Source organism: Moschus berezovskii, chromosome 23 (assembly GCF_049115385.1).
Source record: "Moschus berezovskii isolate FMDL1 chromosome 23, NW_MosBer_1.0, whole genome shotgun sequence".
Taxonomy (NCBI): domain Eukaryota; kingdom Metazoa; phylum Chordata; class Mammalia; order Artiodactyla; family Moschidae; genus Moschus; species Moschus berezovskii.
The window spans coordinates 37838378-37967945 of NC_142482.1; the positions used below are offsets into that span (position 1 = coordinate 37838378).

The 129568-nt window shown below is 39.1% G+C and overlaps 2 protein-coding genes across 2 annotated transcripts; both read left to right on the plus strand.

Annotated features, from left to right (window-relative positions):
• The first annotated feature begins 26501 nt into the window (after window positions 1–26501).
• On the plus strand, window positions 26502–42988 carry LOC129543342 (butyrophilin subfamily 1 member A1-like). Its single transcript, XM_088831246.1, has 6 exons — window positions 26502–26577; window positions 27102–27122; window positions 27231–27251; window positions 40835–40861; window positions 41539–41565; window positions 41731–42988. The coding sequence occupies exons 1-6, from the start codon at window positions 26502–26504 to the stop codon at window positions 42252–42254; spliced, it is 696 nt and encodes a 231-aa protein (XP_088687372.1). The 3' UTR covers window positions 42255–42988.
• An 11173-nt stretch (window positions 42989–54161) lies between these two features.
• Window positions 54162–120776, plus strand: LOC148774140 (butyrophilin subfamily 1 member A1-like). Its single transcript, XM_088831247.1, has 4 exons — window positions 54162–54229; window positions 58102–58217; window positions 119810–120044; window positions 120218–120776. Exons 1-4 carry the CDS (start codon window positions 54162–54164, stop codon window positions 120774–120776), a joined length of 978 nt encoding a protein of 325 aa, XP_088687373.1.
• Window positions 120777–129568: the final 8792 nt, after the last annotated feature.

Here is a 129568-nt window from a genome sequence, read left to right on the forward strand (position 1 = left end):
TATGAGTTTGGGTGAACTCCGGGAGTTGGTGATGGACAGGGAGGCCTGACGTACTGCAATTCATGGGGTCTCAAAGAATCAGACACGACTGAGCGACTGAACTGAACTGAAAAGCTTTTTGAATCTCTGGGGACCAAATCAGGTTGTTGGTTTGGGCCTACTGAGTCTCATTTATAAGTTTTATATAAAGGCTGGGCAAGTTCCCCATAACCCGAAATCCAAATGCAGCAATAGCCTGTAATGCCCAAGAATCCTCTCAATTATCTTAAAGTCATATTTGGCTCATTTAGGAATTTCAGACAACAAAGTACGAGGATTAGACACTTATTATTCCTATATCCTCAGACAATACAGTATAAGGATTCAGTTCAGTTCTGTTGAGTCTCTCAGTAGTGTCCAACTCTTTGCGACCCCATGAATCACAGCACGCCAGGCCTCCCTGTCTATCACCAACTCCCGGAGTTCACTCAAACTCACGTCCATCGAGTCGATGATGCCCTCCAGCCATCTCATCCTCTGTCGTCCCCTTCTCCTCCTGCCCCCAATCCCTCCCAGCATCAGTCTTTTCCAGTGAGTCAACTCGTCGCATGAGGTGGCCAAAGTATTGCAGTTTCAGCTTTAGCATCAGTCCTTCCAATGAACACCCAGGATTGATCTCCTCTAGAATGGACTGGTTGGATCTCCTTGCAGTCCAAGGGACTCTCAAGAGTCTTCTCCAACACCATAGTTCAAAAGCATCGATTCTTCGGCGATCAGCTTTTTTCACAGTCCAACTCTCACATCCATACATGACCACGGGAAAAACCATAGCCTTGACTAGACGGACCTTTGTTGGCAAAGTAATGTCTCTGCTTTTTAATATGCTATCTAGGTTGGTCATAACTTTCCTCCCAAGGAGTAAGCGTTTTTTAATTTCATGGCTGCAATCAACATCCGCAGTGATTTTGGAGCCCAAAAAAATAAAGTCTGATACTGTTTCCACTGTTTCCCCATCTATTTCCCATGAAGTTATGGAAGTATAAGTATAAGGATTAGACACTTATTATTCCTATAACAGGAGAAGGAAATGGCAACCCACTCCAGTATTCCTGCCTGGAAAATCCCGTGGACAGAGGAGCCTGGTGGGCTGCTGTCCATGGGGTCGCACAGAGTCAGACCCAACTGAAGCGACTTAGCATGCATGCATGCATTCCTATATCTTGAACAAGATCATTTGACTTTTTTGCACCCAAAATAGGAGTGTTTTATGGACTGTTACAGGGAATATTCTCAATGATGGGTTTTAAACCCTCCTTAACACCTCAGGTTTTAATGGAAACTGCTTTTGATATGAAAATAGGTGAAGGTCTTTGAGCTTGTTAAAGACAGGAACAGCATTTTGTGCTCCACCCACAGTTTCTCCATCAGCCCACACTTTAGTATTTACATTTTGTTCAGTTAAAGAGAATGGGTTCCATATTCGTGAAAACAGAGGCCTGGACCTTGCTCAGGATATCCCTCCCCAGAAGGAGTGAGGGAGATGCTGGCAAGATTAGAAACTCAAGAAAACAGCACAGAGTCCCAGTTGTAGCTTAACAGATGACAGAAATAATAGCAGTTGGCCCATCCAGACCGCCTCATTATTGTAGTGGATCAGGAGGAAAGCAGACCAGGGGCTTCAGTGAGCACAGAAAAATTTGCCCCAGTGTCCAAAAGAAATGGACTGATTAACCCTCCACAGTTATTAATACCCGGAGTTCCTCAGGTGTTATTTGGATTGGCACTTGTGTGGGGACCCCCAGGCACCTTCAGTCCCAACTGTCTTGAGAGCCCAACTTATGGTGACTACACCTGGGAGGGCAGTCTCTTCTCCAGTCTGGTCCTTTGCAGATTGGACATTGAGCCAGTGGGACTTAGATGCCTGGGGGGCATCCCCTTTCCACAATAAGAACAAGTCTATCCCTTTTCACCTGGGTCCCTCTGTGCATTTTTCCTCAGGCTGTTTCAGAGCAGAGCTAACAGCCATTATTGGGCCTTCAGTCTTTTGTCTGGTTCTTTTTTGCCTGTATTTTCCTCCTCATATTTTCTACTGTAATATACTGTTGGAGCCAGCTGCAACAGTTTTTCTGATTGGACTGATCAGATTGGGCTGATTTGGTCCAAACCTCTGTTTTCGTAACCATTCAGTATCGCAGAAGAAGATCAGGCATGTCTTTTTAAACTCTGGGGATCAAACTTGTTCCAGCTTTTTTTAAAAATACATTTTAAAGGGCTGGTTCTGGAACTGCTCACTCCCATCTTGTCCTGAAGATTCCGGATGAACCCTCACGATAATAGCTTACAGTCAACATGTCAGATTTGTGATCTCTGAAGAAGATATAACCTGGAACCAGGTTCCAGGCTTGCTCACTCAAGAACTTTTGTGTAGCAGTTTTATTAAAGTAAGAAAAGGGACAGAGAAAGCTTCTGACATAGACATCAGAAGGGGGGAAGAGATGCCCCCTTCATGTTTCTTTCCAGTGAAATTTACTTTGACTTTTCACTGTATTTTACAGATGAAATTTGGAAAAAATAATGTTAAAGTATCTTTGATATCTCTCTACTCCCAAAACACTTTAAAAAGCCTGCTTTCCTGATGTCTTACAAAAATTCCAGCTTTTCATCAAAATGCCATCATTGACTTGCCATCTCCAGGATCTCTACCATTCTAAGGCAACAGTTTTGTTGTCAATATCTCCCATAGTCCTCTCTTTCTGGTCTTTCTAAGCCTGAATAAACTCTGAAATCATTCATTGGTCACAAGTAAACTTGAGGGTCATTCTTACACTGCCTTAGGGTTCCATATATGCAAAAAACTCACTTAATTTTTAACATGGAATTCTTTTATGTCACAAAAAGGGTAATTATACATCATTCTTATTTACTTTTATTGACACAGTTATCAATTTGACCAACTGCAATTACTTGGTTGCAGAAAGAGTTTATATTGTTAGGAAAGTTGAAAAATAATGCGTATCTCAATCCTGAATATTTTATGCTAATGACACCAAGAACTATTGTAACGTGATGTTTCCAAATAACAACAACAACCAACCAAATACTAGCAACCCAAGTGAAGCCCAGTAAATCAAGAAACTATCTAAAGGAAAGCTACTAGTAGTATTATACCTGAAGTTGTTCCTCAGATCGGGAAGATCACTCCTTTTTCCTCTTTATTTGATTAATATGATCAGGACAAAAGGAAACTTTCAGCAACATTTGTACTTGTGTGTGCTTCATACATGTGTTTATGTATCTGTGCTTGTCTATTTGTTGTTGTTGTTTAGCTGCTAAATTGTGTTTGTCTATATCCTCTTATATTTGACATTGTTTGTGATTATGTGACTAAATTTGAATTCTTTTTTATTTCTGAGCCATGATATTTAAAATGATGTTTCATTTTTCTTTTTTAGATGACCTTCAAAAACAAATAGGTAAGTTTCTCTCAGTTTAGTTGCTCAGTCATATCCGACTCTTTGCAACCCCATCAACTGCAGCAGGCCAGGCTTCCCTGTCCATCACCAACTCCTGGAGCTTGCTCAAACTCATGTCCAACAAGTCGGTAATGACATCCAACCATCTCATCCTCTGTCGTCCCCTTTTTCTCATGCCTTCATTCTTGCCCAGCATCAGGATCTTTTCTAAGTAGTCAGTTCTTCACATCAGGTGGACAAAGGATTGGAGTTTCAGCTTCAGCATCAGTCCTTCCAATGAATATTCAGGAATGATTTCCTTTAGGATTGACTGGTTTGATCTCTTTGCAGTCCAAGGGACTCTCAAGAGTCATCTCCAACACCACAGTTCAATAGTATCAATTCTTTGACACTCAGCTTTCTTTGTGGTCCAAATCTCACATCCGTGTATGACCACTGGAAAGACCATAGCTATGAGTAGACAGACCTTTGTTGGCAAAGTAATGTCTCTGCTTTTTAATATGCTGTCTAGGTTGATCATAACTTTCCTTCCAAGGAGCAAGCATCTTTTAATTTCATGGCTGCAGTCACCATCTGCAGTGATTTTGGAGCCCAAGAAAATAAAGTCTGTCACTCTTTCCATTGTTTCCCTATCTGCTTGCCATGAAGTGATGGGGCTAGATGTCATGATCTTAGTTTTTTGAATGTTGAGTTTTCAGCCAACTTTTTCACTCTTCTCTTTCACTTTCATCAAGAGGCTCTTCTTTCTCCACACTTTGAATATTTACTGTCTTTTTAACCCTTAACCATCTGTTGGCTTGCCTTTATCCTAGATACCTACCCAACTTCCCTATTTAACTCTTTAGGAACTTCATTGATATTAAATTCTCTCCACTTTTATTACCTTACAAATGATTCTTTCCAAAAGCTTTCTTTTTCATTTCCTATGTTCCTTCCCTATAAAAATGTCCCCATACTATCATTCAGAGTATTGCCAGTTTCATTATAAATTTTGTGAGATGAAGGTGGTAATATGTTTTATGGTCTATATTTATTATCTGGAGCACTGCCATTGACTTGGAAAGTCTGCTATGTTTTCAAATTTCAAAGGGTCATTGATATGCCATTTATGCCTCCCAAACTTTATGATGTAAGATAAGATTATGAATTTGTTGAGTGAAGCTTCTCTGACTCTTGGGTTTTAAAGACTGTAAATTCTGGTGTTAACTCACAGGGCCAGTGTGGGCTTTAGGATCACTCTTCCAATGCCGTTTGACCATTCACTAGAGTCTTTCCTCAGGTGCACAGATATTTTGCATACCATTTACTGGGATTATTTTCTCTCATACAATAGTAATTTCACTATCTTTTTCTTGCATTTTATTGACATAATTTTTGACTTACAGACTGCAATAAGTTTCAGGGTTTGTATTGTAGAAAGACTAAGTATATTGAGCAAAGATCGTTTAAAATGCATTTATCATTTTGAAATTTTATGTGAATGACAAGAGGCTAGAATCCGAAGAAATTCCTAAATGTTTGTCTAAAGAAACACTGATATAACCATTGGGCTTCCCTGGTAATTCAGCTGGTAAAGAATCCACCTGCAATGTGGGAGACGTGGGTTTGATCCCTGGAGAAGGGAACGGCTACCCACTCCAGTATTCTGGCCTCCAGAATTTCATGGACTACAGTCCATGGGATCGCAAAGAGTCCCACATAACTGAGCGACTTTCACTTTTAATATAACTATTAAAAGTTTAACATTTTTCCTTTTATAGTGATATCTTTCAATATATTTTTGGTTACAGATTGAATGAAAGTAGGGAATGCACTTCTTTTATGTATGAAGCCTGCCTCTTGAGTACTACTACTGATGGAGTTTTAACTAGATGGGTGCTTTTGTTGTAGGCTTCCGCATGACTTCTTAAGTATCTGACTCCGATCTGTGTGCATGCTTGCATTGTATTCTGGGAAAGAATAGTACAGTGAAAGAAGGTCCAAGGAAATATATATGATTGATATTTTTATCCTGGAAGAAACCATTTTCTGCCTCTTTTAGCGTCATCTTCTATCTTTGTACTTTGGAATCAAGAGGTGGGGGTGGGGTGGAGATGCAAAAAGCATGCCACTGAGTGGCTGGAAAACTTTCTCCCAGTTCTAAAATGCTTGACTCTTTGAAACTTGGAGTAAGTTATAGAAGCATTTTATGTTTCTGTCATCTTCCCATTAGAATGTAGCCTAATGTTTGTGGATTTTTTCCCCCATTGTACTTAGAGAGCCAATGAAAGCTTAACATTCTCCTCAAATAACATTTTTACATGTAAATATTTTTCACAAAGGAGTGGAGTACAGGAGTTACTTTAATGTATTTAGCTGGCTCCATATAACATCTGGTACACACACAGCTTGGGGCAACTGCCTGCTTGTACTTTTAGTGTCTTTGGTACTTTATTTTTCTTACCTGCACCATGAGGGCTGTGGGGTTTTTTTCTTCTAATAGCACCTATGCTTTGTTGAAGAGGTAGTGCAGTTGCTATTTCTGGTGTTTTGTTTTGTTTTGCTTTGGTTTCTGTATTATAGTTGCTTTACAATGCTTTGTTGGTTCCTGCTTTACAGCATAGGAGATCAATTATTAATATATATACTTCCACTCCTTTTTAGATTTCCTTCCCAGGTCACCAGGGAGCATTGAGTAGAGTTCCCTGTGCCATAGAGTAGTTATAGTTATTATATATTATAGCTCTCATTAGTTATACATTTTATACATAGTAGTTATAAGTTTGTTCTCTACATCTCTGACTCTATTTCTGCCCTGCAAATATGTTCATCTGTACTATTTTTGTGTATTCCACATGTAAATGATATTATATGATATTTGTTTTTCTCATTCTGACTTACTTCACTCTGTATGACAATCTCTAGGTCAATCCACAAAAAATATAGATCAATGAGAAAGGACAGTCCAAAGATAAATCCAGGCATGTGGGATCTTAGTTTTCTGATCAGGGATCCAATTCGTGCCCCCTGCAGTGAAAGCACAGAGTCTGAACTACTGAACTGTCTGGGAGATCTCCCTAATGACATCTTAAATAGCACTGTTGTGTTTGAATTGTGTTTGCATTTGATTCTGAAAAAGAAACAGGTAACACAGTCCCTATATGGGTGCTGCTTATCACAGAGGAAGATCTGACCTAGCTCCTCCCGTGCTGTCATTTCCAGTCTTGTTTCTTTGGCATCAAAGGGGTAAATGTCAAAAAAAAAAAAAAATGTTTCCTCTGACTTCTGAGAAGACTATCAAGCTTTCATTGAAAATGGTGCCAGTTCTCAAAAATTTTGGTCAGGTTGGGCCACACTGTGAATAATGGAAGTTATTCAAATGTTTGTCCTTTTCCTTTCCTGACACTGCACCTTCATTTTGAATGAATTTTGAGTTCTTTCCCTTAGCATTTTATCAATAAGTGTGAAGAGAAAAATCCCAATACACCCCACTGATGTATTTCCCTATGAACCTCTTTAAAGTTTCACCTTTTTCTTGTAACATTGTCTTCATTTAGGCATGGATTTAAACATACATAAAACAATTTGCAAATAAAGATGATGCAAATAGAGACATCCAATAACCTAATTCTATATTTTCTGCTAGGAGCAAAGGCTTAGATTCTTGATTTAGTGTTTATGGTGAACTTAAATAACTAACCTACAGTAAAACTGAGAGCTGACTATATATTTTTAGCAGCTGTCAAGAAACTTGTTAGAACAAACATATTGAATAATAAGAGCCTAAATGAAGTCAGAAGGTACGCAAAAATTTTGAAAGTGAACTAATATTTCTAAACATCTTTCTTCATTTAGAAAATTGACTGTGTTTGCCCTTTTTTTAATACAATGTTCTATGTTTGAAAGACAGGAGTTTTCAATCACTGTTGTTGAGTTTGTTTTGTGTTCATGATGTGCAAACCTGCATGTGTTTATATGTATACAGATACAGTTAACATCAGTTTCAGGTTCTTCAGAACATTTTATTTTGCTTCATGTTTGTTTTCCATGATATTCACCTGACGCTTTGCATTTTATTTCCAGGTGATCTTCTGAAAAAACTTGGTAAGTTTGTAACAACTCTTCACTCCAGTAACTCTTTCAGGCACTGCTTCCACACTGTATTGAACATTCCCTGTCCTTCTATCATCATGCATTCCATTGACTCACTTTTCACATGGATGGCCATTCACTTCTGTCCAGTGTTTGGATATGAATCTCCTTATTTCTTCATTTTCATTGTTTTCCCCCTATGTTCCATCATTGCTCATTGCATCTTTTCTACCTTTCCTTCTTATCACATTGGCCTTGTCTTTCTTCCAGAAACTTCCCAAATGGTATCATGATTTTCTGAGATGAAGGGACTCAACTCATCAGTACATGGTTACCATGCTCTCCTTGTCTTCTGAGAAATGTCAGTTAATCTAGGACACTTACAAGTATCCAAGTTGAAGGGGGCAATTACTCTACTGTTAATATTTCCCAATGCTTAAGAGAAAGAGGATTCCCAATTTTTTAATAAAGAAGTTTCTCTCTCCATTGTCCTGTCAAAGATCTCATAAAATCTGATGCCATCCACTGGATAGCGTGAGATTGAGTCTCATTATTTTACTATTCTTGAACAAATTACTCAAATGTTCCAGTTCTACAAATATTTTACAATATTTTCTTCTCTTTTTCCCATCTATGTGTATTATTCATACTTTGAAATTTTTATCAATGCTATTGTTATTTCTGCCAACTGCAGTGTCTTTTCAATAATTAAATAAGATATTGTATCTTAAGAAAGAATCATGTATATTTCAAAATTAAGAACTATATATGTAAATGAAAAGGGAATTATTGTACCAGAATAATTTCAAAAAATTTTTCACAAATCACTTCAAATATCAAAGTTTAACATCCTCCTTTTCTCCTTGATATTTTTCAATTACATCTTGGTTTACATACTGGATAAATCTTGGGGACATATCCCTTAAAGGCATTTGGCAGGCTTCAAATGAAAATAGCAGATCAAGTTTCTGACAGAGGGGTACTTTATTCACATTTACATCATATTCACAGTACCATTTCATCAATGTGAGTATGTGTGTCTTTTGTTATGAAAAAGGTGGGAAGCCCAATTCAAGACCAAATATTGATTCAATTTATCCCAGAAGAATTTCTACTTTACCTTGATTTACTTTTATGTGATAATTCTTTTGCAGAAAAGGGTGAGAGAACTTAAAACAGCATTACCTCTCATGAGTTACATGGCCTTTGAAATGTTAGGTTCAAATTCTTAGAAAAGTGTCTTCATTTATATTGGATGAATAAATAATGGAAAGGAATAAAATTATTGTCTTTTCTTCCTCGCATTGTGCCTTCATTTGGTTTGCATGGTTCTTTCTTTCTTTCATTTTTTAGATAAAGGTGAACCGGATAATTGTAACTCCCATTAACATTTCACACTTTGTACCTTGTCATGTTTCATTTCTTTCTTTGACTTTTCTTCAACTCTCAGTGATCATCTTCCTCCACTGTACTATATGGTATTTACATACTATTTACATACCATATAGCTTTACATCATTTTTTTAATCTCATTTTATGACTACTTTAATTGAAGTCTGCCCTCTTCATGGGTTATTCAATGCTCCATTAGTTTTCCTTTGATTTGTCCCACCTGTGCAATTTACTCAGACATTTCCTATTTATAAAATATATTCAAGTACGAAATTACCTGCAAAGTGTTGCAGTTTTTAACTTTCTATTCTGAAAGTTTTATCCATGATGTTTCATTCATTTTATTTAGAAATCCACTTACTGCCATTTAGTGTTTTATTAACCACTCTTTCATTTTACTTTGTAAAAGTAAGGTTCATTGAGGAATGAGTTAAAATCAAAGTCTTGTAAAATACAGTTATTCATTAAGCAGTGGAGAAAACTGTGAAAAGAGGCACCCATGAACCTGACACTGATGTCCTACAAGAGCAGTAGTTCAGGATTCTGTAATTCAGTGTTTGGTGATTTCATATGGCAAAGCTACCACTCTCAGACAGTTGAGTAAATGTATTTAACAGTACACAGATCTCTTATTAAAGATAAATACCTGAGTAACAAAAGAGTATATACTGCCAAAAGGAATCATAAAAACTTTATCAAGTAATTACCAAGTATTTCTTAAGTTTTCTCAATTCAGAAAATGTATCTCTATTCCCTTCTTCATTTGCTGAATACGATTCCTTTCTTAACAGGAAATTTTCAAACACTGCATCTTGTGTGTTTTGGTATAAGTGTGTGTGGTTTTTGAGTGTTTATTTGCATCCTGATAATTTAAATTTGCATATAATTTTCAACAAAACTGAAATTTCATGTTTCTTTCCAGTGAAATTTATATTGACTTTTCATTTTATTTTTTACAGAAAAAACTCCAAAAAAAGATGGTAAAGTATCTTTGATATCCCTCTACTCTCAAAACATTTTAAAAGGCCTGCTTTCCTGATATCGTACACAAATCCCAGATTTCATCAATATGCCTTCATTGGTTTGCACTCGCCAGGATTTCTACCATTCTAAGACAGTATTTGTTTTGTCAACTTCTCTTGTATTCCTCCCTTTTCTGGTCTTTCAAAGCCTGAATAAAACCTGAAATCATTCACTGGTCAAGTGTAAACTTGAGGGTCCTTCTTACACTGGCTAACGTCTAATAATCCCAGGTGTGCAAATACTCACATATTTTTTTCCTGGAATTTTTTATATCCAAAGAAAGTAATTAAAATTCATTCTTATTTATTTTTATTAACATAATTGTGAATTTAGCCATACTTCAGCTATTTTGGAAAGATTTAAAATTTTTACAAATGATTTTTAAAAAGCACATATCTCAAATCTGAATATTTTGGGTGAATGTCACCATAAATTATTGTCCTGCAATGCCTCTACAAGTTATTTTTTGAAATTAAATACAAAATTATTTATTAAGATATTAATATCTTATTTTTCTAATGACACTTTTCAGTATACTTTTGTTTTCAGGGAAATCAAATTTATTTCTATAATTCATGCATCAAAGGCTGGGTAGTCATTGCTACAGATACTGTTTTGAACAAATGACTAATCTTTTTTCTCTAGTTCCTCATCTCTTTTTAACTAATTCTGTTGGCTTGGGTGCATGTTAATGTTCTTCCTGATAAGATGACTGAGATAAGACAAACTTCATTTTGACATGTGCTAATTTAACAATTCACCACAAAGTTATGCCTTCATTTTTAACATAATGTGAGTATAGGTTCCCAAGAACCAAACACTGCATTTTCTCTAAAGCAGTTCAATATTCTCTTATTGTTTATAGATTTTTTATACATCAAAGCTACAAGAAATATAAGATGTGATTATTTATATTTAACAGCAACCAATAAATTTATTAAAGCTAACTAACCAAACAAATAATCACCTGTGAGTCTAATAAATCAATAACTTATATAAAGAGAACCACTAGTAGTATCATTCTTGAAACTTCCTCAAGTCAGGAAGATCACTCCTTTTCCTTTTGTTAATTTTTGATCAGTATTATCAGGACACAAGGAAGCTTTCAGCTACGTTGGTACATGTGTGTGCCTGCACATTGTGTGTTTGTATCAGTGTTGGTCTATATCCTGTAACCTTTACCATTGTATGTGAATATTTCACTAAATTTGAATTATTCTGTGCTTCTGTGGCATGATTTTTACAGTAGTTTCTGTTTTTATTTTTCAGATGACTTTCAGAAAAAATTTGGTAAATATATCTGACGGCATTAATATCCCAAAATACTTTAAATTATCCATTCTCAACAATTTGAATATTTTCTATTGGCTTGCCATCTGTTGGTTTGCTTACCTGTTTTCTAGATGTCTATTCTAACTTCCCAAATTATTTGTTTAGGAACTTCATGCATATTAAATTCTCTCCAATTTTATTACCCTACAGCTGATTCTTTCCCAATGCTTCCTTTTTCATTTCTTATGTTCCTTTCCTCTAAACATTGTTCCAGTCTATCATTCAGAGTTTTGCTAGTTTCATAATATATTTTGTGAGATGAAGAAAATGAGACTGATGAAAACATGGTTTACATTCTATATTTATTACTCGGAGCACTTCCATTGACTTGGAAAGTCTGTCATGTTTTCAAAGTTCAAGGGGTCATTAATATGCCATCGATACCTCCCCAAACTTCACGAGGTAAGACAAGACTCCGTATTCACTGAGTGAAGCTTTTCCAACACTTATCCTTTCAAAGACTGTGTAAATGCAGGTGTAATTCATTGGCCCAATGTGGGCTTTAGACTCATTCTTCCAGTGCCTTTAACCATTTAATAGTCTTCTCTCAGATGCACAAACCATTTGCTGGGATTATTTTCTCTCACCATAGTAATTTTACTGTCTTTCTCTGGCATTTTATTGACATAACTTTTAACTTGTCAAACTGCAATAACTTTCAGTGTTTGTATTGTATATTGAGCAATGTTCATTTATAACACATTTCTCCATCCGGAAGTTTTATGTGAATGACACAAGAGGCTAGAGTCCTAAGATAGTCCCAAATGTTTGTTTAAAGAAACACTAATATAACCATTAAAAATTTAATATCCTTCCTTTTGTAGTGATATTTTCTATTTTTGAATACAGTTTGAATGAAAGTAGTGAATGCACTCCTTTTATGTATGAAGTATTCCTCGTATGACTACTGCTGTTGATGGAGTTTTAGCTAGATGGGTGCTTTTGTTGCGGGCGTCCTCATGACTCCTTAAGTATCTGACTCCTATATGTGTGCATGCTTGCATTGCATTCTAGAAAACAATAGTACAGTGAAAGAAGTTTCAGTGGAATGTATATGAACAACATTTATTCCCAGAAGAAGTCCTTTTCTACCTCTTTTTATAGCGTCATTGTTCTATCTTTGTACTTTTGAATCAAGAGGTGGTGGTGGCAGGGGAGGATACAATAAAACATGCCTCTGAGGGGCAAGATGTCCTTGGAAAACTTTGCTCCCAGTTCTAAAAGTACTTCTTACATTGAAACTTGGAGGAAACTATAGAAGCACTCCACATTCCTGTCATCTTCCCATGAGAATGTAGCGAAATGTTCCTGGATTTTTTCCCCACTATACTTATGGAATTACTGAAAGTGTGACACTCTCCTTCTCAATAACATTTTTTCATTTAATTTTTTTACAGAGGAAGTGGAATATAGGGATTACTTTAAAGTATTTTAGCAGGCCTCATGTAACAACTGGTATACATATAGCTTGGGACAATGAATGCTTTTTTTGCTTCCTCATAACTTCTTAAATAGCTTTCTTGTGAGTTATGTAGGCAACTGATTCTGAAAAAACTGGAAAGCAATGCAGTACCCGTCATAGGTATTGTTTATCCCAGAGGAGGTTCTGCCTCCTACCGTAGTGTCATTTTCATCATGTCTTTGGCACCAAGGGGTGAATGAAAGTTAAAAATCTTCTCTCTGATTTTTGAGATGGCCATTAAGTCTTTTTTGTGAATGGTGCCAATTCTCAGAAAATGTGTCAGACTGTGCCACAGTGTAAAGGACGAAAAATTTTCAAATATTTGCTCTTTTCCTCTCCTGCCCTGGTACCTTCATTTTGAATGTGTTTTAAGATCTTTCCCTTTTTATGATATCAGTAAGTTTGAAGGGAAAAATCCCAAGTCCTATAGGTCTAATCAAAGTTTAGATAAACATCTTGTTTGTCAAACATATTCATATTTTCATGTTTTTTCTCACTGTCTAGTCTCTCTGTCTGAAATTTGACAGCTTTATTTTTCATTCTGCTTCTGACATTATAACTCTGAGATTTGTCCTGTGTTTTCAACTGTCATAAAACTCCCTTCGGTCATGAAATTTTAAATAATCATATACCTCTGAATTATTGGCATTTTCAGTGACTGATGTGAAAGTTTTATAACATGTGTAAACACTATGCATGTAATGAAAACATGTAAACACTAGTGTTTGCAACACTAGTCATGTGATTTAGAACTCTAAATTGATCATGTCATTTCCTTCTTCTCATGTGATTTAATTAAGATAAACTTCATTTAGGCATTAACTGAAGTAGAAACATGCATAAAACTTGGTAATAAATTAATTGGTTAATGAAGATATTGTGAATAGAGGCACCCAGAAAACTAATTCATTTTCTGCTGGGAGCATTGGCTCAAGATTCTGGATTCAGTGTTTATGGCTGTCATACAACAGAGATAAAACTGAGAACGGGCAATATAGTTTTAATAACCCTCAAGAAACTTATTAGAGAAGTATAGTGACTAATAAGAGCCCAAATAAAATAAAAAAGTATACAAAACTTTGAAAATGTAGCTACTTGAACTAATATTTCTAAAAATTTCTCTTCATTTAAAATTGACTGTATTTCCCTTTTTATTCTTTCTTTCTTTTTTTAAATCGAATGATCTCTGGATAAAACAGAGGAGATTTCAGCCACTATTGGTGAGTTTATTTTGTGTTCACCATATACACATGTGAATGTGTTTAAATGCAGCTAGATAGTGTTAACGTAACTTTTGGACTCTTCAAAATATTTAATTTTTCTTCATGTTTGTTTTCCATGGTATTTACATGAAACTTTTCATTTTATTTCCAGGTGATCTTCTGAAAAAACTTGGTAAGTTTCTAACAACTCTTCACTCCAGTAGTTCTTCCAGTGACTGCTTCCACATTGTCTTGAATATTCCCTGCCCTTTTCTGATTACATCATCGACTGGCTCACTTTTCACTTGACTGTCCATTCTTCTCTATCCAATTTTTGGATGTGATCCTCTTTCTTATTTCATTCCTTCTATTGTTGTTTCCCTGTGTTCCATCATTGCTCACAGCATCTTTTTTCCCTTTCCTTCTTATAACATTGGTTCTGTCTGTCTCTCTGAGACTTGTCATATTTGTATCATGATTTTCTGAGATGAACAGATTGAACTAACCAGCAAATGCTTACCATTCTCTATTTGTTTTCTGAGAGATGTCAGATAATTTAGAAGCTTTGTAAGTATCCAAAGTCAAGGGACCTTTACTAAACTATTACTTTTCCAGTCTTAAGAGATGAGAAAATTCCCAATTTGATAATTAACTTTCTCCCTCCACTGTCCTGTTAAACATCTTATAAACTGTATGCAATCCACTACATAAGTGTGATAAATAGTTTACTCTTTTACTGTTCTTGAATATATTACTCAAATGTTCAGGTTTAAGGTTTATAATATTTTCCTGTCATTTTCCCATATAGTATTTATTCTTATTCATACAATTATTATTTCTGAAAACTTCAATGCCTTTTCAATAATTAAACAAGACGGTTATATCTTGAGGAAAATTGATAGATGATATATCTCAATTTTCAGGACTTTTTATGTGAATGAAAAGGAAAACTGCTGTCCTAGGTTGTTTCCAAAATTGTCCTTCATAAAGCACTTCAAATTTCAAAGCATAACATCCTCCATTTCTAATGACACTTTCAATTACCTCGTGGTTTACAGACTGGATAGAACTTGGGAACATATACTTCTAAGGCATTTAGCAGGCTTCATATGAATACAGCCACAGATCAAATTTCTGACAGAGGAATGCTTTCATTATATACTTTTGAATCACATTTACAGTACCTATTTCATATATTTGAGCACATTTGTCATTTGTTATGGGCTTAAATAAAAAGTTGGACAGCCCAATTCAAGACCAAATATTGATTCAGTTTTTCCCAAAGGAAGTTTTCATGCGGTAATTCCTTTGCAGAAAAGGATGAGGGAACTTAAAACAACATTGCCTCTCGAGTTACATGGCCTTTGGGACATGAGTTTCTAATTCTTAGAGAAGCGGGATCACTTTATTGAATGAATACATAATGGAAAGAAATTAAATTATTGTCATCTCTTCCTCACATTGTGCCTTCATTTGGTTTGACTGGTTATATCTTTCTTTTATTTTTCAGATAAGGGTGAACAGGATAGAGGCAAGTCCCAATAATATTTCACACTTGGTAACTTGTAATGTTTCATCTCTTTCTTTGACTTTGGTCTTCAATTCTCAGTGATCATCTTCCTTCACTGAAATGTAGATATGAATTTACATCATTTTTCTTTCATTTTATGATTATTTCAACTGAAGGTTTTCTCTTCATGGGTTATTCAGTGCACCATTACTTTTGCTTTAACTTGTCCCATCTGTACAATTTATGCAGATATTCATTCTTTGTAAAGTGTATACAAATATGAACTTAACTGTAAAATTTTGCAATTTTTAAGTTTCTGATCTGAAAGTTTAGTTCATTGTATTTCACAGACAAAATTCAGAAAAACTATTATAAAGTACCTTTGACATCCCTATACTCCCAAAATACTTTAAAATGCCTGTTTTCCTAATGTTTTAAAAATATTCCACCTTTTCATCAATATGTCATCATTGGTTTACACTCTACAGTATTTCTACCATTCTAAGGCAACATTTTGCATGTCATCTTCTCCCATATCCTTCTCTTTTCTGGTCTTTGAAAGCCTGAATAAAATCTGAAATGATTCATTGATGAAGGTCATCCTTACACTGCCTTAAAATCTGAAAGTAGTATCCAGATTTTCTTGTTTTCCTGAAATTTTTTTATATCCAAAGAGAGTAATTTTCATTTTACTTTTATTAACACAGCTGTTAATATGGACAACTGTAATTACTTCAGATATTTGTGAAAAGATTTTATATTGTTGGAAATGTTAAAAAATAGTGCATATTTCTAACTTGAATATTTTATGTGAATGAAATCATAATATCTGTTCTGTAATGGTCCATAAGATTTTTTCAATAAAAAATAAAATTAATCATTAAAAGTTAATGAATAGCTATTTTTTTCTAAGGACATTTTTCAGTATACATTTCTTTTCAGAGGAAATTTATCTCTTTGATGCATGGAGCAGAGTTCAAGTAGTTATTGCTACAGATAATATTTTGAACATATGGGTGATTTTTTCCTCTTTGGTTCCTCATCTCTTCTTAACAAATTCTGTTTGCATGGGTTCATATTTACATTTCTTTGAGAAGGTGAACGAGATAAGATGAGCTTCTTTTTGGCGTGAACTAAAATAGTAATTCACCAAAAATAAAGTTATCATCATTGCATAAGAAAATGTTAATAGTGGTTGCTAATAACAAATCCTGCATTTTTCTAGAAGTAGTTCAGTACACTCTAATTCACTCTTTGTGGATACTTTATGTGAGATGATGATTTATATTTAGTAGCAACAAAAGACTTTATTAAAGGTAGCCAATCAAATCATAACAGCCCAAATAGTGTCCAAATAATTCAAGAACATTTTCAAAACGTAATCACCACTACCAATACACCTGAAATTTTTCCTTAGGTCAACAAGATTATTCCTTTTCCTCATTTAATTTTTGATCAGCACCAAAGAAAGCTGTCAGCTACTTTGGCACATTGTATATACCTGCATATGTTTGTGTGTGTGTGTTTGTTTAAACCTTATTACATTTATAATAGTATGTAAATTTTCACTAAATTTAGTTTCCCTTGACCTCTCGTCCTATTAAACTTACCTGTGTTTTCTCTTAATTTTTCAGGTGTTCTTTGGGAAAAAATAGGTAAATATCCCTGAAGACATTTTTGTTCCAATAAGCTTTAAACAACCACATTTCTGGTTCTTTTATCATTCTCTCTTTTATCTATACACCATCTTTTGACTCAGGGCTTCCCTGATGGCTCAGATGGTAAACAATCTGCCTGCAATGCAAGAGATCCAGGTTAGATCCCTGGGTAGGGAATATCCCCTGGAGGAGAAAATGGTACCTCACTCCAGTATTCTTGCCTGGAAAATCCCATGGACAGAGGAACCTGGCGGGCTGCAGCCCATAGAGTCACAAAAGAGTTGGGCATGACTGAGCAACTAACACTTTACTTTCATTTCATCTTTTGGCTCACACTGTATCTCATGATCTACTCTTTTTTCCTCAATGTTTTGTTTATGGACTTCTCTCATATTTAATTCTCTCCATCTATTAGCCTAGACCTGTGTAAGTCTTTCTCAGTACATCCTATTTCGTTTCCTATGTTCCTTCCCTATAAACACTGTCTTACTTTGTCAACCAGAGCCTTCTCAGTTTCACTATGAATTTTGTGAGATGAAGGGGATGAGACTGAGGGGCACACTGTTTACATTCTGCATTTATTTTCTGGTACACTTTCAATAACTTAGGATTTCTGTCATGTATTGAAAGTTCAGGTGGCCATTAACATACCATGGATAACTCCCCCAAGCTTTATGGTAAGACTCCACACTTGCTGAGTGAATCTTCTCCAATTCGTCCTTTCAAGACTGTATAAATTCAGGTGTCACTCATAGATAGAGTGTGGACTTTAGGCTCACACATCCTATGCCCTTGATCACTCACTAGTCTTCTCTCAGGTACAGATATTTTGCATACCCTTTCCTGGGTTTATTTTCCCTCATACCACAGTAATTTTTCTGTCTTTCTCTTGGATTTTATTGATATAATTATTGATGTGACAAGCAGCAATAATTTTGAAGTGTTTGTAGAAGGACTGTATACTGAGCAAGATTGTCAACAACATGTTTCTCCATTTTGAAGTTTTATATGAATGACATGAGAGGCTAGAGTTCTAGGATACTCCTAAGTGTTTTTTTAATGAAACTCTAATATAAACATTGAAAGTTTAACATTCTTCCTTTTATAATGATGTTTTTCAGCTATAGTTTTGGTTACAGGTTCAATTTAAGTAGAGAATACATGTCTTTAATGCATGAGTCATGCTTCATGGGACTACTGCTACTGATGGAGTTTTAGCTAGATGGGTGCTTTTTTTGTAGGTTTCCTCATGACTTTCTAAGTACCTTAAGTACTCATGTATGTGTGCATGTTTGGATTGTATTCTGACAAAAAGAGAAGGTCCAATGAAATACATATGATTTATGTTGCTTATATCAGAAGTCTTTTCTATCTCACAGTGTCATTTTCCATCTTTATAACTTTTGCATCAAGTGGTGTGTGTGTGAGGGTGTGTGTGATGTACCTTTGCTTCTATTTGATGAGATGTCCTTCAGAAACCTTTGCTTCCAATTTAAAAAATATTGGTCACTTTGAAACTTGGAGTAAACTATAAAAGGATTACAAATTTCTGTTCTCCTTGCATCAGATGTAGCCAATTTTTAAAATGGTTTTTATAGTTGTTTTATTTTTTGTTTATATCACCTTAATAGTCATTTTAAATTTAACATCCTTATTTTCTAGTGAAAAATTTCAATTACAATTCTGTTTTCAAAGGAGGTGATGATATTTAGGAATATATTTCTTTAATGCATGTATTAGGATTCATTGCTATTGCCAAACATTTTTTTGAAAAATGAACACTTTTTCTCTTTCCTTCCCCATCTCTGTTTTTAATTTTTATTGGCATATAATTCCTTTACAATATTGTGTCAGTTTCTACTGTACAGCATAGTGAATCAGCTATATGTATATATATATACTCACTTTTGATTTCCTTCCTATTTAGGTCACCACAGAGCATTGAGTACAGTTTCTTATGCTATAGAGTACGTTTCCATTATATATGGGAGCTTAGTTTAATATACATAAAATTATGGCAGAAATAAAGAACAAAGCAAGGCTATGTATAATTGATACATGACATAGATTTTAAGTGCTGCTAAGGTTTAGCAGAAGTAAATATTGCCTTTAAGAATAGAGATTTTCCAAATTTTCTAATACTCATTTTATTCATTTTAGTCAATGTCCAAAGGGAAGTTTCAGACCTGAGGATGATAACCTATAGCCATTTGAAGAGCTGTTAAAATATAAGAAGATTGCTTAATTAACCACATAACAATAGTTTAAAAAGTCAATAATTTATTTAAATATGTAATGACCTATTTCCTGCTCTTAGCAAGATATGATATTTTAATTTCCTTATGATAATATATAACATTTAAAAATAATGTTGAATAGATTCCATTTTTAGGTATTGATAAATGGATTTCCCAGATGGATTAATGGATTTCCCAGGTGGTGCTATTGGTAAAACGCCTGCCTGCCAATGCAAAAGACTTTTTATTTTACTTTATTTTGTATTTCCATGTCATCGTCATATTATTTTTTAAATTAATTTACTTATTTTAATTGGAGACTAATTACTTTACAATATTGTTGTGGTTTTTGCCATACATCAACATGAATCAGCCACAGGTGTACATTTTATGATTACTGCTATACATTTTTTAAAAAATGAACAATTTTTCTCTTTGCTTACTCATCTCTTTTTAAGCTGTTCTTTCTGTATAACTGTGAGTTTGCAGTTTATTCTGAAAAATGTAGAAAGTCTAATACAGGACCAGTGACGGACATTGTTTATCCAAAAAGTCCTTTCTACCTGCTTCCCCAGGGTAATTTCCTGTCTTGATTCCTTTGACACCAAGAGATGAATGAAAGTAAAACAATCTTTTCACTGATTTCTGGTAAGGTCCTCAGACCTTATAGAAAATGAGGTCAGATTGAACCAAAGAGTAAATAAAGTATGGGAGGTTTTCAAATTTTTCTTTATTTTTTCCTCACATTGGATCATCATTTTGAATGTATTTTGAGTTCTTTTTATGTGAAGAGAAAAATGTCAGGTTCCCAATGTCAAGGCAATTTCCTTGCCTACCTAGTCATGGATTCATGCTTTTCTGGTATCTTTGTCTTCAAGTCTCCATGCATACTTTAATGTTGCTTTGTCTCGGTATTTTGTCTTTGCAACTGAAATTCACCATCTTTATTTCACATTCAATTTCTCCCATTATGATTTCTTTAGCTTGTCACTTTGTTTCAACTGGCATAAACGGTCCCTTCCTGCCATGTAAATTTATTAACCATACATTCCTAAAGTATTGGCATTCTCAGAGACTATTTTGAAAGTCTGTCCCACGTGTGCCCAGGTCATTTGATTTCAATTTTAATATGTTGTGTCTAGAGCATAATTTCCTCCCTTTCATCAGACTTAATTCAGATGAACTTCATTTAGGCATGAATTGAAATAGAAATCTATATTTTAAGTAGCTATAGTTTACTCACTTGCTGAAAACTTTGTGAAAAGAAGCACTCAGGAAACTAACATGATATTTTTCTATTAGCAGTGGTTCTCACTCCTTTAATACAGTGAGTGTGGCTATTGTGTACAAGCACTACCAAAATAATAAGCATTGACTCTATATTTAGTACAAGTCAAGGAATTTATGAAGGCTAACCTCCAAGAAATTGAAATTTAAACAATTTGAATCAAGATAATTTTATACGATAATAATTGGAAGAAATAATGATTTTTTTCCAATACGGAAAGTTCACTCATTTTTCTCCTTTTAATTTTTTAAAGAAATTCTTCTCAAAAAAAAATTGCATAAAAGCATAATGTCAGAAACATTTTTTAAAAGTAACCATTTTTCCTAAGTAAATTCATTCAGTTTCTTCTTTTGTAATCCTAACCAATATTTTCCTGGAAAAGGTAGCTTTCAGCTGCAGTTTGTATATGTGTGTGTGCTGGCATATGTGTGTGTTTTCTGTGGATTGGCCTGCATCCTGGTACATTTAACACTGCATATGAATTTTCATCAAATGTGTATGTTCTTTCTTTTCTGTTCTGTAACACTTATTTGGATCTTTTCACTTTATATTTTTGACCAGTATTTGAAAAACTTCAGTAAATTTCTCTGACAACTTCTATACTCCAATAAGACTCTAAATGATTGCTTCCACAGAGTCTTTCACATTCCCTTTCCTTTTATCTATACACCATCTTTTGGCATGCCTTACCCCTCCATGTCTGTTTTTTTCTCTTATTTTGTTTCATAAACATCATCCTTGTTCAGTTCTCTCAATTTCTGTTTTCCTACCCTCTGTCCTCATTCTTTTCCATCCCTTAATTTTTTCAGAACACATGTTCCTTTCCTATAAACACTGCCTTCTTCTATTCTGTAGAGTCTCACCACAGTTTCAATGTGAATTTTGTGAAATGAAAGGGAAGAGACTAATGGGTACATGATTACACTCTGCATGTATTTTTTGAAAACGGCCCATTGTTAATGAATGCGCCATATAGTCAAAGTTCAAAGGCCATTACTATGCAGTTGCTATCTGCCCAAACCTTAGGAGATGAGCTAAGACTCCATTCTTTCCAGAGAAACTTCTTGGTATATAGTCCTTATCAGTTCAGTTCAGTTCAGTCACTCAGTCATGTCAGACGCTTTGCGATCCCATGGAGTGCAGCACGACCAGGCCTCCCTGTCCATCACCAACTCTCAGTTTCCTCAAACTCATGTCCATTGAGTCAGTGATGCCATCCAACCATCTCATCCTCTGTTGTCCCCTTCTCCTCCTGCCTTCAATTTTTCCCAGGATCAGGGTCTTTCCCAATGAGTCAGTTCTTCACATCAGGTGGCCTAACTATTGGCGTTTCAGCTTCACATCAGTGCTTCCAATGAATATTCAGGACTGCTTTCCTTTAGGATTGACTGGTTGGATCTTCTTGAAGTCCAAGGGACTCTCAAGACTCTTCAACACCACAGTTCAAAAGCATCACTTCTCCAGTGCTCAGCTTTCTTTATAGTCCAACTCTCACATCCATACATGACTACTGGAAAAACCATAGCTTTGAATAGACGGACCTTTGTCAGCAAAGTAATGTCTCTGCTTTTTAATATGTAGAGACATAGCTTTTCTTCCAAGGAGCAAGCATCTTTTAATTTCATGGCTGTAGTCACCATCTGCAGTGATTTTGGAACCCAAGAATATAAAGTCTCTCACTGTTTCCAGTATTTTCCCGTCTATTTGTCATGAAGTGATGGGAACGGATGCCATGATCTTAGTTTTCTGAATGTTGAGTTTTAAATCAACTTTTTCACTCTCCTCTTTCACTTTCATCAAGAGACTCTTTAGTTCTTCCTCCTTTCTGCCATAAGGATGTTGTCATCTGTGTATCTGAGGTTATTGATATTTCTCCTGGCATTCTTGCTTTCAGCTTGTGCTTCATCCAGTCTGGCATTTCGTATGATGTATTCTGCATAGAAGTTAAATAAACGGGGTGACAATATACAGCCTTGACGTACTCCTTCTCCAATTGGAACCAGTCTGTTGTTCCATGTGCAGTTCTAACTTTGTTTCTCGACCTACATACAGATTTCACAGGAGGTAGATCAAGTGGTCTGGTACTCCCATCTCGAAGAATTTTCCAGTTTTTTGTGATCCACACAGTAAAAGGCTTTGGCATAGTTAATAAAGCAAAAGTAGATGTTTTTCTGGAACTCTCTTGCTTTTTCACTGATGCAACGGATGTTGGCAGTTTGATCTCTGGTTCCTCTGCCGTTTCTAAATCCAGCTTAAACATCTAGAAGTTCACGGTGGCTTGGAGAATTTTGAGCATTAAGGACTATGAAAACTCAGATATCCTTCATGGCTCCACTGTAGCATTCAGACTCCCTCTTCCACTGCCGTTGAGCATATCACCCAAGTGCCCTAAATAACAAACATTTAATGATATTCTCTGTGTTTATTCTCTTTTTTACTGTAGCAATATTTTCATTTTTTTCTGCACTTTTATTCTGACATAATTATTAATTTAGCAAACTGCCTTTATTTTCAGACTTTGGTAGAAGGGCTTTTAAAAGGAAATATACGACAAATTTCTCAGTGTTGAAATGTTATATGGATGATGTGAAAAACTATAATCCTTTACACTCCTAAAAGGTTTCTTCATGATACAATAGTGTAAACATCAAAATTTAACATCCTTGATTTCCTAATGATGGTTTTCAATCATATTGTGTTTACAAGTTTAATGAACTTAGAAGCACACCTCTTCTATATACTAAGCAGCCTTCATAAGATTACAGTTACAGATACCATATTAAGCTGATGGGTACTTTTATTGTAGGCTTCTTTGAGTGCGTGTGTACTAAGTTGTTTCAGTCATGTCCTACTCTTTGCAACTTTATGGACTCTAGCCTGCCAGGTTCCTCTGTCCGTGGGATTCTCCAGGCAAGAATACTGGACTGGGTTGCCATACCCTCGGGGATCATCCAGACCCGGGGATCGTACCTGCATCTCTTATGTCTCCTGCATTGGCAGGTGGGTTCTTTCCCATTAGTACCACCTGAGAAGTCTGTAGACTTCTTTGTGCTCAGCTGCTGAGTCATTTCCAACTCTTTGCGACCCCACAGACTGTGGCATGCCAGTCTCCACTAACCATGGAATTTTCTTTATGACTTGCTAAATATGTGTCCTTGTTCACACTCCACCCTGTATGAAGGAGAAAGTTCACTAAAAGATGAAGATTGATATTGTTTGCCCTGGAAGTCCTATTCTACCTCCTCTGGTTGAGTCATTATCTGTCTTTGCTACATTTGCTCCAGGAGTTGGAGATGGGGGTGGTGGGATGGAGTACAACAATGCCCCTGACTGCAGGATGTCCTGTGGAGCATCACCTTTACAATTCCCAAAATAGTGGTTAATGTGACCTATGGAGTAAACTATAGAAGGGCTTCAAATTTCTGCCCTCTCTTTTTTGACACTGGGCCTGCATTTTGACAAATATTTTTTTCCCTTTTCTTTTTTCTTCAGAGAAGATGAAACAAGAAAAAGGCAAGTCAAAAAAATGTTTTTGCATGTTCTTAACTGCTGTTTCATCTTTTATTTGCACCTTAAAAAAAGTTCTGTCATTTTCTGTAACCTAACTTCCATCTTTTCCCATTCTTTCCTTCTTTTACTTCACCACACACTTCCCCTGTAAAGATCAGCTTCTTTTGAATTGCTTTTTTCTTCTTTCCTTTTGCTCGGATAAGACTGCACAGGAAAAACGCAAGTCAAAATTTATTTGCCTGTTCTTATTTGTTGTTTAATCTGTAACTTTCACTTTAAGAAAAAAAAGTTGTCATTGTTTTGTTACCTAAATTCCATCTTTTCCTATTCTTCCTTTTGTACTTCACGCCAATCTTCCCCTAAAACAACTGGCTTCTTCTAACTGCTTTTCTCTTCTTAAGTAAGTCAAATGTTTTTTTCACATATTATTAATTGTTTCATCTGTTCCTTGCTCCTTAAAAAAATTCTGTCTTTTTATGTTACCTAAATCCCACCTTTTGCCACTCTTTCCTTTTATACTCCCCACCGTGCTTCCTGTGTAAAGATCCCCTTCTGTTGAATTTATTTTTCCTTCATTTCTTTTCTCAGATGAGATTGCACAGGAAAAAGGCAAGTCAAATTTTTTTTTGTCTCTTCTTAGTCGGTGTTTCATCTGTAACTTGCGCCTTTGTCTTCAACTATCAATGATCATCTTCCTCAACTCCCACATTCATATTATTACATGATTTCAACTTACTCTTAGTTTTCCAAGGAGTGTCTGCCATCTTCACATGTGGCTCAATTTCCCCCATTCCTACCTCTTTCATTTGTCTTGGCGAAGTAATCAATGTAGACACTTCCATACTGTCAGACAGACTTTATTATTCATATACCTAATAAGTTCAGCAGTTTTATAGTTTCTGATGCTAAGGTATTCTTTGAGAAAAACTCAGGTCATTTGATTAAGAACTCTTCCTACTGACATTAATATCACAGTTCTCTTCCTTTCAAATTAGGGTCGCCAATGCCTTCTAAAGCTAGCAAGTCAAATACTAAAAGTCTCAGTAATGTCAAAAGGAAATAACAACACTTTTAAAATGTAGTCATCATATACGCTATTCCTAAGATATTTCTCAGTCAGTAAATTCTCTCATTTCTGTTTGCACTGCTGCAGGCTGGTCTCTGGATAAGTGTGAGCTCTCAGACAGTGTCTCTGTGTTTGTGTGTGTATATTTGCAAACAATATTTTCATATTTATCTGCATCCTGATTTGTTTCATGTTAAATACAAATTTTTTGAGCACACAGGATTTTCTTCATGTTTCCCTCACAATATATTTACATTGAACCTTCATTTTCTTTTTCAGATGTGCTGCAGCACAATTTAGGTAAATTTTCTGACAACTCCCTACTCCAAAATGCCTTTTAAAAAACCTCCTTTTTGACTGACTTTAACATTCTCTGCCTTTTTATCTGGATGTCTTACCTCGATCTTCTCCTGGGTGTATACACGTTTCTCTCCAAATGCTGTGTTGGCCTTCCCCTCATTAAGTTCTGTCATTTTCTGTTTCCTACATCCCATTCTTTCTCTTTGTCCTCCACACCACTCTCCCCCTAGAAACATTGGCTTCTTTTGTCTCCGGAGATATCCCATAGTTTCACTAAGAAGTGGGGAGATAAAGGGCATTCGACTAATAGCCCCCTGGTTATACCCTAAATATGTTTCTAGAGACACCAAATCTTTGGAGCACTGTCAGAAATTTCAAAGATCAGGACCAACATTTATACAATTGATATTTTTTTCCCAAACCTGGAGAGATTACTTGTTTGGCAATTTTCACTATCTTTTGTCCTGTGAAAGATGAGTCAGTTCTGATGTCCTTCTTTGGTCAAATGTAATCTTGAATCTAAGTCTCCCGCTGATACTGATCATAGTCCCAAGCGTTCCTTCCTTGCCGGCACGTGTGCTCAGTCACTTCAGTCATCTCTGATTCTTTGCAACCCCATGGACTACAGCCTGCCAGGTCCTCTGTCCATGGGATGCTCCAGGCAAGAATACAGGAGTGGGCTGCCATTTCCTTCTCCAGGGGATCTTCCCAAACCAGGGATGGAACCTGGATGTCCTGCACCACAGGAGGTCTCCTGCACTGCAGGCAAATAACTGAGCTACCAGGGAAGCCTCCAAAGGCACACCAGTAAACAGACACTTCAAGTGAGGGTGCCTGTTTGCACTGCACCCTGAAAAAAAGAAAGTCCACTGAGCGATGAATGATAGATATTGTTTGTCTTAGCAGTCCTATTCCACCTCCTCTGGTTGAGTCATTATCTTTCTTTGTTACCTTTGCTCCAGGTGTTGGAGATGGGGGTGGTGGGATGGAATGCAACAATGCCCCTGACTGTAGGATGGCCTGTGGAGCATCACCTTTCCAATTCCCAAAATAGTGGTTACTTTGACCTATGGAGTAAACTATAGAAGGGTTTCAAATTTCTGCCCTCTCTTCTTTGACATTGGACCTGCATTTTGACAAAGTACTTTTTTCCCTCTTCTTTTTCTTCAGAGAAGATGAAACAGGATATTGGCAAGTCAAAAAATGTTTTTGCGTGTCCTTAACTGTTGTTTCATCTTTTATTTGCACCTTAAGAAAAAGTTCTGTCATTTTCTGTAACCTAACTTCCATCTTTCCCCATTCTTTCCTTCTTTTACTTTACCACACACTTCCCTGTAAAGATCAGCCTCCTTTGAATTGTTTTTTTCTTTTTTTCTTTTTCCATCAGATAAGACTGTACAGGAAAAAGACAAGTCAAATTTTTTTTTTGCCTATTCTTATTTGCTATTTAATCTGTAACTTACACTTTAAGAAAAAAGTTGTCATTGTTTTGTTACCTAAATTCCATCTTTTCCTATTCTTTTCTTTTGTACTTCACACCAATCTTCCCCTGAAACACTGGCTTCTTTTAACTGCTTTTCTCTTCTTTATTTCCTCAGATATGATTGCACAGGAAAAAGGTAAGTCAAATTTTTTTTCACATATTCTTAGTTGTTTCATCTATTCCTTTTTTTGACATTGGGCCTGCATTTTGACAATATATTTTTTCCCTCTTCTTTTTTCTTCAGATAAGATGAAACAGGAAAAAGGCAAGTCAAAAAAAATGCTTTTTTCGTGTTATTAACTGTTGTTTCATCTTTTATTTGCACCTTAAGGAAAGTTCTGTCATTTTATGATACCTAAATCCCATCTTTTGCCACTCTTTCCTTTTATAATCCACACCGTGTAAAGATCAGCTTTTTTCGAATTTATTTTTTCTCCTTTTCTTTTCTCAGATGAGATTGCACAGGAAAAAGGCAAGTCAATTTTTTTTTTTTTTTGCCTCTTCTTAGTAGGTATTTCACCTGTAACTTGAGCCTTTGTCTTCAACTATCAACGGTCATCTTCCTCAACTCCCACGTTCATACTATTACATGATTTCATCTTACTCTCTTAGTTTTCCAAGTGATCTCTGCCATCTTCACATGTCGCTCAATTTTCCCCACCTGGTTTACACCCTGAATGTATTTCTGAAGACACCAAATCTTTGGACCTTTGTCACGAATTTCAAATACTAGGACTAATTGGGGAAATAACAGTTTATGCAACTGATATTTCCCCAAACTTTGTTAAATTACTTGTTCAGTAAGTTTTGCTGTGTTTTGCCTTGTGAAATATAAGTCAATTCCGATGTCATTCTTGGGTCAAAGGAAAGCTTGAATCTAAGTTTACCACTGCCGTTGATCATAGTACAAAGCATTCTCAAGTATACACTTCACACAAAGTTTTCTGGCATCTTTTTCTACCAACCATTGTAATTATTTCTATTTTTGCACTTTGGTTTGCATAAAAGTAACTCTACAAATGCAATTCTTTGATGTATTTAGAAGCACTTTCTTCAGAAATGTTCCCTGATAATACATATCTGTATTCTGAATCTTTCATGTAAACAGGAAAGTAAGGTAATAGCCTATGATGTTTCCAAAATTTTGCCATCCTCCATTGTAACAGTCAGAGAAGGCAATGGCAACCAACTCCAGTACTCTTGCCTGGAAAATTCCATGGACGGAGGAGCCTGGTAGGCTGCAGACCATGGGGTCGCTGAAAGTCGGACACGACTCAGCAACTTCACTTTCACTTTTCACTTTCATGCATTGGAGAAGGAAATGAAAACCCACTCTAGTGTTCTTGCCTGGAGAATCCCAGGGACAGAGGAGCCTGGTTGGCTCCCGTCTGTGTTGTCACACAGAATCGGACATGACTGCAGCGACTTAGCAGCAGCAGCATTATAACAGTATTTCTCAATCACTTTTTTCTGTTTTCAGATTGGATGGAATTGGGGACTGTATCTTTTGAATGTGCACAGCAGGCTTCATATGACTGCTGCTACAGACACAGTTCTGGTCATATGGATGCTTTGCCCCCATGCATCCTCCTCACTTTCTGAGTAGCCTCTGTTGTGCATACAAGGTGTTTGTAGCTTACTCTGAAAAAGGCAGAAGGTCCAAGGAAAGAGCAATGATTGTCATTTTTATGCCAGAGGACATATCACCTACTCCCTCTCACAGTGTCATTTACTGTCTTAACTTCTTTGCACTAAGAACTGAGTGATGTACACATTGCTTCTGACTGGTTTCACGGAGTTCAAAAACTTATAGAAACTTTTAATTCTCAGAAATATTGGTCATTTTGAAACAAACTATGGGTGTTTTCAAATTGTTGATCATCTCTATTCCTGAGGTTGTACTTTCATTCTGGTAAATTGATTTTTTTCTTCCTTTTATTTTTCAAACAAGAAAGAACAGGAAAAAGGCAAGTCAATAATGTAGTTTATATGTAAAGAGAGATACACATATATTTTGCTTCACTGAATATATCCAGGTATTTTGATCATCCCCCCAGCAATTACAACCCCCATGGCCAAAGCCCCACGGCCAAGAACATGATCTCTATAAACCATAGCTCAGGAAAAGAATGGAAAATCTCTCAGAAAAATTGTGCCATTTCTAAGTCACATGGGGAACGTCATAAAGACTAGGGAACATCTTGTTAAACCATCAAGTGAGCAAGCTGTAAAAGCTGTCTAAGGTCATTTTAAGAGGATACAGGTTTCCCTTGAATAAAATCTAACTTCACAGTCATGGTAGACTCTGACTATCAAAGGAATTATGATTGGAAAAAATTTTAAATACATTGAATGTGTTACATACGCACATGTTGTTAATAATGCACATTTACATGGCTAAGGTAGAAGACTGTTAGGGAAAGAATTCATTATTCCAGAAGCACAAAGAAAAGGTGACTTTTCAATCAATAACAAAGTGTATTTCATTCTGTTCCTAGTCACTATTTAATCTGCTACTTAGATCTCTGTATTTGCGTCTCAATGATCAGCTTCCTCCACCCCAACATCCATTCACTGTTCCATAATTTATTCTCATTGTCATTATCTAACTGAAGTGTGAAATCTTCATTTTCCCTTCAGTTTCCCTCATGTCACTTATTTGATATCTCTTGCCTTTACAATCCAGGGAGAGACATCCTTTCTGTCTACTGAATATTATTAACCATGTACTTGTGGAGTTTTGGTATATTTAACATTTCTGATATATTCATTTTGAATCAAGCTCAGTTCTGTAGATTTGAACACCCTTCCCTGCCATGTGGGCTTCCCTGATGGCTCGCTCTATAAAGAAACTGCCTGCGTTGTAGCATGTATATTATCATATGTGAAATGAATCACCAGTCTAGGTTCGACACATGATACAGGATGCTTGGGGCTGGTGCACGAGGATGACCTGGAGGGAGGATATGGGGAAGAGGGAGGTGGGAGGGGGTTTCAAGAAAGGGAAAACATGTACACCCGGGGCGGATTCGTGTCAATGTATGGAAAACCAACCAACATATTAATGTAAGATAATTTGCCTCCAATAAAATAAATTAAAAAAAAAAGAAAAAGAAACCGCCTGCGATGCAGGAGACCTGGGTTAGAGCCTTAGGTCAGGAAGATCCCCCAGAGAAGAGAACAGCAATCCACTCCAGTATTCTTGCCTGGAGAATTCCATGATAGAGGAGCCTGATGGGCTACACCTCATGGGGTCACAAACAGTTGGACACAACTGAGTTACTAACACTTTCACTTCCCCTGCCATGTAATACTTTACCATCCTTCCTTTCATGTAACTGAGCTAAGATAGGCTTCATTCTGGCATGTGTTTAATGACAACTGTACATTTTGAATATAATATGTTTAATTTTCTTTACATTTATTTTCATGGAATTTATTTTCAATAATATTTACATAGCTCTTTTTATCTTGCAGAAGAATTTCAGAACGAAGCTGGCAAATTATTTCTGATGTTCTTTTATAGCCACAAAGCTTTTCAAAATCAACATTTTTATGGATTAGCCACTTATTGGCTCACAGTTCTTCTAAACGTCTCCCGTTCTAACCTGAAGTTTTGCTTGTGAATTTGTTTCATACTTCTTTCTTCATTGTCCTTTCAAAGCCTGGTCCAGTGTGGACTTTAGGTTCACACTTCCAATGCCCTTGACCATTTACTAAAGTCTTCTCTCACTTGTACAGATATTTTACATACCTTTTCTCAGGTTTATTTTCTTTCTTGCCATAGCAATTTTTTCTGTCTTTTCCTTGGGTAAGTTTGTAAAAGGTATCAAAAGTTTTAAAAAATCTTGGTCAAATAGGATCATAAGAAACTGTAAATCAATATTTATCTAACCAAAGTGACAATAAAATATTTTAAGGCATATACAGACATTTAGAAGGCAAAGAAATTCACAATCTGCTATCAAGTGTAGCTCAACATTCCAAAAATCTCTGTTCTTTTAACAGAAAGAGAAAACTCCTGTCCTGCCTCAGTTCGACCTCAAGAACATAATTTATTTACCTAATAAATCCAATTCTACTCCAGCCTTAACATGTACAAAATTATTTTTTCAGGAATCATTTTTCACAACTTTCTGTATCTACATTAGTTAACTCCCCCGACCCCCCCCCTTTCCCCATTTAGCCTCTTTTCCCTGGTGATTCAGATGGTACAGAATCTGCCTGCAATGCAGAAGACCTGGGTTCAGTCCCTGGATTGGGAAGATCCCCTGAAGAAGGGAATGTCTACCCTCTCCAGTATTCTTTCCTGGAGAATTCCATGGACAGAGGAGCCCAGTGGGCTACAGTCCATAGGGTTGCAAAGAGTCTGAAACAACTGAATGACTAACACTTTGACTTCCTCATTTAGGAATAACCAGCTTTAGGACAAAATCATGTTTTTCCCCTTAACAAAATACATCCCCATTTTTCAAACCTTCTTTTCCTGAACCTCCTACTTTCCTTACATAGTGAAACATTTCACTTGTCATCCCAGTAATTTTAATTACACATATTATAATGTTAACCCTTAAAAACCTTAATTTCTAGTGAAAGTCAACAAGCAAGTAATTGTGAACTGTTTGTCATACCAGAATTTCTTGATTGGCAAACTTAAGAATATTCCATATCCTCTAGAAATATACCTCTTCTCATAGCACAATTTCTTTCCTCAGTGTAGAACAAAACACATGTCTAATAAATTCAATCATCATTAGTTTTCCTCTCATAAGAAGACAAAGCAGATAAATGTGAAAAGGTTTAGTAATCAATGTTCCATTATTTTATCTTAAATGAATGATCTAAGTATTCAGTGATTTCCCATTGTTTAACTTATCATAACTAAAATTTTATCTGGCAAAACTATTTTAGACATACCAAAATAATTACTCTTAGATTTCAATGAAAATTCTAATCTCATTTACATTTATTTTACACTTTATAAAAATATCATCACACCAAGTTATTTTTCTTGCTGACAGACTTTGCAACAGAAATAACATGAATTTAATGACTTACAGTAAACTAGGTACAAAAGAGTATCATACTCAATATTGATGACTCCAAAGCCACGTCTACATCATTAAAAGCCTAAAGTAACTTTAATACCTGATATTAAATAAATACTGATCACATGAATCTAAAATTATCTGAGCCAGTTTCCTTTATATTTAATTTGTAACCATCTACTTTTAAGTCAATTAATCAGAGTTCTTTAATAATTTAATGTTAATGATATTATCTGAAGGTAGAGACACAGCATTTGTATAATACACACATACATATAAACTGACAGAACTATAGATCTCATAGCTTCACTTTAAAATATAGTCATAAATCAAATATTAAATATAAATATTCTCAGTTCAGTTCAGTCGCTCAGTCGTGTCCGACTCTTTGTGACCCCATGTACTGCAGCACACCAGGCCTCTCTGTCTATCACCAACTCCCAGAGTTTACTCAAGTTCATGTCCACTGAGTCAGTGATGCCATCCAACCATCTCACCTCTGTTGTCCCGTTCTCCTCCCACTCTCAATCTTTCCCAGCATCAGGATCTTTTCAAATGAGTCAGTTCTTCCCATCAGGTGGCCAAAGTATTGGAGTTTCAGCTTCAGCATCAGTCCTTCCAATGAATATTCAGGACTGATTTCCTTTTGGATGGTCTGGTTGCATCTCCTCGCAGTCCAAGGGACTCTCAAGAGTCTTCAACGCCACAGTTCAAAAGCATCAATACTTTGGCACTCAGCTTTCTTTACACTCCAACTCTCACATCCATACATGACTAGTGGAAAAACCAGAGCCTTGACTAGAACTTGAGTCAGAGACAGAAATTTGTTGGCAATGTTGTTTCTGCTTTTTAATATGCTGTCTAGGTTGGTCATAGCTTTTCTTCAAAGGAGCAAGCGTCTTTTAATTTCATGGCTGCAATCACAATCTGCAGTGATTTTGGAGCCCAAGAAAAAAAAAAGGCTCTCACACTTTCGATTGTTTCCCTGTCTATTTGCCATGAAGTGATGGGACCAGATACCATGATCTTAGTTTTCTAAATGTTGTGTTCTAAGCCAATTTTTTCACTCTCCTCTTTCACTTTAATCAAGAGGTTCTTTAGTTCTTCCCTTTCATCTGAATATCTGAGGTTACTGATATTTCTCCTGGCAATCTTGAGTCCAGCTTGTGCTTCATCCAGCCCGGCATTGCACATGATGTACTCTGCATATAATTCAAATAAACAGGGTGACAATGTACAGCCTTGACATACTCCTTTCCGCATTTGGAACCAGTCTATTGTTCCATGTCCAGTTCTAACTGTTACTTCCTGACCTGCATACAGATTTCTCAGGGGGCAGGTCAGGTGGTCTGGTATTCCCATTTCCTTAAGAATTTTCCACAGTTTATTGTGATCCACACAGTCTAAGGCTTTAGCATAGTCAATAAAGCAGAAATAGATTTTTTTCTGGAACTCTCTTGCTTTTTTGATGATCCAGTGGATGTTGGCAATTTGATCTCTGGTTCCTCTGCCTTTTCTAAATCCAGCTTGGACATCTGAAATTCTTGGTCCATGTACTATTGGAGCCTGGCTTGGAGAATTTTGAGCATTACTTTGCTACTATGTGAGAGGAGTGCTATTGTGCAGTAGTTGGAGCATTCTTTGGCATTGCCCTTCTCAGGGATTAGAATGAAAGCTGACCTTTTCCAGTCCTGTGGTCACTGCAGAGTTTTCCAAATTTGCTGGCATATTGAGTACAGCACTTTCACAGCATCATCGTTCAGGATTTAAAATAGCTCAACTGGAATTCCATCACCTCCACTAGCTTTGTTTGTAGTGTTGCTTCCTAAGGCCCACTTGATTTCAAATTCTAGGATGTCTGGCTCCATGAGTGATCACACCATTGTGATTATCTGGGTCATGAAGGTCTTTTTGTACAGTTCTTCTCTGTATTCTTGCCACCTCTTCTTAATATCTTCTGCTTCTGTTCAGTTCAGCTCAGTCGCTCAGTCGTGTCCGACTCTCCACGACCCCATGAATCACAGCACGCCAGGCCTCCCTGTCCATCACCAACTCCTGGAGTTCACTCAAACTCATCACAGAGTCGGTGATGCCATCCAGCCATCTCATTCTCTGTCGTCCCTTTCTCTTCCCACCCCCAACCTTTCCCAGCATCAGAGTCTTTTCCAGTGAGTCAACTCGTCGCATGAGGTGACCAAAGTATTGCAGTTTCGGCTTTAGCATCAGTCCTTCCAATGAACACCCAGGATTGATCTCCCTTAGAATGGACTGGTTGGATCTCCTTGCGGTACAAGGGACTCTCAAGAGTCTTCTCCAGCACCACTGTTCAAAAGCATCAATTCTTCGGTGATCAGCTTTCTTCACAGTCCAACTCTCACATCCATACATGACCACGGGAAAAACCATAGCCTTGACTAGACGGACCTTGGTTGGCAAAGTAATGTCTCTGCTTTTTAATATATTATCAAGGTTGGTCATAACTTTCCTTCGAAGGAGCAAGCGTCTTTTAATTTCATGGCTGCAGTCAGCATCTGCAGTGATTTTGGAGCCCAAAAAAACAAAGTCTGACACTGTTTCCACTGTTTTCCCATCTATTTCCCGTGAAGTGATGGGACCAGATGCCATGATCTTTGTTTCCTGAATGTTGAGCTTCAAGCCAACCTTTTCACTCTCCTCTTTCACTTTCATCAAGAGGCTTTTGAGTTCCTCTTCACTTTCTGCCATAAGGGTAGTGTCATCTGAATATCTGAGGTTATTGATATTTCTCCCAGCAATCTTGATTCCAGCTTGTGCTTCTTCCAGCCCAGCGTTCTGCTTCTGTTAGGTCCACACCATTTCTGTCCTTTATTGTGCCCATCTTTGCATGAAATGTTCCCTTGGTATCTTAATCTTCTGGAAGAGATATCTCTAGTCTTTCCCATTCTGTTGATTCCCTCTATTTCTTTGCATTGATCGCTGAGGAAGGCTTTCTTATCTCTCCTTGCTATTCTTTGGAACTCTGCATTCAAATGGTTATATCTTTCCTTTTCACCTTTGCCTTTTGCTTCTCTTCTTTTCACAGGTACTTGTAAGCCCTCCTCAGACAAACATTTTGCCTTTTTGCACTTCTTTTTCTTGGGGATGGTTTTGATCACTGCCTCCTGTACAATGTCACAAACCTCCATCCATAGTTCTTCAGGCACTCTGTCTGTCAGATCTAATCCCTTGAATCTATTTCTCACTTCCAGTGTATAATCATAAGGGATTTGACTCAGGTCATACCTGAATGGTCTAGTGGTTTCCCTACTTTCTTCAATTTAAGTCAGAACTTGACAATAAGGAGTAAACTTTCTAGTTTATAAACAAGAATTGAAATAAGTTAAATTTATTTGCTCAGGTGATTAAGGCTGTACTTCTTGTGGAAAAGACATTTAAGATTTGTATTTGTTCCTGATAAATCCCTGAGAGGGTTGTGAATTAGATTTAAATTCTGTTTCTTAATAACCATGGAAAGATTTCTTTTGGGGGGATGAAGACCTTTAAAATTTGTGCCCATTAGACCATGAAATGGTGTCACATGGTCAGATATGTGGCTATGAAGGGACCCTGCTGACTGGAAGTTGGTCCTTGCCAGCTGCCTCTACAAAGATTACATCATGACCATTGCAAACTGCTGACCTTCAACACCCCCTGAAAGAAATTCAGGGTGAAAATCAGGAATAAGGCACTCTGTGCTCTGAAAAAATAAAACAAAACTGGCAGAACAGGTATTCAGATAGTTAGATCTTTTCAGAAAAAGGTTTTATGAGTTCCAATTCTTGCATCTTCTTATACCTAGAAAAACACTGACGTCATTAATGGTGAAATCTGCTTTGGCTGTCAAAAAAAAAATTTTTTTTTTTACAATTAAAAGTCAAAATAGAGTAGCTATGGTTCAGACATCCTGGGAAATAACTATTTCCCAGATATCCTGAAAAATGATATTATGGGTGTGATTTCAGATTAGACGCTGTGACCTAATGTAGAACTTAATGCTCCTGTAATGCATTTTTGCTTCTGTACTTTGCTTGCTGCTCATAAAACCAACGGAGAAGGCAATGGCAAGCCACTCCAGTACTTTTGCCTAGAAAATCCCATGGATGGAGGAGCCTAGTAGGCTGCAGTCCGTGGGGTCGCTAAGGATCGGACACGACTGAGCGACTTCACTTTCACTTTTCACTTTCACGCATTGGAGAAGGAAATGGCAACTCACTCCAGTGTTCTTGCCTGGAGAATCCCAGGGACAGGGGAGCCTGGTGGGCATCAGTCTATGGGGTCACACAGAGTCGGACACGACTGAAGTGACTTAGCAGCATAAAACCAAAGTTACTCCATTTTAAGATAAGGTTGTTTTTAAGTTAAGATTCCTAAAATTGTTTTTGAAAAATAAAAAAATTTTTAAAAATAAAAATAAAAAATAAATTAAAAAATTAAAAATAAATAAAATTTGTGCCTATTAGAGAAGAAATTTTTAGATTTTCCTTCAGCTTCTTATTCCTCTATTAATCAAACTAATTAAAAGTTAATCTAATGTTTTATTAGCATTTGTAAGACTGATTGATGGGCAGCTGAGACCAAATATAAGGCTTCTCAAATTTTGTTGTGTTAAACTAAGGGAGTTTTTAGGTTACCCATTTCATATATTATTTACATACATACAAATCACCCATTCATTTATTTACTTTTTGGTCACACTGCATGGCATGTGGAATCTTAGTTCCCAGAGCAGGGATTGAACCTGTGCCCCCTGCATTGGAAGCACAGGGTCTAATCACTGGACTACCAGGGATATATTTTTTTATCCACTTTCTAATTTTTTTTTTTCATAGATGCCAATAAAATAGCTCTTCATAGTGAGAACTTTCGAAAAATTCACCAGTTAAAAGTTTCTTCAATTTAAAGACTCCATTGTCTGGCCATTGATGAGTAACATCTTAATAGCAACTCAAACCAATAAGACACAAAAGGTGTCCCCACAAGAAATCAAAAAGGATGCAGTCTTCACAGGATCTTAAATGTTTACTTTCAAAATTTGTCTAAGTAAAGGGCTATCATTATACAGGCAGATGCACTGAAGGTTAAGATGACAAAGGCCTTATGTGTTGGGGCCCATTATGACGAATTTTTTGAGAGTTGTCACGTAGTTAGCTGCTCAGTTATGTCCAACTCTTTGTGGCCCCATGGACTATAGCCCACCAGGCTCCTCTGTCCATAGACTATCAGGAAAAAATACTGGAGTGGGTAGCCATTCCCTTCTCCAGGGAATCTTCCTGACTCTGGGATCGAACTTGGGTCTCCTGCATTGCAGGCAGATTCCTTACCAAGAGTTGGCATAGCCAGACAAAAAGATTGCTCAGAATCCTAGTCTATCTGACTGCTTGCCAAATTCTTGCCATATGTGTACCTTCTGGAAGGCAGAGACCAAGCTCTCAGAACACAGAAAAAATATCTGAGAAGAGCAGGTAGAATATTTACATCTCAAAGACACATGGAGAAAAATGCAAGTTCCTCCATGACAGATTTTTTTTTCCCTTTAAAGTCAGAATCCTGAAAAAATGTTCCATCAAACCAGCTTTTTTTAGCTAATCATGCAAAAACATCATTTGGGTATGGCAAAAGAGCTTCAATTTGGCCATTTTTATAGTGAGATGTCCTTTAATTTGCAACAAAACAAGTACTTGTAAGTACAAATTCTATACTTACACGATAAAATCTTCCCAGTGTATCTCAACTGAGGATAACTCTCTTAGTGTCTTTCAGTTGAGCAAAAGTTTCTCAGTGTCTTTCACCCAGGCATCTCTTCTTGAAACTAAATTTCAAGGAAAAACTACTACTCCACCCAGAGATTTAATACCACCGATTAAAACTCAGGCTCATCAGTCAATAACAGGAGATCCAAGATCCACCCAGAATTGTCTAGAACTCTAAGGAGGTAGATGGGCACAAGGGAACTTCTTCTGGTATCAAAGCTAGAGATCCTCGTGGAGTTCAGGTGAAGGAGACAGGTCTGTTTTTGGTCCCTTTGTTAGTCACCAAACCAAAAATGTTGACTGAAAAACAAATGCACAAGCTAAAACTTTCAAGTTATATTTTATTGGGGACCTTACTCAGGACTAAAACCTGGGATGCAGCCTCTCAGAGAGTTCTGAGGAACTCTTACAGAGAGATAAGATAGGATTTCAAGATATCTAGGAATTTTAACTGGAAAAAAAAACAAAACTGTAGTGGAACACATCAAGATTACTTCTAACAATAATTAAATAAAAACAAAACAGGCGTCTCAAGTTAATGATGTTAATGCCTTTCTACATATGGCAAGATACAAGAGTCTCAGCTCACTGAAGTTATTCTTTTAATATGCATCATTGATACTGGGGCCATGTATCTTGTTTTCTCCATCCTGAATCCCCTCAGGGTACACCATCAGGTTCTTATGGCTTCATGGTTGGCAACATTCACTGTTTACCAAAGTGTCAGGCAACATTTTTCATCTACAAGAACAAATTTTCACAATTTTTCCAATATAAAAATATTTGCTTCCTTGGTATTTTTCAGGACTTTGGTTTCTTTTTTTTTTTTTTAAATTATATTCATCTTCTCTATCCACTGTACAATGAAAATTTTATTTTCACTTTCGTTTTCTGTATTGATTTTCCTTGAATTTTATACGAGTTTTTCCATTATATTTTTCAGAACAACTCAAGAAAGAAATGGGTAAGTTTTATGACTTTTTAAAAAAGATATATTTCCAGATAAATTTTTTCCTCATTTCTTGACATTCACCTCTTACATACTGCTGTCTTTCCTTTGCATTCTTGTGAATTTCAAATTATCTTTTTCATTTTCTTTGACTTTCTGAACTCCTCCCATATTAAGTCTCTGAATTCTCTCCTCTACTTTTTATTCTTTCTCTTTTATTTTATCTTTCTGGTGACTATCATAGCTTCATTATAAAGTTGGTGAAAAAAATTGGTGAGATGAAAGGGATTAGGCTAAGAAGAATGTGATTATTTCCATTCAACAGAAAGTTTCCTTTAACTTTGATTTTTCCTCATGTGCTCTGAGATGGAGTCCCCATTTTTTTAATATATTATCTTCTTTCAATTTAAGAATAGTATTCAGACTCCAAAGCAACTGAATAAGTTCCTCTTTTGTTGACCTTCTAAACACTTTGCATATACTAATGTCAAGTGTAATCTTGATACATTTTGCTTGACCATAATCTCCAGTGATCTAAGGTATAAAAATATTTTCACATGAATTTGCATCATCTTTTCTTTCCAACCAAAATTATTAGTGTTCATTCATTTTTATTTTAACCATTTAATAGTTAATTCAACAAATTTCTCTTCCTTCAGGGTCTTGAACATATATTTTTCGGTCACTCAAAGAAACTTCATTCATATTGTATCTCTAAATTCTATGGCTATTTTTTAAAATAATTCTACATTATTTTTAGTATCCTACTACAAGAATTATTATTTTCTGGGGCTCCAAAAGGATAGTGACTGTAGCCATGAAATTAAAAGACGCTTGCTCGTTGGAAGAAAAGCTATGACAAACCTAAACAGCATATTAAACTATGCTGTTTAGAGACATTACTTTGCCTACAAAGGTCCATGTAATCAAAGCTAACGTTTTCCCAGTAATCATGTATAGATGTGACAGCTGGACAGTAAAAAAGGCTGAGCACCAAAGAATTGATGCCTTGGAACTGTGTTGCTGGAGAAGACTCTCGAGAGTCCCCTGGACAGCAAGAAGATCAAACCAGTCCATCCTAAAGGAAATCAGTCCTGAATATTCTTTGGAAGGACTGATGCTGAAGTTGAAGCTCCAATACTTTGATCACCTGACATGAATACCCAACTCATGGGAAAAGACCCTGATGTTTGAAGGCAGGAGAAGGGAATGAAAGAGGATGAGATGATTGGATAGCATCACTGACTCAATGGACATGAGTTTAAGCAAACTCTGGGAGATGGTGAAGGACAGGGACGTGCCTGTCCATGGGGTCTCAAAGAGTCAGACGTGACTGAGTGACTGAACAGCAACAAGGTGTCCTTTCATATCAGACTATATTCTTCAAATTTTAGTAAATCTTCCAGATGGAATGAACTTCAGACATTTCTTTCATTGCTTTTGAAATGTACATTACTTAGCAAATTTCAGACACAAATATTGACAGATGCATAGCATTACTCACATCTTCTTTATGATGTTAAGAAAATCTGTTTATATATACATACATGATTGTGTATTTTCTTTCAGAGAGGAAGAAGGATCAATTCAAGTCCTGTGAGTAATGGTTATCTCTCAGAAACCTTCACTGTTCTGCCTATCTTAGAGTCTGACCCTATGCCAGTGGGATAGAATGCAGAAATACAACAAAAATGTTTAGTGTAAGCAAAGTGGCATTGGAAGCATTATCTTTATAAAATCAATGCTTTCAATAAATTATCTCTGAAGTGCAAGTGACGAATGACTCAGCCTGTAATTCCTCCTCTCCCCTTTCATTCATTTGTTCCTTCCTTCCCTCTATGCTCCTATCCCTGCCACCTTTATTTTTTCTGTATTTCTAACCTCCACCTGATCATTTTTATCACCATATTTGAAAATTGGAATATAAGGACATAGGATAGAAAGAGGAAGTTTAAAGGATTCAGTAGAACAAATAGACAAAGATAAATATTTCTTATATGTGTTTGTAATAAAATAAAAAAGATAGCAGAAGGGACATGCAAGGATAAAAGTAAAGTTTTTTTTCTATTTTGTTCTTTTGCAGTATGGAGGGAAATACCGTTATATGCTGGTGAGCAACATGGGTTCTGATGAAGAAAATCCTATTGTAAAACATATTTTAAATGAACATCTACTGTGTGCAAAATGATTTGCTGAAAATCAAGGATATTCCAGGGATTTATTTCATGAATCCAGTAGATTACTCATTATTCTAACAGATAATATGTTTGGAACATTACATTTTAGTAGTTTTATTATTTTCACTTGCATATAACATTATGTTTTGAGTGTAGGTAGAATGGTTATCATCTGCTAAAATCTGAGGAATCGAGAGTGAATAATAAATTATTTGGTCAGACCCATCATATCCTGTATTTCCTTTCAAACATCCTAAATAAATTACAAATATTTATCCTATATGAATTTTGGATGAGGAGAGCATAGGGATGGCACAGGTCTTCAAGTCATACATAATTTAGCATCCTATAAAAAGAGGTTTGGGAGTTGGTGATGGAGAGGGAGGCCTGGCGTGCTGTGATTCATGGGGTCGCAAAGAGTCAGACACGACTGAGCGACTGAACTGAACTGAACTGAAAAAGAGGTTCAGGTATATGAAAAGAGCTTTGTTCTTTTTTTTCTTTTTTGGTTGTCGTTATTCTTGAATTAAGGAGTTTATTACCATAGTATTCTGGACAGACAGGCAGCTCGGTCAGATTGTGGATTCTTACGTTCATTTGTTCCTTGCAGATTGGAGAAAAGAAGAGTTCCAGACTGGTGAGTCTATCATGGTCCAAGACAGACCCTGTTGCTTGTGGGTAGTACCAGGGAAGATCCAGGGAGGTGAACTGGATCTTCCCAGCACCAGAGGAGCACTCACAGAACTCTGGCCCAGCCTACTGAGACTCTTCCCAGAAACCTGATGAGCTCTTGTCTTTGCAGTAAATCTGACTCTGGATGCAGCCACTGCCCATCCTGCCCTCTTCCTGTCTGAAGAGGGAAGAAGAGTAACCTGGCAAGAACCATGTCAAGATCTTCCCAGCTCACCAGAGAGATTTGTCTCCCTTCCCTGTGTGCTTGGTCAGCTGCATGTCAACTCAGGGAGATACTTCTGGGAGGTGGAGGTTCAGAATGCACATTCCTGGGACCTGGGAGTTTGTTGGAATAATGTAGCAAGGGAGGGGAGAGTCACAATGTCACCGCAGAATGGTTTCTGGGCCATTAGGCTCTACGATGGGGAGTACTGGGGCCTCACATCCCCAGAAACTTATCTTACTCTGAAAGAAAAACCCCTTAGTGTGGGGGTATTCCTGGATTATGAGGCTAGAGATATATCTTTCTATAACATGACAGATGGATCCCACATCTACACATTTTCCAAACAAACATTTTATGGTGTCCTAAGACCACTCTTTAGACTTTGGTCCTCTGACTCAGGCCCTCTGACCATTGTCCAGGTGGAGTAGAACACAATGATGCTGCAATTCATACGTCTAACCTTCCACAATGATTACAGTTCTCCCCACTAGACACAAATTTATTTTTTTCTTCCTCCTTTACTGGTTTATTCTAAGATGAAGCTCTGATACACACAATGATGGTTGCCTCTATAACTAATTCTCCCTTCTTCCTAAGTTATAGGTCCCTCAATTATTACTATGCCTATGACAATCTAGTAGAAAGACAAGATTTCCTAGCATCTCCTGCTGAATGTGACTAAATGATGACCAGTGCATTTTGAGATGAATTATTCTGTATGACTCTTTGGAAAAGACCCTGATCCTGGGAAAGATTGAGGGCAGAAGGATAAGAGGATGACAGGGGTTGCATGGCATCACTGAGTCAATGGACATGAACTTGGGCAAACTCTGGGAGATGGTGAGGGACAAGGAAGCCTAGAGTGCTGCAGTCTGTGGGGTTGCAAAAAGTTGGGCATGACTTGTCAACTGAATAACTACATTCAGTATCATCTCTGGAATGTGTTCTTAAAGGAAAATTATGTGATTTTCTTCTTTTCTCTAACTATTTGGATGGCTGGAATGTGGCATGATGGGTGGATCTCTAAGAACATCTCTGATCATATAATATGATACAGACAGAAGAGTAGATATTGATAGAATGATTCTGGAGTTTTGACAGCTTTATGAAACTACTATATGCTCACTTTCTAAATTACTTTCAGTAAGAAACAGATTTTGTATCTTTAAACCATTTGTATGTTTTATTTTTGCCTGTTGCGACTGAATCCCATACTAACTCAAGCATCCTCTCTTTAAGGATAGTAGCAGGTGACATCCACAGTTGAATATTCAGATGAAACAGGAAATGTATTTCTCCTGAATCCTCAGTCCCTTTTGACTTTACTTCCTACCCTCTCCTTTGTGGTTCAGTTCAGTTCAGTTCAGTCGCTCAGTCGTGTCCGACTCTCCGCGACACCATGAACCACAGCACGCCAGGCCTCCCTGTCCATCACCAACTCCCGGAGTTCACTCAAACTCATGTCCATAGAGTCGGTGATGCCATCCAGCCATCTCATTCTCTGTCGTCCCCGTCTTCTCCTACCCCAACCCCTCCCAGCATCAGAGTCTTTTCCAGTGAGTCAACTCGTCGCATGAGGTGGCCAAAGTATTGCAGTTTCAGCTTTAGCATCAGTCCCTCCAATGAACACCCAGGATTGATCTCCTTTAGAATGGACTGGTTGGATCTCCTTGCAGTCCAAGGGACTCTCAAGAGTCTTCTCCAACACCACAGTTCAAAAGCATCAAATCTTCGGCGATCAGGTTTCTTCACAGTCCATTTCTCACATCCATACATGACCACTGGAAATACCACAGCCTTGACTAGACGGACCTTTGTTGGCAAAGTAATGTCTCTGCTTTTTAATATGCTATCCAGGCTGGTCATAACTTTCCTTCCAAGGAGTAAGCGTCTTTTAATTTCATGGCTGCAATCAGCATCCGCATTGATTTTGGAGCCCAAAAAAATAAAGTCTGACACTGTTTCCAAAGTTTCCCCATCTATTTCCCATGAAGTGATGGGACCAGATGCCATGATCTTTGTTTTCTGAATGTTGAGCTTCAAGCCAACCTTTTCACTCTCCTCTTTTTCACTTTCATCAAGAGGCTTTTGAGTTCCTCTTCACTTTCTGCCATAAGGGTGGTGTCATCTACATATCTGAGGTTATTGATATTTCTCCCGGTAATCTTGATTCCAGCTTGTGCTTCTTCCAGCCCAGCGTTCCTCATGATGTACTCTGCATATAAGTTAAATAAGCAGGGTGACAATATACAACCTTGACGTACTCCTTTTCCTAATTGGAACCAGTCTGTTGTTCCATGTTCAGTTCTAACTGTTGCTTCCTGACCTGCATACAGGTTTCTCAAGAGGCAGGTCAGGTGGTCTGGTATTCCCATCTCTTTCAGAATTTTCCACAGTTTATTGTGATCCACACATCAAAGGCTTTGCCATAGTCAATGAAGCAGAAATAGATGTTTTTCTGGAACTCTCTTGCTTCCTCCATGATCCAGCGGATGTTGGCAATTTGATCTCTGGTTCCATGGGGATGGTCTTGGTCCCTGTCTCCTGTACAATGTCACGAACCTCCGTCCAGAGTTCATCAGGCACTCTATCTATCAGATCTAGTCCCTTAAATCTATTTCTCAGTTCCACTGTATAATCATAAGGGATTTGATTTAGGTCATATCTGAATGGTCTCCTGGTTTTCCCTACTTTCTTCAATTTCAGTCTGAATTTGGCAATAAGGATTTCATGATCTGAGCCACAGTCAGCTCCTGGTCTTGTTTTTGCTAACTGTATACAGCTTCTCCATTTTGGCTGCAAAGAATATAATCAATCTGATTTCAGTGTTGACCATCTGGTGATCTCCATGTGTAGTGAAAGGAGATCCAACCAGTCCATTCTAAAGGAGATCAATCCTGGGTGTTCATTTGAAGGACTGATGCTAAAGCTGAAACTCCAATACTTTGGCCACCTCATGCGACCAGTTGACTCACTGGAAAAGACTCTTATGCTGGGAAAGGTTGGGGGCGGGAGGAGAAGGGGATGACAGAGAACCAGATGGCTGGATGGCATCGCCAACTCTGTGGACATGAGTTTGAGTGAACTCCGGGAGTTGGTGATGGACAGGGAGGCCTGGCGTGCTGTGCTTCATGGGGTCGCAGAGAGTCAGACACGACTGAGCGACTGAACTGAACTGAACTACCTATCTCTCATACTGGCAGTAAAACATGCTATAGAAATCCACACATGTGAGCAGATGGTTCCTCTTTACATGTGTAATTACCTGTCACAACTTGAACACCAGCACTACCAAGTAATCCTCTAATTCATTAAAAAATCTACCTTTGTTAAACTTCCAAATCTACTCCTACCTTAAACTCAATATGACCGTGTTCCCACTTTGAAAAATAATATTAATAATAATAATAATCAATTAGAAGACAATTATCTCATCTTTGTTATAATAAATATAACAAGTCTAAATCTCCACCTCTCCATTACTCCTCTCTCACTATGTTATTAAGAGAAGTATTTCCCTTTCTTCACAGGGAACACCAACCCATCTTTATCTCCATTAATTCTGTAGTGTGCTCTCTGGACTTCGATCCTTCAGTTGTTCCTCTCAGACTTTCTACGAGCTTTTTTTCCATGAACTTTATGTTTTTCAAAATCCTGTCCACCTTAAAAATCAAAACAATACAATTTTCTACCAACTCTAGATCCTCCTTTATACTCTGCTTTCATAAATTTCTCAAAATAATTATATAAAAACTGTGTTTGTATTTCTCTGATTCCCATTTCCTTCTGAATATATTCTAGGTTATGGGTTAAACTGTATTTCCCTCACCACCTCTCCTAAATTCACGTATTGAAAGCCCTTACCTCCAGTACCTCTGAATGTGACTTTGTTTGGAAATAGGTTCATTACAGGTGTCATTAAAGATGGAGTAGAGTGTATCCTTAATACAGTAAGACTGTTGACCTTAAAAAGGGGGGGGAATTTAGACATCCATATAGGCACAAGGAGAATGCCATTTGAAGTCTGAAGTCTGCTTCCACAGCCAAGGTATGTCCAAGATTGCTAACAAAATACCAGCTGTTCCAAGAAAAACTTGGAACAGATTTCCTCCCCAGCACCTTCAGAAAAAGCATAGCCCTGACACACCTTAGTATCACAATTCTTGCCCCCAGAACTGTGATATAATAAAGTCATTTAAGGTAATCAATATGTGATACTTTATTATAGTCTATTAATAGTCATAGCAAGCCAATGAACTCTTTTTTATTTTGTTTTGTTAAACACAATCTGATCATTTATTCTTTTTAAAAAAATAATAACCCAAAACCTGTTACAGAAACTCCAGAGAATTTCGGCATTTATATAAATTTCATGAAACAGTTGAAAACCAACACAGAAAAAAAGTTTTAAAATTCGATGAATAATGAATTTGTGTAAAGTCCTTAGTTCTATGATAATTATATCTGTACTTCAGTGTTCATAATTCCATATGCTTTAATACTCATTTTTCATGTTAAAGCTATCAATATCCTTAATTCCTATTTTATAGACGAGTAAAGTAAGGCTTTGACTATATTGTTGCTTCTGCTAAGTCACTTCAGTCGTATCCGACTCTGTGCGACCCCATGGACGGCAGCCCACCAGGCTCCACCATCTCTGGGATTCTCCAGGCAAGAACACTGGAGTGGGTTGCCATTTCCTTCTCCAACGTGTGAAAGTGAAAAGTGAAAGTGAAGTCACTCAGTCTTGTCCGACTAGTAGCGACCCCATGGACTGTAGCCCACCAGGCTCCTCTGTCCATGGGATTTTCTAGGCAAGAGTACTGGAGTGGCTTGCCATTGCCTTCTCCGGACTATATTGTTATCAGGCTTTTAATAGTTTCCAAAGTCACACATTTGCTAGATGCCAGAACTGGAACTAGAATCCTAGTCTTTTAACTCCACATATCCAAGGCAACTTTTGCTAAACAAACTCACTCTTTTCTTATTTATATAGACCAAAGCATCATGATACATATACTTCATGCTGAGGACCAGTTACAGGTTTATGATTAAAGAAGTAAAATCAACAGCAGTGTGACCGAAGAGAGTTATAGTAAATGTTTGTATGCTATGCTAAGTTGTTTCGGTTGTGGCCAACTGTTTGTGCCCCGATGGACTGAAGCCCACCAGGCTCCTCTGTTCATGGAATTCTCCAGGCAAGAGTACTGGAGTGGATTGCCATGCCCTCCCCCAGGGGATCTTCCCAACCCAGGGATCAAACCCATGTCTCTTACATCTGCTGCATTGGCAAGTGGATTCTTTACTATTAGCACCACCTGATAAGCTCACTTCATAGTTAAACGGTGGGTGTTAAAGCTCTTAGTTTAAATGATCACAAGCTATTAGTTCTCAAAGTATGGTTCCAAGGAACATTAGTTCTGTGATAGTCTCTTAATTAAATAAAGTGCTCAAATCTTTTCTAAGATAAAAATTATAAAATTCTATAGGTTGCTGTATTTTCTAGAAAGTGCTATTCTAAATTATTTCAACCCTAAAGTGAAGCAGTCAAAAGAAATAGAATCTGCCAGCTTGCCCTGCCCCACGAATTTCAAATTTGATAGTCCTCACAATAAGTAAACCAACTCCCCTACCCCGCATAGTAAGTAAACCATGGAAGCCAACTTTAATTCCATGATGGAACTGTTTCTTTGACTTGCTTTCACTGCTTTTGATAGTACAGTCATACAGAATGACTTGCCTCAGAGAATCCTGCCCCTCTGCCTGACTGTTAAACTAAAGTGCCTTTGTTCAGAAACCTGTCCACCTGCGGATGGCAGGAAGGAAGAAAATAACACATCCCCTGCCTGAGGCTTGCCAAAGGGGTTCAAAGAATTGGTCCTAAAAATAGAGGGACAAATGTAGTGACCCAAGGATGAAAGAGCAGATAAAACAAAGAGGGTTTTGGAATGCAGGAACGGAAAAACCAGACCCTTAGCATCTTTCCCTCCCCATGTTGTAACTATTAACAGATTTCAGGTCCGCCTCAGCAGTATCACCTGTCTCCTCTCCTACCCCATAGGGAGAAGGTATTTGCCTTCCTCTTCCCCCACTCAGTGTATGTGCCTCATCCAATCAGCAAATGACCCACAAGACACCTATCCTGCTCCTTGTACCCTGGGTATAAAAGTGGACTAAAGACCCCTGTTCAGTGTCAGTTCTTCCTTGAGCTGGCTTGCTGTTCTAACAGCATCTCTCACTCTAATAAACTTTATTCTCCTCTAATTCTGGCTCATTTCTGGAAATTCTTTTCCAATCCACACTTGGACCATGACATTTTGATGGCCTGTATGGGGACTTGGGGTCTCTTCCCTACCTTCTCACTTCTCCTTTCTCATAGGGACCCTCTATGCACAGGCAAGTGCTGTGGAAGCAACTGAGGAACTCTGACCAGGGTCACCCTCTGGTGTGTTCCAAAGGCCCCGCCGCTCACTGCACTCCAGTAGGTGCCACCCGAATAGGTGAGGTCTCTCCTTTAGACTCCTGTCTAACTGAGGACTAGTCCAACCAATATTGTGTGGGCATGGGTCAGGCATTTAAAAGCCATTAGGGCACCTGCCACATGAAGATTCCCGTGTGAGGATAAGGGGGACATGGAATGGATCAGGCCACAAGGGCATCCACCCTCCAGCAAGACAACTTCCATGCACTGTGTCAGACACATGGTGGTTGCAGCAAAACAGAGACCATCAACCCCTGGCCACCACCTCCCCGATAGGATTGTAAGGCTGATTCCTCAGCCTTCTTCCCTGTCACTTTCACTTCTTCCTCTTTCAGTCTGGATTGATTTACAGGAGCCTAGGTGTTGCCTCTGAGCCATCCCAAGAGTGCCTTCCACGTTTCAGGGAATCAGCAAACAGCGAGTCACCTGGTGGCTCCCAGGAATGTCTGTCTGCCAGGATCACATGGTGTCTTAGCCTCACGGTTCTGTCACACGGTGCCTTAGCTGTCACATGATGCCTTAGCTGCATGTTTCTCAGAGGCCACCTCTCACTTCGGATGTAACATTTGGGACGGTTGGCCATTTTGTGCCATTAGTTGCACGGAGAGATCACTGGGACCAAAGAGACAGCTTTCTGTCAGCCAGTGACCCTCAGTACCCCCATTCTATGGCAGGTAGGCTAAGAGTGGGTTCTGGTATATCCCAGGAGCCTCTCTCAAACTCACTCCTGTCTACACTCTCAGAAACTGGGAAATTTTGACCCTGAAAAAGGCTTGGCCCATTACAAACCGGGGGACACCCCAAAACAATGGCCTCTGAATGGCACAGTAGCTTTTGCCAAAAACATGGAAAGGGCTCAGAATTTCCTTATATTTAGTCCTTCACAGACCTCAGTCAGAATCCAGATTTGAGAGACTCATGCTGCATGTGTCTTTCTGTTGCCTCCCTATCTCCTGTCCCTTTCTGTCTCTCTCCATCAGATTTCCAGATGACCCTTACTCAACCTTTCATATCCACATGAAATCTAGGAATGGATTCTGAGGTTCCCTATGGTCCGGGTCTTTCTCCTATTTTCAAAAGCCAAGGGATCAAATTCTCCCATTTCAGTCCATTTTAGTTCACTGATTCCTAAATGTTGATGTTCACTCTTGCCATCTCCTATTTGACCACTTCTAATTTACCTTGATTCATGGACCTAACATTCCAGGTTCCTATGCAGTATTTGTCTTTACAGCATCAGACTTTACTTCCATCAGCAGTCACATCCACAACTGGGCATTGTTTTCACTTTGGGTCCATCTCTTCATTCTTTCTGGAGTTATTTCTCCACTCTTCTCCAGTAGCATATTGGGCACATACCGACCTGAGGAGTTCATCTTTCAGTATCACATCTTTTTGCCTTTTCATACTATTCATGGGTTTCTCAAGGCAAGAATACAAAAGTGGGTTGCCATTCCCTTCTCCAGTGGACCACATTTTGTCAGTACTCTCTACCATGACCCGTATGTCTTGGCTGGCCCTACACAGCATGGCTCATAGTTTTGTTGAGTTAGAAAAGGCTTTGGCCCATGTGGTCAGTTTGAATAGTTGGATCCAACATCTGTTGGATCACTGGCAAAGCAAGAGAATACCAGAAAAGCATCTACTTATGCTTTATAGATTAAGCCAAATCCTTTGACTGTGTGGATATCAACAAACTGTGGAAAATTCTTCAAGAGATGGGAATACCAAGCCACCTTACTGCCTCCTGAGAAATATGTATGCGGATCAAGAAGCAACAGTTAGAACTGGACATGGAACAACAGACCGGTTTCAAATTGGGAAAGGAGTACATCAAGGCTGTATATTGTCACCCTGCTTATTTAACTTATATGCAGAGTTCAGTTCAGTCACTCAGTCGTGTCCGACTCTTTGCGACCCCATGAACTGCAGCACCCTCCCTGTCGATCACCAAATCCCAGAGTCTACCCGAACCCATGTCCATTGGGTCGGTGATGCCATTCAACCATCTCAACCTCTGTCATCCCCTTCTCCTCCTGCCCTCAATCTTTCCCAGCATTAGGGTCTTGTCAAACGAGTCAGCTCTTCGCATCAGGTGGCCAAGGTATTGGAGTTTCAGCTTTAGCATCAGTCCTTCCAATGAACACCCAGTACTGATCTCCTTTAAGATGGACTGGTTGGATTACCTTGAAGTCTAAGGGACTCTCAAGAGTCTTCTCCAACACCACAGTTCAAAAGCACCAATTCTTCTGTGCTCAGCTTTCTTTATAGTCCAACTCTCACATCCATACATGACCACTGGAAAAACCATAGCCTTGACTAGACAGACATTTGTTGACAAAGTAATGTCTCTGATTTGTAATATGCTGTCTAGTCTGGTCATAACTTTCCTTCCAAGGAGTAACCGTCTTTTAATTCATGGCTGCAATCACCATCTTCAGTGATTTTGGAGCCCAAAGAAATAAAGTCAGCCACAGTTTCCCCATCTATTTGCCATGAAGTGATGGGACAGGATGCTGTGATCTTAGTTTTCTCAGTGTTGAGTTTTAAGCCAACTTTTTCACTCTCTTCTTTCACTTTCATCAAGAGGCTCTTTAGTTCTTCTTCACCTTCTGCCATAAGGGTTGTGTCATCTGCATATCTGACGTATTGATATTTCTACCAGTAATCTTGATTCCAGCTTGTGCTTCTTCCAGCCCAGCATTTCTCATGATGTACTTTGTATATAAGTTAAATAAGCATGGTCACAATATACAGCCTCGACATACTCCTTTTCCTGTTTGGAAATAATCTGTTGTTCCATGACCAGTTCTAACTGTTGCTTCCTGACATGCATAGAGGTTTTTCAAGAAGCAAGTCGGGTGGTCTGGTATTCCCATCTCTTCTAGAATTTTCCACAGTTTATTGTGATCCACACAGTCAAAGGCTTTGGCATAGTCAATAAAGCAGAAGTAGATGTTTTACTGGAACTCCCTTGCTTTTTCGATGATCCAGCAGATGTTGGCAATTTGATCTCTGGTGCCTCTGCCTTTTCTAAAACCAGCTTGAATATCTGGAAGTTCATGGTTCATGTATTGCTGAAGCCTGGCTTGGAGAATTTTAAGCATGACTTTACTAGTGTGTGAGATGAGTGCAATTGTGCGGTAGTTTGAGCATTCTTTGGCATTGCCTTTCTTTGGGATTGGAATGAAAACTGACCTTTTCTAGTCCTGTGGCCACTGTTGAGTTTTCCAAATTTGTTGGCATACTGAGTGCAGCACTTTCACAGCATTATCTTTCAGGATTTGAAATAGCTAAACTGGAATTCTATCATCTCCACTAGCTTTGTTTGTAGTGATGCTTCCTAAGGCCCACTTGACTTCACATTCCAGGATGTCTGGCTCTAGGTGAATGATCACATCATCACAATTATCTGGGTCGTAAAGATCTTTTTTGTACAGTTCTTTTGTGTATTTTTGCCACCTCTTGTTAATATCTTCTGCTTCTGTTACGTCCCTACCATTTCTGTCCTTTATCAGCCCATCTTTGCAACAAATGTTCCTGGTATCTATAATTTTCTTGAAGAGATATGTGTTCTTTATCATTCTATTGTTTTCCTGTATTTCTTTGCATTGATCCCTGAGGAAGGCTTTCTTATCTCTCCTTGCTATTCTTTGGAACTCTGCATTCAAATGGGTATATCTTTCCTTTTCTCCTTTGCTTTTCACTTCCCTTATTTTCACAGCTATTTGTAAGGCCTCTTCAGACAGCCATTTTGCTTTTGTACTTTTCTTTATCTTAAGGATGGTCTTGATCCTTGTCTCCTGTACAATGTCATGAACCTCCATCCATATGCAGAGTATATCATGCAAAATTCAGGCTGGATGAAGCACAAGCTTGAATCAAGGCTTCCAGGAGAAATATCAATAACCTCAGGTATGTAGATGACACCACCCGTATGACAGAAAGCAAAGAAGAATTAAAGAGCCTCTTGATGAAAGTGAAACAGGAAAGTGAAAAAGTTAGCTTAAAACTCAACATTCGGAGGTGGTCCCAAGATGGCAGATGAAGAGGAAGTGGAGACCACTTTCTTCCCCACAAATTCATCAAATGATCATTTGAATGATAGCAGATCATGGAGAAAGCAAGAGAGTTCCAGAAAAACATCTATTTCTGCTTCGATGACTATGACAAAGACTTTGACTATGTGGATCACAATAAACTGTGGAACATTCTGAAAGAGATGGGAATATCAGACCACCTGACCTGCCTCTTGAGAAACCTGTATGCAGGTCAGGAAGCAACAGTTAGAACTGGACATGGAACAACAGACTGGTCCCAAATAGGAAAAGGAGTACGACAAGGTTAGATATTGTCACCCTGCTTATTTAACTTATATGCAGAGTACATCATGAGGAACGCTGGGCTGGAAGAAGCAGAAGCTGGAATCAAGATTGCTGGGAGAAATATCAATACCTCGGACATGCAGATGACACCACCCTTATGATGGAAAGTGAAGAGGCACTAAAAAGCCTCTTGATGAAAGTGAAAGAGGAGAGTGAAAAAGTTGGCTTGAAGCTCAACATTCAGAAAACGAAGATCATGGCATCTGGTCTCATCACTTCATGGGAAATAGATGGGGAAACAGTGTCAGACTTTGGTTTTTTGGGCTCCAAAAACACTGTGGACACTGATTGAAGCCATGAAATTAAAAGACACTTACTCCTTGGAAGGAAAGTTATGACCAACCTAGATAGCATATTAAAAAGCAGAGACATTACTTTGCCAACCAAGGTCTGTCTAGTCAAGGCTATGGTTTTTCCCATGGTCATGTATGGATGTAAGAGTTGGACTGTGAAGAAAGCTGATCGCTGAAGAATAGATGCTTTTGAACTGAGGTGCTGGAGAAGACTTTTGAGAGTCCCTTGGACTGCGAGGAGATCCAACCAGTCCATTCTAAAGTAGATCAATCCTGGGTGTTCATTGGAAGGACTGATGCTAAAGCTGAAACTCCAATATTTTGGCCACCACATGTGAAGAGTTGACTCACTGGAAAAGAATCTGATGCTGGGAAGGATTGGGGGAAGGAGGAGAAGGGACAACAGAGAATGAGATGGCTGGATGGCATCACCGACTCGATGGACATGAGTTTGAGTGAACTCCGAGAGTTGCTGATAGACAGGGAGGCCTGGCGTGCCTTTCATGGGGTCGCAAAGAGTCAGTCACGACTGAGCAACTGAACTGAACTTCCACAAAACAACTTCTGAACTCTGGCGGAGGGCACCAGGCATCCAGAAAGTCAGCCCATTCTCTTCAAAATGTAGTAGGACAAAATATAAAAGACAAAAAGAGAGCCAAAAGTTTTAGGGATGGAGAGCCATCCTGAGGAGGGAGTTGTGAAGAAGGAGAAGTTTCCAAACACCAGTAAGTCATCTCACTGGCAGGTCTGTAGGAAGTTTTGGAATCTTAAGGGCAACATAACTGGGAGGACAACACACACACACACACACACACACACACACCGAATATGATCGTAACCACAACTCCCAGCTGAGAAGTAGCCCAGATGCTCGCGTCTGCCAACAGTGAGGGGGACCTGGACAGGGAGGCGTGGGTTGCATGCTTAAGGTAAGGACCAGGCCTGAATGCCCTGAGGACACTCTGAGGGAGCTACATGAGATAGCCACCCAAACTGTGGGATAGCCAAAGAGAGGGAAAAAAGAAAAAAAAGAGAGAACTTTCCCACAAAAGGCTCTAAACTAACGCACAGGCTGGCCCGCTCTCAGAACAAAGAACTGAGCAATTTAGCAGTACCAAAGGAGAGCTAGTCAGCTGCATACAGGACTCTCCCCTATTGCCGGAGGCAGAGGCAGGCATGCAACAGCCAGAGCCGGAAGGCAAGGGGCCATCTCGGGCCCAGAGACTGGCATCCTCCACCAAACTGTGAGCAGGCTCCTGGTTCCAGTTGCTAACAAATCCTCCTGGGATCCTGAACAGTTGATGTCTGCCAGGAGGGTCGCAGCCTGAGATCAGCTTCCCAGAGGAGGCACGCAACACACCTAAGACCGTGCTCTCACAGCACACCCAGGAGACTGAGCAGCCAGGACCAGGAAGGTGATTAAGATACACGGCCCACCTGGGACAGTGTGTTCATCAAGCAACTGGTCACCTGAGCTGCTCAGACCTGGGAAGGACATAAAATGCATGCCAACCAAGTCTGTGCCCTTGCAGAATATCCTAGAACCTGAACCTGAGCGGCTCAGACCTGGGAAGTGCACGAAATTCAGGGCTCACTTTGGATAGTTCCCCTGAAGAGCAACCTGGAGCCTGAGCAGTGTAGACCCGGAGAGCACATGCTGCCTTGAGCTTGGGCAAACACAGGGTGGTCCATACACTGTGAGCACCCCCCATCACACCAGTGATATTTGTTTTCAGTGTTCCTCCCTCCCAACACAACTGAACACGTGAGCCTAAATAAGTGACCAACTTCTCCCCCTTTTGTCAGGGCGGAAATTAGACACTGAAGAGACTTGCAAATAGAGGAAACCAAAATAAACAAAGAAGAGTGAACCGCTCTGGCAGTGACAGGTGCAACAGATTAAAACCCTGTAGTTAACATTGACTAAGCATTGGAAGGGGCCCATAGATCTTGCGGAGAAGGCAATGGCAAGCCACTCCAGTACTGTTGCCTGGAAAATCCCATGGACAGAGGAGCCTGGTAGGCTGCAGTCCTTGGGGTTGCTAAGAGTTGGACGCGACTTCACTTTCACTTTTTCCTCTCATGCATTGGAGAAGGAAATGGCAACCCACTCCAGTGTTCTTGCTTGGAGAATCCCAGGGACGGGGGAGCCTGGTGGGCTGCTGTCTCTGGGGTCACACAGAGTCAGACACGACTGAAGTGACTTAGCAGCAGCAGCAGCATAGATCTTGAGAAGTATAAGCTGGAACAAGGAATTATCTGAAACTGAACTGAACCCACACTGCCAACAACAGCTCCAGAGAAATTCCTAGATATATTTTTACTATTATCACTTTTAAAATTTTTAAATCTTTTTATTTTTAAGTTTTTTATTACTCCTTTAATTTTCATTTTATAACCTACCTTGCAAAAAAGAGACCCTATTTTTAAAGCAAATTTCACATATATATTTTTTATAATTTTTGTGATTGATTTTGTTTTGTGTTTTTAATATTGTATTTTTGAGAGTCTAACTACTACCCTATATTTTCATCCTTTGCTTTTTGGTATTTGTTATCAATTTTGTACCTTTAAGAATCTAATCCTCAGTATCCATTTTCACTTAGGGGTGTGATTACTGGTTTGATTATTCTCTCCCCTTTTGACTCTCCCTTTTCTCCCTCAGGTCACCTCTATCTCCTCCCACCCCCTTCTCTTCTCTAATGAATTCTGTGAATCACTCTGGGTGTTCTGGACTGTTGAGAACACTTCAGTTCAGTTCAGTTCAGTCGCTCAGTCATGTCCGACTCTGCGACTCCGTGAACCGCAGCACGCCAGGCCTCCTTGTCTATCACCAACAACTGGAGTCCACCCAAACCCATGTCCATTGAGTCAGTGATGCCATCCAACCATCTCATCTTCTGTCGTCCCCTTCTCCTCCTTAGGGAGCTGATTACTGGCTAGATTGGTCCCTCTCCTCTTGACTCCCCCTCTTCTCTGCTTGGTCACTTCTATCACCCTCCTCCCTCTTCTCTATGTAACTCCATGAACCTCTCTCAGTGCTCCCGACTGTGGAGAGCACATAGGGAATTGATTACTGGCTAGATTGCTCTCTCCCCTTTTGACTCCCCCTCTCTTCCTCCTGGTCACTTCTATCACCCTCCTCCCTCTTCTTCATGTAACTCTGTGAACCTTTCTGGGTGTCCCTAACAGTGGAGAATCTTTTCACCATTAACCTAGATGTTTTATCTTTGGTGCTGTATGAATGGAGAACTTTTGAGGCTACTGTAAGAATAAGACTGAAAGCCAGAGGCATGAGGCTTAAATCCAAAACTTGAGAACACCAGAAACTCCTGACTCCGGGGAACATTAATCAACAAGAGCTCATAGAAAAGCCTCCATACCTACACTGAAACTAAATCCACCCAAGAGCCAACAAGTTCCAGAGCAAGACATAACACACTAATTCTCCAGCAATGCAAGAACACAGACCTGATCATTAAAATACAGGCTGCCCAAAGTCATGCCAAACCCATAGACTCCCCAAAACTCACTACTGGACACTTCATTGCACTCCAGAGAGAAGAGATCCAGCTCCACCCAACAGAACACAGACATAAGCTTCCCTAACTAGGAAACCTTGACAAGCCACAAGTCCAACCCCACCCAAGGGAGCAACCTCCACAGTAAAAAGGAACCACAGACTTCCAGCCTATAGAATGGCCATCCCAAACACAGCAATCTAAACAAAATGAAAAGGCAAAGAAAAACTCAGCAGGTAAAGGAACATGTAAATGCCCACCAAACCAAACCAAAGAAGAGGACATAGGGAGCTTACCTGAAAAGGAATTCAGAATAATGATAGTAAAACGATCCAAAATCTTGAAAACAAATGGAGGTACAGATAAATAGACTAGAGACAAGGACTGAGAAGATACAAGAAATGCTTAACAAAGACATAGAAGAAATAAAACAGTCAATCACAACGAATCATGCAATAACTAGAACAAAAGCACTCTGGAGCGAACCAATAGTCGAATAACTGAGGCAGAAGATAGGATGAGTGAGGTGGAAGATAGAATGGTGTATCAGGCAATGTTTAACAGGAGGATTCCTACGTGCTGTTTCTCACAAGTCCCTTGTTTCTTTTTAAGCGGAGCAGCACGCTGCTCCCAGGAACTAAGGTCATTGTGTGAGACAGGCTTGAATCTCCTTTAGTAAACATTCTCTTTATAACAAAACTGCTTAGTCTTGCCCCCTTTTTTCTTGAGATATGGAATGTCTCTTGACCTTGTGACCGTTATTATCCCTTGTTCCCTTGATAACAGTTACTGTACATTTGATTTTCTGATCTTTATCATTGTTGAAAGAAATGTCTTGTACCACAGCCTTTATATACTCACAGAGAAATCATTAAAGCACCTTTGCTCCATCAGGGTCCCCATGTCTTTCTTTCTTTCTTTCCTTTTTTTTTTTTTCCCTCTCTCTCTCCCCCTCCCTCCAGCTCTCTCTTTCACTTTCTTATCATTGCCTCCGGACAGCCAGGTCCCGGTCCATTAAAGGACCCCAACAAGTGACGCCCAGAACAGGGACTCTGGCATACGTGGCATTTCTGCCGGAGGGACTTCAGGAACTATTGAGGTCGGTAAGTACTAAGACGTGGATTATACGGCTGGAAAGCCCCATCATTTCTCTACTTTACTTTACCATTTTTTTAAAGCTCAGGGACTTTTGTTTTCACGCCAATGAATAGAGGCTTGCCTTCAAACAGTGGTTAAATGTAATCCTTGGTTCCCTGATAAATGAAGTTTTGATTTAGAAATTTGGTAGCAGGTCAAAGAAAATGTTGAACGAGCCACCAAACAAGGAAAAAATATTCCAATTGATTTCTGGCCATTTCAAGGTAAATTCTAGCCCTCCTAATATTCGACAACACACAGAACACTTATTGCATGAATATGAATTAGATGATAAAACTTTACAAAAGGCCCAATTAGAACAACATAAAATATTTCAAAATTTTCCTACTAGCCCTGCCCCGGCTGCCCCAAATGCTCCTCCTCAGGCGCAACTCCAAAACTCTCTCCTTTGTTGGAACCTAATGAAAGTTATGCTAATTTTTTTTTTTTATTGCTAGATTAGAAACTGCTATTTCCTGTACTGTAATTGGAGAAGAAACCAAGAAACAGCTAGAGAAATTATTTGCTTATGAGAATGCAAATCAGGAATATCAAAGAGCTATTGCTGCAATTCGTGAGACTGGGACTATTATTGATTATTGGCTTGTCACAATCTAGCATCAAAAACTCAAAAGATGCAAATGCTAGCTGAAACAATGGCGACTGCCTTCAAAAAAGGAAATGAAGGATACTTTACATGTGGAGATAAAAACCATTTTAAAAAGGGACTGCCCTAAGAAGGCTAATAAAAAACCTTCAAGAATTCGCCCTTGCTGCCGTAGAGGAATGCACTGGGGAAAAAGATTGTAAATCTAAATTTGATGTTGAAGGAAAACCTATTCCAGGAAACTCCAAACAGGGAACCTCCCAGGTCCCCTACAACAAAAACCAGGGGCAAATTCTATCTTTTCCCTCATCCTCAACATCCGGCAGTGCTGCCGTCAATATACCAGCCCCAAATGATTTTTTCCTTTACCCTTAAGCAGTCCCTTCTAGAGTACCTACTGGACTTTTTGGACCCCTGCCTCCACAAACCTTCAGTCTTTTATTTGGCCGATCTAGTTTGGCTTCTAAAAGAATTACTGTTCATCCTGGAATAATTGATTCAAATTATAAAGGAGAGATTCAAATTATGATGTCATCTCAGATTCTATGGCAATTCAAAAAGGGGGACAAAATTGCTCAATTACTTCTTTTGCCTTACATTTCTATTAGCTCCTCTAATAATGTATGGACAAACGGATTCAACAGTACAGATCAAAAACAATCCTTATCCACATCATTGGTATCTGAATATGCCCAACCAAATATAAATATCAAAACTAATGATGAAAGATTTTCTAGTCTCCTCGACACTGGATCTAATATTACTATTATTTTCAAACACTTATAGCCCAAATCCTGGCCTATACAAAAGGTCTCTTGCCAAATTGCAGGAATTTCTCAAGCAAAAGTATAAGAAATTTATCAAAATGTTTCAGTTCAGTTCGTCACTCAGTCCTGTCCGATTCTTTGCGACCCCATGAATCACAGCACACCAGGCCTCCCTGTTCATCACCAACTCCCGGAGTTCACTCAAACTCACCTCCATCGAGTCGGTGATGCCATCCAGCCATCTCATTCTCTGTCGTCCCCTTCTCTTCCTGCCCCCAATACCTCCCAGCATGAGTCTTTTCCAGTGAGTCAACTTGTCGCATGAGGTGGCCAAGGTATTGCAGTTTCAGCTTTAGCATCAGTCCTTCCAATGAACACCCAGGACTGATCTCCTTTAGAATGGACTCGTTGGATCTCCTTGCAGTCCAAGGGACCCTCAAGAGTATTCTCCAACACCACAGTTCAAAAGCATCAATACTTCGGCGCTCAGTTTTCTTCACAGTCCAAATCTCACATCCATATATGACCACTGGAAAAACCATAGCCTTGACTAGATGGACCTTTGTTGGCAAAGTAATGTCTCTGCTTTTTAATATGCTATCTAGGTTGGTCATAACTTTCCTTCCAAGGAGTAAGCGTCTTTAAATTTCGTGGTTACAATCGGTATCTGCATGATTTTAAGATTTACCTATATGAAAGACCAAAGGCCAGCCTACAACATTAAGACCTTATATGATAAATGAACCCCTTAATTTAATAGAGAGAGACTTACTTATGCAATGGCAAACTCAGATATACATTCCACATTTTTCCTAGGGGCCATTGCTCAATTAACAAATAATGCAATTATTGAAATAACTGAGAATGACGAGCCTATTTGGACAGAGCAATAGCCCCTTACGAAAGAAAAATTAAAAGCTACTAAAGAACTTATAAGCACACAATTAGAATTGAAACATATTGAGGAATCTTGCTCTTCTTGGAACTCTCCTATTTTTGTTATAAAAAAGAAATCTAACAAATGGTGTCTCTTAAAAGACCTTAGAACAGTTAATGTATCTATGAAACCTATGGGGACATTACAACCAGAGATCCCATCACCTATTACTAGTCCTCAAAATTGGCACATTATTATTACTGATTTACAAGATTGCTTTTTAAATACACCCTTCAGACCGGGAGAAATCCACTTTCTCTCTCCCTTATCCTAATCATATCAGGCCTCATAAAAGATTTCAATAGACTATGTTACCTCAAAATATGCTTAAAAATCCTAGTATTTGTCAAGATTTTATAGCCAACGCTTTACTTCCTATACGACAGCAATTCCCTCATGCATATATCACTAATAATACACCATAACTACAAAAAAGAGAAATGATATTTTTGACACTGAATGGCCATGATATTCTTTAGAGAAAACTGATTAAAATAAAATCTTTTTTGAAATTGCAAAACCAGTTCTTCTGAAACATGCATTTTGAGAAAAGGTTAACTTGTAAAAATACTTTTTTGGAGCTCCATTTCTGCCTGGGAAACAAAAACAAGCCTAAGAAAAAACCTATGGTTAACTCTTATCATGTCCTTGGGATACACAGCCCACTCTATCTAGGACTCCAGCCACAAACAAATTGATGGAACTCAAATAAATAAATAAAAATAAAAAATATTTTAAATTTCAAATGGAAAATTATGCCTATCTTTCTAAAATTATCTATGTCTCAATATATGTCTTTGTTTTTGGATAATATAAAATACTAACATACAAGACACTTCATAGTTGCCAAAGAAAAGTAAGATATATGCTTTTAATAAAAAGATATAAGAAATGGCAAATAAAATGATGAATACAAAAATATAAAAGGGTTTATAACAAATGAAAGAAACTTTTATGGCAAATGGATATAACTCATTGTCCTGAACTTTCTTCCTCTTCCTTACATGTCTCATTCAATACAAATTCTTCTTTGATATGGGCCACGCCTCTCCAAGGTGAAACTACATGACATATTATAGCCTACATCAACTAACTTTGCAATAATGAATAACAACTAATTCTATAAAAACAATGGCCCTGCCTATATTTCTAAGCAAATTCAAACAATTTTTACATTCATTCTCTGTTAAAGAGATTACAGACATTCCTTATAATCCACAAACACAAGACATAATTAAACAAACACATTACACACTGTAGCTGCAAATAAAAAATTAAATAAGAGGATATACACAGGAACACTTTTATCTTCCTTATCCAGAACAGATTTTACTAGATTCTAATACAATATATTCTTTAAGCCTATATCTATTATTAATATAGCTTTATTTCTATTTCCAATCTGTAAGATTCTTAAAACAAAATGACATCAACTTCAATGCCTGTTTCACAATACAAAACAAAAACAACACAAAAAAGACACTATTTGCCAAATACGTTATTTGTTCCTAAGAGTATCAAAAATACAAAATATTCACCTTCTTTTCTGATCTGTCTTGAAAGTATAAACATCTTCCTTGACACACTGAACAGAGAGATTCAACAGCTGCCAGGCTGCATTTCTTTTCCAAGGACAAGGTCAAATATATTTGGATATGAGCAATATTTCATTCATGAAGTTGTTCTACATCAACTTTTTAATAATTTTACTTAGGGAAAAATGTTTGAATGTTTGCTCCTAATCCTTTGCCCCAAATAATATAAGCTACTTAAAACACAGTCAGATCCCATTTCTTTTTATATCAGGAAAAATGTATATACTGAATGAAGAGAAAATCAACCCATTAATTCAAAACCACAGCTAAATACCAGTCCCAAACAGATTTCTAGATGATTTTTTTTTCTTTTGGACTGAAATATTTCCTAAGAATGTTTTCATCATTATCGCTTTCCTTCCTTTCTATAACTATTTTTAATATAGCTTTATTTCTTTTAAATTTTTTAAACTTACTGCAAGGAGATATTTTGACAAAAGCAGAAAAACATTTTGAAACATTAAAGGATACCTCCCTTCCTTTGCCCATTTAATATCAAGACGGATTAACTAATCAATAGAAATCTAAGAAACTAATCTTACAGGGAAAGGGGTATGCTTCTATTTCTCCAGATGGATCCAACGAGCTCATGTGACTTCCTCTTCAGAAGATTCAACCTAAGGGGGTCCCCAACATTCAGACTAAAGACGACACAACAAAAACCTCAGGAGGAAGGAATTCTAATACAAGTCATGGCGACTTAAAAACTTTCCAAAAAACACTACACTTGATGTCATCGACCTTATGATCTCCCTACTTGGGGACAGATAAATACCCTTACTAATCAAACTGAAAATCTGATTTCTCAACAGGGAATGCCTCAGAATCCTGAAAATATTTTTCTTTGCTATGCTTGCTTTGCTTGCTTTTGCTTCCTCCGCTCAGGCTGACTTGATTGATCACACTTATTGGGCTTATATACCTAACCCCCCCTTTTTTTTACTATAGGTTATAGAATGGACAGATACAGGACCAATCGTATCCACTAATGACTCAACACGTATGCCCCCTCCTTGGAGTTTGGAGGGGCCCTCTCATCCTAAAAAAGAAAGAAAACTAATCAACATTTCTCTAGGCTATGAAATCCTTCCCTTATGCATGGGCCTAACAAAATTATGTATTAATGTTAATCAACAAACATGGGCTTTCATCCTGCCTCCAAAAGGAACTTCCACATGCTGCTTGGATTATTTACTGCCCTTTCTTTGTCCATGAACCATGTTTATACTACTGAAACTTGAGGGAAAGAGTTAGGAAAAGAACAAAGAACACCCTGCAAAGGTTTTTGTAATAAGAACTTTAAATATATTCCTGTTCACTGGGACAAATGTCAGGCCAAAATCATGAAAATTAATGTTTGTGATTAATCATACAATTGTCAATTGGGGACCCCAGGGTATGTGGCTATCTAACTGCTCAGATGATATCAACAGAAATATGTGTGATTATGTTACTCATATGGCATAGAAAGTTACTAATACTACAATTTAGCATTACCATGACAGAAGATTTCTTGGATGGCTTGACGGTAGAATGGCCCCCCTCGTCCTCGAATCGTTCTTGATAAACAGATTGGTCCTAAGCAATGGGACATCTGGAAACTTGCTACAAGCACCAAGGAACTTGGGACTTGGACTGGACATTTCACAGGGACTAGTCATAGCCATAGCCATTATTTCTTTCGCTATAATCAATCATATTTTATACAAGACTATGTTCCACTTCCTTTTGTTGAAGCTATAGTAAATTTACAATTCAATTAGACTTTACGTGCTGTAACTTGCATAAATTGCAAATTATATACTTGTCTTAACTCTTCTGTTTCCTTAAGAAATGAATCCCTTTTCATTCTTCAATCTGGACGTAGTCTGTGGTTACCAATAAATCTCCAGCTGCCCTGGGAAGAAGGTCCCATGGCTGGACATGCTTCCTGGTTACTTACTAAATTGCTCAGGCAATCTAAATGATTCATTGGATGGCTGATTTTTGACATTTTGGGATTAATAGCTATTTTCACCACTGCTGCCGTCACTGGCATTGCTTTACAAACCTCAATTCAAACACAAAATTTTATCCAAAATTAGACTAAAGATGCTCATACTATGTGGACCACTCAGGCTCAGATAGATGAAGATGAATAATCAAGAGAAAATACAGGAACTAAAACACCCATCAAATGGGTTGGAGATCAATTAACAGATGTACAAAAACAGGTGATGCTAAAATGTGATAATTTTGTGTTACTCCTATTCATTTCAGTAATAGTGCCTACAACTGGGAACAAATCAAATTTCATCTACAAAACATACATGATAATACCTCTTTGAATGTACAATTATTACAAAAAGAAATCTTTGAAACCTTTTCTAATAATCTGCCCTCTTCCACTAATTTGAAAACTTTAGCTGAACAACTAGCTGATCAATTATCTGGGCTAAACCCACGTGGATGGTTTCAAAGAATTACTCACAGCATCAGGTCTAAAACTGTAATTTTGGTGATTGTCTTAACAATTATATTTGTCATCTTCCATTGCCTTCATGCCAAGATTGTTGAAACTAAACAAACTCTAATGGTCAGAATTCTTTTTACAAATATTACAAATAAATAAGGGGAAATTAGCAGGGAATGTTTAACAGGATGACTCCTACGTGCTGTTTCTCACAAGTCCATTGTTTCTTTTCAAGTGGAACAGCATGCTGCTCCCAGGAACTAAGGTCATTGTGTGATACATGCTTGAACCTCCTTTAGTAAACATTCTCTTTATAACAAAACTGCTTAGTCTTGCCCCCCTTTATCTTGAGATATGGATTGTCTCTTGACCTTGTGACCATTATTATCCCTTGTTCTCTTGGTAACGGTTACTGCACATTTGGTTTTCTGATCTTTATCATTGTTGAAAGAAATGTCTTGTACCACAGCCTTTATATACGCACAGAGAAATCATTAAAGCACCTTTGCTCCATCAGAGCTTGGGTCCCCAAGAAAGCCTTTCTTTCTTTCTTTCCCTCTTTCTTTCTTTCTCTCCCTTTCTCTCCCTCCCTCCAGCTCTCTCTTTCACTTTCTTATCTTTCCCTCCAGACTGCCCTGTCCTGGTTCATTAAAGGACCCCAACAATGGTGGAAATAAATAAAGCAGAGAGGAAAAAAGAATTAAAAGAAATGAGGACAACCTCAGAGACTGCTGGTACAATATTAAATGTCCCAACATTTGGATCATAGGGGTCCCAGAAGAAGAAGACAAAAACAAAAAAAATACTTGAGGAGATAATAGTTAAAAACTTTCATAAAATGGGAAAGAAATAGCCACTCAAGTCCAAAAACCAGAGAGTCCCAATAGGATAAACCCAAGGTGAAACACTCCAAGACACATATTAATCAAATTAACAAAAATTAAACACAAAGAACAAATATTAAAAACAGAAAGTGAAAAGCAACCAAGGGGATTAAAAAGCACAAGGGGATTCCCATAAGGATAACAGTTGATCTTTCAATAGAAACTTTTCAGGCCAGAAGGGAATGGTTCAGTTCAGTTCAGTTCAGTCACAGTCGTGTCCGACTCTCTGCGACCCCATGAATCACAGCACACCAGGCCTCCCTCTCCATCACCAACTCCCGGAGTTCACTCAAACTCATGTCCATCGAGTCGATGATGCCATCCAGCCATCTCATTCTCTGTCGTCCCCTTCTCCTCCCGCCCCCAACCTTTCCCAGCATTAGAGTCTTTTCCAGTGAGTCAACTCGTCACATGAGGTGGCCAAAGTATTGGAGTTTCAGCTTGAGCATCAGTCCCTCCAGTGAACACCCAGGACTGATCTCCTCCAGAATGGACTGGCTGGATCTCCTTGCAGTACAAGCGACTCTCAAGAGTCTTCTCCAGCACCACAGTTCAAAAGCATCAATTCTTCGGCGATCAGTCTTCTTCATAGTCCAACTCTCACATCCATACATGACCACGGGAAAAACCATAGCCTTGACTAGACAGACCTTGGTTGGCAAAGTAATGTCTCTGCTTTTTAATATACTATCTAGGTTGGACATAACTTTCCTTCCAAGGAGTAAGCGTCTTTTAATTTCATGGCTGCAATCAACATCTGCAGTGATTTAGGGACCCCCCAAAAAATAAAGTCTGACACTGTCTCCACTGTTTTCCCATCTATTTCCCATGAAGTGATGGGACCAGATGCCATGATCTTTGTTTTCTGAATGTTGAGCTTCAAGCCAACTTTTCACTCTCCTCTTTCACTTTCATCAAGAGACTTTTGAGTTCCTCCTCACTTTCTGCCATAAGGGTAGTGTCATCTGCATATCTGAGGTTATTGATATTTCTCCCGGCAATCTTGATTCCAGCTTGTGCTTCTTCCAGCCCAGCGTTCCTCATGATGTACTCTGCATATAAGTTAAATAAGCAGGGTGACAATATATAACCTTGACATACTCCTTTTCCTATTTGGAACCAGTCTGTTTTTCCATGTACAGTTCTGACTGTTGCTTCCTGACCTGCATACAGGTTTCTCAAGAGGCAGGTCAGGTGGTCTGGGATTCCCATCTCTTTCAGAATGTTCCACAGTTTATTGTGATCAACACAGTCAAAGGCTTTGGCATAGTCAATGAAGCAGAAATAGATGGTTTTCTGGAACTCTCTCGTTTTCTCCATGATCCAGCTGATGTTGGCAATTTGATCTCTGGTGCCTCTGCCTTTTCTAAAACCTGCTTGAACACCTGGAAGTTCACAGTTCACATATTGATGAAGCCTGGCTTAGAGAATTTTGAGCATGACTTTACTAGCGTGTGAGATGAGTGCAATTGTGCGGTAGTTTGAGCATTCTTTAGCATTCCCTTTCTTTGGGATTGGAATGAAGACTGATCTCTTCCAGTCTTGTGGCCACTGCTGAGTTTTCCAAATTTGCTGGCATATTGAGTGCAACACTTTCACAGCATCATCTTTCAAGATTTGAAATAGCTCAACTGGAATTCCATCACCTCCACTAACTTTGTTCGTAGTGATGCTTTCTAAGGCCCACTTGACTTCACATTCCAAGATATCTGGTTCTAGGTCAGTGATCACGTTATCATGACTATCTTGGTCGTGAAGATATTTTTTGTACAGTTCTCCTGTGTATTCTTGCCACCTCTTCTTAATATCTTCTGCTTCTGTTAGGTCCATACCATTTCTGTCCTTTATCGAGCCCATCTTTGCATGAAATGTTCCCTTGGAATCTCTAATTTTCTTGAAGAGGTCTCTTGTTTTTCCTATTCTGTTGTTTTCCTCTATTTCTTTGCATTGATCACTGAGGAAGGCTTTCTTATCTCTCCTTGCTATTCTTTGAAACTCTGCATTCAGATGCTTATATCTTTCCTTTTCTCTTTTGCTTTTCACTTCTCTTCTTTTCACAGCTATTTGTAAGGCCTCCTCAGGCAGCCATTTTGCTTTTTTGCATTTCTTTTCCATGGGGATGGTCTTGGTCCCTGTCTCCTGTACAATGTCACAAACCTCCGTCCATAGTTCATCAGGCACTCTATCTATCAGATCTAGTCTCTTAAATCTATTTCTCACTTCCACTGTATAATCATAAGGGATTTGATTTAGGTTATATCTGAATGGTTTAGTGGTTTTCCCTACTTTCTTCAATTTCAGTCTGAATTTGGCAATAAGGAGTTCATGATCTGAGCCACAGTAAGCTCCTGTAGGACATACTTAAAGTGATGAAAGAGAAAAATCTACAGCCCAGATTACTATACCAGCAAGTATTTCATTCAAATATGAAGGAGAAATCAAAAACTTTACAGACAAGCAAAAGCTGAGAGAATTCAGCACCACCAAACCAGCTCTTCAAAAATGCTAAAAGATCTCTAAACAGGAAACACAGAAAATGTTTATAAACTCAAACCCAAAACAACAAAGCAAATGGCAACAGGACCATACTTATCAATAATCACCTTAAATGTAAATGGGTTGAATGTCCCAACCAAATGACAAAGACTGGCTGAATGGATACAAAAACAAGACCCACCTCAAAACAAGGGACGCATACAGACTGAAAGTGAAAGGCTGAAAAAAGATATTTCATGCAAATGGAGACCAAAAGAAAGCAGGAGTAGCAATACTCATATCAGATAAAAGAGACTTTGAAATAAAGACCATGAAAACAGACAAATAAAGACACTACATAATGATCAAAGGGTCAATCCAAGACGAAGATATAACAATTATAAACATATATGCACCCAACATAGGAGTACCACAATATGTAAGGCAAACGCTGACAAATATAAAAGAGGAAATTAACAGTAACACAAAAAGAGTGGGAGACTTTAATACCCCATTCACAACTATGGTTACATCAACGGAACAGAAAATTAGCAAGGAAACACAAAGTCTAAATGATACAGTGGACCAGTTACACCTAATTGATATCTATAGGACACTTCATCCCAAAATAATGAACTTCACGTTTTTCTCAAGTGCACACGGAACATCCCCTGGGATAAATCACATCCTGCACCATAAATCTAGCCTTGGTAAACTCAAAAAAAAAAAATGAAATCATTTCAAGCATCTTTTCTGATTACAGTGAGGTAGGATTAGATGTCAACTACAGGAAAAAAGTATTAAAAATACAAACATGTAGAGGCTAAATAAACATTTCTGAATAACTAACAAATCAAGGAAGAAATAAAAAAAGAAATCAAAATATGCTTAGAAAGAAGTGAAAATGAAAACACGACAACCCAAAACCTATGGGATTCAGTTAAAGCAGTGCTAAAGTGAAGGTTCATAGCAATACAAGCTTACCTCAAAACACAAGAAAAAAAATCAAAAAAATAATCTAACTTTACACTTAAAGCAGCTAGAAAAAGAAAAAAGAAATGAAGAACCCCCGGGTTAGAAGATGGAAAGATATCATAAAAATTAGAGCAGAAATAAATGAAAAGGATAAAAAGGAGACTATAGCAAAAATCAACAAAACTAAAAGCTGGTTCTTTAAGAAGATAGATAAAATAGACAAACCACTAGCCAGCCACATCAAGGAACAAAGGGAGAAGAATCAAATCGACAAAATTAGAAATGAAAATGGAGAAATCACAACAGACAACACAGAAATACAAAGAATCATAAGAGACTTCTAACAGCAACTACATGCCAATAAAATGGACAACTTGGAAGAAATGGATGAATTCTTAGAAAAGTACAACTTTCCAAAACTGAATCAGAAAGAAATAGATAATCTTACCAGACCCATCACAAGCATGGAAATCGAAACTGAAATAAAAAATCTAACAAACAAAAGCCCAGGACCAGATGTCTTCATAAGTGAATCCTACGAAATATTCAGGCAAGAGTTAATATGTATCCTGCTCAAATTCTTCCAGAAAATTGCAGAGGAAGGTAAACTGTCAAACTCATTCTATGAGGCCACCATCACCCTAATACCAAAACCAGACAAAGATGCTACAAAAAGAAAACTACAGGCCAGTATTACTGATGAACATAGATGCAACATCCTCAACAAAATTCTAGCAAACAGAATCCAACAACATATTCAAAGGATCCCACATCATGACCAAGTAGGCTTCATCCCAGAGATACAAGGATTCTTCAATATTCACAAATCAATCAATGTGATATACCACATTAACAAATTGAAAAATAAAACTATATGATTAACTCAATAGATCCTGAGAAAGCCTTTGACAAAATTCAACATCCATTTATGATAAAAACCCTCCAGAAAGCAGGCATAGAAGAAACATATCTCAACATAATGAAAATCATGAATGATGATCCCACAGCAAACATTATCCTCAATGATGAAAAACTGAAAGCATTTCCCTGGAGGCAGAAACAAGACAAGGATGCCCACTCTCACAACTACTATTCAACACAGTTTTGGAAGTTTTAGATACACTAATGAAAAAGAAATAAGAGGAATCCAGATTGGAAAAGAAGTAAAACTCTCACTGTTTGCAGACAACAATATTACCTACATCAGTTCAGTTCAGTTCAGTCTCTCAGTTGTGTCCGACTCTTTGCGACCCCATGAATTACAGCACGCCAGGCCTCCCTGTCCATCACCAACTCCCGGAGTTCATGCAAACTCGCCTCCATCAAGTCGGTGATGCCATCCAGCCATCTCATCTTCTGTCGTCCCCTTCAGCTCCTGCCCCCAATCCCTTCCAGCACCAGAGTGAGTCAGCTATTCACAGGAGATGGCCAAAGGATTGGAGTTTCAGCTTCAACATTGGTCCCTCCAATAAACACTCAGGACTGATCTCCTTTAGAATGGACTGGTTGGATCTCCTTGCAGTCCAAGGGACTCTCAAGAGTCTTCTCCAACACCACAGTTCAAAAGCATCAATTCTTCGGTGATCAGCTTTCTTCACAGTCCAACTCTCACATCCATACATGACCACGGGAAAAACCATAGCCTTGACTAGATGGACCTTGGTTGGCAAAGTAATGTCTCTGCTTTTTAATATGCTATCTAGGTTGGTCATAACTTTCCTTCCAGGGAGTAAGCGTCTTTTAATTTCATGGCTGCAATCAGCATGCGCAGTGATTTTGGAGCCCAAAAAAATAAAGTCAACCACTGTTTTCACTGTTTCTCCACCTATCTCCCATGAAGTGATGGGACCAGATGCCATGATCTTCGTTTTCTGAATGTTGAGCTTCAAGCTAAACTTTTCACTCTCCTCTTTCACTTTCATCAAGAGGCTTTTTAGTGCCTCTTCACTTTCCGTCATAAGGGTGGTGTCATCTGCATATCTGAGGTTATTGATATTTCTCCCAGCAATCTTGATTCCAGCTTCTGCTTCTTCCAGCCCAGCATTCCTCATGATGTACTCTGCATAGAAGTTAAATAAGCAGGGTGACATTATACAACCTTGACTAACTCCTTTTCCTATTTGGAACCAGTCTTTTCTTCCATGTCCAGTTCTAACTGTTGCTTCCTGACCTGCATACAGGTTTCTCAAGAGGCAGGTTACGTGGTCTGGGATTCCCATCTCTTTCAGAGTTTCCCACAGTTTATTGTGATCCACACAGTCAAAGGCTTTGGCATAGTCAATGAAGCAGAAATAGATGTTTTTCTGGAACTCTCTTGCTTTCTCCATATTCCAGCGGATGTTGACAATTTGATCTCTAGTTCCTCTGCCTTTTCTAAAACCAGCTTGAACACCTGGAAGTTCACGGTTCACGGATTGCTGAAGCCTGGCTTGGAGAATTTTGAGCATGACTTTACTAGCGTGTGAGATGACTGCAATTGTGTGGTAGTATGAGCATTCTTTGGCATTGCCTTTCTTTGGGATTGGAATGAAAACTGACCTTTCCCAGTCCTGTGGCCACTGCTGAGTTTTCCAAATTTCCTGGCATATTGAGTGCAGCACTTTCACAGCATCATCTTTCAGGATTTGAAGTAAAATAGCTCAACTGGAACTCCATCACCTCCACTAACTTTGTTCATAGTGATGTTGCCTAAGGCCCACTGAACTACACATTCCAAGATGTCTGGCTCTAGGTGAGTGATCACACCATCGTGATTATCTGGGTCGTGAAGCTCTTTTTTGTACAGTTCTTCTGTGTATTGTTGCCACCTCTTCTTAATATCTTCTGCTTCTGTTAGGTCCATACTATTTTTGTCTTTTATTGAGCCCATCTTTGCATGAAATATTCCCTTGGTATCTTTCATTTTCTTGAAGAGATCTCTTGTCATTCCCATTCTGTTGTTTTCCTCTATTTCTTTGCATTGATCACTGAAGAAGGCTTTCTTATCTCTCCTTGCTATTCTTTGGAACTCTGCATTCAGATGCTTATATCTTTCCTTTTCTCCTCTGCTTTTCGCTTCTCTTCTTTTCACAACTATTTCTAAGTCCTCCTTATACAGCCATTTTGCTTTTTCACATTTCTTTTCCTTTAGGATGGCCTTGATTCCTATCTCATGAACAATGTCGCGAACCTCCGACCATAGTTCATCAGGCACTCTATCAGATCTAGTCCCTTAAATCTATTTCTCACTTCCACTGTATCATCATAAAGGGTTTGATTTAGGTGATATCTGAATGGTCTAGTGGTTTGCCCTACATTCTCCAATTTAAGTCTGAATTTGGCAATAAGGAGCTCATGATCTGAGCCACAGTCAGCTCCTGGGTTGATTTTCCTAACTGTATAGAGCTTCTCCATCTTTGGCTGCAAAGAATACAATCAATCTGATTCCGGTGCTGACCATCTGGTGATGTCCATGTGTAGAGTCTTCTCTTGTGTGTTGGAAAAGGGTGTTTGCTATGACCAGTGCTTTCTCTTGGCAAAACTCTATTAGCCTTTGTCCTGCTTCATTCTGTACCCCAAGGCCAAATTTGCCTGTTACTCCAGGTGTTTCTTGACTTCCTACTTTTGCATTCCAGTCTCCTCTAATGAAAAGGACAACTTTTTGGGGTGTTAGTTCTAAAAGGTCTAGAAAACCCTAAAGACAACACCAGAAAATTACTAGAGCTAACTTTGGCCACCTCATGTGACGAGTTGACTCACTGGAAAAGAGTCTGATGCTTGGAGGGATTGGTGGTGGGAGGAGACGGGGACGACAGAGAATGAGATGGCTGGATGGCATCACCAACTCGATGGACATGAGTTTGAGTGAACTCTGGGAGTTGGTGATGGACAGGGAGGCCTGGCATGCTGTGATTCATAGGGTCGCAAAAAGTCGGACACGACTGAATGACTGAACTGAACTCAACTGAATCTATTAATATACTAAAGTTGCAGGATATAAAATTAACACACAGAAATCCCTTGGATTCCTATACACTAACAATGAGAAAACAGAAAGAGAAATTAAGGAAACAATTCCATTCACCATTGCAACAAAAAGAGTAAAATACTTATGAATAAAACTACCTAAAGAAACAAAAGACCTATATATAGAAAACTGTAAAACACTGATGAAAGAAATCAAAGAGGACACAAAGAGATGGAGAAATATATGATGTTCAAGGATCAGAAGACTCAAAATATGGTGAAAATGAATATACTACCCAAAGCAATCTATAGATTCAGTGTAATCCCTATCAAGCTACCAACGGTATTTTTCAGAGAACTAGAACAAATAATTTCACAATTTGTGTGGAAATAACAAAAACTTCGAATAACCAAAGCAACCTTGGGAAAGAAGAATGGAACTGGAGGAATCAACCTGCCTGACTTAAGATTATTTACAAAGTTACAGTCATCAAGACAGTACAGTACTGGCACAAAGACAGAAGCATAAATCGATGGAACAAATTAGAAAGCCAAGAGATAAATCCACGCACCTATGGATACCTTATCTTTGACAAGAGAGGCAAGAATATTCAATGGAGCAAAGACAATCTCTTTAACAAGTGGTGCTGAGAAAACTGGTAGCCACATATAAAAGAATGAAACTAGAACACTTTCTAACACCATACACAAAAATAAACTCAAAATGGATTAAAGATCTAAATGTAAGACCAGAAATTATAAAACTCCTAGAGGAAAACATAGGCAAAATACTTTCTGACATAAATTCCAGCAGGATCCTTTATGACCCACCTCCCAGAGTAATGGAAATAAAAGCAAAAATAAGCAAGTGGGACCTAATTAAGCTTAAAAGCTTTTGCACAATGAAGGAAACTATAAGCAAGGTGAAAAGACAGCCTTCAGAATGGGAGGAAGTAATAGCAAATGAAGCAACTGACAAAGAATTAATCTCTAAAAGATGTACAAGCAGCTCCTGTAGCTCAATTCCAGAAAAATAAATGACCCAAAGGAAAAATGGGACAAAGATCTAAACAGACATTTCTCCAAAGAAAACATACAGATGGCTAACAAACACATGAAAAAATGCTAAGCATCACTCATTATCAAAGAAATGCAAATCAAAACCACAATGAGGTACCATCTCACACCAGTCAGAATGGCTGCTAGCAAAAAGTCTACAGACAATAAATGCTGGAGAGGGTGTGGAGAAAAGGGAACCCTCTTACACTGTTAGTGGGAATGCAAGCTACTACAGCCACTATGGAGAACAGTGTGGAGACTCCTTTAAAAACCAGAAATAGAACTGCCATATGACCCAGTAACCCCACTGCTGGGCATACACACCGAGAAAGCCAGAAATGAAAGAGCCACGTGTATCCTAATGTTCATTGCAGCACTGTTTACAATAACTAGGACATGGAAGCAACCTAGACATCCATTGGCAGACAAATAGATAAGAAAGCAGCGATACATACACATGGAATATTCCTCAGCTTTAAAAAAAAAAATGCATTTGAGTCCGATCTAATGAGGTGGATGAAACTAGAGCCTATTATACAGAGTGAAGTTAGTCAGAAAGAAAAACACCATTGTGGTATATTAACGCTTCATATGGAATTTAGAAAGATGGTAAAGCTGACTGTATATGTGAGACAGCAAAAGAGACACAGAGATAAAGAACAGACTTTTGGACTCTGTGGGAGAAGGCAAAGGTGGGATGATTTGAGAGAATAGCATTGAAACATGTATATTACCATAAGTGAAATATATTGCCAGGCCAGGTTCAATGCATGAGACAGTGCGCTCAGGGGAAGTACACTGGGACAACCCTGAGGGATGGGATGGGGAGGGAGGTGGGCGAGGGTTTCAGGATGGGGAACACATGTTCACCCATGGCTGATTCATGTCGATGTTTGGCAAAAGCCACTACAATATTGTAAAGTAAGACCTGCCTCTTGAGAAATCTGTATGCAGGTCAGGAAGCAAAAGTTAGAACTGGCCATGGAACAACAGACTGGTTCCAAATAGGAAAAGGAGTACTTCAAGGCTGTATATTGTCACCATGACTATTTAACTTATATGCAGAGTTCAGTTCAGTTCAGTCCCTCAGTCATGTCTGACTCTTTGCGAACCCATGAACAGCATCACGCCAGGCCTACCTGTCCATCACCAACTCCCGCAGTTCACCAAAATCCATGTCCATCGAGTCGGTGATGCACATCATGAAAAACGCTGGGCTAGAGGAAGCACAAGCAGGAATCAAGATTGATGGGTGAAATATCAATAACCTCAGATATGCAGATGACACTACCCTTATGGCAGAAAGTGAAGAATAACTAAAAAGGCTCTTGATGAACGTGAAAGAGGAGAGTGAAAAAGTTGGCTTGAAGCTCAACATTCAGAAAACAAAGATCATGGCATCCAGTCCCGTCACTTGATGGCAAATAGAAGGGGAAACAGTGGCTGACTTTATTTTTCTGGGCTCCAAAATCAATGCAGATGGTGATTGCAGCCATGAAATTAAAAGACACTTACTCCTTGGAAAGAAAGTTATGACCAACCTAGATAGCATATTAAAAAGCAGAGACATTACTTTGCCACCAAAGTCCGTCTAGTCGAGGCTATGGTTTTTCCTGTGGTCGTGTATGGATGTGAGAACTGGACTATAAAGAAAGCTGAGCGCTGAAGAATTGATGCTTTTGAACTGTGGTGTTGGAGAAGACTCTTGAGAGTCCCTTGAACTGCAAGGAGATCCAACCAGGCCATCATAAAGGAGATCAGTCCTGGATGTTCATTGGAAGGAGTGATGTTGAAGCTGAAACTACAATACTTTGGCCACCTGATGTGAAGAGCTGACTTATTGGAAAAGACCCTGATGCTGGGAAAGATTGAGGGCAGGAGGAGAAGGGGACGATAGAGAATGAGGTGGTTGGATTGCATCACTGACTCGATGGACATGGGTTTGGGTGGACTCCAGGAGTTATGATGGACACGGAGGCCTGGCATGCTGCGGTTCATGGGGTTGCAAAGAGTGGGACAGGACTGAGCGACTGAACTGAACTGAATTAGCCTCCATTTAATATAAATTAATTAAAAAGATAAAATTAAATCTGATTGAATTGCAAAAATAAAAATAAAAAGCAAATATTTGTGTAGTAATTCTATTTTACTACTTTTTCCTTGGAGAATAAATTCTGGAACATAACAGGAAGCTTATTACTCTATTTTCAAGGTACCCTAACACTGTTTTCCAAAACAGCTGTACCACTTTCTCATGACAATTTCAGCTATGTTATTTTTGGGGAATGGAATTTAGGAACATATGTTTTTAATGTATATAGTCAGTCTCATATGACTCTGCTACAGCTACATTTTTGCATAGATAGGTGCCTTCACTTTATGCTTCCTCATCTTTTTAAGTACCTGTTTCCTGTCAATGTTCTTTAGTCACTAAGTAGTGTCCAATCCCCCGTTTCCTGCATTGGCAGTTGGATTCTTTACCACTGAGCCACCTGGAAAGCCCACATGTGTGTACATCTGCATTTCAGTGTAAAATAGGATGGCCCAACAAAAGAAAAATGACTGATATTTTGCATCCCTTAAGAATTCCGGCCTTGTCTCCTATTATGGTTTTATTTCCTAATTTACTTCCTTTAGCAAAAAGCAGGGGAGGGACGTAAGACAACCCAGCCTCTGACTGGTGACATGTCCTTTGGAAATTTATGGCTCCAGCTTCCACAAATATAGATCAAGTTGGACCAGATAATACACTATGAAAGAAGTCCAAATTTTTGTTTTCTTCCTTCTTAACATTACGCTTTTATTTGGAATGAATCGCTTATTTCTTCCCTCTACTGTTCAGAGGAAAATGAATAGGAAAATACATACCAATAACATATTCCACTGTGTACATTGTCATTCTCTCATCTATTTCTTATGATCTTGCCTTCAACTCTGAAAGATCATCTCTCTTGAATGCAGAGAGATGATTTTACATGCTTTTATGTGAGTATCTTATTCATCCAACTCGTTACCCACTTTCATTCGCTATTCAATTTACAGCATATTACCTGTCTTGTCTTTCTAGTCATGGCCATCAAGGAGACAGAGCTTTTCCGGGAACAGAATTTTATTTCTATGATAAGTGCCAAGTTTGTGTATTCTAATTTGTTGACCTATCATTTTTCTCCAGGATAAGTTCAATTGATATAGATACCTCTTCAGTTACACTTAACATCTCTTTTCTATTCCTTTGCTGTTGTTTAGTCACTAAATTGTGTCCAACTCTTTCCAACACTTTGCAGTGTAGCCCACCAGGCTCCTCTGTCCATGGAACTTCCCAGGCAAGAATACTGGAGTGGGTTACCATTTCCTTCCCCATGGCATGTATTCAACCCAGGGATCGAACCTGGGACTCCTACTTGGCAGGTGGATTCTTTATCACGAAGCCACCAGGTAAGACCCGAGTCAGTATATACCAAAGAGTAATTATAAAAGGGCTTTCAATTTTGTCCATCTCTTTTCTTGACAAAATGCTTTCATTTGGAATGGATTGTTCTTTCCCTTCTACTTTTTTTTTTTTTTTTTTTTTTTTTTTTTTTATTTTTTTTATTTTTTTTTTTTTTTGTTGTTTTTTGTTTTTTTTTTTTTTTTAATTTTAATTTATTTTATTGGAGGCAAATTACCTTTCATTAATATATTGGTTGGTTTTGCGATACATTGACATGAATCCGCCCCGGGTGTACATGTGCTCTCCCTCCCGAACCCCCCTCCCACCTCCCTCCTCCCCATATCCTCCCCCCTCCCCATATCCTCCCCCCATGTCATTCCCATGCACCAGCCCCAGGCATCCTGCATCATGCGTCGAACCTGGACTGGTCACATATGCTAATATACATGCTACAATGCCATTCTCCCCAATCATCCCACCTTCACCCTCTCCCACAGAGTCCCAAAGACTGTTCTATATGTCTATGTCTCTTTTGCAGTCTCGTACACAGGTTTCAGGTTTCCATCTTTCTAAATTCCATATATATGCGTCAGTATACTATATTGATGTTTTTCTTTCTGGCTTACTTCACTCTGTATAATTGGCTCCAATTTCATCCACCTCATTAAAACTGATTCAAATGCATTTTTCTTGATGGCTGAAAAATACTCTGGGCATACACACCGAGGAAACCAGAATTGAAAGAGACACATGTACTCCAATGTTCATTGCAGCACTGTTTATAATAGCCAGGGCATGGAAGCAACCTAGATGTCCATCTGCAGATGAATGGATAAGAAAGCTTTGGTACATATACACAATGGAGTATTTTCCCTTCTACTTTTTAGGGGACAGTGAACATGAAAAAGGCAAGTACCAATAATATATTCCACTGGGGACCTTGTCATTATTTCGTTTCTTGTACCCTTACCTTCAACAGGTGTTGGGGTCCTTTAGTAGACTGGAACCTGGTGGTCTGGAGTCGACGATAAGAAAGTGAAAGAGAGAGCTGGAGGAAGGGAGAAAGAGACAGAAAGAAAGAAAGACACGGGGACCCAAGTTCTGATGGAGCAAATGTGCTTTAATGATCCTTCCGTGAGTATATATAGGCTGGGTACAAGAAATTTCTTTTGACAATCATAAAGATCAGTAAACCAAATGTAAGGCAACCGTTACCAAGGGAACAAGTGATTAATAATGCTCACAAGGTCAGGAGACAATCCATATCTCAAGAAAGAGGATCGAGACTAAGCAGCTTTGTTGTAAGGAAAATGTTTACTGAAGGAGATTCAAGCCTGTCTCATCCTATGACCTCAGTCCTGGGAGTGGCGTGCTGCTCCACTGGTTTCTGATAAAAAAAAACTAATAAGGAACAGAGGATTTATGAGAAACAGCATGTAAGAATCCTCCTGTTAAACATTCCCTGACAATTCTCCCTTATTTATTTATAACACTTGTAAAAAGGATTTTGACCATTTAAGTTTGTTTAGTTTTAACTATTTTTGCATGAAGACAATGATAATTGACAAATATAATTGTCAAAACAATCACCAAAATTACAGTTCTAGACCTGATGTTGTGAATAATGCTTTGAAACCATCCATGTGGGTCTAGCCCAGATAATTGATCAGCTATTGCTGATCAGCTATTGAATTGCAAAAGTTTTCAAATTAGTGGAAGAGGGCAGATTTTTAGAAAAGGTTTCAAAGATTTCTTTTTGTAATAGTTGTACATTCAGAGAGGCATTATCATGTATGTTTTGTAAATGAAATTTGATTTGTTCCCAGTTTCAGCCACTATTATTGAATTCAACAGGACTAACACAAAATTGAGTTTTGCCAAGAGAACGCACTGGTCATAGCAAACACCCTCTTTCAACAACACAAGAGAAGACTCTACACATGGACATCACCAAATGGTCAACACTGAAATCAGACTGATTATATTCTTTGCAGCCAAAGATGGAGAAGCTCTATACAGTTAGCAAAAACAAGACCGGTGTCGGGAGCTGGCATGAGAGACCCTGCCCATGACAAGGTCTTTGCTTGAGGAGCAGGCACGCAAGGCCGCCCAGACCTCTGGGGATTTCTCAGGGCTGCCCCATCATCTAATCCCGGGCCTCTGTCTTTCCTTCTTCTGATGCTTGGTAGTCTTCAGTGCTTTCTAAGAATTCTTCTGACTCCTGCTCACATATCCCCCTTGAAGCCTTTGCATGGCAGTAATACAGCCCCTGAGGGTGTATGGGCCCTATAAACAGGCCAGGAATGAAGAAAATATTTTTACACAGAACATCCTAATCCTTCTGGTCCTGTTGGGGTTATGATTGTCAATTTAGAATTTGGAATGCGCAAGACTGCACAAAGCGCCCCTGGCATAAAACTAAGTCTGCCCAGAACTGAGGCTCCCAAGATAAGATTTACTAATAGTTTTTACAGTTGACTAAAGGGATAGAGCCAAAGCAAAACAAATACCCAGTTGTGGATGTGACTGGTGATAGAAGCAAGGTCCGATGCTATAAAGAGCAATATTGCATAGGAACCTGGAATGTTAGGTCCATGAATCAAGGCAAATTGGAAGTGGTCAAACAGGAGATGACAAGAGTGAACATAGACATTCTAGGAATCAGTGAACTAAAATGGACTGGAATGGGTGAATTTAACTCAGATGACCATTATATCTACTACTGTGGGCAGGAATCCCTTAGAAGAAATGGAGTAGCCAGCATGGTCAACAAAAGAGTCCGAAATGCAGTACTTGGATGCAATCTTAAAAATGAAAGAATGATTTCTGTTCGTTTCCAAGGCAAACCATTCAATATTACAGTAATCCAAGTCTATGCCCCAACCAGTAATGCTGAAGAAGCCAAAATTGAACAGTTCTATGAAGACCTACAAGACCTTTTAGAACTAACACCCAAAAAAGATGTCCTTTTCATTATAGGGGGCTGGAATGCAAAGGAGGAAGTCAAGAAACACCTGGAGTAACAGGCAAATTTGGCCTTGGAGCACGGAATGAAGCAGGGCAAAGGCTAATAGAGTTTTGCCAAGAGAACGCACTGATCAGAGCAAACACCCTCTTCCAACAACACAAGAGAAGACTCTACATATGGACATCACCAGATGGTCAACACCGAAGTCAGATTGATTATATTCTTTGCAGCCAGAGATGGAGAAGCTGTATACAGTTAGCAAAAACAAGACCAAGAGCTGACTGTGGCTCAGATCATGAACTCCTTATTGCCAAATTCAGACTTAAATTGAAGAAAGTAGGGAAAACCACTAGACCATTCAGGTATGACCTAAATCAAATCCCTTATGATTATACAGTGGAAGTAAGAAATAGATTTAAGGGACTAGATCTGATAAATAGAGTGCCTGATGAACTCTGGACGGGGGTTCATGACATTGTAAAGGAGACAGGGACCAAGACCATCCCCACGGAAAAGAAATGCAAAAAAGCAAAATGGCTGTGGGGGGGCCTTACAAATAAGTGTGAAAAGAAGAGAAGTGAAAAGCAAAGGTGAAAAAGAAAGATATAAGCATGTGAACGCAGAGTTCCAAATAGCAAGGAGAGATAAGAAAACATTCCTCAGCGATCAATGCAAAGAAATAGAGGAAAACAACAGAATAGGAAAAACAAGAGATCTTTTCAAGAAAATTAGAGATACCAAGGGAAAATTTCATGCAAAGATGGGCTCGATAAAAGACAGAAATGATATGGACCTAACAGAAGCAGAAGATATTAAGAAGAGGTGGCAAGAATACACAGAACTGTACAAAAAAGATCTTCACGTCGAAGATAATCACGATGGCATGATCACTCACCTGTAGACAGACATCTTGGAATGTGAAGTCAAGTGGACCTTAGAGAGCATCACGATGAACAAAGCTAGTGGAGGTGATGGAGTTCCAGTTGAGCTATTTCAAAACCTGAAAGATGATGCTGGGAAAGTGCTGCACTCAATATGCCAGCAAATTTGGAAAACTCAGCAGTGGCCACAGGACTGGAAAAGGTCAGTCTTCATTCCAATCCCAAAGAAAGGCAATGCCAAAGAATGCTCAAACTACTGACCAATTGCACTCATCTCACATGCTAGCAAAGTGATGCTCAAAATTCCCCAAGCCAGGCTTCAGCAATATGTGAACCGTGAACTTCCAGATGTTCCAGCAGGTTTTAGGAAAGGCAGATGCACCAGAGATCAATAGCCAACATCCTCTGGATCATGGAGAAAGCAAAAGAGTTCCAGAAAAACATCTATTCCTGCTTCGTTGACAATGTCAAAGCCTTTGACTGTGTGGATCACCATAAACTGTGGAAATTCTGAAAAAGATGGGAATACCAGACCACCTGACCTGTCTCTTGAGAAACCTGTATGCAGGTCAGGAAGCAACAGTTAGAACTGGACATGGAACAACAGACTGGTTCCAAATTGGAAAAGGAGTACGTCAAGGTTGTATATTGTCACCCTGCTTATTTAACTTAAATGCAGAGTACATCATGAGGAATGCTGGGCTGGAAGAAGCACAGGCTGGAATCAAGATTGCTGGGAGAAATATCAATAACCTCAGATATGCAGATGACACCACCCTTATGGCAGAAAGTGAAGAGGAACTCAAAGGCCTCTTGATGAAAGTGAAAGAGGAGAGTGAAAAGTTTGACTTGAAGCTCAACATTCAGAAAACGAAGATCATGGCATCTGGTCCCATCACTTCATGGGAAATAGATGGGGAAACAGTGGAAACAGTGTCAGACTTTATTTTTTGGGGCTCCAAAATCACTGCAGATGCTGATTGCAGCCATGAAATTAAAAGACGCTTACTCCTTGGAAGGAAAGTTATGAACAACCTAGATAGCATATTAAAAAGCAGAGACATTACTCTGCTAACCAAGGTCCGTCTAGTCAAGGCTATGGTGTTGCCCATGGTCATGTATGGATGTGAGAGTTGGACTGTGAAGAAAGCTGATGGCCGAAGAATTGATGCTTTTGAACTGTGGTGTTGGAGAAGACTCTTGAGAGTCCCGTATACTGCAAGGAGGTCCAACAAGTCCATTCTAAAGGAGATCAACCCTGGGTGTTCATTGGAAGGACTGATGCTAAAGCTGAAACTCCAATACTTTGGCCACCTCAGTGACGAGTTGACTCACTGGAAAAGAGTCTGATGCTATGAGGGATTGGGGGTGGGAGGAGATGGGGAGGACAGAGAATGAGTTGGCTGGTTGGCATAACCGACTCGATGGACATGAGTTTGAGTGAACTACAGGAGTTGGTGATGGACAGGGAGGCCTGGCATGCCGTGATTCATGGGGTCGCAAAGAGTCGGACACGACTGAGCGACTGAACTGAATTGAACTGCTACACAGATAAAGCCATTTTCTTATGCCTTGTGGCCTTGATGTCTTAAAAGCCCATTGTTTGAGAATTATGTGTGAAGGTGCTGACTGTTCTAGAAGATGGTCTATGATTGCATTCCTGGCACAATTTTATCAAGACAATCCCTCCTCCCTTTTTAGTATTGCCAGGTTTAGGGTATATAAGCACTGAAGTAAAAAAATTAAGCACTCTTGATTCTGCACTCTACAAATGTTCGACTAGCTTTTTTTTTTCTTTTCTCACTGAGGCCGCGCATCCTGAGGGTGCCCCTGGAATCTGCCGAGGCTGGACCCCAGCAACCAGGAGCTGACTGTGGCTCAGATCATGAACTCCTTATTGCCAAATATGGATTTAAATTGAAGAAAGTATGGAAAACCACTAGACCATTCATATATGACCTAAATCAAACCCTTTATGATATACAGTGGAAGTGAGAAATAGATTTAAGGGACTAGATCTGATAGATAGAGTGCCTGATGAACTATGGTCGGAGGTTCGTGACATTGTTCATGAGACAGGGATCAAGACCATCCCCATGGAAAAGAAATGCAAAAAAGCAAAATGGCTGTCTGAGGAGGACTTAGAAATAGTTGTGAAAAGAAGAGAAGCAAAAAGCAAAAGAGAAAAGGAAAGATATAAGCATCTGAATGCAGAGTTCCAAAGAATAGCAAGGAGACATAAGAAAGCCTTCCTCAGTGATCAATGCAAAGAAATAGAGGAAAACAACAGAATCGGAAAGACAAGAGATCTCTTCAAGAAAATTAGAGGTACCAAGGGAATATTTCATGGAAAGATGGGCTCAATAAAGGACAGAAATGGTATGAACCTAACAGAAGCAGAAGATATTAAGAAAAGGTGGCAAGAATACACAGAAGAACTGTACAAAAAAGATCTTCACAACCCAGATATTCACGATGGTGTGATCACTCACCTAAAGCCAGACATTCTGGAATGTGAAGTCAAGTGGGCCTTAGAAAGCATCACTATGAACAAAGCTAGCAGAGGTGATGGAGTTCCAGTTGAGATATTTCAAATCCTGAAAGATGATGCTGTGAAAGTGCTGCACTCAATATGCCAGCAAATTTGGAAAACTCAGCAGTGGCCACAGGACTGGGAAATGTCAGTTTTAATTCCAATCCCAAAGAAAGGCAATGCCAAAGAATGCTCAAACTACCACACAATTGCACTCATCTCACATGCTAGGAAAGTCATGCTCAAATTCTCCAAGCCAGACTTCAGCAATCCGTGAACCGTGAACTTCCAGATGTTCAAGCAGGTTTTAGAAAAGCCACAGGAACCAGAGATCAAATTGCCAACATCCGCTGGATCATGGAAAAAACAAGAGCATTCCAGAAAAACATCTACTTCTGCTTCATTGACTATGCCAAAGCCTTTGACTGTGTGGATCACAATAAACTGTGGAAAACTCTGAAAGAGATGGGAATACCAGACCACCCAACCTGCCTCTTGAGAAACCTGTATGCAGGTCAGGAAGCAACAGTTAGAACTGGACATGGAACAACAGACTGGTTCCAAATAGGAAAAGTAGTACGTCAAGGTTGTATATTGTCACCCTGCTTATTTAACGTCTATGCAGAGTACATCATGAGGAACGCTGGGCTGGAAGAAGAACAAGCTGGAATCAAGATTGCTGGAATCAAGATTGCTGGGAGAAATATCAATAACCTCAGATATGCAGATAACACCATCCTTATGGCAGAAAGTGAAGAGGAACTAAAAAGCCTCTTGACGAAAGTGAAAGAGAAGAGTGAAAAGTTTGGCTTGAAGCTCAACATTCAGGAAACGATGATCATGGCATCTGGTCCCATCACTTCATGGGAAATAGATGGAAAAACAGTGGCTGACTTTATTTTTGGGGGCTCCAATATCTCTGCAGATGCTAATTGCAATCATGAAATTAAAAGACGCTTCCTCCTTGGAAGGAAAGTTATGACCAACCTAGAAAGTATATTAAAAAGCAGAGACATCACTTTGCCAACAAAGGTCCGTCTTGTCAAGGCTATGGTTTTTCCAGTGGTCATGTATGGATGTGTGAGAGTTGGACTGTGAAGAAAGCTGATCGCCGAAGAATTGATGCTTTTGAACTGTGGTGCTGGAGAAGACTCTTGAGAGTCCCTTGGACTGCAAGGATATCCAACTAGTCCATCCTAAAGGAAATCAATCCTCGGCGTTCATTGGAGGGACTGATGTTGAAGCTGAAAGTCCAATATTTTGACCACCTCATGCGACGAGTCGACTCACTGGAAAAGACTCTGATGCTGGGAGGGATTGGGGGCAGGAGGAGAAGGGGATGACAGAAGATGAGATGGCTGGATGTCATCACCGACTCGATGGACGTGAGTTTGAGTGAACTCTGGGAGTTGGTGATGGACAGGGAGGCCTGGTGTGCTTTGATTCATGGGGTTGCAAATAGTCGGAGACAACTGAGCTACTGAACTGAACTGAAGTGAACACACAATTGAGTAGAATTCCAGTCACATTTTAGCAGCACCTGTTTTGGTACATCTATTAATTGATCTCCAACCCATTTGATGGGTGTTTTAGTTCCTGTATTTCATCTTGATTATCCTCATTTATCCTGAATGGCCCACATAGCATGAGCATCTTTAGTCCAATTTTGGATAAAATTTTAAGTTTGAATTGAGGTTTGTTAAGCAATGCCAGTGACGGCAGCAGTGGTGAAAATAGCTATTAATCCCAAAATGTAAAAAATCAACCATCCAATGAATCATTTAGAGTGCCTGAGCATTTTAGTAAGTAACCAGGAAGCATGTCCAGCCATGGGACCTTCTTCCCAGGGCCACTGGAGATTTATTGGCAACCACAGACTACGTCCAGATTGAAGAATGAAAAGGGATTCATTTCTTAAGGAAACAGAAGAGTTAAGACAAGTATATAATTTGCAATTTATACATGTTACAGAACGTATAGTCTTATTGAATTGCAAACTTCCTCAAGCCAGAACAAAAGGAAGGGGAACACAAGCTTGTATGAAATATGATTGATTATATTGAAAGAAATAGTTTCTATGACTATGATTGGTCCCTGTGAAATGTCCAGTCCAAGTCCAAAGTTCTTCTGTGCTTGCAGCAAGTTTCCACATTGTTCAGGCCCAATCTGTTTATTGAGGACAATTTGAGTACGGGGAGTGGGGGGTGGCGGGGCAGTCCACCGTCAAGCCACCCAAGAAGTCCTTCGTCATGGTCATGCTCCATTGTAGTGTTAGTAGCCTTTTATGCTACTTGAGTAGCATAGTCACACATAGTGCTATTAATATCTTCTGAGCAGTTAGATACCCACATACCATGGGGTCCCCAATCAACAATGGTGTAATTGGCCATAAACATTAATTTCCTTGATTTAGTTTGACGTTTATCTCAATAAATAGGAGTATATTTAAAGTCTTTATAAGTAAACCCCTTGCACTTTAACTTTTGTACTTTTCCTATAGTTTTTGTAGTATTGACATGGTTTTTATAAAAAGGACAGGGCAGTCAACAGTCCAAGCAATGTGTGGAAGTTCCTTTTTGGAGGAATGACGAAAGCCCATGTTTGTCGATTACATTAATACATAATTTTATTGGGCCCATGCATAAAGGAAGGATTTCATAGCCTAGAGAAATGTTAATTAATCTTCCTTCTTCCTCAGGATGAGAGGGCCCCTCCAAGCTCCAAGGAGGGGGCATATGTTTGAGTAATTAGTAGATACGACTGGCCCTGTATCTGTCCATTCTATAACATACAATAAAACAGGGGGGTAGTTAGATAAGCCCAATAAGTGTATCAATCAAGTCAGCCTGAGTGGGGGACACAAAAGCAAGCAAAGAAAGCATAGTGACAAAAATATTTCCAGGATTCTGAGGCATTCCCTGTTGAGAAATCAGATTTTCAGCTTGATTAGTAAGGGTTTTTATCTGTCCCCAAATAGGGAGATCATAAGGTTGATGATGTCGAGTGCGGCGGTTTTGGGAAATTTTTAAAGCTGCCATGGCTTGTATTGGAATTTCTTCCTCTTGGGGTTTGTGTTGTTTCATCTCTAGTTTGAATGTTGGGGGACCCCTTAGGTTGAATCTTCCAAAGAGAAAGCCATGTGAGTTCGTTTGATTCATCTGAAGAAATAGAAGCATACCCCTTCCCTGTAAAATGAGTTTCCTGGATTTCTATTGATTAGGTAACCCGTCGGAGAAGGCAATGGCAAGCCACTCCACTACTATTGCCTAGAAAATCCCATGGGTGGAGGAGCCTGGTAGGCTACAGTCCACGGGGTCGCTAAGGGTAGGACACGACTGGGCAACTTCACTTTCACTTTTCACTTTCACACATTGGAGAAGGAAATGGCAACCCACTCCAGTGTTCTTGCCTGGAGAATCCCAGGGACGGGGGAACCTGGTGGGCTTCCGTCTATGGGGTCACACAGAGTTGGACACGACTGAAGTGACTCAACAGCAGCAGCAGCAGTTAACCCGTCTTGCTACCAACTGGGCAAAGGAAGGGAGGTGTCCTTCAATGTCTTGAAATGTTTTTCTGCTTTTGTCAAAATATCTCCTTGCAGTAAGTTTAAAAAATTTTTAAACAAATAAAGCTGTATTAAAAATAGTTATAGAAAGAAAGGAAAGCAATAATGATGAAAACATTCCTAGGAAATATTTCAGTCCAAAAAACAGTATCTAGAGATCTGTTTGGGGACTGGTAGATAATGTCCCCCAAGAGGACAATGAGAAGCTTTTACTTTAGACCGACCTTGACTCTTAACTACCTAAGCCTTTCCTCCTGATTGTTGTTTCCATGAATTTGTTTACTTCCATGTCAAATGTATGAGCCACCATCTTGCTCAGCCAATGCTATGTTTCTCTTTTTCACATATGTAAATCAAACAGACCCAATTTTGGCTTTAAGTTAACTTCTTGGTCCTTGGGTATCTTGGAACTGACAGCACTGATGTTGTTCAGTTCAGTCGCTCAGTCTTGTCCGACTCTTTGCGACCCCATGAATCACAGCACGCCAGGCCTCCCTGTCCATCACCAACTCCTGGAGTTCACTCAAACTCATGTCCATCGAGTCGGTGATGACATCCAGCCATCTCCTGTCATCCCCTTCTCCTCCTGCCCGCAATCCCTCCTATAATCAGAGTCTTTTCCAGTGAGTCAACTCTTCGTGTGAAGTGGCCAAAGTATTGGAGTTTCAGCTTCAACATCAGTCCTTCCAATGAATATTCAGGACTGATTTCCTTTAGGATGGACTGGTTGGATCCCCTTGCAGTCCAAGGGACTCTCAAGAGTCTTCTCCAACACCACAGTTCAAAAGCATCAATTCTTCAGCACTCAGGTTTCTTCACAGTCCAACTCTCACATCCATACATGACCACGGGAAAAACCATAGCCTTGACTAGACGGACCTTGGTTGGCAAAGGAATGTCTCTGCTTTTTAATATGCTATCAAGGTTGGTCATAACTTTCCTTCCAAGGAGCAAGCGTCTTTTAATTTCATGGCTGTAATCAGCATGCGCAGTGATTTTGGAGCCCAAAAAAATAAAGTCTGACACTGTTTCCACTGTTTCTCCATCTATTTCCCATGAAGTGATGGGACCAGATGCCATGATCTTCGTTTTCTGAATGTTGAGCTTCAGGCCAACTTTTTCACTCTCCTCTTTCACTTTCATCAAGAGGCTTTTGATTTCCTCTTCACTTTCTGCCATAAGGGTGGTGTCATCTGCATATCTGAAGTTATTGATATTACTCCCAGCATCTTGATTCCAGCTTGTGCTTCTTCCAGCCCAGCGTTCCTCTTGATGTACTCTGCATAGAAGTTAAATAAGCAGGGTGACGATATACAGCCTTGATGTACTCCTTTTCCTATTTGGAACCAGTCTGTTGTTCCATGTCCAGTTCTAACTGTTGCTTCCTGACCTGCATACAGGTTTCTCAAGAGGCAGGTCAGTGGTCTGCTACCCCCATCTCTTTCAGAATGTTCCACAGTTTATTGTGATCCACACAATCAAAGGCTTTGGCATAGTCAATGAAGCAGAAATAGATGTTTTTCTGGAACTCTCTTGTTTTTTCCATGATCCAGCGGATGTTGGCAATTTGATCTCTGGTGCCTCTGCCTTTTCTAAAACCTGCTTGAATATCTGAAGTTCACGGTTCATGTGTTGCTGAAGCCTGGCTTGGAGAATTTTGAGCATGACTTTACTAGTGTGTGAAATGAGTGCAATTGTGCGGTAGTTTGAGCATTCTTTGGCATTGCCTTTCTTTGGGATTGTTGTTAGAGGTAGGTTTTTCTGATTGATACAGTTTATTCCTCATGTTTAACAGATGGGACAGTCACTGGCCTAAAACAAGCCTTTGTAGACATATGCACCCATTTAAAAATATTTTTTCATTAGTCCCAGGTGTCAGTGGTGCAGTCTGTCTAACCAACAGCTGAGTTCATCAGCTCCAACCAAGCAACGTGTCAGTAAGCAAGCCTGCCCTAACTCCCATGAGTCACCACAGTCTTGCTGCCATCACTGACTAACCATGAAAATTTGGCTGTGGTTTTGAAATAATGGGTTGATTTCCTCCTCATTCAGTACATACATTTTCCCTGATATAAAAAGAAATGAGATCTGACTGTGTTTTAAGTGGTTTGTGTTATATGGGGCAAATAATTAGGAGCAAACATTCAAACATTTTTTCCTGGGTGAAATTACTGAAAGCTGATGCAGAACAACTTGACAGATGAAATGCTTCTCACATCCAAATACCTGAACTTGTCCCCGGAAAAGAAACACAGTCTGGCAGCTGTTGAATCTGTCTGTTCAGAGTGTCAAGGAAGATGATTATACTTTCAAGACAGACCTGAAAAGAAGGTAAATATTTTACACTTTTGATACTCTTAGGACCAAACAACTTATTCAGCAAGTGATGTCCTTTTTATGTTGTTTTTGTTTTGTATTGTGAAATAGGCACTGAAGTTGATGTCATTTTAAGAATCTTACAGACTGGAAACAGAAATAAAGCCATACTAACAATATTTAGTGGCTTAAAGAATATATTGTGTTGGAATCTAGTAAAGTCTTCTCTGGATAAGGAAGATAAAAGTGTTCCTGTGTATTCCCCTTTATTTAATTTTTTATTTGTAGTTTCAGTGTGTAATATGTTTGTTTAATTATGTCTTGTGTTTATGGATTATAAGGAATGTCTGCAATCTGTTGAATAGAAAATGAATGTAAAAATTGTTTGAACTGCTTAGAAATATAGGCAAGACCATTGTCTGTTTTTATAGAATTAGGTGTTTTCATTATTGCAAAGTAAGCTAACAGGTGGGCTATAACATATTGTGTAGTTTCACTTTGGAGAGGTGTGGCCCATATAAAAGAATTTGTATCGATCAAGACATGTAAGAAGGAAGAGGAAGAAAGTTCAGGGCAATGAGTTACATCCATCTGCCATAAAATTCTTTTTCATTTGTCATAAACCTTCTTTTATATTTTTGTATTCATGATTTTATTTGCCATTTCTTATATCTTTTTATTAAAAGCATACATCTTACTTTTCTTTAGCAACTATGAAGTGTCTTGTATATTAGCCTTTTATAGATTGGTGAATATATTTATTATGTAATATATATATATTTATTAATAGTCTAAAATCTCTTTAGCTTTTCTGTAAGAAAAACTTTTTGTGAGAGGAATTTAGTGTTCAGTAAGCTGTGATTCATGGGGTCGCAGAGAGTCGGACACGACTGAGCGACTGAACTGAACTGAACTGAATTAATGTTTTAATATCTTAATTAATGTTTTAAAATTTTGGAAATGACCTAGCTATTTAATAAATTTTTATCATTTAGTTTAGTACAATTCTAGAAATTTAAGTTACCCCCAATCCTAAGAGATTATTTTAGATAGACATTTTTAAAAATATAACTATTTTTAATAGAGCTTATCTAAAAGTTTTCATCTTATTTATATATTTATATATATACAAAGAGTTAGCTTTTTGTAGACAAATTTAGTTTTACCTTAAACCTAGGCATAATAAAAGTATTATACAATGTTGATGACTTAAGACATGTCTTATTTAGATTAGCAAATAATTATATTTAAATTATATTTATATAATATTATATCATATAATATTTATATTTATTTATATTTAAATAAACATTATATTTAATATTGAATATTTTCCAGTTCACATGAACTTGAATTTAAATAAAGCTCATTAACTTCATATTACCCAAAAACAAACACATACATTGCTGCTGCTGCTGCTGCTGCTGCTGCTGCTGCTGCTGCTGCTGCTGCTGCTAAGTCACTTCAGTCGTGTCCGACTCTGTGTGACCCCACAGACGGAAGCCCACCAGGTTCCCCCGTCCCTGGGATTCTCCAGGCAAGAACACTGGAGTGGGTTGCCATTTCCTTCTCCAATGTGTGAAAGTGAAAAGTGAAAGTGAAGTTGCTCAGTCGTGTCCGACCCTTAGCGACCCCACGGACTGCAGCCCACCAAGCTCCTCCATCCATGGGATTGAGACATAGGTAATTTTAGATAGACAGACAGACATAGTTTTCCACTTAAAATTTAAAATATCTTTTTGATATATATATATATATATATATATTTTTTAGTTCCACCAATTTGTTTATGGCTGGAGTCCCAGATAGAGCGGGCTGTGTATCCCAAGGACATGATTAGAGTTAACTTTAGATTTTTTCTTAGGCTTGTTTTTGTTTCCCAGGCAGAACTGGAGCTCCAAAAAAGTATTTTAATAAGTTAACCTTTTCCTAACTGCATGTGTAAGAAGAACTAGTTTTGCAATTTCAAAAAATATTTTATTTTAATCAGCTTTCTCTAGAGTCTAAACAATATCATGGCCATTCAGTGTCAAAAATATCATTTCTCCTTTTTGTAGTTATAGTATATTTTTGATGATATATGCATGAAAGAATTGCTGTCACATTGGATGTAAAGGCTTGGCTACAGAATTTTGACAAATAGTAGGACTGTTAAGCATACCTTGAGGTAACATAGTCTGTTGAAATTTTTTTATGAAGCCCAATATGATTAGGATAAGGGAGAGAGAAGGTGAATTTCTCCAGGTCTAAAGGGTGTAAAGGTATATTTAAAAAGCAGTCTTGTAAATCAGTAATAATAATGTGCCAGTTTTGAAGAATAGTAATAGGTGATGGGATCCCTGGTTGTAATGCACCCATAGGTTTCATAGGTGCATTAACTTTTCTAAGTTCTGTTAAGAGATACCATTTGTTAGATTTCTTTTATTATAACAAAAATAGAGTTCCAAGGAGAGCAAGATTCCTCAATATGCTTTAATTCTAATTGTGTGTCTATAAGTTCTTTCGTATTCTGTAATTTTTCTTTCATAAGGGACCATTGCTCTGTCCAAATAGGCTTGTCATTCTTTCAAGTTATTTTAATAATTGCTTTGTCTGTTAAATGAGCAGTGGCCCTTAGGAAAAATGTGGAATGTATATCTGAATTTGCCATTGCATAAGTCCCTTCCTATTAGATTAAGGGGTACATCTATTACATAAGGTCTTAATGTTGCAGGCTGGCCTTTTGGTCCTTCATATGGGTAGATTTGAACATTTTGATAAATTTCTTGTACTTTGGTTTGAGAAATTTCTGTAATTTGCCAAGAGATTTTTTGTATAGGCCAGAATTTGGGCCATAAGTGTTTGGAAATAATAGTAATATTAGATCCAGTGTCGAGGAGACCAGAAAGTCTTTTACCATTAATTTTGATATTTATATTTGGTCAGGATATTTAGATACCAGTAATGTCCATAAGGATTGTTTTTGATCTGTACTGCCGATTCTGCCTGTCTGTACATCATTAGAGGAGTTAATAGAAATGTAAGGTAAAAGAAGTAATTGAGCAATATTGTCCCCCTTTTTGAATTGTCATAGAATCTGAGATGACATCATAATTTGAATCTCTCCTTTATAATCTGAATCAATTATTCCAGTGTGAACAATAATTCATTTAGAGGTCAAACTAGATGGCCAAGTAAAAGACTGAAGGTTTGTGGGGACAGGGGTCCAAAAAGTCCGGTAGGTATTTTAGAAGGGACTGTTTGATGGTAAAGGAAAAATCCATTTAGGGCTGGTATATTGACAGCCAGATGTTGAGGGTTTGAGGGAAAAGATAGAATTTTCCCCTGGTTTTTGTTGAAGGGAAGCTGGGGGTGAGCGGTCCCCTGCTTGGAGTTTCCTGGAATAGGTTTTCCTTCAATATCAAATTTAGATTTACAATCTTTGGCCCAATGCTTTCCTCTATGGCAGCAAGGGCAGATTTTTGTAGGTTTTTTATTAGCCTTCTTAGGGTAGTCCCTTTTTAAATGGTTTTTATCTCCACATGTAAAGCATCCTTCATTTCCCTTTCTAAAGGCAGCAGCCATTGTCTCAGCTAGCATTTACAACTTTTGAGTTTCTGATCCTAGATTGTGACAAGCCTTCAAATAATCAATAATAGTTCCAGTTTCACGAATTGTAGCAATAGCTCTTTGATATTCCTGATTTGCACTCTCATAAGCAAGTAATTTCTCTAGCTGTTTTTTTATTTGTTTCTTCTCCTATTACAGTACAGGAAATAACAACTTCTAATCTAGCTAAAAATCAGCATAATTTTCATTAGGTCCTTGTAATATTTTAGTGCAGTTACCCGTAGGCTCTTCTTGAGGAGTAATTCGATCCCAAGCTTCAAGGGCCACTGTTTTTAATTGTTCATGCAATAAGGGAGGGCATTGTATTTGATTGTATTTGAGCTTTTATGGTATCAAATTGTCTGGTGCCAGTTAACATTTCAAAAGTAATTTGAAAAAAAAAAAAAGGAATTTGATTTGGGGGAGTGCCAGCTCGAGCATTCTTGTTAGCATGATCTCTGGTTATATCATGAAGATATTCATGAAGAATATCATGAGAATATCATTGAAGATATTCTCCTGGTTTAAGGAGAGCATTGATTAACAGTCGCCAATCATAGAGAATAAAATTTCCAATAGAAGATGCCATGACATTTAGAAGCTCTTTAGTAAAAGGCAAATGTGGGCCATACACAGTTATAGCCTTTCTCATTTGTTGCATGTAAAAAAGATTAATACAGTCATATTTAAGTATTATGTGTCCTTGAGTGTCAGGATTTCTTAAAACTGAAAAGACGAAGAAACCATCGGCATCAGAAACTTGTGATTGCAAAGCCAGTAATTCAGGGAGCCTCTGTCGTGCAAGAGAGAGAATAAGTGCTGATTTTTTGAAAATATGAGTCTATGCCAAGGACTTATCATTATTGTCTAGAAGAGCATTGCCAGTTGGGGTGTCAAAAAAGTTTCAGGAGAGTCGTTATCAGAATTATTAGGTTCTAGCAAAGGAGAGACTTTTGGAGTTGCGCCTGTTGGCAGAGGAGGAGCACTTGGAGTAGCCACAGAACTGGAAAAGGTCAGTCTTGACTCCAGTCCCAAAGAAAGGCAATGCCAAAGAATGCTCAAACTACCGCACAATTGCACTCATCTCACACGCTAGTAAAGTCATGCTCAAAATTCTCCAAGCCAGGCTTCAGCAATATATGAACAGTGAACTTCCAGATGTTCAAGCAGGTTTTAGAAAAGGCAGAGGAACCAGAGATCAAATTGCCAACATCCGCTGGATCATGGAGAAAGCAAGAGAGTTCCAGAAAAACATCTACTTCTGCTTCATTGACTATGCCAAAGCCTTTGATTGTGTGGATCACAATAAACTGTGGAACATTCTGAAAGAGATGAGAATATCAGACCCCCTGACCTGCCTCTTGAGAAACCTGTATGCAGGTCAGGAAGCAACAGTCAGAACTGGACATGGAACAACAGACTGGTTCCAAATAGGAAAAGGAGTACATCAAGGTTGTATATTGTCACCCTGCTTATTTAACTTGTATGCAGAGTACATCATGAGGAACGCTGGGCTGAAAGAAGAACAAGCTGGAATCAAGATTGCCGGGAGAAATATCAATAACCTCAGATATGCAGATGACACCATCCTTATGGCAGAAAGTGAAGAGGAACTCAAAAGCCTCTTGATGAAAGTGAAAGAGGAGAGTGAAAAGGTTGCCTTGAAGCTCAACATTCAGAAAACAAAGATCATGGCATCTGGTCCCAATCACTTCATGGGAAATAGATTGGGAAACAGTGGAAACAGTGTCAGACTTTATTTTTGGGGGGGCTCCAAAATCACTGCGAATGCTGATTGCAGCCATGAAATTAAAAGATGCTTGCTCCTTGGAAGGAAAGTTAAGACCAACCTTGATAGTATATTAAAAAGCAGAGACATTCCTTTGCCAACCAAGGTCCGTCTAGTCAAGGCAATGGTTTTTCCAATGGTCATGTATGGATGTGAGAGTTGAACTGTGAAGAAAGCTGATCACCGAAGAATCGATGCTTTTGAACTGTGGTATTGGAGAAGACTCTTGAGAGTCCCTTATACTGCAAGGAGTTCCAACCAGTCCATTCTAAAAGAGATCAGTCCTAGGTGTTCATTGGAAGGACTGATGCTAAAGCTGAAACTGCAATACTTTGACCACCTCATGTGATGAGTTGACTCACTGGAAAAGACTCTTATGCTGGGAAAGGTTGGGGGCGGGAGGAGAAGGGGACGACAGAGAACGAGATGGCTGGATGGCATCATCAACTTGATGGACATGAGTTTGAGTGAACTCCAGGAGTTGGTGATAGACAGGGAGGCCTGGCGTGCTGTGATTCATGGGGTCACAAAGAGTTGGACACGACTGAGAGACTGAACTGAACTGAACTGGGGTAGGATTATTAGGAATATTTTGAAATATTTTATGTTGTTTTAATTGGGCTTTTTGTAAAGTTTTATCATTTAATTTATATTCATGTAATAAGTGTTCTGTATGTTGAATATTGGGAAGGCTAGAATTTACCTTGAAATGGCAGAATTATAGCTTTAATGAGAGCCCATAGGGGCCAGAAATCAACTGGAATATTTTCTCTTTGCCTGGTGGCTCGTTCAACATTTTCTTTGACCCAATGCCAAATTTCTAAATCAAAACTGCATTTATCAGGGAACCAAGGATTACATTTAACCACTGTTTGAAAGCAAGCCTCTATTCATTGGCGCAAAACCAAAGTCCCCAAGCTTTAAACAAATGGTGAAGTAAAGTAAAGAAATGATGGGGCTTTCCAGCTGTTTGACCCGTGTCTTAGTACTTAGCGACCTCAGTAAGCCCCGGCCTCAATAGGCCCTGAGTCACTCCGTCCAAAATGCCACATATACCAGAGTCCCTGTTCTGGGCGCCACTTGTTGGGGTCCTTTAAGGGACCGGAACCTGGTGGTCGATGATAAGAAAGTTAAAGAGAGAGCAAGAGGGAGGGAGACAGAGAGAAAGAAAGAAAGACATGGGGACCCAAGTTCTGATGGAGCAAATGTGCTTTAATGATCTTTCTGTGTGTATATATAGGCCTGGTAAAAGAAATTTCCTTCAACAATGATAAAGTTCAGAAAACCAAATGTACAGCAACTATTACCAAGTGAACAAGGGATTAACAATCATCACAATGTCAAGAGACAATCCATATCTCAAGAAAGAGGATTGAGACTAAGCAGTTTTGTCATAGTTCAGTTCAATTCAGTTCAGTTCAGTCGCTCAGTCGTGTCCGACTCTCCGCGACCCCATGAATTACAGCACGCCAGGCCTCCCTGTCCATCACCAACTCCCGGAGTACGCTCAAACTCATGTCCACAGAGTCGCTGATGCCATCCAGCCATCTCATTCTCCGTCGTCCCCTTCTCCTCCCGCCCCCAACCTTTCCCAGCATCAGAGTCTTTTCCAGTGAGTCAACTCGTCGCATGAGGTGGCCAAAGTATTGCAGTTTCAGCTTCAGCATCAGTCCTTCCAATGAACACCCAGGATTGATCTCCTTTAGAATGGACTGGTTGGATCTCCTTGCAGTATAAGGGACTCTCAAGAGTCTTCTCCAACACCACAGTTCAAAAGCATCGATTCTTCGGTGATCAGCTTTCTTCACAGTCCAACTTTCATATCCATACATGACCACGGGAAAAACCATTGCCTTGACTAGACGGACCTTGGTTGGCAAAGGAATGTCTCTGCTTTTTAATATACTATCAAGGTTGGTCATAACTTTCCTTCCAAGGAGCAAGAGTCTTTTAATTTCATGGCTGCAACCAGCATCTGCAGTGATTTTGGAGCCCAAAAAAAATAAAGTCTGACACTGTTTCCACTGTTTTTCCATCTATTTCCCATGAAGTGATGGGACCAGATGCCATGATCTTTGTTTTCTGAATGTTGAGCTTCAAGCCAACCTTTTCACTCTCCTCTTTCACTTTCATCAAGAGGCTTTTGAGTTCCTCTTCACTTTCTGCCATAAGGGTGGTGTCATCTGCATATCTGAGGTTATTGATATTTCTCCCAGCAATCTTGATTCCAGCTTGTGCTTCTTCCAGCCCAGCATTCCTCATGATGTACTCTGCATAGAAGTTAAATAAGCAAGGTGACAATATACAACCTTGATGTACACCTTTTCCTATTTGGAACCAGTCTGTTGTTCCATGTCCAGTTCTGACTGTTGCTTCCTGACCTGCATACAGGTTTCTCAAGAGGCAGGTCAGGTGGTCTGGGATTCCCATCTCTTTCAGAATGTTCCACAGTTTATTGTGATCCACACAGTCAAAGGCTTTGGCATAGTCAATGAAGCAGAAATAGATGTTTTTCTGGAACTCTCTTGCTTTCTCCATGATCCAGCGGATGTTGGCAATTTGATCTCTGGTGCCTCTGCCTTTTCTAAAACCTGCTTGAACATCTGGGAGTTCACAGTTTACATACTGCTGAAGCCTGGCTTGGAGAATTTTGAGCATGACTTTACTAGCGTGTGAGATGAGTGCAATTGTGCAGTAGTTTGAGCATTCTTTGGCATTGCCTTTCTTTGGGATTGGAATGAAGACTGACCTCTTCCAGTCCTGTGGCCAGCGCTGAGTTTTCCAAATCTGCTGACATATCGAGTGCAGCACTTTCACAGCATCATCTTTCAAGACTTGAAATAGCTCAACTGGAATTCCATCACCTCCACTAGCTTTCCACGACCAAGGAAAGAGAAACCCAAATAAGACGGTAGGTATTGCTAGGGGGCATCAGAGGGCAGACACACTGAAATCATAATCACAGGAAACTAGCCCATCTGATCACATGGACCACAGCCAAATGTGGTCCACTGGAGAAGGGAATGGCAAACCACTTCAGTATGCTTGCCTTGAGAACCCCATGAACAGTAACAAAGGGCAAAATGATAGGATACTGAATGAGGAATTCACAAGGTTTGTAGGTGCCCAGTATGCTACTGGAGATCAGTGGAGAAATAACTATAGAAGAAATAAAGGGATGGAGCAAAAGCAAAACCAATACCCCGCTGTGGATGTGACCAGTGATAGAAGCAAGGTCTGGTGCTGTAAAGAGCAATATTGCATAGGAACCTGGAATGTTAGGTCCATGCATCAAGGCAAATTGGAAGTGGTCAAACGGGAGATGGCAAGAGTGAACATCGACATTCTAGGAATCAGTGAATTAAAATGGACTGGAATGGGTGAATTTAACTCGGATGACCATTATATCTACTACTGTGGGCAGGAATCCCTTAGAAGAAATGGAGTAGCCATCATGGTCAACAAAAGAGTCCGAAATGCAGTACTTGGATGCAATCTTAAAAATGAAAGAATGATTTCTGTTCGTTCCCAAGGCAAACCATTCAATATTACAGTAATCCAGGCCTATGCCCCAACCAGTAATGCTGAAGAAGCAGAAGTTAATCGGTTCTATGAAGACCTACAAGACCTTTTAGAACTAACACCCAAAAAAGATGTCCTTTTCATTATAGGGGACTGGAATGCAAAAGTAGGAAGTCAAGAAACACCTGGAATAACTGGCAAATTTGGCCTTGGAGCACGTAATGAAGCAGGGCAAAGGCTAATAGAGTTTTGTCAAGAGAATGCACTGGTCATAGCAAACACCCTCTTCCAACAACAAGAGAAGACTCTACACATGGACATCACCAGATGGTCAACACCGAAATCAGATTGATTATACTCTTTGCAACCAAAGATGGAGAAGCTGTATACAGTTAGCAAAAACAAGACCAGGAGCTGACTGTGGCTCAGATCATGAACTCCTTATTGCAAAATTCAGACTTAAATTGAAGAAAGTAGGGAAAACCACTAGACCATTCAGATATGACCTCAATCAAATCCCTTATGATTATACAGTGAAAGTGAGAAATAGATTTAAGGGACTAGATCTGATTGATAGAGTGCCTGATGAACTCTGGACGGAGGTTCGTGACATTGTACAGGAGACAGGGACCAAGATCATCCCCATGGAAAAGAAATGCAAAAAAGCGAAATGGCTGTCGAAGGAGGCCTTACAAATAGCTGTGAAAAGAAGAGAGGCGAAAAGCAAAGGAGAAAAGGAAAGATATAAGCATCTGAATGCAGAGTTCCAAAGAATAGCAAGGAGAGATAAGAAAGACTTCCTCAGTGATCAATGCAAAGAAATAGAGGAAAACAACAGAATAGGAAGAACAAGAGACCTCTTCAAGAAAACTAGAGATTCCAAGGGAACATTTCATGCAAAGATGGGCTCGATAAAGGACAGAAATGGTATGGACCTAACAGAAGCAGAAGATATTAAGAAGAGGTGGCAGGAATACACAGAAGAACTGTACAAAAAAGATCTTCAAGACCAAGATAGTCACGATAACGTGATCACTGACCTAGAGCCAGACATCTTGGAATGTGAAGTCAAGTGGGCCTTAGAAAGCATCACTACTAACAAAGCTAGTGGAGTTTTGTCATAAGGAGAATGTTTACTGTGGGAAATTCAAGCCTGTCTCATCCTATGACCTCAGTCCTGGGAGTGGCATGCCATTCCACTGGTTTCTGATAACAGAAATTAATAAGGAACAGAGGATTTATGAGAAACAGCATGTAGGAATCCTCCTGTTAAACATTCCCTGACAAACAAGCAGGATCTCCTTCTTCAACTCACACAGACACATATTTTTATTTGACTTTTGTCTTGTTAATTTAGTTTTCCAACTGAGGTTGCTCTCTTCATTTGCCATTCAGTTTTCCCCATCGTGACTTCTTTTATTGGTCTTGTTGCAACCAAAGGAACAGATAGTTGTGTTCTCATAAGTTTTATCAAGATACCTTTGAAATTTCAATGTGTGATATGCCAGATTTCTCTTTTAAAAAGCCAGATCATTTGATTTAAACCTCCTTTACTGTCATTTAGTACTTACTTTCCCCCCCATGTAACACAGTGAAGATCAGAATTTTTAAGGCTGGTTAAAACAGAAACTCAAATTCAACAAAATTCCGTAATAACTGGTGGACAAAATCTTTGAGCATAGATGCATCCAGAAACCTAATTCTATGTTAGGCAGTTTTGGAGCAGTGATTCTCTTTTCTCTAATGCAGTGTTTGAAGTAGCTTTACACATGTAACTACCACATTATGAAAAATTACTGTATATTTAACAGCAAAGTCCAAAGTAAACAAACCATATAAAAAGTTAGTTCTGATTCCCTGTGTGCTTCTGTGTGTGTGTGTGAGTATGAGTAATCTTCTGCATCCTGATAGCATAAATTTTAAATACAAATATGTCAATAATTTTACATTTCATATCTTGTGTCTATCTCATGAAATTTACATTGATCTTTGCATTTATAATTTTCAGAAGAACTTCAGAAAAAAGTTGATAAGTTTTCAGATATCCTTTATGCCCGAAGCCCTTTGAGAAATTGGTTTCTGGATGTCTTTATGATTCCCTGCTTTTAAAAAAATCTATAAGCCATTTAGCCATTTGTTGGCTCCCTCCGCTCCAGGATGTCTGTTTTTCACAGCTAAAATTTTCAGTGTTGGCCCTCTCCATAATTAAGTTATGATCATTTCTGTCTCCGTACCTTCCATACATTGTTATTCTCCTATTTTTATTTTATTTCATTCATTTTAAATAAACATTGACTTCTATCTTGTAGTGGCACTATTCTGGCAACATAAGCTTCTACATTTGTTCGTTTTAAAAATAATTTTCCCTCCTTAATTTTGAAGGCTATGTCACCAACTGTAGAATTCCAGTTTTAATTTTTTTTCATTTTCAGACCTTCAAGTTGTGATTTGATAGTTGTGACCTGATAACAAAATATATACTTCGCATATTTGATGACAAAGAACTGTAAGAAATACATTCTTGTATTTATTTTATTTTTGTTACAATATTTTTTTCTCTGACTGTTTCCAGATTTTTTAAAAATGTGTCTTAGTGTGGAGCTCTTTTTGTTTATCCAGTTTGGAGTCAGGTGTGGTTTTCTAGTTTTATAAAATTGGGAGAAATTTAGACAATTATTTCTTCTTCACTGTCCCTGCTCATTCTACTGCTTCTAGGATCTAAAACACATGTGTGTCAATTCAGTTGATGACATTTTTCTCTGTGCTTTAGTTTGGTTATAATTTTTGTCTCAAATTTTAATATTTTTGCTTCTGCAATGCTTAATATATACCCCTATCCTGTAAACTAAAGTTTCAAAGACTATTTTTTTCCTTAAGCATTCTATTGTCTCCTTTTTGTACTTTGTATTTTTTTCTTGCTGTATTTTATGTTTTTTAAATTAATGTTTATGTTAATAATATAAACAAAACATTATCTTTAAACCAGTATTTAATTCCCTGATATCTGCCATTTCAGGTCTTTTTCTTTTGAATCTTTCTCTTCTAGTTATGGATTAAACTTTTCTCCTCTACCTAGTAAGTAATTGCTTGTAGAATGTTGGATATTTTGAATATTACGTTGCTGACTGCTGGCTTCTGTTTTTTTGAATATTGATTTTGTCTGGCACAGAGTTTAGTTACTTAAGAATTGTCTTGGTTCTTTTAGGGTTTGTTTTAAATTTTGTCAAATCAAGATTAGGGTAGCCTTGAATATGTAACTAATTTTGTCTTACCACTAGATTTGCCCATATTTTGGTGTTTTCTCAGGGCCCATATGTGCAATGAAAGCTCTTCTTCCTAGCTGCTATTAACTTGAATGCCTTCCAGTCCTATAGAACTCCTATTAAATATTATAGATTCTTTGCTATTTTTTGCCTCACTTCATTAGTTGCACCCCGTGTATGCATAGCTTATGCTTAAACTCAGCAATAGAATCAAGAAACTTAAGCCAATATTTGGAGTTATTTCTTTAAAAATTTCCTCCTCACTGTATTCAGTTATACAAAACCAGCTCCCTTGACCCACAGAAACTGATCTTATTGGCTTCACCTGAGGATTACCACAAGATTATCTTGGTCTCATTCATCTTTCAACTGGAGTCCAGATAGTGCCTCAAGGCAGAACACTGGGATCATCACAGGACTCAACTTGAGTGAGTGAGTGAAAGTTACCAAGCCATGTCTGACTCTTTAAGACCCCATGGGCTATGGTCCATGAAATTCTACAGGCCAGAATACTGCAGTGGGTAACCTTTCCCTTCTCCAGGGGATTTTCCCAACCCAGGGGTCGAACCCAGGTCTCCCGCATTGCAGGCAGATTCTTTAGCACCTGAACCACAGGAGAAGCAAGGACTCAACTTATTTGTTATTTGCTTAGGAATTATAAGAATTGTAAGACAATGCTTGAAAATAACATTTTTCCATCTCTTTAAATAATTTTAAAATTATTTCTGAAGAGATTCACAGAGAACTTACTACAAATACTTAATTTCTCTTTTTTTCTGAAGTGATATTATAGTTAGGAATGCATAATAACTACTAAGGGATTTTTTCAAAATTGAAAAGAAAGGATTGATTAATACGTGATATTAATATTAATATTAAATTAATATTTATACAAATTAATATTAAATATTAATATTTAAATGATTATTAATAAATGATTGAAAAATTGTATACATCAAACTGAATTTCTCTTTTATTGAGAAAAATCACTAATAAAGCCGTGAAAGAGAAGTAATGCATAAATTCACAGTGAGAAGAGAAAAAAAGGCAGAGAAAATACTAAAGAAAAGAAAGAAAATATAGAGAAGGAACAAGATGGCGGAGGAATAGGATGGCGAGACCACTCTCTCCTCCACAAATTCATCAAAAGAACATTTGAACGTGGAGTAAAGTCCACAAAACTAATTCTGAATGCTGGCAGAGGACGTCAGGCACCCAGAAAAGCAGCCCATTGTCTTCAAAAGGAGGTAGGAAAAAACATAAAAGATAAAAAACGAGACAAAAGAAGTAAGGACGGAGCTCCGTCCCGGGAAGGGAGGCTTTAAAAAGAGAGAAGTTTCCAAACACCAGGAAACACTCTCACTGGTGAATCTGTGGCGAGCCTTGGAAGATCAGAGGGCCACATAACCCTCTTTTTTTTTTAAGATTTTTTTAAAACCCACAGACTACCCGCCAAATGGTAACTCCCAGCAGAGAAGCAGCGCAGACGCCTGCATACGCAATTAGCAAGCGGGGGCTGGGCAGGGAGGAGCCGGCTGAACTGCTTAGAGAGGACTGGGCTTGAATGCCGCAAGAACAATTTGAGAGAACTGGGGAGAGCAAAGCAGACTGTGGGATAGCTTCCCCACGAAAAGGCGGAAAGCTCTAACCTATGACTCGGCCAGCCCCGCTCACAGAATAAAGGACTGAGGAGAGCAAGCCGGCTGCGGTCGGCCCATTCCCCATCCCCCGCCGAGACAGGCAGGGAGCGCAGCCAGAGCCGGAGAGGGCAACCGCGGCCCCAGAAAGGCATCTGATACAAACTGCAGACAGGCTTGTTGCTAATCAGGACTTCTTGGGCTCGGGCCGGTCGATATCCCCCTGAGAAGGTGCGCCGGTTGTACACCCAGAAAACCGAGTGGCAGGGACTGGGGAGGCGATAAGTCGCAGAGACAGCGCTCGCCAAACACCTGGTCCCCTGAACTGCTGGGACCAGGGAAGGCACAAAACGCAGTCTCAACCAAGTCTGCGCCTTTGTGGAGTACCTGAGAACCTGAACTTGAGCCGCTCAGACCTGGGAAGTGCATACAACCTGGCACCGGCCTCGGACAGTTCCCGGCAGAGCAACCTAGAGCCTGTGCAGTGTACACTGGGATAGCATACGTGCTGTGAGCGGGGGCAAAACCAGTGTGGCCGAGACACTGCGAGCACTCCCCAGAGATGCCAGAGATATTCGTCTCCTGCGTTCCTCCCTTCCCAGAACAGGACTGAACAACTGAGCCTTAAAAAGTGTCTACCCACCCCCTAGTATCAGGGAGGAAATTAGACACTGAAGAGACCAGCAAACAGAAGCTAAAACAGAGGGAACCACCTTGGAAATGACAGATAGAGACGTCTAGAGGCTACTCCAAGAATAAGACCAAAAACCAGAGGCAAGAGGCTTAAGGCCGAATCCTGAGAACACCAGAGAACTCCTGACTCCAGGGAACATTAATCGATAGGAGCTCATCATACGTCTCCATACCTACACTAAAACCAAGCACCACCCAAGGGTCAACAAGTTCCAGAGCAAGACATACCACGCAAATTCTCCAGTAACACAGGAAACTAGCCCTGAGCTTCAATATACAGGCTGCCCAAAGTCACTCCAAACCCACTGACATCTCATAACTCATTACTGGACACTTCATTGCACTCCAGAGAGAACAAATCCAGCTCCACCCACCAGAACACCGACACAAGCTTCCGTAACCAGGGAACCATGACAAGTCACCTGTCCAACCCCACACACAATGAGGAAACTATATAATAAAGAGAACTCCACAAAGGGCCAGAAGAGGGAAAGGCCACCCAGAGCAAAGCATTATAAGCAAGATGAAGAGGCAGAGAAATACCCAGCAAGTAAAGGAACAAGATAAATGTCCATCAACACAAACAAAAGAGGAAGATATAGGGAATCTACATGATAAAGAATTTCGAATTTTCATGGTGAAAATGATTCAAAATCTTGAAAGCAAAATGGAGTTACAGATAAATAACCTGGAGAAAAAGATTGAGAAGATGGAAGAAAGGTTTAATAAGGACTTAGAGGAAATAAAAAAGAGTCAATATACAATGAATAATGCAATAGATGAGATCAGAAACACTCTGGAAGGGACAAACAGTAGAATAACAGAGGCAGAAGAAAGGATAAGCGAGTTAGAAGATAGAATTGTAGAAATAAATGAAACAGAGAGGAAAAAAGAAAAACAAATTAAAAGAAATGAGAACAATATTAGAGACCTCTGGGACAATGTTAAACGCTCCAACATTCGAATCATAGGAATCCCAGAAGAAGAAGACAAAAAGAAAGACCATGAAAGAATACTTGAGGAGTTAACAGTTGAAAACTTCCCTAAAATAGGGAAAGAAATAATCACCCAAGTCCAAGAAACGCAGAGAGTCCCCAACAGGATAAACCCAAGGCGAAATACTCCAAGACACATATTAATCAAATTAACAAAGATCAAACACAAAGAACAAATATTAAAAGCAGCAAGGGAAAAACAGCAAAAAACACACAAGGGGATTCCCATAAGGATAACAGCCGATCTTTCAACAGAAACTCTTCAGGCCAGGAGGGAATGGCAAGACATACTTCAAGTGATGAAAGAAAATAACCTACAGCCTAGACTACTGTACCCAGCAAGGATCTCATTCAAATATGAAGGCGAAATCAAAAGCTTTACAGACAAGCAAAAGCTGAGAGAATTCAGCATTACCAAACCAGCTCTCCAACAAATACTAAAGGATCTTTTCTAGACAGGAAACACAGAAAGGGTGTATAAACTCGAACCCAAAGCAATAAAGAAAATGGCTACAGGATCGTACTTATCAATAATTACCTTAAACGTAAATGGGTTGAATGCCCCAACCAAAAGACAAAGGCTGGCTGAATGGATACAAAAACAAGACCCCCATATATGTTGTCTGCAAGAGACCCACCTCAAAACGAGGGACACACACAGACTGAAAGTAAAGGGCTGGAAAAAGATATTCCATGCAAATAGAGACCAAAAGAAAGCAGGAGTAGCAATACTCATATCAGATAAAATAGACTTTAAAACAAAGGCTGTGAAAAGAGACAAAGAAGGAAACTACATAATGTTCAAAGGATCAATCCAAGAAGAAGATATAACAATTATAAATATTTATGCACCCAACATAGGAGCACCACAATATGTAAGACAATTACTAACAAGTATGAAAGGGGAAATTAACAATAATGCAATAATAGTGGGAGATTTTAATACCCCACTTACATCTATGGATAGATCAACTAAACAGAAAATTAACAAGGAAACACAAACTTTAAATGATACAATAGACCAGTTAGACCTAATAGATCTCGATAGGACATTTCACCCCAAAACAATGAATTTCACCTTTTTCTCAAGCGCACACGGAACCTTTTCCAGGATAGATCACATCCTGGGCCGTAAATCTAGCCTTGGTAAATTCAAAAAAGTTGAAATCATTCCATGCATCTTTTCTGACCACAATGCAGTAAGATTAGATCTCAATTATAAGAGAAAAACTATTAAAAATGCCAACATATGGAGGCTGAACAACACGCTGCTGAATAATGAACAAATCATAGAAGAAATCAAAAGAGAAATCAAAATATGCATAGAAATGAATGAAAATGAAAACACAACAACCCAAAACCTCTGGGACACTGTAAAAGCAGTGCTAAGGGGGAAGTTCATAGCAATACAGGCACACATCAAGAAACAAGGAAAAAGTCAACTAAATAACCTAACTCTACATCTAAAGCAACTAGAAAAGGAAGAAATGAAGAACCCCAGGGTCAGTAGAAGGAAAGAAATCGTAAAAATTAGGGCAGAGATAAATGCAAAAGAAACAAAAGAGACCATAGCAAAAATCAACAAAGCCAAAAGCTGGTTCTTTGAGAAGGTAAATAAAATTGACAAACCACTAGCCAGACTTATCAAGAAACAAAGGGAGAAGAACCAAATCAATAAAATTAGAAATGAAAATGGAGAGATCACAACTGACAACACAGAAATACAAAGGATTATTAGAGAATACTATCAGCAATTATATGGCAATAAAATGAATAACCTGGAAGAAATGGACAAATTCCTAGAAAAGTACAACTTTCCAAAACTGAACCAGGAAGAAATAGAAAATCTGAACAGACCCATCACAAGCACAGAACTAGAGGCTGTAATCAAGAATCTTCCAGCAAACAAAAGCCCAGGTCCAGACGGCTTCACAGCCAAATTCTACCAAAAATTTAGTGAAGAGCTAACACCTATTCTACTCAAACTCTTCCAGAAAATTGCTGAGGAAGGGAAACTTCCAAACTCATTCTATGAGGCCACCATCACCCTAATCCCAAAACCTGGTAAAGACCCCACAAAAAAAGAAAACTACAGGCCAATATCACTGATGAACATAGATGCAAAAATCCTTAACAAAATTCTAGCAATCAGAATCCAACAACATATTAAGAAGATCATACATCATGACCAAGTGGGCTTTATCCCAGGAATGCAAGGATTCTTCAATATCTGCAAATCAATCAACGTAATACACCACATTAACAAACTGAAAAATAAAAATCATATGATTATCTCAATAGATGCAGAGAAAGCCTTCGACAAAATTCAACATCCATTTATGATAAAAACCCTCCAGAAAGTGGGAATAGAAGGGACATACCTCAACATAATAAAAGCTATATGTGACAAACCCACAGCAAACATTATCCTCAATGGTGAAAAACTGAAAGCATTTCCCCTAAAGTCAGGAACAAGACAAGGGTGCCCACTCTCACCACTACTATTCAACATAGTTCTGGAAGTTTTGGCCACAGAAATCAGAGCAGAAAAAGACACAAAAGGAATCCAAATTGGAAAAGAAGAAGTAAAACTTTCACTGTTCGCTGATGACATGATCCTCTACACAGAAAACCCTAGAGACTCTACCAGAAAACTACTAGAGCTAATCAATGATTACAGTAACGTTGCAGGATATAAAATCAACACACAGAAATCCCTTGCATTCTTATACACTAATAATGAGAAAATAGAAAGAGAAATTAAGGAAACTATTCCATTCACTGTTGCAACGAAAAGAATAAAATACATAGGAATATATCTACCTAAGGAAACAAAAGACTTGTACATAGAAAACTATAAAACACTACTGAAAGCAATCAAAGAGGACACTAATAGATGGAGAAATATACCATGCTCATGGATTGGAAGAATAAATATTGTAAAAATGAGTATACTACCCAAAGTTATTTATACATTCAATGCAATCCCTATCAAGCTACCAACGATATTTTTCACAGAACTAGAACAAACAATCTCACAATTTGTATGGAAATACAAAAAACCTCGAATATCCAAAGTAATCTTGAGGAAGAAAAATGGAACTGGGGGAATTAACCTGCCGGACTTCAGGCTCTACTACAAAGCCACAGTCATCAAGACAGTATGGTACTGGCATAAAGACAGAAATATAGATCAATGGAACAAAATAGAAAGCCCAGAGATAAATCCACGCACCTATGGACACCTTATCTTTGACAAAGGAGGCAAGAATATAAAATGGAGAAAAGACAGTCTCTTTAACAAGTGGTGCTGGGAAAACTGGTCAGCCACTTGTAAAAGAATGAAACTAGAACACTTCCTAACACCATACACCAAAATAAACTCAAAATGGATTAGAGAGCTAAATGTAAGACCAGAAACTATAAAACTCCTAGAGGAGAACGTAGGCAAAACACTCTCCGACATAAATCACAGCAGGATCCTCCATGACCCACCTCCCAGAATAGTGGAAATAAAAGCAAAAATAAACAAATGGGACCTAATTAAAATCAAAAGCTTCTGCACAGCAAAGGAAACTACAAGCAAGGTGAAAAGACAGCCTTCAGAATGGGAGAAAATAATAGCAAATGAAGCAACTGATAAAGGATTAATCTCCAAAATATACAAGCAGCTCCTGCAGCTCAATTCCAGAAGAATAAATGACCCAATCAAAAAATGGGCCAAAGAACTAAACAGACATTTCTCCAAAGAAGACATACAGATGGCTAACAAACACATGAAAAAATGCTCAACATCCCTCATAATCAGAGAGATGCAAATCAAAACCACAATGAGATACCATTTCACACCAGTCAGAATGGCTGCTATCCAAAAGTCTACATGCAATAAATGCTGGAGAGGATGTGGAGAGAAAGGAACCCTCTTACACTGTTGGTGGGAATGCAAACTAGTACAGCCACTATGGAGAACAGTGTGGAGATTCCTCAAAAAACTGGAAATAGAACTGCCATATGATCCAGCAATCGCACTCTTGGGCATACACACTGAGGAAACCAGAATTGAAAGAGACACATGTACTCCAATGTTCATCGCAGCACTGTTTATAATAGCCAGGACATGGAAGCAACCTAGATGTCCATCTGCAGATGAATGGATAAGAAAGCTTTGGTACATATACACAATGGAGTATTTTTCAGCCATCAAAAAGAATGCATTTGAATCAGTTGTAATGAGGTGGATGAAATTGGAGCCTATTATACAGAGTGAAGTAAGCCACAAAGAAAAACATCAATACAGTATACTAATGCATATATATGGAATTTAGAAAGATGGTAACCTGAACCCTGTATACGAGACTGCAAAAGAGACACGTATGTATAGATCAGTCTTTGGGACTCTGCGGGAGAGGGTGAGGGTGGGATGATTTGGGAGAATGGCATTGAAACACGTATGTTGTCATATGTGAAATGAATCACTAGTTCAGGGTCAATGCATGTTATAGGATGCTCGGGGCTGGCATGCGAGGATGACCCAGAGGGAGGATAAAGGGAGGAGGGAGGTGGGAGGGGGGTTCAGGAGGGGGAACTTATGTAAACCCAGGGCGAATTCATGTCAATGTATGGCAAAACCAACCAATATAATATTGTAAAATAATTTGCCTCCAATAAAAAATTAATTAATTACAAAAAAAAAAGAGTGGGGGGGGGACTTTCATCTTAACATGAAGATCAAAAAAAAAAAAAAAAAAGAAAGAAAGAAAGAAAATATAGAAGTCTGTTAGGAAATAGTGGCCTTCATAGAGAAAGATGAACAATGAGGGAAGAAGGAGAATATGAAAAGAAGAAGAGAAGAAACAGGAGGAAGAGAAAAATAGAGGAGAGGAAAAAGAGGAAGAAGAATCAGAGAAAACAATGCCATTCTAAGACTAAGATTTGTCTAAGTCTATCTTTATACATGTTAAAATTAATATTACCAGAAAAAGTGAAAGTAAGCCGTGCATAAATGATGTGTGTGTGTGTTTCTTGGCTCAGTCATTTTTGACTCTTTGCAGCTCCATGGACTGTAGCGAGCCAGGCTACTCTGTCCTTAGGATTATCTGGGCAAGAATGCTGGAGTGTGTTGCCATTTCCTTCTCCAGGGGATCTTACTGACACAGAGATCAAACTGGCATCTTCTGCAGCTCCTGCATTGCAGATGGATTCTTTACCACTGAACCACCTGAAGTAAAGTGAAGTGAAAGTCGCTCAGTCGTGTCCATCTATTTGCAACCCCATGGACTATACAGTCCATGGACTTCTCCAGGCCAGAATACTGGAGTGGGTAGCCTTTCCCTTTTCCAGGGAATCTTCCCAAACCAGGTTCCCCGTTTTGCAGGCAGATTCTTTACCAGCTGAGCCACAAGCCACCTGGGAAGCCAATTAATGATACGAGAAATACACAAATGGTTAACGAAAACATTTATTTATTTCCTCCCCACTTCTTCCCATTACAGTGGTCTTACTGAACATTTGTTCTCTCCTGAGTTACTACATGAACCTTCTAAACTTACTACTTGTTTTTCTGCTCAAAGGATATCATTAGATGCTCAGGAGCATTTGCGTGCTTAGTAAATTAAACTCAGTAAAGGGGACTCTGGATAAGTTGAAAGTATCCTTGGGTATCTAATAAAATGCTTGAGAAAAAATAAAATATGATTATGGCAAAAGCAATCCTAACAGAGAAATTGTGAGTTGGGAAAATGGGGAAGAACTTAGGGTTGAAAGTTGAAGAGAGCTTTGCATCAATGCTTTATTGAGATCTAGTTGAAATACAGCAAGTAGTATTCCTGAAAAATGTTTGATTGAATACATTGTAATATACATACACATCCATGAAGCAATAACAACACTTAAAGAAATGAAACTATCTATACCATTAAGTTTTCTCATGATTTTGTAATGACTCCTTCAGGCCTTTTTCTGCCCCATCTTGTTCCTACACAATCACGAATTTCTTTCTGAATACAGATTATCTCCTGTTTTCAAGAATTTTATGAAAATGCACATTTTTTATATGATTTTATATCTGGCTTACTTCACACAGAATACTCATTTTACAGTTATGCATATTGCTGCATGTATCTTCATTCTACTTTTTATTCTCTACTGTTGTGTATTATCGCAATGTAGGCATATACAGCAATTTTTTTATCCTTCTCCTGGCAATGAATATTTAAATTTTTTCACATTTTTGACCTGTATAGGAAAGTTGCCGTGAACATTCATTTGCAATGTTTATGTAAATATTCCATTTTAATTCTTTTTCTTTGGAGAGGAAAGTCTGGATCACAATATTAACTTTATTACTACATATTGAAGATACCATAGCACTGTTTTCCAAAATGGTTGTACAAATTTCTCATGAAAATTTCAGCTATACTCTTTTTTGGGAATAGAATTTAGGAATTTATCTCTTTAATGTAAATAACAAGTCTCATATGACAACTGCTACAGATACATTTTTGCACTGATGGGTGCCTTCACCAAATGCTTCCTTCTCACTTTTTAAGTACTTGTCTCCTGTTGTTGTTTTGTCCTAGGTCCTGTCTGACTCTTTTGCAATCCCTGGAGCTTCCAGGCACCTCTGTATATGGGATTTCCAGGCAACAGTACTGGAGTGGGTTGCCATTTCCTTCTCCAGGGGATCTTCCAGACCCAGGGATTGAGCCTGAGTCTCCTCCATTGGCAGGCAGATTCTTTACCACTAAGCCACCTGGGAAGCTCCCCTGTGTCCTACATGTGTCTATACCTACATTTCAGTGTGAAAAAGGATGGTCCAACAACAGACTAATGATTGATACTTGCATCCCCCAAGAATTCCTGCCCCATCTCCTCTTTAGGTTTTACTTCCTAATTTAGTTCCTTTTGTACAAAGGGGTGGAGGGATATAAAACAACCTCTGATTGGTGAGATGTCCTTTGGAAATTTATGGCCTCAGTTTTCACAAATATACATCATGTTATACCACAGAGTAAACTATGAAAGAAGCCCTAATTTTGGATCTCCTTCCTTCTTAACATTATGCTCCTGTCTGGAATGAATTGCTTACTTCTTCCTTCTATGTTTTCAAAGGAGAGCGAACAGGAAAAAGGCAAGTACCAAATGTATTCCACGGGGTACATTGTCAATCTCTCATCTATTTCTCATGCCCTTGCCTTCCACTCTTAAAGATCATCTCCCTTAAATGCAAACAAAGACATAGTTTTACATGCTTTTATGTCAGTATCTTATCCTTCCAACTCAAGTTACCCATCTTCATTTGCTATTCAATTTATGGCATTATTACCTCTTTCGTATTTCCAGTCATTGCAATCAAGGAGACAGAGCCTTTCCATGGATGTCGTTGTTGTTCAGTCGCTAAGTCATGTCCAACTTTTCATGACCCCATGGACTGCAGTGAACCAGGCTTGCCTGTTCTTTACTACCACCTGGTGTTTACTCAAACTCATGTCCGTTGAGTCGGTAATGCCATCCAACCATCTCATCCACTGTCGTCCCCTTCTCCTTCTCTCCTTAATGTTTCCCAACATAAGGGTCTTTTTCAGTGAGTTGGCTCTTTGTATCAGGTGGCCAAATTATTGGAGCTTCAGCCTCAGCATCATATTCTAATGAATATTCAAGGTTTAATTCCTTTAGGACTGACCAGTTTGATCTTCTTGTTGCCTAGTTCAGCTCGGTTCAGTTGCTCATTCGTGTCGAACTCTTTGTGACCCCATGAATCACAGCACGCCAGGCCTCCCTGTATATCACCAACTCCCAGAGTTCACTCACACTCGTATGAATCAAGTCGATGATGCAATCCAGCCATTTGATCTTCTGTCATGCCCTTCTCCTCCTGCCTCCACTCCCTCCCAGCATCAGAGCCTTTTCCACTGAGTCAACTCGTCGCATGAGGTGGTCAAAGTATTGGAGTTTCAGCTTTACATCAGTCTTTCCAATGAAGACCCAGGACTGATCTCCTCTAGGATGGACTGGTTGGATCTCCTTGCAGTCCAAGGGACTCTCAAGAGTCTTCTTCAACACCACGGTTCAAAAGCATCAATTCTTCAGTGCTCAACTTTCTTCACAGTCCAACTCTCACATCCATACATGACCACGGGAAAAACCATAGCCTTGAAGAGATGGACCTTTGTTGGCAAAGTAATGTTTCAGCTTTTTTAATTTACTGTCTAGGTTGGTAATAACTTTCCTTCCAAGGAGTAAGTGTCTTTTAATTTCATGGCTACAAAAGCATCCGCAGTGATTTTGGAGCCCAGAAAAAAAAAGTCACCCACTGTTTCCACTGTTTCCCCATCTATTTCCCATGAAGTAATGGGACCAGAGGCCATGATCTAGTTTTCTCAATATTGAACTTTAAGCCAACTTTTTCACTCTCCTCTTTCACTTTCATCAAGAAGCTTTTTAGTTGCTCTTCACTTTCTGCCATAAGGGTGGTGTCATCTGCATATCTGAGGTTATTGATATTTCTCCCAGCAATCTTGATTCCAGCTTGTGCTTCATCCAGCCCAGAGTTTCTCATGATGTAATCTGCATAGAAGTTAAATAAGCAGGGTGACAATATACAGCCTTGACATACTCCTTTTCCTATTTGGAACCAGTCTGTTGTTCCATGTGAAGTTCTAACTGTTGCTTCCTGACCTGCATATAGGTTTCTCAAGAGGCAGTCAGTTCTGTTGCTCAGTCCGACAGAATGTGGTCCACTGGAGAAGGGAATGGCAAACCACTTCAGTATACTTGCCTTGAGAACCCCATGAACAGTATGAAAAGGCAAAATGATAGGATACTGAATGAGGAACTCCCCAGGTCAGTAGGTGCCCAGTATAATACTGGAGATCAGTGGAGAAATAAATCCAGAAAGAATGAAGGGATGGAGCCAAAGCAAAAACAATTCCCAGTTGTGGATGTGACTGGTGATAGAAGCAAGGTCCAGTGCTGTAAAGAACAATATTGCATAGGAACCTGGAATGTTAGGTCCATGAATCAAGGCAAATTGGAAGTGATCAAACAGGAGATGGCAATAGTGAACGTAGGCATTCTAGGAATCAGTGAGCTAAAATGGACTGGAATGGGTGAATTTAACTCAGACGACCATTATATCTACTACTGTGGGCAGGAATCCCTTAGAAGAAATGGAGTAGCCATCATGGTCAACAAAAGAGTCCGAAATGCAGTACTTGGATGCAATCTCAAAAACAACAGAATGATCTCTGTTCGTTTCCAAGGCAAACCATTCAATGTTACAGTAAACCCAGCCTATGCCCCAACCGGTAATGCTGAAGAAGCCAAAGTTGAACGGTTCTATGAAGACCTACAAGACCTTTTAGAACTAACACCCAAAAAAGATGTCCTTTTCACTATAGGGGGCTGGAATGCAAAAGTAGGAAATCAAGAAACACCTGGAGTAACAGGCAAATTTGGCCTTGGAGCACGGAATGAAGCAGGGCAAAGGCTAATAGAGTTTTGCCAAGAGAATGCACTGCTCATAGCAAATACCCTCTTTCAACAACACAAGAGAAGACTCTACACATGGACATCACCAGATGGTCAACACCGAAATCAGGTTGATCATATTCTTTGCAGCCAAAGATGGAGAAGCTCTATATAGTTAGCAAAAACAAGACCGGGAGCTGACTGTGGCTCAGATCATGAACTCCTTATTGCCAAATTCAGACTAAATGGTTGTCCAAGGGACTCTCAAATGTCTTCTCCAGCACCACAGTTCAAAAGCATCAATTCTTCAGGGCTCAGCCTTCTTTATGCTCTAACTCTCACATGCATGCATGACTAATGGAAAAATCATAGCTTTGACTATGCAGAACTTTATCAGCAAAGTGAGGTCTCTGCTTTAATAATTTCCATGAAAAGAATCTTTTATGAAGATATGTTCCAAGTTTGAGTATTTCAAATTCTGACCAATCAGTTTTTATCAAGATAGTCTCATTTGACACAGATCTCTCTTCACTGCCACATAACACTTCTTTTCTATTACTTTCTTGTTATTTAATTTAAAGAAATGAGTTTTTCCTTACTGGAAGGTATATGAGACTACATTAGTTTCCTTTCTTTTAAAGTGAGGAATTATATCCTAAAAGGCATCTAACTTTGACAAAGTTACAACTTGGACTACAGATTGATGTTTTAGTCTAGTAAATCCAGGAGAAATAAGAAAAGACCACATAGTAGATGAAACACAACCAGAGAGGTTTCCTCCAATAATGTAGGACAAGTAAAAGTGTACCTGGTACATAAAAACTTGAATTCTATAAATTCTAAGGGCTCTCAAATGCTGTCTTTTATTAAAATTTCAATACTGGAAGTGAGCTAATCTCTTGAAATTTGCATGAAAATTTAAGGGACTTCAATGAAGTCTGGAGTCATATTATGCTGCTGTTGCTGCTGCTAAGTCACTTCAGTCGTGTCCGACTCTGTGTGACCCCATATACGGAAGCCCACCAGGCTCCCCCGCCCCTGGGCTTCTCCAGGCAAGAACACTGGAGTGGGTTGCCATTTCCTTCTCCAAGGTGTGAAAGTGAAAAGTGAAAGTGAAGTCGCCCAGTCGTGTCCGACCCTTAGCGACCCCACGGACTGCAGCCTACCAGGCTCCTCCATCCATGGGATTTTCCAGGCAAGAGTACTGGAGTGGCTTGCCATTGCCTTCTCCGGAGTCATATTATAGAAAGAAGATAAAACAAGTATATAAAGCACAGCTGTCTAACACTTTGTTCGTGTAATCCTAGTATTTTTCCTTCATTAACTCATTTTTACCAATTATGTTTCCCCCAAGTGCATGAATCAGTCATCAGTATCAATTTTATTCCATTTGTTTTCAGTTTATAAGAAGTTTGCTTGCTGAGAAATTTTCTACTATTATCTAAGTTATAATGTAAGTAGTGGAGCAAATTTGATTAGAGCCATATCACTCAATTTTTTTGTTTTCTGCAATAGATGTTAAAATCAAAGTGTACAGGCTTTCAAAGTCATTTTGAAAGTCCTATGAGTTTGTAACATAATTAATTTTATTGCAAATTTGTTAAATGCAAAGAATTAGAAATCATCAGACTTGCAAAAAGTTTGTACCCATGTGTACATTGATTCACTTTCTCAACAGGTTGTGGCATCTTCTAAAAACACCTTTTCAGAACTTATACCTACATTTATCCATGATTACACAATGTTTTTACTTTAAAAAATCTTGTTTAACCTGTCATATGTATAGTATTTGTTGTAAAGGTATTTTATTATTTTATTAAATGCATATTTATTCTAAATTTTGAATTAGGAATTTTCATCTTGTATTTTCTGCTGATTTTCTATGATATTTACATGAATGTGATTTTTTTTTTTTTTGCTTTTCAGATGTACTTCAGATTTAAATTGGTAATTTTTTTCTGATCTTTTTCTTTTCCAGATGTGTTACCTAGAAATACTTTTTCTTAGTTTCCTTATTTTCCTTTAATACAGCCTTAAAGTACTATCTTCCATATGATTATCGTAATTTCACTATAAGGTTGGTTCAATGAAGTTGGACTAAGAAGTATAGTGATTTCTCTATTTAATAGAAGGCTTTCTTTAACTTGGCTTCTTCAACTTGTCCTCCGAGATAGAATGCCTATGGTTCTATTCAAGATTTTATCCCAAGTTTTAAAGGAATGGCTCAAACTCCAAACCTGGTGAAAGAGACATGTTTTCGTTTTGATTTCACACTATGTCTATTATAAGTCTCTTGTTGTTGTCCTTTTATATATCTATTACTAATATCACATGTAAACCTGAGACTTGGTCCACTTTTCTTGACCATACTCTTAGTTCAGTTCAGTCACTCCATCGTGTCTGACTGTTTGTGACCCCATGGACTGCAGCATTCCTGGCCTCCCCATCCATCACCAACTCACAGAGCTTACTCAAACTCATGTCCCTCAAGTCGGTGATGCCATCCAACCATCTCATCTTCTGTCATCCCCTTCTCCGACTGCCTTCAGTCTTTCCCAACATCGGGTTCTTTCCCAGAGAGTCAGTTCCTCACATCAGGTGGCCAAAGGATTGGAGTTTCAGCTTCAGCATTAGTCCTTCCAATGAATATTCAAGACTGATTTCCTTTAGGATGGACTGGTTGGATCTCCTTGCAGTTCAAGGGACTCTTAAGAGTCTTCTCCAACACTACAGTTCAAAAGTATCAATTCTTCGGCACTCAGCTTTCTTTATAGTTCAACTCTCACATCCATACATGACTACTGGAAAAACCATAGCTTTGACGACTAGATGGACCTTTCTTGGCAAAGTAATGTCTCTGCTTTTTAGTATGCTCTCTAGGTTGGTCATAACTTTTCTTCCAAGGAGCAAGCATCTTTTAATTTCATAGCTTCAGTCACCATCAGCAGTGATTTTGGAGTTCCCCAAAATAAAGTCTCCCACTGTTTCCATTGCTTCCGCATCTATTTGCCATGAAGAGGTGGGACTGGATGCCATGATCTTAGTTTTCTGATTATTGAGTTTTAAGCCAGCTTTTTCACTCTTCTCTTTCACTTTCATCAAGACGCTATATAGTTCTTTGCTTTCTGCCATAAAGGTGGTGTTATCTGCATATCTGAGGTTATTGATATTTCTCCTAATTGAAATTAGGATTAGAATTAGGGTTAGGGTTAAGGTTAGTCATCTTGATTCCAGCTTGTGCTTCATCCAGCCTGGCATTTCACACAATGTACTCTGCAAAGAAATTAAATCCTAAGGTGACAGTATATAGCCTTGGTGTACTCCTTTCCCGATTTGGAACCAGTCTGTTGTTCCATGTCCAGTTCTAACTGTTGACTCTTGATCTGTATACAGATTCCTCAGGAGGCAGGTCAGGTGGTCTGGTAGTCCCATCTCTTTCAGAATTTTCCACAGTTTGTGGTGATCCACACAGTCAAAGACTTTGGTGTAGTCAATAAAACAGAAGTAGATGTTTTTCTTGAACTCTCTTGCTTTTCCCATGATCCAGTGGATGTTGGCGATTTGATCTCTGGTTCCTCTGCCTTTTCTAAAACCTGCTTGAACATCTGGAAGTTCACGGTTCACATATTGCTGAAGCTTGACTTGGAGAATTTTGAGCATGACTTTACTAGAGTGTGAGATGAGTATAATTGTGCGGTAGTTTGAGCATTCTTTGGCATTGTCTTTCTTTGGGATTGGAATGAAAACTGACCTTTCCCAGTCCTGTGGCCACCGCTGAGTTTTCCAAATTTGCTGGCATATTGAGTGCAGCACTTTTTCAGCATCATCTTTCAGGATTTGAAATAGCTCAACTGGAATTCCATCACCTCCACTAGCTTTGTTCGTAGTGATACTTTCTAAGGCCCACTTGACTTCACAATCCAAGATGTCTGACTCTAGATGAGTGATCACACCATCGTGATTATCTGGGTCATGAAGCTCTTTTTTGTATAGTTCTTCTGTGTATTCTTGCCACCTCTTCTTAATATCTTCTGCTTCTCTTAGGTCCATACTATTTTTGTGCTTTATCGAGCCCATCTTTCCATGAAATGTTCCCTTGGTATTTCTAATTTTCTTGAAGAGATCTCTAGTCTTTCTTATTCTGTTGTTTTCCTCTATTTCTTTGCATTGATCCCTGAGGAAGGCTTTCTTATGTCTCCTTGCTATTCTTTGGAACTCTGCATTCAGATGCTTATATCTTTCCTTTTCACTTCTCTTCTTTTCACAGCTGTTTGTAAGGCCTCCTCAGATAGTCATTTTGCTGTTTTACATTTATTTTCCATGGGGATGGTTTTGATCCTTGTCTCCTGTACAATGTCACAAATCTCTGTCCATAGTTCATCAGGCACTCTATCTATCAGATCTAGTCCCTTAAATCTATTTCTTACTTCCACTGTATAATCATAAGGGATTTGATTTAGGTCATATCTGAATGGTCTAGTGGTTTGCCCTACTTTCTTCTATTTAAGTCTGAATTTGGCAATAAGGAGTTCATGATCTGAGCCACAGTCAGCTCCTGGTTTTGTTTTTGCTAACTGTATAGAGCTTCTCCATCTTTGGCTGCAAAGAATATAATCAATCTGATTTTGGTGTTGACCATCTGGTGATGTCCATGTGTAGAGTCTTCTCTTGTGTTGTTGGAAGAGGGTGTTTGCTCTGACCAGTGCGTTCTCTTGGCAGAACTCTATTAGCCTTTGCCCTGCTTCATTTCATGCTCCAAAGCCAAATTTGCCTGTTACTCCAGGTGTTTCTTGATTTCCTACTTTTGCATTCCAGCCCCCTATAGTGAAAAGGACATCTTTTTTGGGTGTTAGTTCTAAAAGGTCTTGTAGGTCTTCATAGAACCGTTCAACTTTGGCTTCTTCAGCATTACCGGTTGGGGCATAGGCTGGGTTTACTGTAACATTGAATGGTTTGCCTTGGAAACGAACAGAGATCATTCTGTTGTTTTTGAGATTGCATCCAAGTACTGCATTTCGGACTCTTTTGTTGACCATGATGGCTACTCCATTTCTTCTAAGGGATTCCTGCCCACAGTAGTAGAGATAATGGTCGTCTGAGTTAAATTCACCCATTCCAGTCCATTTTAGCTCACTGATTCCTAGAATGCCTACGTTCACTATTGCCATCTCCTGTTTGATCACTTCCAATTTGCCTTGATTCATGGACCTAACATTCCAGGTTCCTATGCAATATTGTTCTTTACAGCACTGGACCTTGCTTCTATCACCAGTCACATCCACAACTGGGAATTGTTTTTGCTTTGGCTCCATCCCTTCATTCTTTCTGGATTTATTTCTCCACTGATCTCCAGTATTATACTGGGCACCTACTGACCTGGGGAGTTCCTCATTCAGTATCCTATCATTTTGCCTTTTCATACTGTTCATGGGGTTCTCAAGGCAAGTATACTGAAGTGGTTTGCCATTCCTTTCTTTAGTGGATCACATTCTGCCAGACCTCTCCACCATGACCTGCCCGTCTTGGATGGCCCCACACGGCATGGCTTAGTTTCATTGAGTTAGACAAGGCTGTGGTCCATGCGATCAGATCGACTAGTTTTCTGTGATTATGATTTCAGTGTGTCTGCCCTCTGATGCCCTCTTGCAATACCTACCGTCTTACTTGGGTTTCTCTTACCTTGGTTGTGGGGTATCTCTTCACGTTGCTCCAGCAAAACGCAGCCGCTGCTCCTTACTGTGGACGAGGGGTATCTCCTCATGGCCGCCCCTCCTGACCTTGAATGTGGAATAGCTCCTCTCGGCTCTCCTGCACCTGTGCAGCCGCCACCACGTGGACGTGGGGTAGCTCCTCTTGGCCGCTGCCCCTGACCTCAGGCAAGGAGTGGTTCCTCTCAGCCAAGCTTCTGGCGTCGCTTCTGCGCACAGTCCATCGCGCAGCCGGTTTTTTATACTCAGAGTATTTTGAACAGACAGGCAGCTATGTTTTTCAGATGGTAGGTTCTCATGTTTACTTGTTCCTTGTAGATTGGAAGAAAGAAGAATTCAAAGCTGGTGTGTATGTGATGATCCACGAGGGACCTTGCTCTTTGTGGGACAGTCTGGAGGAATGTTGGGTGGAAGTGAGCTGGATCTACACAGGGTCAGAGGAATCCTCACAGAATGAGAACCTTCTGGCCCAGGTCTACGGAGACCTTTCCCAAAAACATGATAGATCACTTGTCTTTGAAGCAAATTAACCCTGGTTGCAGCCACTGCTCATCCTGTTCTCCTTCTGTCTGAAGAAGGGAAACGAGTTACCTGGCAAAAGAAGTGTCACGATCGTCCCAGCTCCACACAGAGATTCGACTCTGTTTCCTGTGTGCTGGGTCAACTAAGCATCAGTCCAGGGAGATACTTCTGGGATGTGCAAGTTGGGAACACCTGTTCCTGGGATCTGGAAGTTTGCAGGGATAATGTAAGAAGGAAGGGGAGGGTCCCAATGTCCGCACAGAATGGTTTCTGGGCCATCAGGCTTTACGAGGGAGAGTACTGTGCCCTCACTGCCCAAGCAACCCCTCTTACTGTAAGAGGGAAACCCCTTAGTGTGGGGGTATTCCTGGATTATGAGGCTGGGGATGTGTCTTTCTATGACATGACAGATAGATTTCGTATTTTCACCTTTCACCAGAACACATTCTGTGTTGTGCTAAAACCTCTTTTTAGATGTTTGTCCTCTGGCCACCTAACCATCTGTTCAGGTGAAGGAGAAAAGACTGATGTTGTATTTCACGGGCCTACCTTTTCATGAATAATGTTTACTTTGGACTTCACTGATGTTCACGATTTCCCCCCAGAGACATACAGATTTTTTTCCTCCTCCTTACTGGCTAATTCTCAAAGCTCTGGAACACAGATTGATGACCGCCTCACATATCAGTGCTCCCTTCATCATTTGTTATCAAATTACTGTAAACCTGTGAACATTTGAAACCCAACATAAATTATATATGGTCCTATACAGTTTCCTATTTTTCTTTTCATAATCAATCCTCTCAAAATAGTTATCCAAATATTCCAGTTTTATTTCTCTGTTTCTTATTTTTATCTCAATATACCTCATGTTATGGGTTAACCTCAAATATTCATGATATGAGCTTATTTGGAAGTAGAGTCATTCATGGGGTCGCAAAGAGTTGGACACAACTGAGCGACTGAACTGAACTGAATTGAACTGAAGGTCCTATTGGAGTAGGATGGGTCCTTAATCCACTGTGCTGGGTTTCCTTATAAAAAAGGAAATTTAGACACACACATATACATAGGGGTGCTTCCCAGGTGACACTTATGGTAAAGAATCTGCCTGCTGATACAAGAAACGTGGGTTTGATCCCTGGGTTGGGAAGATCCCTTGGAGGAGGGCATGGCAACCCACTCCAGTATTCTTGCCTGGATAATTCCTTGGACAGAGGAGCCTGAGGTCTACAGTCCATAGGGTCACAACGAGTTGGACACAACTGAAGCAACTTAGCACACATATGTATATAGAGAAAGCATCATGTCATCATGTCAGGCTTGGTGTTTTATTGCCACAATCTAAGACTGCTGGCAAATCACCAGAAGCAAAGAGAACTGCTTGGAAGAGATCCTTTCCTAGCACCTTCAGAGCAAGGATGGCCCTTGCAACACCTTGAGCTTGAACTTCTAGCCTCTACAATTGTGAGACAACAAAGTTTTGTTTTTAAGCCACTTAATTTGTTCTCTTTGTTACAACAGCCATAACAAATGAATACACTTTATTTTTATTCCAAGAATTTCATTGAATTTAGGGTTTCAAAGAGTCTGACATGACTGATGTGACTTAGCACGCACATGTGTCAATGCAAGAGATGAGGGTTTGATCCCTGAGTCAGGAAGACTCCTTGGAGAAGTACATGACAACCCGCTCCAGTATTCTTATGGAGATAGTCCCATGAACAGAGGAGCCTGGTGGACTATAGTCCATGGGACTGCGAAGAGTCAGACTCAAATGAAGGATTAAGCACAGATATGAGCTAATTGAAAAGGCTCTTGCTTGTACAGGGGAAAATATCCATATTAATATACTTAACAAAATAGAAGTAAAAGTATAACTGGTGCAACCAATTAAAGACTAGACAAATACTTTTGAGAGGGCGGGAGGGAGAAAGTGTGGAGAAATGTCAGAAGGAATGAAGATCCTTATAAGATGGGCTTGTTGTTCAGTCACTAAGTTGTAACCAACTCTTTTGCAACCCCATGGACTGTAGCCCACCAGGCTCCTCTGTCCATGGGATTTCCCATGGCAAGAATACTGGAGTGGGTTGCCATTCCCTTCTCCAAAGGGTCTTCCTGACCCAAGGATGGAACCTGTGTCTTCTCTTTTGTGCAGATGGATTCTTTACCACTGAGCCCCCAGTGAAGCCCTATAAGATGGGCAATTGCCAGCAATACTGGTAAAAGCTGATATAATTTCTACTGGATAATGCCCTCTCATGTTTGTAGACTGTACTATAAGTAAATAAGCCTAAGACCTAAGTACCTGTATTAAAAAACATTTCTGAAACAAAGTCAAAATGAAGAAAACAATGAGCAAATTGTTTCTGGTGTGTTTTTACCTGGTGTGAATGGGAGGAAAGAATTAACTAATACATTCTCAAGAGGATAGGCAAGAAAGTTATGACCAACCTAGATAGCATATTAAAAAGCAGAGACATTACTTTGCCAACAAAGTAAAGGTCCGTCTAGTCAAGGCTATGGTTTTTCCGGTGGTCATGTATGGATGTGAGAGTTGGACTGTGAAGAAAGCTGATCGCCGAAGAATTCATGCTTTTGAACTGTGGTGCTGGAGAAGACTCTTGAGAGTCCCTTGGACTGCAAGGAGATTCAACCAGTCTGTTTAAAGGAGATCAATCCTGGGTGTTCATTGGAAGGACTGATGCTAAACTGAAACTGCAATACTTTGGCCACCTCATGCGATGAGTTGACTCACTGGAAAAGACTGATGCTGGGAGTGATTGGGGGCGGGAGGAGACGGGGACAACAGAGAATGAGATGGCTGGATGGCATCACCGACTCGATGGACATGAGTTTGTGTGAAGTCCGGGAGTTGGTGATGGACAGGGATGCCTGGCATGCTGTGATTCATGTGGTCGCAAAGAGTCGGACATGACTGAGCGACTGAACAGAACTGAACTGAATTAAAATAATGCTCTGCTTAAAACTCATCAATAAAATAATATGTACCATGAGGAAAAAAAATATTTCTAAGAAAGAAGAGATTGGCAGGAGGAAGCCAAGAGACTGGAGTGCATGGGAAGGAAATATTTCATGAGAAGGGCTGTTAGGTGTCTGGGTAATGACAGGAAAGAGAAAAATAAAGGGAAGAATAAGAAACTCCTCTTTGGAGGGTACTGGAAAGCAGACAGAATTCTCCCTTAGGGAACAACAGAAAGGTTGAATCATCTGTGGGCAATAAATAACCTCATAAGTGGAACAAGTATTAAAGTTATACAACTTCACAACCACATGCTGAAGCATTGTTATTTTTAGAATGTGAAAAATATCTATGATCATCTATTGAGACCTAATAAAAACTGCAGAGTCTAGGTGATGTTTAAATTAAATATAAGAATTTTTTAACTTCTTTGAATTAAGGTTGAGTATATATGTTGTTGGATCTCCAACCAGTCCATTCTAAAGGAGATCAATCCTGGATGTTCATTGGAGGGACTGATGCTAAAGCTGAAACTCCAATACTTTGGCCACCTCATGAGACGAGTTGACTCACTGGAAAAGACTCTGATGCTGGGAAAGGTTGGGGGCGGGAGGAAAAGGGGACGATGGAGAATGAGATGGCTGGATGGCATCACCGACTCTGTGGACATGAGTTTGAGTGTACTCCGGGAGTTGGTGATGGACAGGGAGGCCTGGCGTGCTGTGATTCATGGGGTCGCGGAGAGTCGGACACGACTGAGCGACTGAACTGAACTGAACTGAACTGATATATGTTGTTAAGGTTGAATATACTCATAAATATCTTTTTATAATTATAGGTACCATGAAATTAAAAGACGTTTACTCCTTGGAAGGAAAGTTATGACCAACCTTGATAATATATTAAAAAGCAGAGACATTACTTTGCCAACAAAGGTCCGTCTAGTCAAGGCTATGATTTTTCCCGTGGTCATGTATGGGTGTGAGAGTTGGACTGTGAAGAAAGCTGATCGCCGAAGAATGGATGCTTTTGAACTGTGGTGTTGGAGAAGACTCTTGAGAGTCCCTTGTACCACCAGGAGATCCAACCAGTCCATTCTAAAGGAGATCAATCCCGGGTGTTCATTGGAAGGACTGATCCTGAGGTTGAAACTCCAATACTTTGGCCACCTCATGCGACGAGTTGACTCACTGGAAAAGACTCTGATGCTGGGAGGGATTGGGGGTGGGAGGAGAAGGGGACGACAGAGAATGAGATGGCTGGATGGCATCACCGACTCCATGGACATGAGTTTGAGTGAAGTCCGGGAGTTGGTGATGGACAGGGAGGCCTGGCGTGCTGTGATTCATGGGATCGCAAAGAGTTGGACAAGACTGAGCGACTGAACTGAACTGAACTGAACTGTGAGGCTTCCCTGCTAGTTCAGTCAGTAAAGAATCCACCTGCAATGCAGGAGACCTGGGTTTTATCCCTGGTTCTGGAAGATCCCCTGGAGAAGGAAACGGCAACTCGCTCCAGTATTCTTGCCTGGAGAATGCCTGGTGGGCTACAGTCCTTGGAGGTGCAAAGAGTCAGCCATGACTAAAGCATCTAAGCATGCACCCACGCAGAACAGGTCCACAGACTGTGATTTGCAAAACCCTTCTATGGACTTTGACATCTGGATTGGAGAGGTGCAACATGGTGACCCTTTAATATTAACATCAAAGTTTAGATTAGGTGAATTCATAAGTCTATTTTCTATTCCTTAAGAGCTGAGTGGCATTTATACCCTTATCAAACCTCAACCTTTTCAGGAAAAGAAAACCTAAATCTCTGAGATTATTACATACTTAAGTTTCAAAGTGAGGAATAAAATATTGCCAGCATATCAGTAAACAAAGGCTGTCACAGTCATCATCTACCTGCAGCACGGGTTAGCTGGTCAGCCCTGAGGGAACCAAAGAAACAAAGAATTCAGTTCATTTCATTCCCTTCTCCTCCTGCCTTCAATTTTTCCCAGCGTCAGGAACTTTTCCAATAAGTCAGCTCTTCACATGAAGCAGCCCAGGTATTGGAGTTGCAGCTTCAGCATCAGTCCCTCCAATGAATATTCAGAGCTGATTTCCTTTAGGATGGACTGGTTGGATCTCCTTGCAGTCCAAGGGATTCTCAAGAGTCTTCTCCAACACCACAATTCAAAAGCATCAGTTCTTCGATGCTCAACTTTCTTTATAGTCCAATTCTCACATCCATACATGACTACTGGAGAAACCATAGCTTTGACTAGATGGACCTTTGTTGGCAAAGTAATGTCTCTGCTTTCTAATATATTATCTAAGCTGGTCATATCTTTCCTTCCAAGGAGCAAGCGTCTTAAATTTCATGGCTACAGTTACCATCTGCAGTGATTTTGGAGCCCCCAAAAATAAAGTCTGTCACTATTTCCATTGTTTCCCCATCTATTTGCCATGAAGAGATTGGACCGGATGCCACGATCTTAGTTTTCTAAATATTGAGTTTTAAGCCAACTTTTTCACTCTCCTCTTTCATTTTCATCAAGAGGTTTTTTAGTCCTTCATTGCTTTCTGTCATAAGGGTGGTGTCATTTGCATCAGTTCAGTTCAGTTCAGTTCAGTCGCTCAGTCGTGTCCGACTCTCCGCGACCCCATGAATCACAGCACGCCAGGCCTCCCTGTCCATCACCAACTCCCGGAGTACACTCAAACTCATGTCCACAGAGTCGGTGATGCCATCCAGCCATCTCGTTCTCCGTCGTCCCCTTCTCCTCCCGCCCCCAACCTTTCCCAGCATCAGAGTCTTTTCCAGTGAGTCAACTCGTCGCATGAGGTGGCCAAAGTATTGGAGTTTCAGCTTTAGCATCTGAGGTTATTGATATTTCTCCTGGCAGTCTTGATTCCAGTTTGTGCTTCATCCAATCCAGCATTTCTCATGATGTACCCTGCATATACGTTAAACAAGCAGGGTGACAATATACAGCCTTGACTTACTCCTGCCCCGAGGAGTACAAAGACTACCTGCCCGCCTAGCAGCCATCAGACTGTAGCCACTTCCTACAGTGAGCCCTGAGGGAACTTAGGGTGAGATAACACAGGATACTGGCCCCAAAAGGCTGAGGTGCATATCAAAGAAATGATTTCAGTGAGCCCAGCCTCTTGCTTCTTCCCATACAAAAAAAAAAGTGCTAAATTCTTTAACTTGAGATGTCTAGTTTTCTTTTATTAAGAGTAGTCTTTTGTTCCTACTACCTGTCCTTTGTTGTAAAACTCCTGAATATCTTAGCTCCCCCCTCACCTTCTTGGAGCAGTTCTCTCAAATTACTTGAGATGCTGCCCCTCCAGTCTTAAAGTCCTCAGTATATCTGTCAAAAAATTAAAACTCTGTTTGCAGATGATATGATCCTCTACATAGAAAACTCTAAAGACACCATCAGAAAATTGCTATAGCTAATCAATGAATATAATAAAGTTGCAGGATGTAAAATTAATACACAGAAATTTCTTGTATTCCTTACACTAACAATGAGAAAACAGAAAGAGAAATTAAGGAAACAATTCCATTCAACATTGCAATGAAACGAATAAAATACTTAGGAATAAATCTACCTAAAGAAACAAAAGACCTATATATAGAAAACTATAAAACACTGATGAAAGAAATCAAAGAGGACACAAGTAGATGGAGAAATATACCGTGTTCATGGATCAGAAGAATCTATGCAGTGAAAATAAGTATACTACCCAAAGCAATCTACAGATTCAAGACAATCTCTATCAATGTACCAATGGCGTTTTTCACAGAAGTACAACACAAAATTTCACAATTTGTATGGAAATACAAAAAACCTCAAGTAGCCAAAGCAATCTTGAGAAAGAATGAAACTGGAGGAATCAGCCTGCCTGACTTCAGATTATACTACAAAGGTACTGTCATCAAGACAGTATGGTCCTGGCACAAAGACAGAAATATAGATCAATGGAACAAAACAGAAAGCCCAGTGATAAATCCACGCACCTATCCACGCACCTATGAACACCTTCGGAGAAGGCAATGGCAAGCCACTCCAGTACTATTGCCTAGAAAATCCCATGGATGGAGGAGCCTGGTAGGCTGCAGTCCGTGGGGTCGCTAGGGGTCGGACACGACTAAGCGACTTCACTTTTCACTTTCACACATTGGAGAAGGAAATGGCAACCCACTCCATTGTTCTTGCCTGGAGAATCCCAGGGACAGAGGAGCCTGATGGGCTTCGTCTATGGGGTCACACAGAGTCGGACACGACTGAAGTGACTTAGCAGCAGCAAATGAACACCTTATCTTTGACAAAGGAGGCAAGAAAATACAATGGAGAAGACAATCTCCTTAACAAGTGGTGCTGGGAAAACTGGTCATCCACTTGTAAAAGAATGGAACTAGAACACTTTCTAACACCACACACAAAAATAAACTCAAAATGGATTAAAGATCTAAATGTGAGACCAGAAACTATAAAACTCCTAGAGGAAACATAGGCAAAACACTCTGACATAAATCACAGCAGGATCCTCTATGACCCACCTCATAGAGTAATGGAAATAAAAGCAAAAATAAACAAATGAGACTTAATTAAACTTAAAAACTCTTGCACAATGAAGAAAACTATAGCAAGGTGAAAAGACAACCTTTAGAACAGGAGAAAGTAATAGCAAATGAAGCAACTGACAAAGAATTAATCTCAAAAATAAGTAGCTCATGCAGCTCAATAACAGAAAAATAAATGAACCAATCAAAAAATGGGCCAAAGAACTAAACAGACATTTCTCCAAAGAAGACATATAGATGGCTAACAAACACATGAAAAGATGCTCAACATGACTCATTATCAGAGAAATACGAATCAAAACCACAATGAGGTACCATCTCCAGAATGGCTGCTATCAAAAAGTCTACAATGAATGCTGGAGTGGGTGTGAAGAAAAGGGAACCCTCTTAAACTGTTGGTAGGAATGCAAACTAGTGTAGCCACTATAGAGACCAGTGTGGAGATTCCTTACAAACCTGGAAATAGAACTTCCATATGACCCAGCAACCCCACTGCAGGCCATACACAGCAAGGAAACCAGAACTGAAAGAGCCACATGTACCCCAATGTTCCTCAGAGCACTGTTTGCAATAATTAGGGTATGGAAGCAACCTACATGTTCACAGGCAGACAAATGGATAAGAAAGCTGTGGTACATATACACAATGGACTATTACTCAGCTATTAAAAAGAATGCATTTGAATCAGTTCAAATGAGGTGGATGAAACTGAAGCCTACTATACAGAGTGAAGTAAGTCAGAAAGATAAGCACAAATACAGTATATTAGCACATATATATGGAATTTAGAAAGATAACAACGATGATCCTATATGTGAGACAGCAAAAGAGACACAGATATAAAGAACAGAATTTTGGGCTCTGTGGGAGAAGGTGAGAATGGGATGATTTGAGAGAATCGCATTGAAGCATGTATATTATCATATGTGAAATAGATCACCAGTCCAAGTTTGATGCATGAAACAGTGCACTTGTAGCCAGTACACTGGGGCAACTCTGAGAGATTAGATGGGAAAGGAGGTGGAATGGGGGTTCATGGTGGGGGCACATATACATCCATGACTGATTCATGTCAATGTATGGCAAAAACCATCACAATATTGTAAAGTAATTAGCCTCCAATTAAAATAATTAATTTAAAAAAACATAACTCTCAACTTGAGCATTGTGAATAAATTTTTTAGTTAATAAGGGCTTTGAGGTCCAAACTGCAAGTCTTACAAATGGATTCAAAATATAACTTGTCTTGTGTGGGCTGAGGGCAAAGTACTAAGCCCTACCTTTGCCCAAATACTAATTATACATTAACTACCCTCAGGATTGTTAGTGACATACAGCACATTTTTGAGTGAAGTACCAGTTTCTTTATACCCATGAAGACAGTGATAAGAATCAAGAAAACGCAATTGTGATTGAAACTCTTGAGAAGAACAGAGTTCAAAATATTTCTTTTGATAAGAAGTGGCTAGTTCAATAAGAGGATCGTTGAACAATACACTCCCTTCCACCTCACCTTGATCTGAGGGTTTAACAGGAGCTGACAGATAAGGGGTAGGAGGCATGGAGAAGTCAGCCAGCCTAAGACTACATTTCTTAATTCTGGGTTGTTCAGTATAATCAGCTTCCCTGTTGGTTCAGAGGTAAAGAATCCACCTGCAATGCTAGAAACCAGGATTTAATCCCAGGGTTGGGAAGATCCCCAGAGGAGAAAAGGAAATGACAACCCATTCCAGTATTCTTGTCTGGAAAATCCCATGGCCAGAGGAGCCTGGCGGGCTGCAGTCCAC

Bases quoted from the DNA above. Each gene is read 5' to 3' on its own strand.
- LOC129543342 (XM_088831246.1), top strand. From the start codon at position 26,502: ATGCCCCTGACTGTAGGATGGCCTGTGGAGCATCACCTTTCCAATTCC. The intron at 27,252-40,834 runs GCAAGTCAAAAA...GTTCTTTTGCAG, and splicing joins TAAGATGAAACAGGAAAAAG to TATGGAGGGAAATACCGTTA. The intron at 40,862-41,538 runs GTGAGCAACATG...TGTTCCTTGCAG, and splicing joins GGAAATACCGTTATATGCTG to ATTGGAGAAAAGAAGAGTTC.
- LOC148774140 (XM_088831247.1), top strand. From the start codon at position 54,162: ATGCAACAGCCAGAGCCGGAAGGCAAGGGGCCATCTCGGGCCCAGAGA. The intron at 54,230-58,101 runs GTGAGCAGGCTC...TTTTATTGCTAG, and splicing joins CTGGCATCCTCCACCAAACT to ATTAGAAACTGCTATTTCCT. The intron at 58,218-119,809 runs GTGAGACTGGGA...GCACCTGTGCAG, and splicing joins AAGAGCTATTGCTGCAATTC to CCGCCACCACGTGGACGTGG.